This window comes from Vulpes lagopus, chromosome 24, assembly GCF_018345385.1.
Source record: "Vulpes lagopus strain Blue_001 chromosome 24, ASM1834538v1, whole genome shotgun sequence".
NCBI lineage: Eukaryota > Metazoa > Chordata > Mammalia > Carnivora > Canidae > Vulpes > Vulpes lagopus.
The window spans coordinates 37630570-37738122 of NC_054847.1; the positions used below are offsets into that span (position 1 = coordinate 37630570).

At 41.2% G+C, this 107553-nt stretch overlaps 1 protein-coding gene across 1 annotated transcript; it reads right to left on the reverse strand.

Moving 5' to 3' along the window:
- Window positions 1-13533: 13533 nt before the first annotated feature.
- MBD2 (methyl-CpG binding domain protein 2) lies at window positions 13534-79356 on the reverse strand. The gene is made up of 7 exons (XM_041739547.1): window positions 78670-79356; window positions 63596-63755; window positions 46441-46578; window positions 24733-24823; window positions 23040-23217; window positions 18430-18568; window positions 13534-16459 (listed from the first exon to the last, which is right to left on the reverse strand). The coding sequence occupies exons 1-6, from the start codon at window positions 79215-79217 to the stop codon at window positions 18442-18444; spliced, it is 1242 nt and encodes a 413-aa protein (XP_041595481.1). The 5' UTR covers window positions 79218-79356; the 3' UTR covers window positions 13534-16459; window positions 18430-18441.
- Window positions 79357-107553: the final 28197 nt, after the last annotated feature.

Genomic DNA, 107553 nt, shown 5'->3' on the forward strand with positions numbered 1-107553 from the left:
TTTAGCAACCAATAAGTCTTAAACATATTTTTATGAGTGAAATATTGTCTAAAGCACAGAAGGCAAACCATTTGAAAAACTCGAACAAAAACCAGATCTCCCCTTCACCCCTCCTGCGGTTGCCATTTCTTCCTTCAGAATGAATACACCATTGGGAACATCCCAGGAACGGGACATCAAAATCACAAGATGCCTAAATTCTTACCCATAATTTCTGCATCATCCGAGTTTTCTAAAATAAGTGTGTGCCACTTTTGACATCAAAAACCAAAGGCAGGGCAGCCCGGGTGGCTCAGCGGTTTAGCGCCGCCTTTGGCCCAGGGTGTGATCCCGGAGACGCAGGATTGAGTCCCACATCAGGCTCCCTGCATGGAGCCTGCTTCTCCCTCTGCCTGTGTCTCTGCCTCTCTCTCTCTCTTCTCTCTGTGTCTCTCATTAATATATAAATAAACAAATTTAAATTAAATTCAAAAACGTATTTATTTAAAAAAAATAAGCTAAAGGCAAAAATATTTCAGTTTCCCCCACTTAATTATCTTTCCCCAAACCATTACCATCTACTTTTTGAAGGCGGCCACCTCCCAGTCACCCAGAGTCAAAGCCTCAGATTTTCTTGGATTCTCCTTGTCCCCATATCTTGCCTCTCAAATGCAAACCCACTCCAGGTTTCATTTGGGTTTCGACCCATCACCAAGCAAGTGGGTCTGTTCACAGTGCTCTATACAAATTCTTAGATGTGCCACCATCACAGAGCACACAGCAGAGAGTATCTAATTCTAATTGGTCTACTTGCATGAGTTGGGGAAGTTTTTGCAGAAGTGACATTTAAGCTGAGTTAGGAAGGAAAGGTACACCTGGAAGATAATTGCGAGAAACGTGTCCTGGAAACAGAAACTAGTTCATTATGGGAAAAACACGCCCAGGCTAGGGAGCTGGATGTGGAGGGGGGAAGGACAATAAATATGGCTGGAAACATAGACTGGAACCAGAGCACCAGATAACATGCTTGGAGTTTGGGGCTTTATCTCATAGGCAAAGAGAAATAAGCAAAGGTTTGTTGGAGATGGTATGACTATATTTATGCTTCAGGAAGTTGCTCCTGGCAGAGGCACCAAAATTCACATGGAGGAGATTATGGGCCTCACTTTTCCCTAAAGAGGAGGTTTGATGGGGAAACTGTTTTCAGAGTAAATATGCCATTTATATTTAGTGTAAGTTTACATGGGATGGCCGGATATGAGTGGTAGTTTAATGGAGATTATGAAGACGCTAAAGTCTTCTCCACCGAGTAAGTGGTTCCATTCCTCTGGTGCTCCTCATCTGCACTCTCTGTCAGACGTTGAATTTTGAGGGGAAAATGGTGGTGATGCAGGAGGTAGGGGTAGGAAGAGATTACAAGAAAGGAAGAGAAGCTTCTAGCTTGAGCTGCTGGATGGATAGTGATGCCCCTAATAAAGTTAAAGAATACAGGAGACTCGGGTTTGGAGGGGTATAATGATGAGCTTGGCTCTAGACGTGTGACGTTCAAAGTGTTCCAGATGGAGAAATCTAATAGGTTATAGAATTATGGGTGTTGGAGATCAGGAGAAGACTGGTTCTGGAGCTAGAGACTCGGGTGTTTTCAGCGTATAGTCCTCATTGGAACTGTGGGAAGGAGGGTGTCATCCAGGGAGAGGATGGATGTCAAAATGAAATTCTTTTCATCGTAGGGAGAGGTGCAATGAAGGCAAGCTGGACAAGAAGACATCCGTTGTGTCAACTTTGATCTGTCGGCAGTGTCTGTTGGGCTGGTGAGACTGGGGTCCTCAAAACGGCTGACCACAGGCCAGCAACTTCCCAATAAGGCCGCCTCGCTGCTTACCTACCCTAGGTGCCCTACCCTAACTTAGCTTACAGAGACCTGTAACCCTTGCCCTAATCGGAATGCCACTCTGCCCCCATCTTCCCGCAGAAAACTCTTTATAGACCCCCCTGCGGTTTGCCTGGGCCCACTTCCCTGACTCAAGCCCCTCCGAGTCTCAGAACCCCTCCCAGGAGTGCTCCCCATTAAAGCACCCTCGAACCTACTGCCTGGCTCTGCCGTTTTTAATTTCTCCCCCGTTTATTTGGGAAAAAACTAACAGTGTCTACTTAGAGCCACCAAGGAAGATCTAAGGCCACATTCGGGGAACCAGGATGGACCCACAAGGTTGTCAGTGGAGGAAGAGAAGATGTAGCCATAGTGGCATCAATACCATCTCAGATTTCGGAGCCCAGGAGACACAACCGTGCAAAACAACAGCAAAAAGCACAACAGAAAGGAATATTGGGGGAACCTGGGCAGCTCAGTCGGTTAAGCATCTGCCCTCGGCCCAGGGCGATCCGGGGTCCTGGGATCCAGCCCCACATCGGGCTCCCTGCATGGAGCCTGCCTCTCCCTCTGCCTGCCGCTCCTGGCTTGCTCCTGCCGCAGTGGCCGAGGGTTCCCCAGGGCTCCCCAGGGCTCCCCAGGGCTCTCCAGGCCGGGACCCCCCCCACCTTGGTGAGTGCTTCACCCCCTTGCCCCCCTGCACACTCACCCTCCCCCACACCAGGCCGTGGGCCTAACTATCCTTTGGTCACGTTATGAAATCAATTGGGACTTTTCCCTGGAGGGCGCAGACCTGTGTCCCTGCGGGGCGCCCCCCCCCTCCGCCGTCCCAACGGAACAGGTGCTGCACCGCAGCGCATCCCCAGGCGGCCCCGGGTCAAGTAAAGGCCTCGCTGACTGCAAACCTCAAACTCCTGTTAAGGAAACCAATTGTCCAGGGGGCTGCATCCCCCGTGGGCTCCGCAGGGAGGGGTGAGGCTGGGAAGGGGACAGAGGGGCCGTGGGGCGGCGGAAAGCCGGCTTGGCCCCGGGCGGGGTGGGGGGGGCTCCCTGGTGGCTTGGGGGGGCCCCGGCGTTTCCCGCGGGCGCCCCCCTGGAGGCAGCCAGACCCGCCCTGCGCTCCCGCGTCTACACCGCCTCTGTGCTCTCCGCCCGTGTCTACACCGCCCCTGTGTTCTCTGCCCGCTCCTCCGGCCCAGGAGGTGAGGGTGCCGTCCCGCCGGTCACCCCGCATGGTCTGGGGGGGGTGAACTGTCCCACGAACCTTACCAACACCCTCCCCCCCCCGCCCCCGCCGCGGCTGGAATTCCGCTTCCCGACTCGCGGGCCACCTGGGGTCCCCCCCCCGCCCGGCCACGGAGGATCCAGGACTGACTCTGGGGGACAGTCGGTGCTGGAGGCGCCCTGCGGGGTCGCGTGGGGGTCCGCCCACAGGGCCTCGGGGGCTTAGGGGCCCAGGGCGTGACCCCGGGGGCCCGGGATCAAGTCCCGCGTCGGGCCTGCTGCTCCCTCAGCCTGGGTCTCTAACTCGCTCTCTGGGTCCCATGAGAAAACAAATAAAATATTTGGAAAAAAAAAAAAGGAGGGGGGTCAAGCCCCCTAAAGGCAGCCGGTCCCGTCGGTGGAGCCAGGAGGGGCTGGGCCGTGTCCTTGAAATCCAGTGATGTGCAGATTGGCCTGGAGATGGGCCAGGCGTCGCCAGAGGGACCCGGGACGAGGGGGCCTTGGGGGCGGGAGGTCTAAACCCCAGCTGCAGCCTCCTTAACCCACCGCGGACGGCCCTCCCCCTCGGAGGGCTGCCCTCCCGGCACCCAGGGTCCCAGGGGCTTCGCACCCCGCCACCCACCTGGGCCCGGCGCCACCTCCCCCGCACTGGCTGCAGCGAGCCTGCCCCCAGGGAAGGCGGGCGCCCCGGAGGGAGCACCGCAGGGAGGGGACGGGGAGCACCAAGGGGAGGGGACGGGGAGCCCCGCGGGGAGGGACGGGGAGCACCAAGGGGAGGGACGGGGAGCACCAAGGGGAGGGACGAGGAGCACCAAGGGGAGGGACGAGGAGCACCGCAGGGAGGGACGGGGAGCACTGCAGGGAGGGGGACCGGGAGCCCCGTGGGGAGGGACGAGGAGCCCCGCGGGGAGGGACGAGGAGCCCCGCGGGGAGGGGGACCGGGAGCCCCGCGGGGAGGGGACCGGGAGCCCCGCGGGGAGGGACGAGGAGCCCCGCGGGGAGGGACGGGGAGCACCAAGGGGAGGGACGGGGAGCCCCGCGGGGAGGGACGGGGAGCACCAAGGGGAGGGACGAGGAGCCCCGCGGGGAGGGACGAGGAGCCCCGCGGGGAGGGACGGGGAGCACCAAGGGGAGGGACGAGGAGCCCCGTGGGGAGGGACGGGGAGCACCAAGGGGAGGGACGGGGAGCCCCGCGGGGAGGGGACCGGGAGCACCAAGGGGAGGGACGGGGAGCCCCGCGGGGAGGGACGAGGAGCACCAAGGGGAGGGACGAGGAGCCCCGCGGGGAGGGACGGGGAGCACCAAGGGGAGGGACGGGGAGCCCCGCGGGGAGGGACGGGGAGCACCAAGGGGAGGGACGAGGAGCCCCGTGGGGAGGGACGGGGAGCACCAAGGGGAGGGACGGGGAGCCCCGCGGGGAGGGACGAGGAGCCCCGCGGGGAGGGACGGGGAGCACCAAGGGGAGGGACAGGGAGCCCCGCGGGGAGGGGACCGGGAGCCCCGCTGCGCCCCCCACCGTTAGCTCCCAGCACAGCAGCCTGTGCAGCCGCCGCCGGCCGGGGGTGGAGGGTGGAGCGCGGGGAGGGCGAAGGGCCGGGCGGGCGGGCGGGAGGGCGTGTCCCCGCGGCCCCGGCGGATTCGGGGCTGAGCGCCTGGGGCAGTTGGTCCTTGGAGCCGCAGGGCTCGGGTCGCGCCGGCCGTGAAACAGGCCGGGTCTGGGGCTAAAGCAGCTGCCGGCGGCATGAAAATCACGGCTGTGCGGCGGGCAGGGCCGCGGACATTGGTGCGGCCTTTGGGGCGTCCCCACTAGGGCCCTCAGTCACCGGCGAGATCGGATCGCCCCCCCCCCCCCCCGAAGCACCGGCTGGAGGCTTCCACGGCGAGCAGCTCGCTCGGGGCCTCTGCGCCCTGGGACCACGATCTCCTGCGCGGTCGGGTCCGAGAGCCTCAGGGGCCTTCGGGGAACCTTCCAGCTTCCTGCGTGGCTGTCGCCTGGAAGGTAGGCCCAGAGGCTGAGCGAAGGGAAGCCGCAAACCTGCGTTGTCTCCCACGTGGATCCCCTTCCTGCCGGCCCCCACCGGCCTGGGCACCCCTCTCCCGCACGGGCACCCGGACAGTCGTGGCACACGCGGCTGGCTTGGACCTTGCAGCGTATCCCTTCTTCCCCCACCGGGATCTGAGCTTCCGAGGAGGAGCAGCCACGCGGCCGCCCAGGGCCCCGCGGCCTCTGCAACACCCGGACCGCGCTCTGCAGATGCCCAGCGGTGCCCTTATCCTGCTTTGTGGGGCTGCTGTTCGTGAACATGCGCCGTGGCCCAGGGGCATGAGGCCTTCCTGAGCTCGGCTCGGGGGAGACAGCAGGAGGCGGGCAGCTACTCCCCCCAAAAGGCCTGGGGGTGATGGGACGCTGCGGGGGGGGGGGCCCTTTGCCCCTGGAGTTTCCTGGTGGCATCGGACATGGGCCCTGCATGCAGGGCCGGGCCAGGGGGCATGGCACTGCAGACGGCCGGTGGCAGCTGCCACAAGCAAGGGGACCTCTGTCGGAGGCCCGCCTGGCACTCCCCAACAGCACACGTGGGCCCCGCCCTGGTCGTGTCACCACGCACGGCATGCCCATGACCTCACCCCAGGGCTGCGACCTGGAGGTGACCGCTTCTGGAATGTTCACCCCAAGCACAGGAGTGGGCCAGGTGCCTCCCCGTGCCTGGGTCCAGCCTCAGGGTCAACCAGTGACTATGAGACCTGCTCCAGCAGTTTCACTTACAGGTGCCCGGCGCTGTTTGGATGTGCAACTGGGGACACACAACCTGTCCTCTAACGGAGGCGGAGGCCGGTGACACGGGGGTTGTCAAGAGGCCTCCACGCACCACAGGCGGTGGGCGCCCAGAGATGCTCCCGGGGCGTGGGGTCAGGCCCCGGGGGGCAGGCGGGGCAGGAGCAGCCCAGCAGGAGCGGCTCCTCAACGTGACACACCTGAGCCAGGGAGCACGGGACACGACTCAGAGGGGCCAGGCGACGAGAGCTTGCCAGAGCTGTCCTAGGGACTCCGCCCGGCTCTCAACACCACCACGTGGCACGCGTGTCAGCTGAAGCTCGCGGGGGCCGAGGGGTTCAGGCGGGCAAGGCTCGTCGGGGGGTCTCCTCGAGGAAAGCCACTTGGGAGCAGCTGGCGAACATCTGGATACTGCAGCTCGCAAGAACGTCGCATTCAGGCAGTCCGGGCAGTGGATGACTTGGTCCCAAGAGCAGGGAAAGCTCCCCGTTGACCCGGCCTGACCCCCCGCCGGCCCATACCATCACCTGGCATCACTCACACCAAATGAAGGGGAGGAGGCCACCGCCCCACCCAAGGCCGGGGAAGGTGAGGCGTCAAGCCAAGCACGCCATTCCGGTGCACGTGCCAAATGCTGTTGGCGCAGTATTTTCTAAAATACCTAAATGGAGCTTCTTTCCCCAGGGCGCTAGTGCCCCGACCTCCTCTTGGACTTTGACATAAAGCCTCTTCTTGGCATTTTGCGTCATCAGTCCCTGTCGTCCTCTCATGTGCACACATCCACTGCTTTCCAGAATGATGACGGTCCTTCCGGCTGCTCTTCCTGTGCATGTCCTGCTTGTCCCCATAGCCCGGCCAGGCGGGGCGACTGTTGTCCCACATGCAGCCGGCACCTGGCTCTGCCTGGGCCTGGTGTCCACCAGCTGAGCAGGTGCTGACGGTCCTCTAGGACTGTGTTTTGTCCCCTGCACACTGGGGACACTAATCCTTCTCCTGCAGGGGGACTGTGAGCCTGGGATGTGCCGGGGTACACGCCCAGCATCGTCGCCTATGGTACCGTGAGCTCCCCCTGGAAGTTGTGCTGTACAGCAGGAAGAACCGCTACACTGGAAGTAAAAACAGACCGTAAGAGGACAAAAAGGACCTATCCTGGAAATGTTTGATCTGTGTCGCTTCTCTCTTCACTAGGAGAGAGTTCAAGACGGGGAAGTCCAGTCATTGCAGAGATCAAACCCCTTTTCTCTTGCGGCACCTTGATTAATGTGACCACAGCAGTGACCCTGGGTTTATGCCCCATGGATCCTTTCCCCTTGTCATTTGTATCTTTACACACAGTTGCCAAAGTGGTCAGATCGTCTGAAAGCACATCGCTAGGTCAGACTGTTAGCTATTTATTGAGTTCGCTAATCCGGCCAGCCAACTTTCTATTCTTTAACATCATCATAGACGACCAAGTCAGGGATGTCTGGGGGGCTTCATGGTTGAGTGTGTTCAGCTCAGGTCGTGATCCCGGGGTCCTGGGATCGAGTCCCACGTCGGGCTCCCTGCATGGAGCCTGCTTCTCCCTCTGCCTGTGTCTCTGCCTCTCTCTCTCTCTCTGTCTTTCATAAATAAATAAAATATTAAAGAAGAAGAAGAAGAAGAAGAAGAAGAAGAAGAAGAAGAAGAAGAAATCAGATGTCAGCATTTTTTCTTCAGAAATTAACCAAAATCTGTCATCAATACCATCCAACGAAACAATGAGTCAGCCACCAAGGAAGGAAAGAAATGGAAAAAATTGAAATTTACCATAAGGAAGATGCTACAGTAACAGAAGATCCACATTTGACCAACGCTGACCGAGATCTGCCCCTTTGCAAAGCCTCGGGAGGCTCACACACTGATAAAGGACAGGGGCAGCAGCACCCCTGTTCCCCGACGGATCAGCCAGATCCATTCTGTGCATCAGCAGGTAGATGCTGCAGCCCAAGAGCTCTCTTATCCATGTTTGTTTAATGCTACGAGAGCTAAAGAAATTCTCATCACTAAGGGTGAGATAGTTGAGTGTCTTTCCCAAAAGGCAAGAAAGAGGTTGTTCAAAACACTAAAGAGCAGTTAAAAGGAATGTCAGGATTCAGTTATGAATCCATAAGAATATCATCAATATTATATGATAGCATTTTCCTCTTCCACTGATGGTGACAACCACGCAAACAGCATTGCCACATCACACTGGAGTAGGCCAGAGGACAAAGATGACACCTGACTCACGCGTTTCATTTGGGGAGTGGTCTGTATTTGCATTAGTGTGTCCAGCACACCCCTGAGCATGTATTCAGGGGAAGGAATACAACTGTCTGAAGCAAAATACGGAAGGATCAAAAACAGAGCGGTTGCTTCATACACGTATCTGACTTATGTTGACTTTAGAACTTAGCAATGCACGGAACATGAGGTTACTCTTTTGTTTGTTCCTCTCAACAGTAAACAAATCCTTTACTGTGTTAAGGTTTTTTTTAAAAAAATGTGAAATAAATAAATAAATAAATAAATAAATAAATAAATAAATGTGTTAAGATTACCAAGTCTTGATCTTGAAACGGTGGAGTAACGCCCTTCAACAGATGAATGGAGAACGGTGGATAAACAAACATCCAAGGGCCATAAAAGAGTGAACCATGACTTATTCTCAACTGCGTTATGCTAGGTGGAGGGAGCTAGTCCCACACCGCTCTACACTGGGTGATTCCATCCCTGTGACATTCTGGAAAAGACAAAGACTATGGGGAATAGAGAACAGATCAGTGGCTGACAAGGGTTTACGGTAGGGAAGGGGTTGACGACCAAGGGTAGCACGAGGGAATTTGGGAGGGCGGTGGTGATAGAGCCCTCCCCTATCAATTATGGAGGTGCGCATGTTCATCAGTCAACACTCATGGGCCTGTACATCAAAAAGGTTGAATATTAGTGCATATGATTTTTTAAATCATTATTTTTTCAAAGAAAAAAAAAAAACAGAATGGTATGTGACCTTCAGGCACATGGGGGCACTACAGAATTCTCTACCCGCCTACTCCCATTCACTTCTGGTGAGTAACATTTACCTGAAGGGCAAAATAAAAGCTCAGATGTCTCCATAAATCCTTTTTTTAAAAAAAAAGTAATAAAATAAAATAAAATAAAATAAAATAAAATAAAATAAAATAAAATAAAAGTCTCTTTCTTCACACCAAGGTTTGGCACTATGGACATTTGCGGGTGCTGTTCTGTACCTCGTGGGATTTTTAGCGGCATCCCCGTCCTCTACTCATTTGGCGTCAGTAGCAACTACACCCTCTTCCTTCTCTGTAACAACCAAAATTCTCCAACGTTGCCACACGTCCTGGTGGAGGGAGCTGGGGAGGTGGGCAAAATCACTCCAGACTGAGAATCGCTGCTTTAGGCTGGTTTTTAGAATTACTTTATGGAGTTGTATATGTCAAACTACATATGGCATACCTTATAGGAGATTTAGAGTTTTGAGGGTAACTTTGAATATATGTATTTTCACTTTTTTTGATGACTTTGGGACCTCAGGACCCCCCGGATGTGATAACTCCATTGTAGAAATAATTCACCAAGACTTCTGTTCTCCTGTCCTGTGGACTCACTGAGGTGGTTTAGCACTTTTACCAGAGTCTTAAGTACAGAACCAAAAAAAAAAAAAAAAAAAAAAATCTAATATGATATAGATAAAAGGACACATGTTTTAAAAGTCTAAAAAGTGTTAAAGGTAGGAAAGACCTATGACTTTGTAATTGTGGCAGTCATTATTATTGCTAAAGTTTAATGGAGACTATTGCCTTTTCTTTCCAGGAGGTAAAGTGTTTGCAAGATTACTCAGTCTGTGGCCTTGGTTGTTTATTCTTATGCCATTTATTTGCTCCAGAGTAAGAAAAAAGAAAGCAATTATGCCTTAATTATCTTATATAATTTGTGAAGAAAGAGCAGCAGAGAGATTCTTTTGCGTATTTTATGCCATGAGTACAATGAAGTATTCCCACGTAGTAGTAAGAGTAAAGTTGAAAAATAAGGCTTTAGTGGAACGGCACTAAATACTAATTGCTCTTTAAGGATGATCGTTTTCAAATACCTAAATATCATCTTGATTATCAACAGAACTTTGCTGAAGATCCTGGTAATAACCGAGTTAGTATCTGCTACCACAATACTTAGCACGAAGTGTATGGTAAAGAATTTGGCCTTGACCGAAAAGGACTAGGGGCACCTGGGGGGGGGGCTCAGTCGGTGACGTGTCTGACTCTTGGTTTTGGCTCAGGTTGTGACCTCAGGGTCCTGAGATGGAGCCCATCAGGCTCTGTGCTCAGCTCAGAGGCTGCTTGGGATTCTCTCCCTCTCCCTTACCTTCTGCCCCTCACCCCACTCTCTTGCTCCCCCCCAAAAAAACTTTAATAGAATTCTTAAAAAAAAAAAAAAAGACTAACCATGGCTTCATCTGGTGGCATACAATGTATGCCATCCCCGATAGGAGGGTCTCTATCTTCGCTAAGGGTTTTAGCTGGGCGTGTCCACAGGGAAGCTGTGTGGACCAACGACAAGGGTGTCACCTGAGGAGTCAGACCTGGTCCCACTATAAATGTGACTTGGAGCATCAGATAATCTACGAGGCATTTGAGAAAGACCTGGCAGCAATATTTAAAATGGCATGAGGCTGGGCCGCCCAGGGAGTCAGTGGTTGAGCGGCTGCCTTCAGCCCAGGGTGTGACCCCGGAGTCCTGGGATCGAGTCCCGCATCAGTCTTCCCGCATGGAGCCTGCTGCTCCCTCTGCCTGGGTCTCTGCCTCTCTCTGTGCCTCTCATGGATAAATAAATAAAATCTTTTTTAAAAGATAAAAAGCCAGAGACAAGGGGAGCAGAGAGGAGCTACTGTAGTCATCCAGCCAGAGTTCTTAGCAAAAGCCTACGACAGGAGTAACAGAAGAAAAATGATAAGGAGACAGAAACCTTGACAGGACTCCCGGTGACCAGCTGAATACTGGCGTGGAACGCGAGGCCTGCACTTGGGCATGTGGGTCAGCAGGTTGGCAAAGGCTTTGAGAGAGAGACAGAGAGATAGACAGAGAAAGAGAGCTTCGCTCACTGCAGGGTGGGGTCACCGGGTGGGCCGACAGCTCTGCTACGTCCTCGCCCCCCACCCCGCACCTGCTGGTGCACTTGCTGCGTCCTCGCCCCCCCCCCCCGCACCTGCTGCATCCCCCTCCCCACACCTGCTGGAGCACCTGCTGCATCCCCCTCCCCACACCTGCTGATGCACCTGCTGCGTCCCCCCCACACACACACCTGCTGGTGCACCTGCTGCATCCCCCCCCTCCGCACCTGTTGCGTCCCCCTCCCCACCTGCTGGTGCACCTGCTGTGTCCTCACCCCTCCCCCCGCACCTGCTGGTGCACCTGCTGCGTCCTCGCCCCCCTCCCCCCGCACCTGGTGAATGCTCTTATTCATGCCCTAGACGCCTGTGTAGACACGCCCCGTGTCAGAGCCGCGCTCCTCCGGCCTCCCTGGGACCAGCTGCATCTTGCTGCCAGACTTCCCACAGCATCAAGCTCATGAAGCAAAAAGCCAGAAGTACTACAGTAGCAGAAACTGCTAACCCCCCAGATAAAAATAACTCCCAACATTCCGTGACTAAGTAAGAAACTGCACCTGTCCCCACTTCTTATAAAAGAGAAGTAATCCTGGTAAAGGTGGCTCAGCAGAAGAGATCAATGAAACAGCTTTGACTCTCCCCACATGGAAGTAGGGTTCCTATAAAAAAGCACTGCCCGGGATCCCTGGGTGGCGCAGCAGTTTGGCGCCTGCCTTTGGCCCAGGGCGCGATCCTGGAGACCCAGGATCGAATCCCACATCAGGCTCCCAGTGCATGGAGCCTGCTTGTGTCTCTGCCTCTCTCTCTCTCTCTCTCTCTCTCTCTCTCTGTGACTATCATAAATAAAAATTAAAAAAAAAAAAAAAAGCACTGCCCTATATAAGCTTCCAGGCCACAGTCGCACGGTACTTAATAAACCAAACCGTGTTGTTTTCTGTCACAGAAAGAAATGCAGCTTGAAACCCAAGTGAGGAAGAGCACTGGAAGGTTGCAGGGCATTCTGGAAACAGAAGATCTCTGGACCCAAATTCCCTTCTCTGCACCTTCCTGGCTCAAGTTGAGCCATTTAACTTGTCTGCTTTTTTTTTTTTTTTTTTTTTAACTTGTCTGCTTCTTAGACTCCTCAGCTCTTGAGCGGGGATGACGCGTGTAACACAGCTTAAACCTAAATTAAAATTCCAGCCCGGCACGAGTGGGGGTGAAACTGCTCTATAAACTATGAAATGCTATATAAATGAAATAAAAACGCGTCTTCCAGCTATAAAAACAAAAGCTGAGTAATTGACAAAGTAACTTACCTGTGCCCTTCTAGAGAAATCAGCGTGCAACTTAAATTTTTGAAGTCCCACCCAGACCCTTTGAGACACGCAGACTGAGCTCCCAGCTCCGGTTCCCAACCCCACAGCTATTCCTAGCTAACCCTGCTGCAAGTGACCAGTGGAACTGGAAGGGCAGCAGAGGCCACATCGGCATCCCAGGTGGGACGGCAGGCAGGATGAGCGAGCTAGGACAGCTCCGGCGGGGTCTCGGGGCTATGGCCTCTCCAGGTCTAGCGTGGCCCGTCTCTGTGTCTGTGGAGAAGCTTTCGGCACTTTCCGCTCAGTCGACATCCTGGCATAGGAGGGAGCAACTGTCTCAGCAAATGAAAGTGATGTCACCAAAAAGCTCCGAGAGCTTTGGGGACCCAAACCCCCATCTAAATCCCCTCGTGTCCAGGAAACACAGGCCAGAGATGTCCCTCACGGATCAAGTCACTGAAGATGACTTACACAAACATTTTTAAAGCTTCAAAATTTATTGCTGTACATTTTCGCATAGCATTTACTATGGAAATACTAATAGTGCAAATATTTATTTTGGACTCGGTAGCATTTGAGAGATCACAAAGCTTTTTGATGTCTTTTGCAATCATTTACGAAGATCTATATTATTCAACTTATCTTTGAAATTCAAACAGGTAATCTTATATTCAGAGAGATTACATAATGCTTTCTAGATCTCTTTTCTAGAACAAAGAAATACACTGGAAGCCACCAGGGGCATTCCTTCCCTTGATGATACATCTGCCTCGCGACACTTGTCCAACTGCAAGACTCTGCTCATTTACAGATTCATTCAACGAATATTTCCTGACAGAACTACTACGTGCCGGGCACTGTGCTAGGCTCTGGGGTCCTGAAGAAGGAGAGGTGCCATCGCTGCCCTCCCGGTGCTTACAGTCTCCAAGTAGAAACAGACATGCACACAAATTTACAATGAGATACAGTAAAGTGCTTCCACGGAGGTATTTACAAAGTACAATGGGAACGCGGAAGAGGGAAGAACGTCTGCCTGGGAAATGAGGGGCAGCTTCACAGAGGAGGTGGCCACTGAGCTGAGACTCGACCAGTAACCCGGAATCTGCCGTGTAGACAGGCAGGCAAAGGAAACGACAGGTGCAAAGACACGGAAGCCCAAGGGGGCACTTCAAAGGACCAAGTAATGCGGTTTTTCTTGAGCTGAAGGTGCAGTGGGGAGTGGCAGGATGAGCCAGACAAATAGGCAGGTATCAGATCATGAAGAGCCTTTTGATCATTCATCCATTTATTCAACAAACATTTATTGAGTGCTTACTGTGTGCCAGGCACTAGGCTAAGTGCTGGGGTCATAACAGGGAACAAGACAGACACATCCTCGCTCTCACGGAGCTTACATTCTAGTAGAGAGAGAGACAAAAAAAGTCAACAAATACAGATTTAGAAGATTTCTATAAAGGAAAAAAAAAACAGAGTGCTGAGGCAGAAAATGAGGATTGGGGGGCGAGAGCAGTTACAGTTATTAGAAAATGCCTCTTGGTTGTGACATAAAACGGACACCTGCAGGGGTTATGACAACGGCAAGCCCCAACAGGAGCCCTCACTGTGCACCAGGCACTGTGCTACACACTTTATAAACAGTATCTCATTCAGTCCTCATGACGACTCTATGAGGTAGGTATTATTATTCCTATTTCACTGAGGAGGAACAGGCTCAAAGAGATTAGGTAACCTGACAAGTCACACAAATGGCAAAATCAGGGTTCAAACACAGGTTCTCTTCATTGCAAAGTGCTCACTCTTAAAAAAAAAAATCATTCTTAAAATAATTCTTAAAAATTACCCAGAGAAGTGAGAAATTTCAAAAATTTCGGAAATTATACAGTCACATTTGCTTTGAGGACCATTCTGATGGCTACATGGAGGAGAAAAAGGAGAGATGGAGAGAGAAGGAAAAGGGAGAGAGGGAAGGATGGCTGGGTGGGTGGAAGGGAAGGAGGAGGGAGGGAGGGAGCCACCGAGAGTCCAGAGGAGAGGAAAAGGAGGTTGGTTGCAGAAGGCAGGGATTTCAGGGAATGGAGAAGAGGTATGGGTGTGAGAAGTGCATTTAGTAGCTCTAACGGGACTGATGGGACAGTGGAGGGAAGGGGAGGAGTAGCGTCTGGGATCACTCATAGGCATCTGCCTTGAGCAATTGGATCAGAGGATTTAGGGGCTGCAAGATGGTGGGAGATTCAAGGGATAAGATAATGAATTTAATCCTGGACATGTCATCCTGTGGAAATCTTGGGAACACCTGGATTTATGGGATGGTCCCAGCTGGACACCATGTAATGGCTTTCACACCTTGTTCTCTACCTGAGCAAAGTACATATGAACAGAAATCAAAGTTGTGTGTGTACGCTGTGTTTTTGCTTTTACAAAAGCTGTTTACAAAAGCATGTGTATCTTGGTTGGATAGCTTTGTAAAAAGAACATGTGATCACCATGGTGAAGTTACCCCAAGCTTGAGTACAAAAGAGAATCTTGGACTTAGGGGGGTCTAAGAAAAGCCTTTGGACATCCATTCTAAAGTAGTCACACCAGTTCTTACAAAGAAACCAGTATTAACTTCCCACTGCCACCCCGGCTGGGGCAGTCTGAGGGGCCAGGCATCCTTGGCCAATGCACAGCCCAGAGTCTACAAGCATCCCTGCTCATGTGCCAGCAAGACCACTCTGAGGGAACTGGTGGCCTAAGGCCCAGAGATCAAAGCTGAACGTAAATCAGGAATTCCAAGAGGGTGTTATTCATGTAGTTTGGCTTTAGGTCCGGGAAGACAACAGCCCAAACCTCGCCAGTTGTATTGCTTTGACTACTTTTCTTTGCCTTCCTCAGGAACTGGAAGGGTGCTGGAGGTAGTGGTAATACAATGTCCAGGTGACATTTACATGGAATTGGTCACATGGGTGACCACATCATTTCTGGGTCTAATTTTAAAAGAACTCAGAGTAAAGAAGTACATAAACCCTTCCCAAAGAAAGATATTATTTCTCAAGATGTGTTTCAATTTGATGTTAACCACTCCCTCCTTTCCTTGGCAGCATATTAAGTATGTTTTGATTTTAAAATTCATTTAATAATGTGCCAGTTTTAGTAATTAGGTATCAAGGAATTTAAGTGGTAATGAAGTTACACTGAAGAGTTTTAACAACAACAAAACGTTAATACTGTGGAGGGCAGGTACTGATTAGTAAAGTATCACAATCTGGCTCATTTAGCGCCTCTGCCTAGAAAACTGCCTCTCTCTGTGGCAAAGGGTCTAACCTGCACCTGTTCTCAGCAGGGTCAGTGGACATTCGAAAATGCAAAATTTCCTAGAAAAAAAAAAAACAACAACAATCATGGACTCCAGTGCCATCTGAAGGGTACTTGTGTACCTAACTCACGCCCAAGGGAAGAAAATGCTTTATTTTTATAGCACTAACAAAAGTACTAGTCACAGGCAAGGAAAAAAAAACAAACCCAAACACATGCTAGATGGCAACTCAGAATTCAGGGAAAGGCGGCAGGGTTTCCACGCTTTCCGGAGGAAACTGCAAATGTACCAGCTATTCTCCGCCACCTCCATTTGAAACCTAAGGCCCAGGGGTCACAGCTGACTGAAAATCAGGAATCCTAAGGAGGGGGTGGGGGTGCTATTTATTATCTGTGCTCTTTAACAGAAAGAATTCCAATCAGTCTGTGAATATAATCATTTATTTGTCTTTACAGTGATGATGGAAGAATGTACAGGTGTCCTCTTTCAATAAAGTATAAAAATCTGTTTATATACAGTGAAGTCACAATAATCTTTAATTGGGAGATTTATTTGGTACTCCTGATCGGTTCATATTAAAACAGGGGGGAAAACAAATATTTCACGCGAAGTGCTACATTTCCAGTAGATTGCACCTGGCATCGAAAGCTCAGCTTCATCTTAAGGGTCCTGCTTGATATTACAAAAGTCTAATTTTAAGTCCTAGGACTCAAAATAAACATCATTTTTTGAATAATAGATATATACATCAAAAATACATCTAAAAAGGCATTGGTTAGCGCTATTAAAAAGCTCTATGTGCTCGGGTACTTTTTTTCTTACAGGCAAAACCCAGTGGAAACGCTTTTGTTCAATTCTAGAAATTTGCTCTTGGGGAAAGTTGGTCGAAAGTTACCTGTAAGGAAAAACAAACAAACTTAAATAATGCAATGGTTCCTCAGGTGAGGTCAGCAGAACTTTAAAATGTAGTTAGAGGCTTAATTTCACTTAGAACCACACTTTTAAAGCCTTAATTAGCATTTAGTTACAGCACTTTGTACATTAAAAACATGCCCAACATATCCCCTCATTATTTCAAGCGCTTTGATAATAAATTTATACTCATTTCATTTTCAAAAATATCATGTACCGTTTTGTATGCTAACACAAATATTTCTATGTTTAGTCAATTAAATATGTATAAAAAGAGAAATCATAGGGCATACAAATAAAAAAAAAACCCCGTAAGAGACACAGCCAAACCCAAACATTTTTGCAAAAATGTAGAAAAACTTCTACAACAATGATTTATTTTACTTCAGAGCATTTATAATAATAGCACACATTATTATTTAATCTAGCTGAAGCTGTATAGCGCAGTTGTGGATACAACTATTTATGCATCTGATCCTGGACCTCGTTTGTAGCTAAGTATTTGACACCTTTGTTTTCACGGTTTTCACCCTCTTGCAGGCAGCCCTAAAATTCGGATAGCCCGAGTAGCCCTCCGTGATCGTGCAGTTTTAACCAACACAGTAAATCTGTCATCGAGGACATAGATGGATAAGTATAAGGGGCCATGCTGCTAGTAAGGGACGTGAGGAACAGCCGCAGCACGTAGGGGCTGGCAGGCCTACACCACGTGCTACAGTTTCCATCTCTCACCAGCCACGTCAAGTTGGCCACTGCCTACCCTTTGGTCAAGCCACGTCCTATCTATTCTACAGGTTGATAGGAACCAATTCCATCGAGCGGGGCAATGCTGTGGTTTATGAAACACTTCAGGTGCAGAGGGGGCGGAATGAGGGAGTCAGCCGAGTTTAATGTTGGTAACAAGGGCTTCTAATTCCTCCACGGCCCTCCAGTCCAGTAGGCTGGCCTAACAACACCATGTTCAAGTGTAGGATGTGATACACACACTATGACTCTCTCTCTCCCCAACATACCAAAATAATGGCTCTTTTAAGTATGTATTAAAACCCTAATCACTCAATATTAACTAGCTTGTTCCACCGCTAGCCGCACTTGTGCCAGGCAACGCGCAGTGCCGGCTTCCATCTGAGCCTAGTGCCCAGTCCCCCAACCCATGCTCGCTCACGTACATGAGGGCACTGCTGCCCTGAAATCCATCTGCATAGTCACCTGTGAAATAAGCAGGGCTCTAGTGACACCTCAGTTAGATGACCCTTGATTATCTTAAACGGTTTTCTGAAGAAAAGTCTGAAAAACTACCAAAACTAAAAAGCTTTCCTAGAGCCGGTCGTGAGCAGCCAAGACACGACCCTCCCCGCGCTCCGGAGACCAGGTCACTGAAGCCCTGAGACAGGAGACGTGCCCCAGACTGTGGCGACCACTGTGTCCCCAGGACTGGCACCGATGCAAGAACGACTAGTGGGATGAGGTGCAGGTCCCCAGGCCAAAAGGCCCGGGAGGACTGGTTCAAAAACAAATAGAGTCGATTATTATCCTAGAAAATGCCCTGCCCAGGCTCTCTGCATCAAGCCTATTGCCTACTTTACAGCCATAATTCTGGGGGGACAACAGACCCCAGAACGACAGTTGGGGATGAAGCCACTTCCATCTCCTGCGGCCACTGCCCCCCACACCTGGCAGCCCTTGCTCTCTTCTCCTGAGTTTTTCTAACGGCACCTTGCAGGTTTTCCACCTGGCGTTAAAGGGAGGTTAGAGCCCTTGCAAGTGGCAGCAGGGCTGTGAAAGTCTTCACATCAGGAGAACAAAGGATAGGTAGGGTCCTTAATGGAGAGGAGGCCAAGCGACAGCACCTGCCACCTCTGCAGAGGAAAAGCTTTCCTTATACCGCCGAGGCAGGCCACAAGGAGCAAAAGCTGGGGACAGCACAGCGGCAGCTGCAGCCTCTCAGCTTACCTGATCATACTCTTAGGCCTCATCTCCACTGTCCATTTCAATGTCCATCTCTTCCGTATCAGCAGCTCGCGACAAGATGTCTGCCATCAGGGCTTCTTCCAATTTTTTGCGTACTTGCTGTACTCGCTCTTCCTGTTTCCTTTTACAAAAGAGAGTAAAAGGACACTGATAATCTGGCAACTAACGGAACATGCAGCTGCTACTACAGTGTATCTGGAGTTCGAAATCAGGAAAATTCCTGAGAAGAAGACGTTTCCTTCGCCTTAGACTTTGCAAGGCTTCTCATACACCCACAAAACCACAGTGCACAGGAGCGGAGCCCTGCCAAAGAGAGGAATATTCAGACAGGCAGGTATCCCACGCCTCACAGAGAATCCTGGTAGGACATTTATTTCAATGACTTTTTCTTCGACTTCAGACCTTTCAAGTATGTGCAGGTTTGGGATTATTGCTATAAAGGATATTAGAAATAACCTGAAAGCAGGGATAAAAGAAAGAAGTTATACTGAAAATAGAGAAGAGGGCAGCCTGGGTGGCTCAGCGGTTTAGCGCCGCCTTCAGTCCAGGGCCTGATCTTGGAGACCCGGGATCGAGTCCCACATCGGACTCCTGGCATAGAGCCTGCTTCTCCCTCTGCCTGTGTCTCTACCTCTCTCTCTACCTGTGTCTTTCATGAATAAATCAATATTTAAAAAAAAAAAGAGAGAGAGAGAAGACAAGAAAATAGAGGAGACGAGATTTGTTCAATGAAGCAGAGAGAGCGACGGAGGAAGTGTGGGCATGATAAGGGGGGCACGGCGGAGCCTGGCATTCTACGGCTAGGTTAAGGGAAAGCCAGACGGAGCCCCTCCCGTCCTGCTGGCAGCAGGCCATCCTGAAGAAACCAAGACCACATGATCCGATGTACCAATGAGAGAAACTGAATGGCATCTCTGAGATGAGCGGAGTAGTTAAGAACATGCCATGAGTTTCTCTGTGTCTCGGGGACTGCAATGGGACCTCAAAAGTGAAAATTAATAAGACCAAGTCATAAAAAAAGGTTCTGAACCATCTGACTAGAAACACAGCACAGAAAGAAAGTCTACTGGTATGTACTTTATGTTTAAAAATCAGAAAAAAATTCAGAATAGCTCCCTGACAGTACAAGAGAGGATTCCTAAAACAGTTCTGAGGAGCCAAGACGGTAAATGGAAATTCACATCCAGAGCCAAGTGGAGAGGCCAAGGCTGAAGAAACACAGGGAAGGGAGAACATTGGTAAGTAAGAGTCTTAGAAAAAAACACGAAAGGGAAAGCTGCGCAGGTGCAGGTGGAAGGGTTAGCCTTGACTCGAAGCAGGACAAATCACCTCTTGAGACCAGAGGAAAGGTGGTTAGGATGGAGGGACAGAGAGAGATGGAACAGTCCAGTGACACATAAGAGACACAATGATACGGAGGGCTCTGCAGGCTGGAAAAGAAAAAAGTGATTTTTCTCAGAGTGCAGCACTGCCTCAAACCTGGAAAAGCGGGAGGGTAGGAGGACAGTGTCCTGGAGGTCGATGCTAAGCTTCACCGACTATGCACTTCCTGCGTACTCAACCACTTGTAAAGTTACATTTACCACATGCCTGCCGACATGTCTCTCTGTCTCCTGAGACTGTGCCCGCGGTGAGAAGCTAACATAAATCGTACAGCCACCCAAACTGTAGAGGTCCTCTTTACTAAAGTCCGAAACAACACAAGTTAAAACATATTACGGGCTTCCATTTTTTTAAGGAATTTTCACGGAGAGAGAGGCTGTCACTGAGTGTGAGCTCTCCAGCCTCTGTCGTATGTCTCGAGCATTACTTCCCACACTGAGGGAAGCTGAGATTACAGCATTTACCCATTGTGGCAAGCAGAATTCCAACGTAGTCCCTGCCCTGGAGAGACTCCTTGTGTAATTCCCTCCCCTTATGAACAGGCCGAGCTTGTGAATGGGCTCAGGTGTCCCTCCGTGATTAGGTTACTAAACAATGGACCTTGAGTTGATCAAAAGAGAGAGGTGGCCTGATCGGTTAAGAAAAACTCTTAAAAGGGGCTATGCCGTTCCTGAAAAAAGTTGGAGAGGAAATGTGGAGCGGACCTTGGGGCAAGGAACTGCTATCAGCCTCTCAGGACCACAAAGAACAGCCCCCCACACACACACATCCAGCAAGACACCAGGGACCCCAGTCCTACAATTAAAAGTAAACGAATTCCACAACAATCATAGGAGCTTGAAAGAGGACCCTGTGATGCAGAAGGGAATGCAGTCTAAGCCACACTTTGGTTTCAGCCTTGTAAGACCCTGGGCAGAGAGGCAGTCATGTCCGTCCAGGCTTCTAATCTAAGAACTGTGAGCTATAAATGAGTGTTGTTTTAGGCTGTTAAGTTTGTAAGAACTTGTTACACATATTAAAAAACAAATACAGGGGCTCTTGGGGGACTCAGGAAACTCTTGATTTCAGCTCAGGTCTTGATCTCAGGTCCTGATATGGAGCCCTGCCTCCAGCTCCCATCTCAGCAAGGTATCTACTTGAGATTCTTTCCCTCTCCCCCTACTCCTACCCCTGCTCACTTGCTTGTGTGCTCTCTCACTCTCTCTCAAATAAACAAATAAATCTTAAAAAAAAAAAAAAAAAAAAAAAGAAGAAGAAGAAGAAGAAGAAGAAGAAGAAAAAGAAAACAAGTAAGAGGGTGCCTGGGTGGCTCAGTTGGTTAAGCATCTGACTCAATCTCAGCTCAGATCTTGATCTCAGGGTCATGAGTCCAAGCCCCTTCGGGCTCCATGCTGGGCATGGAGACTACTTAAAAAAAAAAAAAAAAACAACCCTGAATACATCCATGGATGAAAATATTATCAAATATACTGAAAAAAATGTACTTAATGTTGAGACCTTTAGTTGAAGGTTTAATATAAACAGAATATTGGCTGCACAATTAGAGAAAGGGCAACAATTCCATATGCAATAATTTATTTTGAACCTTCACTAATTCAACGAGAAATATTTGCTTAATAATTTGTTATGACAATTAAATCAAATGGACAATTTGTTAAACAAGTTTACCCTAAAAGGATCATGCAGGTCTGGCTGTGCCACAGTTTCCTCTACTATCAAAAGACCTGCTGCAGAAGCCACCAGTACTCCCGGGACATCACTCAGAGGCCCTCAGTCAACACCCGTGATCACCTGGCAGGAGCCCTGCTGATTAACCGGGTGTTCATTCCAACACAGGTAAGAGTTTGTCTCCAGAATAATTTCGTTCCTTGAGGGTAAGAATAATCCAAAGAGCAAGTTGATTCCTCCCCTTGATTTTACATTTTGTTTTTCTTAAAAAATAAAGCTGATCATAAGTTCCATGCAATCAATACACACGAATGCAACTTTGAGCCATTTTACATCTTTGCAAAAGGAACTACTTTAAAACCCAGGACGGGCTTTCCAATTACAAACCCAGCTAGACTCATTCATTTAAAAACATTTTCACAAAAAAAAATAAAATAAAATAAAATAAAAATAAAAACATTTTCACACAAACTTCTTATGGATTTAGAAAAAAAATACAAATATAAAACATATTTTAGAATTATATGATTCAAAAGTGCCACCTGCTGGTTTTGTCTAGGAATAATATCCAATAAGACCTGATTTAACATTCAGAGAGTAGAAATAGTGAAGTGCTACACATTGTCCTATTGTTAAACAAAATACACTACAGTCTCATTATAAGGTAATGATACTTAAGTTCATAAATTCCATAGAAGAATTTCTTTCTAGTCTTAATATCTGAAATAGTCTGCTTCATCTGATCAATGGTTTGCTTATATTTTTCTGGGCATTATCAATCTGAGTTGCATGTTTTCTTTCCACTATTTCTAACTAAAAACCTAATGTGTGGCCCAGTCTTAGAAAGTAAAAGATGTTATGAGATGCAGCTTGGGCCCTGTCCTTACTCCTGACTTTGTTGTATTGCTTTAGGGTTTACCTTTTGCTTGATATCTGCCATTTCCTTCTCATCTGGCTTGTGTGTGTGTGTGTGTGTGTGTGTGTGTGTGTGTGTGTGTGTGTGCGCGCGCGCACGTGGACATGCACGCACATCTATAAAGCCACCTTCAATCTTTACTTGAAACAAGATGAAGCAGAGATAAATTAAGTCTAAACTGAACTTAAGAGAATAAACATAAGATAAGCAAACTGAAATCAACACAGCTCAAAGCAGCATGGTTCTGATCTGCTTTAAAGAGAGATTGGTTTGCAGACAAACCAACACAGGAAGCAATCACAAAAGGCATCACTGAATGAAGAGGATTCTTTAGAGCAGAGAGGCCACACCTGAAAGTGCAAAGGACACTGCAGTAACAATGTGGAGAGAGTGCAGCTGATGTGACCTTCGGACATGACTATGATACTTCCACCTTTTTCCAAGCTTATATTTGTTTTACATGTTCTAGATCACCTTCCATTAATTTCACAGATGATCCATTAAAAAAAAGTGTAGCTCTCTGACTGATACATCATTTACTAGATGTGCCACAGAAACGAAGAGGCAGTATAAAATGTATCCAAGGTAAAGAACAAGTTTTTGCAGTTATGTTAGGCTGCCTTACCTAATGTCTTCATCTGTGACAATAAAAGGCTTGCAGAGGGGTTGAGATGTGTTCAGCCAAACAGCGGGATTCTTTTCCACAGCAGTGGAGACCTGCCCTGTGATGGGTGCAGAGCTTGTGTGCAAAGCACTGGCAACAGCAGATAAGAGGGTCTCATCGTTACTACCTGGACCAACTCCTGTAATTAGAAATATATGCCAGTTAAATTTTAGGAAATTTCTAGATGTGCTAAGCCAATCTTATGTAGCCTAACACAACTGATATTTTTATGTTTGTTTGGGATCATATATTTAAAACTGACAGAAAAAAAAAATAAAACTGACAGAAGCCAAAGTAAAGGATAATATCGTATCCACTTCACAGTCGCTGTATACCAAAAAATTAACACTTAAAAAATAGAAACAAGAGACGCCTGGGTGGCTCAAACATCTGACTCTTGGTTCTGGCTCAGGTCATGATCTCAGGGTCATGGGATCAAGCCCCATGTCAGCTCCATGCTCTGCACTGAGTCTGCTTCACTATCCTCCTCTCCCTCTGCCCCTGCCCTCCTCTAAAATAAATAAACTAACAAACAAATAAATAAATAAATCTTTAAGAAAAAAACTGTAACAAAATGGCCAAGCATCTTAATAAAACTTTACCACAACTTCAAGATGCCTTTTCCAAGGTACTAAACTTTTTAAAGTTGGCTACATTTCCTCAAGCAAGGTCATTTATTTTAGTGATCTAAATCCCTTCTAAAGTCACATTATACTCAAGTTTCCCTATGAATGTATCCCTGGAGTCCTAGAATAGCTCCTCTTACAGGTTTCAACATTAATTTCTAGCAATATCTCAACGCTTTCCTTTGTTTTGGGACTTCGACGGAAAAGCCAATGCAAGCATGCTCTACCTGCAGCTTTCACATCTTTTTCAAATACCTAACAAAATATCCAAGTTAACAGAATTAATAATTGCACATCTTGGCTACTTGTAGGAGACTGGCAACATGGCCAACATTTAAATGCATTGCTTAAAGTCCTACACTTATTAAACCAGTTAGAGCAATAATTTCCAAGAACATAGAGGGATGACACAATGTCCTAACCATGAATTATGAGAATTTTGAGCAATCCACACTATACCAACAATTAGAAGCCAAAGTTATAATACCTGAAGAATAATGCTTCTCTAGAATTGGAATTAACATGTGATATGACAGGCACACTAGTTAACTGAGTTCTATACCCCAGCCCCCACTTGCTGCTGTTCCTGAATCAAAGTGCATCTGTCCCCAGTGCTACATGCAGCAGCAGTGCATGCAGCAAGAGGCAGAAAAGTGGTTAGCGGTTCCTTTGGTAAGAGGAAGGGTGAAAGAGCGGTTGCTGGAGCCAAATGCTGCTGTGAGCAGGAAGTTTGAGAAATTCTGCTATTTGGTGCCACTGGGTTCTAAAAGCAGCACATGGGCTAATTTATATGATGAACCTAACCTAAAGCCAAAATTTTTAAATAGAAAAAAATCTAAAACATCCCTGCAACAAACAGCTTTTCGGGTACATTTTCCCTGGGTTTACTAAAACACAAGGGGGACATCATCCAGCAAGGCATATAATCCCCCCAAGTAAAGACCCTGTCTTAATCATTTCTGACTCTACAGCGTCTAACACAGAGCCTGGCACACAGCAGGTACCGCTCAACTGAATTTGGGTAATACCTTGAAGACCTTTAGGTAGTTCCATGGTTTTTATAATTTGTTCTGTTACATCTGATGCACTAAGTCCTTGTAGCCTCTTCTCCCAGAAAAGCTGTAAGGCAAAACATCACTGTTAATATACATTCTTGGGACAAGAAAGTAGCGCATCGATGCTGCTGAATGATGAAATTGAAATCATTTCAATAGTTTCCTAATTTCCCCATTTTTTCCTTACAGACACTACATGACACTCCAAAGATGAATTATTTCAACACATCATAATTCTTTCAAATGATATTAATCAAAAAATAGCTTATTTTATGCAATCTATCACTTGTTACAGCACTAAGGATTTTTATATGCTATATACTACACATAGTACTTTAAAAGGTAGATTCCAAAGAATAAAACTTGAATTTTTAAAGATTTGGTATGAAAATTTAATGTTATAATTTATCAGGGAAAAGAAAACAAATTATATTATGTAACACTCTTTTATCCAGAATCATTTAGGGAAAGAGCTCCTCCACCTAGGTGATATTTCCACAATACCGAAGTTTAGCCCTTTGGCATACTTTCAAGGGGTAAAGAGCCAGTTTTAATGGAAACGTTCCAAAATGTTTTGCCTACTTCCTTGCTCTTGAAACAGGGTGTCACGTTCATGGGCGACTCTCTCCCTGTTTTACAGAGCCCAGATCACTCACTGGCCCCACGTCTTCATCCTGGGCATGAGTCAGAACACTGAAGGTTCCTCATACTCTATGGGCCACTGAGGTAAGCAGTTGCTTAGTCAAATACTCAATGTTCCAAGACAGTTCTGTTGTCTTGATTTTTATACCCTTTCTATACTTTGTTTTTCTCTCCTAGTTAGCTATTACTTCTCAATAACGTCATTCATCCGTTCCACGTGTATTTCCTGAGCTCCAGCCAGGAGCCGCCCTGTGGATGCGGCAAGAGATGAGATACACTGTGTCTTTGTCCTCAAGCCTTATCTCTTTTCTAGGCTATCTCTTATTTACTGCAGCCCCCAAAAAAACAGATACAGGAATTCCTTAGGACTCTGTATATCTGTCTTTAATCCTGGATATCTGGGGCCGGTCACAAGGAGGTACTGAAAAAATACTGGGACTGAAAAAAATATTGAATGCCTGAATATGGGAGTAACAGGACTCAGAATGAAAGATCCTGAGGGACACACAAACCCAAGCTGAAACCCCAGCTCTAGATGTCAAAACCTGCAATGGCCTCTTCTGTAAAAAGTGACAGCAATGAGCACAACAGGAGACTAATGCAGCGTTTAATAAGGCAATATACGTAAAGTGCCTGTCATGGAGAAGGCACAAGGTTTTTATTTACTTTCAGCAAATTTTGACCACATTGAGCGCTTATATTTTGACTTCTACATGTATGAAAAGTATCAAGTAATTGCCCTCCAGACTAATGAAAGATATAAGAAAATCTGTTATTGGCCTAAGAGTAGTATGTTGGATCTTGAATAACTTCAATGCTAACACCAAGAATAACTCGCAATAGAAGGCTTCACTCTCTTTTGAAGACCTCTGGTATACGGCGACTCCTTACATCTCCCTATAAATTATGTCACTGGCAGAAAATATGGTCAACATACATGAGGACATGAACGCATTAATCATCATGGGTGAAAAACGGTTAAGTGAAGGTAACAGCTGATAAATGTGATAAATGTCCCAAGAAACCCCACCTGTTATTTCCTTTTTGTGGGACATAATATCTATGCATTGATTATCACAACTATGGGGGAAAAAGCAAGGAAAACAAAAGCCAGTTAATTCCTAACAAAAAAAGGAAAAAGTATTTGGAAAAAATCAGTGGATATGAGATTGTTAAGTCCTTTTATAATAAAATTATAACTTAACTTGCAAAATAAATCAACACTACCAAAAAACAAAGTATAGAAGTTACTTACAGATGTGATTACTAATATTTTACATATTAATATTTTACATAGAAATTCCAATTCTAGATATCAAAAGTTTAATTTTTCACATTCTATAATTTTTAATTCTCAACTTTTAAATTCCTACTAACTTGAAGGAAAATGGTACAGAATTTAAGAGGAAAATTTGCAAAATAAACCTTGGTCTGAGAGATGAGTGTATGGCTCTAGGTTACAAGTCCTGGTATCATCACAAGCCATCTGACAGCCCTCAACTAAGTCTGAAGTTAAATCAGATATGCACTGATGATCTTTGTGTAAATGAAATGCTTATGCCACGAAAATGGAGATGCACAGATTTACGTATGTGTATGTGCCTAAGTCCTCACTCAGCGCTCCCCAGAGGAGGTAGAGGATGTGGGAAAGGTCAGAGAAGGACGAAAAGGCTAGTCTGATAAAAGAAAACACATGTTGGGTACAGGTCACCAGTGCCCTGCTCTCCAACCTTTCCACCACTCATTCAACACTGATCGGCTCACCTAATTTCCGTGAGAACTGAAACAGTCTTCATGAGATAAACGTCTGTTTACAAATCCCTATGTTCCTAACTCGCCTTCCCTATGTTCATCTTCTCAGGCCCCCACCTGTTTTGTGTGTTTGTTTTGGGGCCAGGGGCTTCTTTGCCTTTTAAAATATTTTTTAAATTGACATAGGCATTATGCCAAGTGAAAGAAACTAATCTTTCATATACTGTATGATTCAATTTATGCTAGTCTTCTACACACTATGTGGTCCATTTATATGATAGTCTGAAGAAGAAAAAACTGTAGGATGGTTGCCAGGGATTAGGGGTAGAGAGAGGGGGGTCTGACTACAAAGGGTCAGTGTGAGGGAATTCTTTGGGGTACCGAAATTGAACTCTGTTTTTTAACAAACACAAACTTTATCCAGCTGCTAGAATTACCATTTTCTTTATGCTCCAAGCCAGTTCCTCAGGCAGTGACTGATTCACACTAACTCCAGCCCCCTGGCCCATTTCAGCTTGATCACCCCATCCCTTTCCCCATAAATCTTCACCAAATTTACTCTAGGAAGTAGCTCCTCTCACCAGATTCAATGACTTTTGCTTTTTTCTCTCTGATCATTTTATAACCGTGACACTATGGAGAGGTAAAGGGAGGGGAGAAGTCTCCCTTGGCCTAAATGTAAAATTCCCTGATTTGCTCATTTAAGAATTCCATGTTTTTACTAGGTGACAAGTTGTGGCCATCAGGAATTCTTATTAAATTACTTCTCCAGCTTTTAAAAGTCTAAAGGCAAAAAGAAAAGAAGAAAAGAGTAGTGAAGTGAAAAGAAAAGAAAGAAAAGAAAAAGAATCTCCCTAAATTTGTAAGGAGTCTCCCTCTACAATAGCTATCGGGTCTCTTGCACCACACCTTCATAAGCACTCTAGCTTTCATAATACCTGACCCACCCACTGAAAATCTGACTTCACCTGCCAAGTCCAATGATATTCTCAGAGTAACCCTGCTGCCCATGTGAGGCCAAAGAGTCAATGGAGCACTTTTAAGGAGCAGTGATTTCATATTTGGAAAAACTCCCAAGATGTGCTATCACCCCCAGTTATTATATCCCTTCCTAATCCCCACTAATTAGATCTTCCAGGTGCCTCTAATACCTCATTCTCTGTCACCCTCCAGTACATGAGAAAACTGGATCCCTTCCTGTGTGCATTACATTACATTGCCAAAAATCTGAGCAATGTCCTATCCAGTTGACTAGCTGATGGAGAAGCAGCAGCTGGGATTAAAGGTCATCCCAAACCACAGAAGTGTCTAAAATATCAGTGACAGGAGCAATCAGCTTCGAAGGGACCACCTTACTGGACACTCGAGCACATCTTTGTAACTTTGCTCCTCATATGGATGTAGGAAGTACATCCACGACATCAGGCAAGTGCAGATGCCTGTACTTCATCTCTCTTAGAGTCCCCAGGGACAAACGGGATCTTGTGTTAGGAAAGCTGCTTCTTTAGTGAAATGATCAATCTGTTTTCTGAAAATAAACCCAACCCACGATACAACTGTAGTAGCATTTTCTCATCTTAATTGCTGTGGACTTAACTAGAGATTTGGGGGATTTGTTCAACCCGTCTTACAGAGGATATCCAAAGAAGAGGTTGAGGAAGAAACAGGGATTGCAAAGCAACTCCTCACAACCACAAGCACACATCTCCGTGTTCTGATGCACCAGAAACTCGGGCTAGTCATGTTTATCGGTACTCTCCTCCATCACCCTGAGCTTGTACTTCCTGAACTATGAAGGAATTTGTGCTTTTCTGGGGAAGTCAGGGTAAGACATTGTACTGGAAAAAACTAATCAGAGGATCGATTCAAATTCAACAAATATTCTTTCATTACCCATTACGGGCAAAGTATTTTGCTAGGCACCGGGGATAGTTATTAGGATAACTGGCAATCACTGCCCTCTCAGAGCTTACTGTTTGGTGGAAAACTAGCAAAACGCTATAAGACAGACAATGACAACCACAACAGTGAAGATACAAAATTAACTTCAACTTGGGAGAATCTGGGAAGGCTTTTAAGAAGAGGCAGCTCTGGGATCCCTGGGTGGCGCAGCGGTTTGGCGCCTGCCTTTGGCCCAGGGCGCGATCCTGGAGACTCGGGATCGAATCCCACGTCAGGCTCCCGGTGCATGGAGCCTGCTTCTCCCTCTGCCTATGTCTCTGCCTCTCTCTCTCTCTCTCTCACTGTGTGCCTATCATAAATAAATTAAATTAAATTAAAAAAAAATTACACACTAAAATATTTAAAAAAAAAAAAAAAGAAGAGGCAGCTCTTTAAAAAAAAGTGTGAGAATTCTACAGAGCAGCAAAGACTACTGCAAGGCAAGGAAGTAGCTTAAGTGGGCAAGGAGGGGAGACAGAGTACTGGTCAGTATTTCTAAGTGTTTTAATGCAAAGGAATAACCACAGTGCCTTACTTTAAATGTATATCCCAAGGTCTCAGCCCTAGGGATTCTGTTCAGTAGGTCTGGGATATGTGGCTAGAAGTACTGATTTATTTTATACGTGTCTTAGGTGATTCTGATGCAGGCCCAGCAATCTCAGTTTGAGAAAGACTGGTTTGGTTTGTGTTGAAAGAATGGCAGTGCATACATAGGGCTGGTGTATACTGATCACCAAGGTTGCCAAGTTTCATTCCTGATTGCACCAAAAAGGAAAAAATATATTATTCCATTCTATCCTTGCAGAGGACCGGAGGAAGATATCTGCCTTTCTCTTTTTCACTGCAGGAAGACATGCGGCAAAGTATATTGAAGAGTATACCAAACTGTGTGGGCGTAAATAGAGAAAGAGCTGATGCCCAAGCACATTCTCCTGGTGGAATAAGAGGAGGAGGAAGAGGACAATCTACCATTTATCCACCATGCCCCCTTTCCAGAGGTCCAGCACTACGCTCAGTGCTTTGTGTACAGAAACCCAGTTAATCTTCCCTACAGCACTTTGAAGACGTTATTAGTCCCATACACAGTCACTTACCAAAGGTTGCATAACTAGTCAGTGGTGCAGCTGGAATTAAAACTCAGATCAATGTGATTAAATAAATGGTCCTCAGCTTAACACTAAAAGCTCTGGAAGAGTATTTACATATTTAGCTCTGTGTTAGGTGGTAAGGTACCAGGCCTCAGACCCTTCCACTCATGACATCAAAGGCTGAAAAAGTTCATTAAATGTGACGAAAACTGTCAAGTTACTCTTAATCCATTTGCCAATAACTAATACTGTGTCAGCCTTCAGTTGTAGGCAATCTGTGCTGATGCCTGTCTCCTCCTCATGCAGAATTAAGAGGCCCAGCCTTGTAATATGTTTAGACTAAAGCTAGCATAGAGTTTTAAGAAGGTATCAGTCGACAATTTGGGGTAGCTTCCAAGATTAAAACCAAAGAATTGATGTAATATATATTCCTTGCAAATTAGCTTTCTTAGAATTGCAAATATCGACCCCATCGAACACCAAATTTTTATTTGGTGGGTGGAAAGTAAAGTCTGAGACCCCCTAATCCAAGAAAATGCTTCCGGATGAGTCCCACTAACAACAGAGCAGAAGTAGGCATTTCATCAGGCAGGAGTGGGGGAGTGTTTTACTAAGCATACAAAACTGAAGACTTTTGAATTTTTTCTATAAGAATACTATTTTAGGTTAATTATATTAGTATCTATTTCTCATGAAACATTGAAAAACATGTAGATCAAATATACCAGTATTACATATTCATCCATTATATTTAATTTGAAAAGCACTGATCCATCTGTGTAGTGTTCAAAAAAAATTCACTGATAAAGAGAAATTGACCTATTTATATTCATAACATCAACTTGACAGTCAACTGCCAAGAGTAGGAAGGTTAGGAAAGGTTTAACTTTTGAGTAGCAGAGTGAATGACAGTGGGCTCGAGTTCAAATCCATGCTTTGTCACTGGTTTTATGAAGTTAAATAATTTAACCCGTCTCAATATCAGTTTCCCACTCTATGGAAAGGGACAATAAAAACAACCTCAAAGGGTTATAGAAACTAACTGAGGAGGTTTTACAAACACTTGAACATGCCCAGTACAATGCAAGTATCATTTTACTACATTTTTCACCCATGTCTTTCACTACACTGATCAAACAACAGCATTCAATAAGTAACTGGTCATCTTATTAAAATTAACAAATATAAATAAATCAAAAAGTAATCAACTCTGAAAGGTGAGTATTCATACATGAAGACAGAGCACATGCACACGCATCTGCCCTTCCCTCCCAGGTTTTCGGCTGGGGTTTTCTTGCTACAAGTATCTTAAAACTCTTCCTTTTCATCTTCTCATCCTAGCCAGGCTGCTTCTCGCCTAGACCAACGTTGGTTGGAAGAATTCTGGTGAACAGGACCATCCACATAATTTGCAGGACCCAGTGAATGAAAATAAAAATATGGGGTCGCTAGTTCAAAAAATATTAAGAATTTCAGGATCACAACAGTGAGCATTCAATGAGGCCTGGGCCACTCTAAGCACGGGGCCTGTGCACCTGTGTTCCCATAACTTCGGGGCAATGGTAGGAAGCATAGTGCAGGGGGAAAAGAGGAGAAACTAGTAGAGAAAGGAGACCTTCATGCCATGCAGTAGGACTTAGGAAAATGCTGTGATATAATCTCATTCAGTGGATTTCATAGAAGGAGGGCAACACAAAGTAGTTCTGGCTGGATATATGCACAAAGGGAAGTATTTATAACCTTCCCTTCGCTCCATGTTAAAATAACCCAAGGGCTTTTCATCCCTCTGGCCACTGCTCATGTGGAGGACCCCGAAAGGATCACTGCCAAGGCTCTCCACAGATGAGTAGTATGACTGAGGAAGGAGGGGACTCAGGGAATGAGAAAACCACAATGGGAAGAACGGTAGGAAGCCTAGAGAAGGATCAGAATTTTGTTCTATTTAAAGGCCAGCAGATAACATGGGTAGCTTTTAATTAAGATTTCCTGAAACTGTCATTTTCTTGTTATTTTTACTCCATCTGTTTCCATGTTGTGAGGACAGTAAATCCCTTAGAAAACCGCAAAAGGGCTCTGTGCTTATTTGAAGAATAGAAGGTAGGAGATAATCACTGAACACAAACTACATTTCTGCTCTGCAGTGAAATAAGAAGAGAAAGGGGGAGAAGCAAACTCGAACCAGGAACTATGGTTTAAAGTAGTTTCCCAATCTTGGCATTATTAACATTTTAGGGTGGATAATTCTTTGTTGTGATGTTTAGCAGCATCCCCGGCCTACACCTGCTGCGTACCAGTAGCACCACCCCAGCTGTGACATTGCCAAATGTCCCTGCATATATGGGGGAAGATAGGACAAAATCAGGTCTAGGTGAGGGCCACTGGTCCAGAGAAAGAGAAAGAGGGTCGGGAGGAGGTTTACAATGCTAGGGGCCCAAATCTCATAGGTGAAACTCACAGAAGAGCCCTCTGTTGGCATATGCCATGAGTGCAGCCGCTCCTTTCTCAACTTTTGAGTCTCTATCCCAGGTCCTCAATGCGGGCCTTGTAAGAACTACTCTAGGTGGCTTGGAGCTGGGTGCCTCTTTTGTCAATGCCAGATGACGGTGTAAGATAAAGCAGAAGTGGGAGAAACATTCTTACCCTAAGAGTTGAAATTTAAGTAAGGCACTTCCAGATACAAACATGGTTATAAACAGTAAATACCTTTAATAATTCACACACACCTAAGATAAAGTGGCCTTTTATAGGTTGATCTGAGATGCTAGAACCATTTCTAATATCATTTCTGCTGGAAGACGTAGAGTTCCAAACAACCATGACATTTATATCCCAATCTGTAAGTTAGAAAGAATCTGTATGTACAGATGTTAGAAGGAGCTGTCTATTACTACCAAAGGATCAGAGACCACAGGCATGTGCAAATCTACCACTGACTACTGAGAAAGGCACATCTCCATGCAGAATGATTTTAGGTATTCAAGTACAGGTAGAACAACAAAATAGAACAAAAGGCTGTGGGGCGCCTGGGTGGCTCAGTCACTTAAGCGTCTGCCTTCAGCTCAGATCATGATCCTGGGGTCCTGGGATCAAGCCCCATGTTGGAGTCGGGGTCCTTGCTCAGCCAGGAGACTGCTTCTCCCTCTCCCTCTGCTGCTCTCCCTGCTTGTGCTCAATCTCTCTCTCTCTCTGTCAAATGAATAAATAAAATCTTTAAAGGAAAAAAAAAAAAAAAGAACAAAAGGTTGATCTTGAACATTAATTTCCATAATTTCTTAATGTGTAGCTATCGTTAGGGTCTGGTCAATTCTAAACTAAAACCCCAGAGAAAAAGCCATCTCATCAAACTGAGCCACACAAAAACTTATAATTGATTTTGGCTCTCATATATTATCTGAAAATGCACCCTCCTTTACCTTTTGAAAGTATAATCTCCACTAAAAAAATTAACTGATCATATAGAAACACACTGAAACTTCAATAATGGAAATAAGTAAAATTCACCTAAAACTCCTATATATCTGAATTCCTATTTCTCATCGTTTATTTCAAATATGTGCCAGAAGCTGAATGTCAGCTCCTACATCAAGAAGCTATAATGATAGACTCTTGTGATGACCAGGAAAGCCAGGAGCTCAAGCCAAAGGATCCTGAGCTCATCAAATATTCCTTCCACAGTAAATTACATCTGCACCATTTACCCTTTCCTCACTTATCTCTTGTCTCAGAGGAATAAGTATCCTGCTGCCTTTCTCGGATTTATCTCTTCACTTGGCTCTTGGTCGTATCTTTTGTCTCCTCCTGATCTTGTCCGAACAATTTGTCCAACTTCTCCTCCCACATTTTGCATGTTCCTTCTTCCTTTCATTGGGCTTCTTCCTCTCTTTGGGCTTCTTCCCCGGAAGAAACATATACTTCAACACTGATTACTTTTAAAAATGTCCCTATACACTCTACTTCTCCCTCAAACCAGCTCTATCTTCTGCTTTCTATTGGAAGAGAAACCTTCTGTTTCCTCACCTTCCATTCATTTCTTCCTTCTAAATTAAACTCTACTCCTATTATTCTGTTAACACTGACCTGCCCAAGGTCACCGTAACCTTGCAATTACCAAATCCAGTTCCTGATTAAAGCCCTTTTGCTCTACCTCACTGTTGAAATCGCCTACTGTCAGAAGACTTTTAAGTCTGCCCTTTATTTTTCTGTATGCTTCTGTATTTTCCATTACTATTAAGCAACAAATTAAAACTAACGGTAAGACTCAAAGAAATTATACTATGAGCAGTTTTATCTAACAAAAACAAATATTTAAAATATATAAATGTGATAGACCTTTTGTGGTATCTGAGGACAGAAGTGTTAATATTTTGTAAAAGAGAAGAACCAAAAGTTACCATTAAAATTTCACTACTTAAAGAGTTTTAATCTGCAGAGTCTTCATCTCTATCAAGAGCAGGATGTGAGACACAACGGTGGCACTAAAATGTTTTAGAGATTAATTTGTGGCTAGGTAGGAGTACAGGGTAACAAAAAGATACTGGTTTGGAAGCTGAGTGCTTCTGTCTCGACTCAATTATTAAATAAATGTGATATCTTACTTAGGCAAGTGACAATCTCCTTGGATGTAACTTCACTAGTAAAATAGAAATACCAATCGTTTATCCATCTCAGAAGGTCATCAAAACACTAATTTAACAGAATGAGAAAATGCTTTGAACATATACAATTTTTATCTAATTTCTCATTTTCTAATGTTAGAATTTCATAAATTCGATGAATATTTGATTCACTTCTCTAAGGCTTTTACTAAATCTAATCAAAGAACAAAGGGCCTTGTTATGTATTTGTAGACTAAAGCAAAACCCAGAAAATGTGCACTTTATATTCACTGACTCATGAAAAACGCAAGACACTGGGTTAAGGCTATACAGAGGAATGATGTTTCCTGCCCAGAAGGAATTCACTGTCCAGTTTATAAAATGCTCTATTTCAAATCAATCCCATATGATATCTGAGTTGTCTAGTTCTGGTCAGCAAAAACAACTTAACTTAAATACCATGGACTGCAAACATCAAAAGTCAAACCCTAGCTACCTCCTTATTTTGTGAGAGTGGCCCAGGAAGAAAGGGCAAGATCAGGACAAGAAAATTACTATGTAAATCAAGGAAAAGTTTGACTCATGTGGCTGTGCAAACTACAGTGAGATGGCTTGTTAAGGCAAAAGATAACAATTTGGCCTAAAGAGGCTAGGAGAATGAAGCAAACAGCAAAAATCAGGAGTTGAGGGAGTTGAGGGGGACGGACATGCAGTACCATCTGCTATAGCTGCTTGTCTAGATTTTGTCATAAGCACTACACAAAGTGGGCATACAATACTTGTCAAAATGTTATGAACAATCTTAAACCACTAAGTTTGAAAATTATGAAATATACAAATTCCTAGAAAACATATTCTCAAATTTGATATAAGAAGAAATAGAAAATATCAATACTCATCCACATGCCTATCAAATAAATTGAACGTAATTTCAAGCATTCCCATTTTTAAAAAGGGCAGGGGTAGATGCCTCACAATTAATTCTTCCAAACATAAAAAGAAGTGTACCAATTTTACACAAAGTCTTCCAGGGAACCTTAAAAGAAGGACCACCTCCCAGCTTAATTTACAAAAGCAGCAAAACCTCTATACTAAAAGATTGAGAAGAAAATTAGGAGAAAAGAAAAATGCAAGTCAATCTCTCTAGGGAATATAAGTGCAAAAATCCTAAATCACATAACAGCAAATCAGAAGAGCAGTAACAGTGATAATACATCATGACTACATTGGGCTTAATCCAGGAATTAAGGTTTGTGCAACATTCAAAAGAATCAAGCAGTACAAACTACCTCATAAACTAAACACTATAATTTGCTATATTAACAGAATAAAGAATAAAAACCACTTCAGCATTTAACTAGGTAGAGAAAAAGAATTTGATAAAATTTAATACCCATTCATGAAAAATATTCTTAGTAGACTAGGAAAAGAAGTAAATTGTATTTCCTTAATTTGACAAGAAGTATTTACCAAAAAACCCTACAGCAAGTATCATATATAATGGAGAAATATTACATTCCCTGGTAGCATGAATGAGAGAAGAATACCTGTTATCACTCCTATTCAAGATTATATTAGAAATCCTAGCTAGTGAAATAGAAAAAAAAAAAAATCAAAGGTTTAAAGGCTAGCAAGAAAGAAATAAAACTCTCATTTGCAGATGACAGGTTTGTCTGTTCATGTATAAGGTTGAAAAGGCTCACTGTTAATAAGTGAATTTACAAAGATAAGTGAGTGGTACAATCTACAAAATCAACTTATTTCTACATAATAGCAACAGATTACTAGAAAACAAAAAAAAATTAATGTAATCACTTGGAGTAGCATCAATATACATCAAATACCCAGAAATCAATTAAAGATATATAAGATCACTAGACTGAAAACTATAATTCTGATATAATTTTATATTTTAATGGAAGGATATATAAGATTTATGAACTGGAAGACTTAACATTGTAAAAATGATAATTCTCACCCAAATTGTCCTATAGATTATAATCCTATAAGGTTTTGGAGAACAGTAGACAAGATGAATCTAAATTTATGTAGAAATGCAAATAGCCATAAACTAACCAAGATAATCTTGAACCAAGAATAACAACGGTGGAAACATACACTACTAGATGGCAACACCTTTTATAGGGATGCCTGGGTGGCTCAGTGGTCGAGCGTCCACCTCGGGCTCAGGGCGTGATCCCGGGGTCCTGGGATCGAGTCCCACATCGGGCTCCCTGAATGGAGCCTGCTTCTCCCTCTGCCTGTGTCTCTGCCTCTGTCTCTCTCTCTGTGTCTCTCATGAATAAGTAAATAAAATCTTAAAAAAAAAAAAAAAAAAGTCCTTTTGCAAACTATAGTAATGAAGACAGTGAGGTATTAGGAAAGAAACAACAGACCAATGAAATAGACTTGAGTGTAGAAACTGATTCACATTTACAAATAGACCAAAAATAGAACTGGGAGCCCAAAAACTAACTTTCATAAGACTTCCACACTTTCGCATTTCATTTATGACATGACAACGCAGAGCAATGAAAAAGAATGGTCTTTTCAGTAAACGATGCTGGGGTCAAACCTGATTGTGTCCAGAAAGAATAAAGTTATTTCTAATGTGCAGGTTCTTATTCCCAATATATTTTATGAGAAAGGTACTGGAGGATTAGCTATAATTAAGGGCGTATACAGAGACAGAGGAAGACAGAAATCCAGGAAAGTCCAGTGCAGAAGTACAGCCCAGGAAATCCCTAGAGCCACAGCTACACAGCAGGACCAGAGAACGAATCCAGCCTAAGGCCGGTTGAGGTGACTCCAAGAAAAATACAAGACGGAATCCCATGGATTTCAGCATAATAAAAATATTATTAATGGGCCTGTGGCAGAAATATTAAAGCATTAGGAAAGATTAACTATAATCATAAAGAAACCTAGCATACAATTCTTAAGATTAACAACAACAACAATAAATTATGAAAACCATCCTGATGATGATAGGGCATTATTTGCCCTACCCATGAATATTTTCAGTCATAATAATGTAAACCCTGACTATCCTATTTAACTAAAAACATGATACAACTATGTTGGGAACATGAGAACAGAGAGAACTATGTACTCATCTACCATTGTGAGAAGTCAAATGTCAAAAATTAACAAATAAAGAAATAGTATATTATTCAGAAACAGAGGTAATTATAAAGGAAAACAACCAGAATTAAGAAAAAAATCCTTCTGGAAATTAGAAGACATAAGAAGTAGGAAAACTACTCTTTGAAACAGAACATTTTTAGTATTTTTTTCATCTATATTCCTGTGTTACCTAGATATTAAAATGTCAAAAACTGTCATGGATCTCCCCACTTGATAGCTGAAATATTTTTAGATGGACCAACCACAAAAATACATGATGAGTAGAGGTTACTCTGAATGAATAACCCATGCATTCATTAATTTTTTTAAAAAATTTGTATCTAACCTCTCAGCTGCGACTCTTACCTCCATAAAGACTGACAAGTCTTCAAACCACAGTTTTCTCTTATGGGCTCTAACCCATCATCTTTTACTACCTGGAGATCCCATGATTGCTAGAAGGGTACAAATTTTCTAATACTCATATTCATATTTTATTATAAAAAGAACTGAGCTACCCCTCAGTATTTCCATATTCCTGTCAATGGCATCATTCTCCCAGTTATCTAAATTCTGAGACTCCTTCTTACAGGCATGGCTGATAAGTCAACAAATTTTGTCAATTACTTTATGACCAACATGAAATAGATCTTTCATTTTTGCCCTAATTTCCTATAGTTTCTTCAGTGTTCTACTAGCCTTAAGTCATTCCTCATATTACATACAGTAACCAGATTAAGACCTCTATCTAGAATGTTCTCAAAAAAAAAAAAAAAATAGAATGTTCTCCCCATATTTCTCTGCTGTTGAAGACCATATAGGCTCTCCTTTGCTTTTTTTTTTCATTGCACTTATCATACCATGATAATTATATATGCGTTTGTCTGTCTCTCTCCCTGTTACATTAGGAGTTAAGAGCCATGAAGTCAGGAGCTGTTGTTTTGTTCACTGCAGTACCCCTACTTAGGTAAGTATCTGGCACAGGTTGAAGGCTCAGTTAAAGATTCTTTAATTTAAAAAGTTCGTCAATTCAACAAATGCATATTAAGCACTGACATATTGGAGATACTGTGGATAAAGGATGAATAACTAATACAGTTAGATCAGAAAAGAATAAAGGAGGGATGCTAAGGAGGATCTCTAAATCCAGATTTTTCTGAACAGGTAAAGTGAGTTCAGACTTGAAGGAGGAGTAGAAAATAGGTAATTAAATGTAGGAAAGAAAACAGCATGGAATATGACCAGAGAACGCAAGAGCAGGATGTGGGCATGGAGTGGAGAATGAACAGCACATTCAAAACTCTGAAAAAAGTTTCATGTGATTTGAGTGTAGAACAAGGAAAGAAAGTAAGGCCAAAGAGATAAGTAAAAGTCAAATGATGAAGTACTTTGTAAGTCATGTCAGGTGTTTTTTACTTTGTACAGCATTATTTAGGGTGTTTGGGGGTTTTTTTTCCCCCTTAAAATTTAACAGGAATCATTGAAACATTTTCAGAAGAATAGAACTATCAGATCTTCATGTCAGATGGAGTTTCTGGATGCAAAATGAAGAAAGAATTGAAGAGAATAAGATAGGAAGCAGAGAAATGAGATGAAATGACATTTACCTGGTATGGAGGAGATACAGCAAGTGAGTATTTACAGAGGCAGAGTCAATGGGATTTGTTAGCTAATTACATGTTTCGAGTAAATGATAGGAAGAATCTAGGATAATGCTGAGTCAGTGGGAATTTCACTGGGAAAAAGCACATAAAACAGGCCAGTTTGATAGGATGATGAAGGAGATTATAAGATAAATTAGAAGTGCTGGTAAGACTTCCAAGCAAACAATGTTAGTAGGGTGATTGATACAAACAACTGAAGCTTAGGATAAAGACGTAAATTTGGAAATCATTAACATTTAGATGATAAATGAAGCCATGAGAATGAATGAAGTCCTCCATACAGATACAGAGAAGAATGCACTGTATTCCCTGGGAAATCTCACAATTCTAAAAGATGGAGAGAGCAAAAGGAAACTAAGAAAGGGAATCAGAAAAAAAACAAGGAAGGAGGAAAAGCAATAAAGTACAGTGTCACAGAATAAAAGAGTATTTCAGAAGCCAGGAGTAGTCACAGTACCTAACGCTAAAGCAGGTCATGTAGTGCAATTTAAGGACTGAAATTTATCCATCCAATGTAATAAGGATCATCAGCAATCTTCATGATGAGAGTCATTCAAATGGCAGAGCGGAAACAAAAGTGGTATTTCAGAGATATAAAAACTAAGAGGGCAGCCTGGGTGGCTCGGCAGTTTAGCACCGCCTTCGGCTCAGGGCGTGATCCTGGAGACCCAGGACTGAGTCCCACGTCGGGCTCCCTGCATGGAGCCTGCTTCTCCCTCTAACTGTGTCTCTGCCTCTCTCTCTCTCTCTCATGAACAAATAAATAAAATCTTAAAAAAAAAAAAAAAACCTGAAAGATAAGGTGGATATTAAATACACACCTATGAAGTCTAAGAAGTTTGACTGTAAAAGGAAAAGAATTGGGGAAGAGGCTGTTTAGAGAGAAGTCAACAGTGAAATGTAGTGGACATAATCCATTGAGCGAGATCTCTGAGAAGGTAGGAGGGAATGCATCTGGGGAGCACAGATGTTTGAATTAGCTTTAGGCCACAAGGAGATATGTTCACATTCGGTTAAGAGGGGTAATAAAAAAGCTACTTAGTCCCTTATTCAAATACCTCTAAACATTTCTCATTTGCAAAGTTAAACACAAATGCTTTAGTTTGTTCAACTACAGTATTCAAATAAATGCAAATTTTAAATGAAAAACCATTTTTATATATTGAGTTAATACTCAATGGCAATAAAGGTAAGCTAAAACTGGAATGCACATAACTTATCCATAGACTTCTAAAGTGGTGTAACCCTTTGGCAATCAATTTGCCAATATGTATCAAAAATCATAAATATTCACACTAATTGTATTTCTGGGAAATAAAATAAAATCAGACTAGAGTCTGATGAAACAATGTAAAATATAGGAAGGAACTTATATAGAGACTCACTGGAGTACTACTTATAATAGTGAAAAACTGGAAATAACACTAAGTTAATAGTCAAGTAAATTAGATGCTAGCATAATACACAGTTGTTGGAGCAATATAAATGAATTATAAAATCATAGCACATAAACTATATAAAACATGGATAAATGTATATAATATAATGGCATGTGTACATATTAAAGTATGTATATACATATATATTCTATGACCATGATGTTATCAAAAGTTGCATTAAAATATTGAAAGAATATTTAAAAATGCTAAAACACTATTGTAATTGCATTATAAAAAAGGAATGAGAAATTTTTTCTTTTATCTATCCCAAATTTCTTTCTTATAATATAGCAAATGATAACAGTTTTAAAACTTGTAAAGACTGACATTTAAGGAAACCCATTATAACACTCTCAATTCCCACTCCTTCCCATGAAAACCCTGATCTCCAAATTTATCCTCTCATTCCTTGTTCATTCCCATTATAACAGCTTTGCTAACACTACTACTTTCCCTAACTGGAATGTCCTCGCCCTCCCATTTGATTTTCTAAATCCCACTCAATCTGTGAAGTCCAGCATATGTCCCGTATCTTTTCTAAAGATTTCCCCAACCCTCCCAGCCACAGTAAAACCACCCCCTGGAACACCTACAGCACTGGTGTGTACTATTTATATGACCCTTTGTACATGGCATCTTTCCTCCATCACCCAGAATAATATTTTTAAGTTAGTAGAGGACAACATGTCACCTATTTCCTCTGCCCAGGCAGCCAGTTTTTCTAGCTAGAGAAAAGGAATATAATATCTTCCATGGAACTCTATGCTTTAGCTTGTCTTTTTCTCAATCATAAGAACATTAAAATAAGACTATACTAGAAATAACCCGCTAAGGTTAGGAAGAGGTAAATGCTGTTAGAATATCTAGAATGAAGAGTAATCTTATGGGTGATAATTAAATACTGAAAGATTTTACAAACTTTCATATATAAGGTCTTCAGACATTTAGAGTACACATGCTTTTAAAATTTAATTTCATTTTGAAAGTTTCTTCTAACATTTTAAAATATTCACTCTTGGTTACTATCAAAAAGACAAGAGATAGTAAGAGTTAGCGACGATGTGGGGAAAAGGGAACCCTCATGCAGTGTTGGTAGGAATGTAAATTGGTACAGCTGCTATGGAAAACAGTGTGGGGGTTTCTCAAGAAATTAAAAATAGAACTCTCATTTGATCCAGCAATCCCACTTCTGAGTACATATCCAAAGGAAATGAAATTCCTGTCTTAAAGAGGTATCTGCACCACCATGTTCACTGCAATATTATTCACAACAGCCAAGGCATGGAAACCACCTAAGTATCTACCAACAGATGAATGGTTAAAGAAATATTACCAGCCATAAAAAAAGAAGGAAACCCTACCATTTATAACAACATAGATGAATCCTGAAGGCATTATGCTAAGTGAAATAAGTCAAGCAGAGAAAGACAAATACTACATGATCTTACTTTATATGTGGAATCTAAAAAAACTGAACTCATAGAATCAAAGAGAAGACTGGTGGTGGCCAGGGGTGGGGGTGGACGGAGTGGTGATGGTCAAAGGGTATAAACTTCCAGTTATAAGATGAGTAAGTTCTGGGGACCTGATGCACAGCATGGTGAATGAATACAGTTAACAATACTGTATTGTATACTCGAAAGTTGCTAAGAGAGATCTTAAACGTTCTCACCATCACCACCACCACCACCACCACCAAAATTATAGGAAGTGATGGCCATGTTATCTAACCTTACTACATTATCATTTTGCAATGTATATGTGTTTCAAATCACCATTACACTGTAGACCTTCAACTGACACAATGTTAATGTCAATTATATCTCAATAAAGCTGGGGAAAAAAATCATTCTAAAAAAAAAAAAGGCTGACTGCTAGAAGAAAGTAAAGTTTCATATCTTTTGAGAGAAGAATAAGCAAATAAAAGAAAAAAATCTAAGATTAAATAGAACATTTAAATCCACTTTGCTGATTTTCAAATATTTATTTTTCAGTTAAAAAAATTTAAATATTCTGTAAGGAATGTAACTAATTCTCAAAGACTATTAAAAACACCTACAGCCTATTAGCACCCTATAACGTAATAATTAAAAGGAAGTATTAATGGCTCAAAGATGGAAGTTTCTTTGAATTGAGGATAAAAGAAAAAGCAAGAGACCAGAAAGTTCAAAGATGACAGCATCAAGGACATAAGAATGAAACAGAAATGTGAGTTCTTCAAATATTGAAGGAAGAAAGCTAGGAAAGACACCTTAACAGCAAAATCATAAATCAATTAGGTTAAAAAGATTTTTGGACATGATCTTACAGTTTGGGATAATAGTCTCATAGTTGGTAGAGTTCGCTTCACCCCACTCCAGATTTCTTTTTAATCTAATGAAAAGATAAGCACTTATCAAATATACTGAGAGTATATATATAAATATCTAGCTATTCACCCTATCAGAAGGTTTTACAAATTCCACCTCTACCATATGGCTTTAATTATAGGCAGAAATCACTGCTGAATTCTGTTTACTGCACTTTTGATTACATGCCCTAATTTGCAATTTTAAAGTTAAGGGATTTTTCAAGTAATCAATACATTAGAAATTTATACATCATCTACTTTGTAAATTCAAATCAGACTGCCATATAATGACGCAGGCATAGGATGTTTGTTATATATGACAGAATTATTAATTTCTATGATAGCTTCACTTCAACCTAACCTATTCAAGGCAGAACCTGTTAAAAATCCAAAAATCTAATCCTGGTTCTAGGTCTCAAAATTCAACCCTCTAAAACGAATTATAATACCACTAGTTTGAATGCCTTCTTAAAAGACTGTGACATGGTTAAGAAATAAAAACATTTATATCTACAGGAGTCTCAAAAATAGAAACCTCTTTGTCTAGTATTTTTACTGCATGATCAAAATAACTTCTCCAAATGGAATATCTGGCAATTTATACTGCCAATCTAGTTCAACGAGGCTGTGTAAAAGCACAGTTGGAAGAATTATTTTTGTCTATTTTTTTGGTCAACTATCTCCTCAACAACAACAGTTGATTAGCACACATCTGTCAAAATGTAATTTAAATCAACATCTTTCCTTTACTTAAAAACCTGAACCTATACTGGAATAATCAGAATGACAGATTGTTTTTTTAAAACAGTAGTATAAAAGTTGTCTCTGCTATTTTCCTATAGTTGGCCAATGCCCTGTCCTTTATTTTGAAATCCTATTAGTGAGACAGAAGCCAAATATTACCTCAATTCTTATATTGAAGGTAAAGACAGGGGAAAGACAACTAATGCCTTGGTATAATCAAAAACAGCAAAAACTGTCAGGTGACATGAGGATAAAGGGGAAAACAGTTCAAACTTTTGGAGCGCTGACCTCCTAAATAATTTTAACACTTCCTGTCTATGCAAGCTAAAAGAAAGATAAAATCCTCAAAAGTTCTGGGTTAAAATGACATAAGATTTGGTGCATGTGGGGAGGGGAGGGATTTAGCTTTTCTGACATGCTCTTTTCATCTGAGAACAATGCCACAAACTTTAATAAAAGAATGAAAATGTAAAACGACTCAATGTATCAGTGAATAAGGAACAACTGATCTGATTATTTCAGCTTTAAAACTCTGTTACCACTGTTCTCTAGAGCCAGGTAAATACCCAGCAAATACAGTTAGTACAGTTGTTAAAATCCGTAACTGAACTTAGGTACAGAAAACAATTAAGTTACTGTTTAAATCACCATAATCTGCTACTCAATTGGCCTGTAAAATATGTGCGTTTATAGACTATATTGAGAATGATTTGGCAAAGAAAAGATGAGGATAAAATCCATCTACTACCTATTCTCAATAAGACAACTCCAGTTTCCAGTATGGAACTATTATTAGTAGTTATTCCACTTTATCTTTTGGGCTTTTTTGAGGCAAACTGTCTTACCCAATTACATGCTTTGAAAATTTCAACTGATAAAAATCTGTACAAGGAAATGATTTTAAAATCACCATAAAGCCAAAGGACGAGATGTTCAAGACTTTAGACAGTATCTAAGAGAGAATACAATCAGGGAATGGCTTTACCAAGGCGGGCAGAGGTCAGAATGGCGGAATTCCTTCCCTGTTGTAATGAATATACTAAAACCACCAGCGGTTTGGTGACTATTCCTGGGTACAGTAGTAAAACAGAAGGGGAAAGCCTGGTACAGAAAGCTGAATGGCCCAGAGAAAACCTAAGTGGTGACAAGAGCCTAAAGGCACATGCAGGTACGCATCTTTTATATTGGATGTGATACACTTACATGGCCCCTGTTGAATCTCTTGGGGACCAACAGTAAAGCAAGTTTAGAACTTCAAATCTTGAGACATCTATAGCAAGATGCTGATCCAATGTGGCTCCAAATATCTTCTGTTTTCCTGGCTCACCTGAAGAGGAAAAAACACTACAGAGGATGTGGGAACTGAATTTCTTTATGTAGTTTCTTCTAGAGCAACTGTCTGAAAGTTTTGGCCCAATCCTTTATGAAGTCTGGAGATGAGACACTTGAGGGACTAGTGAAAAACAAAATTCAAATGAAAAGGTGGAGTGAGGAATCTAAATGGGGAATACGAGAGCAAAAGATAACCGTCGTAGGTAAATCAGCATTTCTACTCTGTAAGTGGGAGGAGGCAGAGAAAGGAGAGAAAAAAATATGCACAGATGTTTCTCCCTCCACTCCCTCACCCCAATTGCTACTAAAAATTTCCGAAGTACCTAAACTTTTTGACCACAATTAGGGAGTGAATAAGCAAGGTTATTTGGAAAGGTAAGCATTTTGTCAAGTCTCCCTCCCCGGTCTATGTGACATTATTAAGCAGTAGGGAGGCCTCTCAGATAATACTTTTTTCTAAGAACAGATTCTGGTGTAATACAGCTTGAAGCAATAAGAAAGAGAAATATAAACTCAATTTCTGCAAAAATGGAAGTCACAGGACAATATACCATATTGACAAAGTTTATTTAATTCTGTTTTTCAAAAGGGGAGGGACGGCTTTCATATAATAAGAAATCAGAACAAAAAGTAGTTTCTATGTAATAGAAAATATTTTTAAACTAAGCAACACAACTGCATGCTTCATCCCCTCAGGAAATATTATCCCCTGGAAAGATAATCTTAAAAAAAAAAACAACTAAGATTAGCAAAAGCAAATCTGATGTACATTACCACACAAAAGCATAAAAATGTAGTCCATAATATTTAGATTCATTTTAGTAACTTTTTTCTTAAAACATTTTACCTAAATATTATATTATTCTCCAGCATTCATGTAATAGCCTAGAACATAAAACAATTTTCTTTCCAAATATTTTCCATTTTAACCAGTTTACTTGAACTATGTCTGGTAAAAATACCAGAATTTACTGACAAATAGGATTGGAGAACCAATTAGATCCTTACCTGACGTGGCTGCTCATTCATTCGTTGTGGGTCTGATTTCACTTTATTACTAGGATGATTTGTGACTTTGGTTACTGGTTGTTTGAAAATTGATGCGGTTTGTCTAATTGGCAATGTTGTATTCAAGTCTGGTTTACCCTGTGGATATAAGCATGTTTTCATTAATAGATATTACATATAAATATAATTTGGTGAATTTTTTATTAATTATCCATTACTTTTAAGTTTTTATTTAAATTCCAGTTAGTTAACATACAGTGTAGTGTTAGTTTCAGGTGTACAACACAGTGATTCAACATTTCCATACATTACCCAGTGCTCATCACTAGTGCACTGCTTCATCCCCATCATCTACTTAACCCATGCCCAAACCCCCTCCCCTCTGGTGACCATCAGTTCTCTCTATAATTAAAGAGTCTGTTTCTTGGTTTGTCTCTTTTTCCCCCTTTGATTTTTAAGTTTACTTATTTAAATAATCTCTACACCCAATGTGGGGCTCGAACTCACGACCGTGAGATCAAGAGTCACATGCTCCTCTGACTGAGCCAGGCAGGCACCTCCGTTTTGTTTCTTAAATTCCACATATGAGCAAAATCACATAGATGGAGCTAGAGATTATTATGCTAAGTGAAATAAGCCAGAGAAATACCATTATCCATTACTTTAAATCATATTATACCAAACTTCTCAATCTCAGTATTACAAATACTCGAAAGGACACTTTTAGCACTTCATTATACAAGACATACATGAAGTTTTCCTATCATAAAAAGCTTTATTTTTTTAATAAAAAGCTTTCTGTGTATTTTAAAATGTAAGGAAATTATCTATATGTAATTCATGATTAATTTGATTAGCAAGATATTCAGGACTTTTAAATGAATGAATTGTGCTTATGGGTAACACAAAAAGGAGCATTTTCAGAACAATCATCAGGACAGCAATCATCTCAACACTTGAGAATGGAGGAAAATATGGTATACTTGGCCTTTAAAATGTGAACAACCTGGTCAGCTATTAGGAGGCTAGGTTTACATAAAACCATATAAGTTAAACTTCACTCATATAAAAAGATAATTAGAAATGGAAGTTCTAAAAAATAGAACTCAATTTAGCAACAAACATATATTTTAATCAACCAGTAAATAAAATCTAAGATGTGTTCTAGTAAAGTCAAAATGTGGCAGAGTTACTATTAAGTTCATTTGCGATGGAGGAACAGAGGGGCAAGGAAAGAGAAGGAAAAAAAGAACAAAATGTGATTTAATCATTGTATATTTTGATTCTGGCAAAAATATATATACATAAACAGACATCTGTATCTGAAACAATATACATCTGGTATTTTTGATAAATACACTGGATAAATCTACAGGATATTCAATGAACTTTTTGTCTTTACAACTATCCCCAGATAAAAATTGTACTATCAACTTCCAGGCTCCAAAAGAATGGTTCTCAAACTTCAGCACACATCCCTACCACCCAGAGGATTTATTAAAACATGATTCCTGGGCCTCAACCCTAGAGATTCTGATTCAGGAGAGATGAGGTGAGGCCTGGGAATTTGCATTTCTATTAAGGTTGCACACGATGCTGATGCTACTGATCCAGGGACCACCTGGAGAACTACTACTCTACAACAAAGACTGCAAACTGGTTGCAGAAGAACCAAGTTTAACCCATAGGTGTAATTTGTTGTTTTTAGTGTATTAAAATGAGTGAACATCTACAAGATCTGGAGATTTCACATAAAATCCAGATTCTAGATTAAAAACTCAAAGATCTAGAAATACTGGACTTGATTTGGCCACAACAGGCCATAATTAATTAGTAATAGCTGCTCACAAGGGTTCCCCTTTAGCGAAATTCCTCAACAACTCAGTTTGCATTACCCGGCTAAGCCTGAGGTGTTGAGCTTATGACCTCTGCTTAAAGAATGTTATCAATGCAAGAAAGGTAAGCAACAGAATAAATCAAACTGACAACTAGCACAATCATGGTATTACTTGGACACATTATGTGTCCCCTCCCCACATCCCTTCTCTTCTGTATGTATTGGGCATGCTTGATGTTCCTTTATCTCACTCACTTTTCTCCGAATGTACGCGCTCACCTTTAGGAGATAGATTCATCTTGTTTGTTTGCTTTTCGTAATCTCTACACCTAAGATGGGGCTCAAACCCACAACCCCAAGATGAAGAACCATCTGCTCTTCCAACGGAGTCAGCCAAGAACCATATTCGCCTTAAATAAGACTAACAATATTTCTCAGGTATTTAGCTTCCTTATCTTTATAGATTTTCAAAAAATTTTGATTTAGAAGTGAGCAAATTTGACCGACAGGCTACAAAATAACCACTTAGGATGCCACTTTAAAGGTGTGAAACTTAAGAATGTGTATTTTTAAAAGCTCTCTTGGATGGGGCACCTGGGTCACTCAGTTGGCTAAGCATCTGACTGGATTTCTGCCGAGGTCATGATCTCAGGGTCCTGAGAATGAGCCGACAAAGGGTTCTGCGCTCAACAAGAAGTCTGTCTGCTTCTCTGCTTCTCTCTCCCTTTGCCCTTCCCCCAACTCACATATGCATGTGTGCTCTCTCTCAAATGAGTACGTAAATCTTAAAAAAAGAAAAAAAAAGCTCTCCTAATAATTCTGTGATGCACAGAAGGCTTGGACACCTCTGATTTATGACATCTAGACCATTCTGAGGCCCTAAGTGAAGCCATTCAAATTATAAAATGTTTATTATTCAATCCTAAAGAAGCTTACAGAGAACTTTTCCTGTCACTAGTTATGATTAGTATTATCACTAAATCATACTTTCTTTGGTTTTTAAATGTTTTCATTCTTTTTTTTTTTTTTTTTTAATTTATGACAGTCACAGAGAGAGAGAGAGAGGCAGAGACACAGGCAGAGGGAGAAGCAGGCTCCATGCACCGGAAGCCCCACGTGGGATTCGATCCCGGGTCTCCAGGATCGCGCCCTGGGCCAAAGGCAGGTGCCAAACCGCTGCGCCACCCAGGGATCCCCAATGTTTTCATTCTTAATAAAGAACAATATACTCTGCTGGTATTAACAAGATGGCATCAGTGGACACTGCCACTGTTTCTATAAGTCTCTAAGATTTTCATTGTTACAAAGGATGACTAGAGACAGTGGGGACTATTCTAAATGAATCCTGAATCTACAAAGACTGGAAGGAAGCATGAAACATATAAAACTACTGGTGCTATAACAGTAAGATTGCCTTTTTTTAATTAACTTATGTTTTTGGTGCGATAAGTAAAAATTAGAAGAAAAAGCTGGCTTAAAATATTCAAAATACACAATTCCCACTGTCTGAGACAGTGCATTCCTCGGTGGAATGGAGTAAGAGATTATTTTGACTTTCCTTGTTTTCTCCTTTTAACTAACTTGAAAGCTCTGAAGAGAGAATTTTTTTACTAATTAATTTTGTATTCCAAAACAGTGGCATGTAATCTGAAAAACTGGCCTAACTGGTTCTCCCAGAAACTGTCACAAAAACACTAAATTGTATTAGCACTCTCACCTGAGGAGTGCCATTGTGCCCAGTTGTGTCTGAGTCCTTGTAAATAACTATCAATCCTCCATAAACTTAGAAGTCATAAAGCAAACACTTTTTTAATGGGCAAGATTAAAACTATTCCTATAGTTGTAATCTTCCCTTTCAGTGTAAGAAAAAGTAAAGCAGAAGTTTCTTATATCACACAATTAAAATGGCAAACACACACATTCTAATATTAGAAAGAAAAAGTTTCCAACCTTGATAAATCTTCTCGGTATACAGGCTATCCCTCAAATCAAAATTTAATGTATTTTATAATAATGGGTATATTAGGCTGGAAGTACTCAACTCAATTTTTGAGACTCTTCTACCCCATTAGGTGCTGGGAGGAATACAAAAATAAATCTTTAAATTAAAAAAAAAGACATTTATTTCATCTCTTTCCAATAAATATCTGAGGTGGATCTATGTATACTCAGAATGAATATGCAATAAAAAAAATCAATTTTTAAAACAGAGAATCAGTGACAGGGAGAAAACATATTTCCTTTTGAAAATATTAATAGTGATCAATACTAGAGCTGAGCATCAAAAGTGGAGCTGAAATTTCTAGAAGCCTGGGTGAAAAGAGAAGCATTAAATCATGCAGGTATTAGGTCAGAGAAGAGGAAACATACCAATTAATAAGGAAAACAAAGTGTCCTGCTATTAAATCTAGAAAAAAATTAAAGACACTGACATACAACAAATATTAAGCAAATTTCAAATGCTTTTTCGTTTTCAGTGACCTTCCTTAAAAGCCAAGAACATATAAAGGAAATTTAGAGAAGGTGATTTATAAAGGGACTAAACACCGGTGTGGTCTAATTATCATGTACCTTTCAGTTGACCTAAGTTGACTAAGGCAAGAAATGAGGATAATTAAAGAGGTAGACGAAGAGCATATGTCATAAACAAGTGATTTTCAAACATTTCTGCACTCTTAGCAGCTAAAAAACTTTTGAAAATATGTATACCTCACCTACAAGCTGACATCAAACTTTAATTGCAAAAAATGCACTTACGAGTTTAAATACTGACACTTTGATAATAAACATACCACTTAGAGATGTATCAAACAGAACCTAAATATACCCACCATCAATATACCCACTTACACATGAACAAAATCTTCAACTGTTACATTTTATTTCCTTTTCTCTTTGAATACTTCCATTCCCAAAGTTATTTCCTATTTTTAAACTTGAAAACCTTTAATTGATCATTTATAGATGACGACATGATTTTTTTTTAAACCTTTTGTGACCACAATGATTTTTTAAAAAAATAAATTTCTGGTTTACTACATCAGTAGTATGTAACTGCCCCCAAATAGTAAATTACATATTAATAAATGAAATAAAAATTAGACATATTAAAGGAGAGAGTTTTTAATTCAAAATTAACTTCATGGGCTTGGATGAGTATCACTAGCTGCTAGAATGGGTCCAGATTTAGTACCAATTCTGTTCCTATTCTTCATTTTTTATAGATGGAACACCAAGAAATCTTGTTCACATAAATGAGTAAATAGAATGAGTTTTGTCAGTCTTTCAATTTCTTTTGAGTTATATGTCAAAATTTACATAGTGAACCATCAAAATTTTTTAATAATCGACATCTACATTAAGTTCTCTATAAATTTTAGATAATTATATTGGCAGAAAGACTTGACTATTATCAAGTAATCATTTTCTTAGCATCAATACCAGTGTTTCAAATTATTCCTTTACTAGATCTCAAACATTTTGCACAATGGTAATAAGGCAGACAAAAAAGTGTGCTCTTCTGTAAAACGGGAACTGAGGGAAAAAGAACCTGTACCTCCATCTCAGGTGCATGCTCACATCAACTGCAAGAAAGAGTATACATGAAAGTTAAGGATACAGTAATACTCCTTTAAAATCATCCTTATTGTATACTATGTACGGTTATAAACAGCAGGAATTTAATTTTTTATTCTAAGTGTCACTTTTCCCAGCCTGGCTTTGAAATAAAGCTGAGTAACAGTTCGGAACTGTACATATTCTATGACAAGAGTCAAAAGGAGCCATTTTTATTTTTAAAATTCCTGCAAATTTTGCAGTTTATTTTAAAAATTAGCCATTTGATTTAGTGTAAAAATGTTGCCCTACCTACCCAAATGCTCAAATAAAACGGATACTTTCAAGTATCATTTTAATTCTTTGTCTTCCCATATAGTACATACCCCCACAAGAGATATTCATGCCCCAATCTGAGAAGCAGATTGGGACTTTATTTTTCTAAGGTCACTTTCCTCATCTGTAAATGAGGATAACAATAACCACTTGTAAGATTCTTACAGAGATCAAACAAGATAATGCATGTGTGATTTTTCTGCCTAATGCAGCTTTTGATCACTGAACAAATCCTGAACAAATTTGCCTACTGTGTGCCAGGCACATGCTGGGGATACGGTCATCATCAAAACACAAAAGTCCTTGCCTCTGAGCTTACATTCTGGGGGTAGAAGAAAGACAACAATTAACGTTAACAGGTGTGTATTTTATAGTCATGTTAGCATGTAAATTCTGAATAAATAGCTATTTCTATCATGAGCATTAACATGTTTTTGAGCATGCTATTGAAATTTAGGAACTTAAACCTATTAAGCTTTTCCAGGAGGAAAGCCATCCCCTGGTCCACAGAGAGGGGAGACTAAGTGGCCTCTTCACAGCAAACCAATATTATTGTCAAAAAATAATTTCAGGTTTGCTCTAGAATATGTACAGTAGCCTATAGTTAAGGCCTTTTCACAAAATCAAAAACCAACAATGTAAAAAGTGCTTGACAATCTTTCAGATTTTTAAAAAATTGAGGTAAAATTCACACACCATAAAATTCACCATTTTTAAGCAAAACTCAATGTTTTTTTAGTATATTCACAAAGTTGTACAAACTCCATAGGCTTTCACAAAAAAGTAAAGAAAAATATCTGAGATTTTTTATTTTGTACTGAAAATCCACTTAGTGGAATATCCTAAGTGAGAAACGAGATATTTTTTCTTTAAGATCAATGGGATAGGGGATCCCTGGGTGGCGCAGCGGTTTGGCGCCTGCCTTTGGCCCAGGGCGCGATCCTGGAGACCCGGGATGGAATCCCACATCGGGCTCCCGGTGCATGGAGCCTGCTTCTCCCTCTGCCTATGTCTCTGCCTCTCTCTCTCTCTGTGACTATCATAAATAAATTTAAAAAATTAAAAAATTAAAAAAAAATTAAAAAAAAATAAAAAGATCAATGGGATATTTAAAAAAAATTAAAAAAAACAGGTGACTACACATTGAGCTCATTACAAAAGACTTGTAGTTAAATGAAGAGATGGAGGATTAAAATTCATCATTGAACACAAGTTTTGAAAAGTTCTACTTCAAAAATAACTTCTTGCAGCTTTAGTGAGTAGAGGGTCATTAAAGGACTTATGGCAAAACATGGGAATGGGAGTTTCAACCCAGTACTTAAGAACAGCCCTACTCAAATTAAGACAGCTACTATGTGGAACTCATCATCGCCCTTTAGATCTGGTTAGCACTAGCTGTGTACACATCCTTGGGAGAGTTGTGGAAATAGTCACACAAATTATTTTCTATAGGTTTCTTTTGCTGACCTACAGTCTACAATGTCAGGGAACTCTTCAGGACCCTATATAATAGTGAAATAGGCCTCGAATGTCAACAAAAACCTAGGCATCCAAAAGAAGTCTTGCCAAAGCCATAGCATAGGCAACTGTGTCTCCAAATCTATCTTATTAGCATGAAAGCCAATCCCAACCCTCTCAAAAGGGCCTATCTTTCATACTTGGATAAATTTAAAGCACTAACTTCTAATGATGAAAGTATCATACTGAACAGATTATTCTCATCAGCAAGCCTTTTTGCCAACATGTAAAGTTTTTCTGTTTACTTTTTGGTCCCCCTTAGCGATCTTTGTCCAATCAATATCTAAATACAGATGATCCCTGAACAATGGTGTAGGAGTTAGGGGCACCTAAATGTCTCACAGTCAAAAATCCACATATAATTTTGATTCCCCAAAAACTTAATAGCCTACTGTGACTGGAGGCCTTACAGTTAACATAAACAGCTGATTAATACATATTTTTAGTTTGTATGTGCTATATACTGTATTCTTACAAATAAGCTAGAAAAAAGAAAATGTTAAAAAATCATAAGAAAATACATTTACAGTATTGCACTGTATTTATCAAAAGAAATCTGCATATAAGTAGACCTGAGCATTTCAAACCTGTGTTGAAGGATCAACTGTATCTGCTGTCAAATTAGCCAAAAGAGTAGAATGGTGTTGTTAGCTAATAACTTTTCCTCACTTGTTAGCTTTATCAAGTATGTTTCTGCATATGAAAAAATTAGAAGTACTTGGGCAAAATACTAAAGGGTTCTGAGATGAGAGTCCTTTGCTTTTATCCTTTCTTCCTTTATTGATTCATTAAACAAGCACGTCACCATCATTCCTGCCTCGATAAATACAACAGCCTCCGAAACTGGCACCCAACTTCCACTTCTGGACCTCTACAAGATATTCTCCGCACATCGGCCAAAGAGATCCTATTGCTCCTTACATGGAGTCTGAAAACAGCATCCCATACCACTCCTTGTTCTGGCTTGACAAGCCTTGTGATTAGGTTTGTCTACAGCCTTGACCTCACCTAGACCCCTCTCCCACTCACTAAACTCCAGCCACTGTGGCCTTCACTGCCCTTACAGGCAAAATGTATCCTGTCATAGTGATCTTGCACTGGCTAGCTATTCCCTTTACGTGGCGTGCTTTTTCCCTGTGGTTTTTGTACAGCTCACTCTGTCATTCATGTCAGCCAAAAAAATCACCCTCTTGGAGAGACTGATTGCTCAACCTAAACAGCCACCCAATCAGTCTCAATCACCCTTACTTAATTCACTGTACCACATTTAATATTTATACTGTGTATTAGTTTGTCATGCCACTAGAATTAAAGTTCCATAAGCACAGAAACTTCCTTTACTATATTCCCAGGGCCTGCAATAACACCTGAGCACAGAATATGCTAAAAAATTTCTGTGGGATAAATGGATGCATAAAATGTCTACTACACATAAAATCTTGTTATACAGACCCTACCCTTCAATAGTCTCATTTTCTGCTTTAAACTTACAGGTGCTACATAGATGGAAAGTAGAATTCATTGCAGTCTACAATATCCATCTCGAAACTATTAGGTAAAGAATAGAGTCATCTTTATTATCTGTCTTGAGATTATCAACATAAGAGAAGCAGTCCCAAGACTTACTCCATTTATTACTATTCAACGAATACTTATAGGTATCTGACCAGGGTCTTCCTCTGAGTCACAAAGACAGCCCACAGCCAGGACCATAATATTTTAACTGTGTACTCTGTTCTAACAATTATCAAAATTAATACCACTGCACATCACATTCCTATCTCAGTAGTAACCAAATAGTTAAGTCCCTCCAATCCTACATTATCACCCATCACTCATCCCCATAATATTCTTTACATCCACTCAACTACCCCATTGTTCAGTGGCTTTCAAACTTTTTTGAACCATCCCATCCCCAATCCTTACACTGTAACTCCTGATGACTGACCAAACTTTCCTACGTCCTCAATATTTTCTCTGAATATTCTCTGCAGCTCCTGCACTTAGTGACTTGGCCATCCCTTGAAGATACTATCTCCCCTCAAAATGTTCTCTCAAATGAAGCTTTTTCTCTTTTCTCTTTCCATCCCTCCCTTCCCACTTCCCCTTTCTCCTTATCACTCTCAACTACATATCTAAAAACCAAGAGATGGTAGTTTTCTCCTTTCTTCCATTTTTCTCAAATAATTTCTCCATTTTTGATCCTTCAAAAACACTTCTTTGAAACTCATGTCTGGCTGTACTCATGTCTTCCTCTCCTCCCTTCCTCCTTCATTCACTAGACTTTAGTTTCCCTTACAGTCTTCCTTTCCATCCCAACTCCTGTCCTCATTCTGGGAGACCTCAATATTCATATGGATAAATCACCCAACATCCTGAGTCCTTTCACCTAATCGTCTGCCCACCTTCACTCACCTAACATTATAGCCACAGGCTTGTCAACACTAGTAACTACGTCATCTCCAGTATCTCAATCAAGCATCCAGCTCTCCAATTCCTACTTCCTATCCTTGCAGCTCACTTTCTCAGAACTGCCCTCTGCACTTCTTTCACCCCAGCTGATATCTCTTATTCATTGACTGTCCTATTTTCTCACTCTGCCTTAACCCCTTTCACATTCCTCCCTATCCAGTACAGGTTCTATGTCCATCATTATAATGCAAATGTGCTTAACTTTCTTGACCTCTGTGGTTTCTCCATTTGAGCTACAGACCCCATTCTTCTTAAATTTTTCAAAGTCGTCTAACTTGGGAGACTGTCTAAATCAGCATCTCTTTCACCTACCATGCAGTGATTCTCTTCTCTATCAAAAAAAAAATGTACTGAATGACTTGTCCACGCTAATTTTATCTCTCACTCACTTTCAATCCCAACCAATCTGGCTTCTGTTACCAATGGAAACCAAGGTTATTAATTAGTTTCGTGTTGCCAAATTCATGGAAGTTTCTCAGTCGTCCTCCACTCAACCCTTCGATGGCATCAATACAACTAACCAGTCTTCTTTTTGAAGCAGTCCCCTCTCCCTTGTCTTTCCTACCTTACTGGCTGTTCCTTATCAATCCACTTTGCTGATTCTTTCTACTCTAACCTAGTTCTAATTATTGAATATTTTCAGAGCTTGGTTCTGGATCCTATTGCCTGGGTAATCTCCTTTGGTCCCATTACTTAGACTACTACCTATGTGATGACTTTCCAGTTGAGATCTCTCAATTAGCACACTAACTGCATACAATACATATCCATTTGGATGTTTAATAAGCAACTCAACCTCTTGCTTATTCAAAACTTATTTTATCCATCCATATAAACTCTCCTAAGGTTGACCTCAGTGAACGGTAACCAAATCTACCACCCACTCATCTAAAAACTAAGGTCTTGGGACACCTGGGTGGCTCAAGTGGTTGAGCATCTGCCTTTCAGCTTAGGGCATGATCCCAGGGTCTTAGGATTGAATCCCACATCAGGCTCCCCATGCCTCTGCCTATGTCTCTTTCTGCCTCTCTGTCTCTCATGAATAATTTTTTTTTTAATTTAAAAAAATAAAAAACTAAGGTCTCACATTTAAGTCTTCTCTTTTCTGTCATCTTCCCCCACCCAATCAATAGCAAATCATGTAAATTCTACATTCAAAACAGATCAAGAAACTGCCCACCTCTCTCCACCGCACGTCCAGACCATCACCATTTATTAGCACACTACTATAGGTACTTGCTGCTCACTTCCACTTTTGTCTGTGTCATTTCAAATTAACAGAAACTAGACTCAACAGTGGCCCACACTTAAGGGAGATGCCAACAATCCCTTATAAGGACTCCAAGGCCTAGAAATACTAGTTTATCACCTGTGATCTGCTCACTCTCCCTCTCCACCCTAATTATATCCACTAGAGAGATACAAGAAGACACTCCATTCAACAAGTACTTAATACACTGATAAAGAGGACACCAGCAAGCACCCTTGGAAAATATCTTAGTTACTTTCTCTATAAGCCAAGAATGTTGGTAAAAGGAATGAGATCACTATTTTCAGTGTGGATGGAAAGAGTCTAGGAAGAATCCAAAGGGCAGTTTGGATACAGCACATAGTGTGCACTATCAGGAGCTTGTAATCAGAATTGATCCTACCACAGAGTTCATTAGTACTGGTTAGTACAAGCTCCCAAGGACAGAAATAAGTCAGCCCACTAAGATACTATCTTCAATAATTGAAAAATCCCTAATTTGTTCAACAAAGGCCTAATTTGAGCTACAGCAAGTAAGTGGGTCCCTCATATCTTGCCAAGGCCTTGCTTCCTCTCCTGCTTCTAAACTGTGGTTATTAGCTTTCTCAGCTATATTTTCCTTTGAGAATTTGATAAAAATAATAGACTCTCTCCTCAGAAAAAAAGCATAACAGAAACTACTGCATTCAGTTCAAAGGTTCCTAGAGGCCTTCTGAAGAATGTACTCTCAGGCTGGACACCGGGCTGACATCTCTATTGGTTCTCTATTGGCCTCTTTCATCCATTAAAGGAAAAAATAATAATGATAATGTTCTTTAGTAATGCATTCTCTTCTAAATACTGTCCTTTCTCCTCCCTCTCTCATTTAAGCTCTGTAAGACTAGACTAACCATTTTTATGGGGAGAGAGGTAAAAATGCACATATATGTACATGTTGTAAATGCACAGAAGCTCTGGAAGGACAAAAAAAAAAAAAAAAAAGATTAACAATAATTTCCTCTCGGGAAGAGGACCTTAACAGAGAGGCTGGAGAGGGAGGGAGGCTTTTTTATTGAATATACTTTGACCCTGTGTACAAATTACCTAATCAAATAGTAACAAATCAAAATTTTAAAACTTTTAAACAAGCAGGCTACATTTTGCTTCTAATTTCTCATTTCCCAGAAACTTTTCAGCATTCTAAATAAGACTTCTGGTTCCTCAAAATTGGTTATGAAAGGTCACCAGATGCCTTCTAATTTGGAAATCCAACAGATACTACAAAGTCCTTAGCCTCCTTGATCTTGCCATGTCACTTAACAAAAGTTTTCTTTCTTAGGTTTTTAGTACAATACATTTTCTTGATTCTATTACCTTTCTAGAAGAAGTTCCTTCTTACTCCCCACAAGACTAATTTATTTCATTTATTCACTACCAACAATGTGACAAGATACTTTTCTCCTATTTGCCCCTTTGTTAGGCAATCCTAACAGTTATGACAAACCACAATGAAAGGACTTCTCAAAGCATGACCTGGGAGTTCCTGGGGGAGCAAAAGATCCTTTCAGAACTCCAAGAAACAAAACTATTTTAACTCGGTCTTCCTCACTTCATCCCCAAACTTGTTCTTCCTCCCCTAGTCTTTATTGACCTTCACCTCAAGTGACTCAAGCCAGAACTGCAGCAGGCATGAACACTTCTGCCTCTCTAAAATCATCAGCACTTATCTACTAATTTCTCAATTGAATCTCACACCTTTCCATAACTCCTGCTATAGCATTAGTTGCCATCATTGCTTTTCTAGACTACAACAGCCCAACCACTATCCCTAATTCTAGTTTCATCTTCTCCCAAATCCATTCTTCATACTGCACCCATTCTGTATCTAATAGCCAACCTGATTCCTACCACCAAAACCACCACCACCTATTCACTTAAGTTCTCAAACTGCAGAAATTGCCCCCAAGACATACTAGCTCTCTACAGGAATTTTTATTACTTTGTTGAGGATAATTAAAATGATCACATTTTAGATCATTTGGTTACATACCTAGGTCACAGACACATAGAATCCAAGGCTGTGTTTATAAAATCACAATAGCATACCATACCATAAACCAAAGTAATTCATGAGAAATGAATAATGGCAGACTTTTAAAATTGATTCAAGACAATAGGATGCTCTTTATCTCCAAATGTATCCAATCTGTGTGAATAGAGAAATGTGATGAAAGAACTGAGTCTTTCCAAGGTATTAGTAGCACTGACAAGCCAACCTAAAAAGTAACTTATCCCATGCCATATTATTGTGAGCATTTTATAAAATACATACACTACATTAATGTTAGAGAACTTAGATATTATGAGTTTTGTAGCTTTAATTTATGTTTAGTGTTGTTAAGGACTAGGACAAGGAATTCAGTTTAATGTTTACAAATCTGAAACACTGAAACAATAGGAATTGCTGGCAACAAAAACAAACTAGCAGAGTTCCCAAAACATAGTTTGAACTCAGAATCACTATACTTTTTTATCCAATCCTAGTCTTTCCAATTACATTTTTTAAAGAAACTTACCTTTTTAAGAAATTAGCTTCATTTTTAAAATGTTGAGGATCATATCTTTGAAACCTTGGAACATCTCCCCTCTTTAAAAGATCAAAGCCTGCATGAATGCCTAAATATTTAGCTCTCGGGGCACGGGGTGGCTCAGTGGTTGAGCGTCTGCCTTTGCTTCAGATCATGATCCTTAGGTCCCAGGATCGAGTCCCACATCAGGCGGGAGCCTGCCTCTCTCTTTGTGCCTCTCATGAATGAATCAATTAAAAAAAAAAAAAATTTTAGCTCTCAAAGCAAAGGTTTTGTCTTATTTACATATTGAGAGGCATAGCTCTCAATGCTGAATACGGTAGCCACTAGAAATATGGGGCTATTTAAACTTTAATTAAATAAAACTAAAAATCAAGTGATTCAGTCTCACTAGCCACATTCCAATTACTCACCAGCCAGACACAGGTGGCTGCTGGCTAAAACATTTCTATCACTATGTAACTAATAACTTCTCCCTTTGAGTAAGTTTTAAGAAAGCTGCTCATTACTTCAAACTTGGTGACTTCCAAATCTTTGTCTAGTCTTTTTCCATTAACCTAATGGAGTATCTTCAGTAACCTACTTGAAAATACTTTATCAGTTAGAAAGATGGAGGTAGCAACTAGAAATAATTATGGTAGTAGCAAATCAGTAAGGTACAGTATAATCAAGAATGGATCAGATTTTCAGGGTAAGGTTAAGACTGAGACAAGCAGCAATAGGTACTGTAAACAGCAAATATTAATCAAAAGACAAAGCCCACTCCACTGTACCTGCTCATTCTAAAATAATTACCACTTTGCAAAGATCTTCAAAAGATATTTTCTCAACCGTACCTGAAATATTACATGCCCAGTAAACTCACTTTTGATATAGAACATGTATTAAGGTCTCATTATAATCAGTCATTATAAACTACAATTTAACCTGTTTCAAAGTTTATTTTTGTTAATTACATTTCAAATTCCTTCAAGGGTTTTTAAAAACCTCAAAAACAACACAATCAATAATGCACTTCACCCAAGTTTATAACTATACAGCAAAACTAGCTAACATTCCTTTTACTAATGGAGTGTTCTCCATACTACATTATTTTTTTAAAAGATAGAATACATAATTAGCCACGAATACACGTTCTGCTTTATAGAGATATTAAATGTTGACATTACTCCAAGAGAGCTTATTTTTAAAACTGCAAAATTCCATTTTTGTGATTGGTTCATTAAACTAAAATCAACTGCAAATATAAGACTAGGGCCCCTCCCCCCCCAAAAAAAATTCAGATAAACTTCAGAAAACAATGACAATGAAAGGCACTTTCAAAATAACGTGTGGAATATTAATTTATTCAATAAATACTTATGGCCACTATAAAATTCTGGAATGAGGTGGATATTAATGCAAATAAATACGAAGCAAACATTTACTAAGTACCTACCGTGTGCTAGCTTTTACACTACCTATACAGAAAAAAACAAAACAAAACAAAACAAACCAGACACAGTCCTTGCCCTCGTGGAGCTCACAGTCTAGTTGCAGCAGACAAACAGTAACAGGTACAAGGGCAAAGCACTAGGGAGGCATTATGGAAGGAGGGACTGGTTCTGCCTGGAGAACGCAGGGGCAGGCTTCCCAGAGGTGGAGACAATGGAGCTGGGCCTTGGATGAGGAGCTCACCAGGTGGAGGGGAAGGGGGGAAGCGCATTCCAAGCAGAGGAAACAGCACATGAGCAAGCAGAATCTTGAAAGCACATGCCATGGTGCAGGACGACGGGCGGTCCAGCGCAGCTAGAGCATAAAGGTGCACACGAACTAAAGAGACGAATTAGTTTTTGGTTTTTAGTGAATCATAACTATCAGGAATATATCTTCATATTATACTTAGTGTAGTTTAACTCTGACACTGACAACAATAAGGCAGTTTGAAAGCATTCCATTCATTTCATAAATATTTGAGCCTTTTGGATAGGTACCCAGCATTGTGGTTAGAGTTTTTTAAAAGGCAGTTTTAGAAAACTAAATCTTAATTTTCTTCTGTATATTTAAGCAAAATGAACCCAGAATAAAGGTTTTCTTAAACTGAATCACAGAGCTATACACACTACAAGTCCTCACTTTCAGTATCTGAGCTCCCTTCTAGCACCACTATCTTTTACCCTTAACACCTTCATAGCTATCGACCTAAAGTAACCCCATTGTTAAGCAACAGAGAAAGCAATTTCAGCCTTCTCTTCCCATTCTGCCTATAAACAAGCTATTTGACACTGTCCCTGTGACAAATCAATGCATGGTAACCAATGCAACAGATGAAAAAACAATGTACTCTGACCCCCACACAAATTTTTGGAAATTAAATGATTAACAAACCATTAAGCTGAATTCTGAATAAAGAGAGATACGAAGCAGAGACCCATATCCTTCAGGAAAAGTAAAAAGAGACAGAGGAAGAGATCTTGGGTCAAAAAATGTCCATGTACAGTGGCCGCCAAGCAACACTGTTCACCAAGGAAGTCTGGTGCTTAGGAAGGTACAGGGGGGAAAGGAAAGGAACTCACATGGGTCAAATACTTTATTAGATGTTTTCATATAAATTCCTATTTACTCCTTGCAATAATGCAAAGGGAAAGAGTTCATTACCTTAGTTTTACAAATGAGAGATCTGAGACCATCGAGGCTAAAAGAGTTACCCATGACTGCCTGAGCCAGTCAGTAAGTGGTAGAGCCAGTATATCAAATCATGCCTGCCTGGTTCCAAAGCCCATCCCATCCTACACACTGCCTCTGGGTTCCTAAAATGAACACAGTACTCCCAAGTGGCATGCAAGGTTGTATCAAGGTTATATATGCCCTGGAAAGGAAAGCCCTTACTTTTCCCTCCACTATTTTCACAGTGTGAAATGACAGGGGTGGCAATACACATATATTTCTGAAATTCAGAGGAAGAAAAATTGAGGCAAAATGGTTATATGAGATTAGTTGCCCTCATGGATGTGGGAGAAGCTTTCTTAGTAAAGACATTGGGCGCTCTAATACAATTAAATTAGCGTAATAATTCAAATGCTACTTGTTTAAATTCCTATAAACCATTAACTAAGTAGCTCAATTAAAGGAATGATAGAAAAATCTCCAATCACAGTTATTAGAACATTATTGCTAAGTCATATCCTCATCATCAAAAATCAAAATAAAAACTGCCCTTTCTCAAATCCTAATCCTGAAAATTGATAGGCAAGCATAAACTATGTGGTAAGGATATTTGCCACATTAAAATTTTGCCTCTTTTTGGGCAACGGGAGCTATTTTAAGAAAAAAAAAAAAAAAGAGACAAGTAACATCACACAGAAATCTTTTGTAAACAGTCCCAGTGGGCCAAAAATGTGGTGTTGGCCTAGACAGATCCTGAAATACTATTTTCAACTGTGCACAATTTACTTATGCAAAGTACTGCCAACTACCAGAAAATTAATCAGATTTTTAAATCCAAATGCTTTGGGGGGGATGGGGAGGAGAAGAGACTGGGACATTCAGCCAGCCAAAATTCTAGTGACATAATTACAATGTAAAATGCTTTGTGGAGAGCTTCTGAAATAGCATCCATATGCTCTAAGTAAATTCACCAACCTTATTTTGATTGAGAGGATCATTCCGCAGTCTCTGTTTGTTCTTCTGTAATTTACTAGGCATCATCTTTCCAGTTCTGAAGTCAAAACTGCTGAGGTCAACAGTATTTCCCAGGTACCTTGCCAACTGAGGTTTGCTTCTGAACTTCTTACCACTTGGACTAGAAGAAAGAGAACATTCATTGTACAAAAGATAACAATGTTTCCTCTAGATCTCTACATAAACCTTTCTTCACATTTCTTTCTATCCCAATTGTTACACCACATTTTTACTTTTTTTTTTTTTTGAAATGTATGGTAAAGTTTTTTTTTTTAATTTTTTCAAAGGTTTTATTTATTTATTCATGACAGACAGATGCAGAGGGAGAAGCAGGCTCCCTGCAAGGAGCCTAATGAGCGGGGACCCGGGGGTCACAACCCGAGGCAAAGGCAGACACTCAAACACTGAGCCACCCAGGTGCCCCAAAAGATACGGTAAAGTTTTAAAGGAATGTCATAACTTCCCTGTAAAAAGAGATAATGTGTCACTGAATTATTTCATTCCACTAGGTACCCCACTGGAGTACATAACAGATGTTACTGCAGATTATCCCCCCATCCCCGCCCTGTCACTCACTCAGCAGCCTGGGACAGAAACCCCATAAGAACTGCATACACAGCACAACAGGCACACTACAAATGTCTTCAGTATTACAAACTTATTTCCAAATTGACTTTTGAAATGCTTGGGGGGAGGGAGATAAGTATTACATATACACAATGTCAGTAGTATTTAGAATTTCAGAAAAAACTCTCTGAAGTCAACAATCCTTATTAAACACACACACACACACACACAAATACTTGGAATCCATGTATACTCTTCGGATTATCAATTTGAACTCTGAATATTTACAATAGAAAAAAATATTGAATTCCAACAATATTTAAATGGCTCCCTAATGAAACTACTTAAAGGAGAAAACTAAGGCAAACATTTGCAACTGTTTTTATACACTGCTGACATGAGTTTTATTAGCCAAACTCTGACCTTGGGAAAGCTTATCAAGAATTACTTACTTCTCATAAGAAATATTGTCAAAGCTGAAAAATTATAAAAGTGCCAGAATTATACAGAAAGCTAAACCATTCCTTCCTAAAACTTTTTTTTGCTGTCTGGCATTGCTCTATAAGAAAATTCTTCTAGGAAAAATGCCCCTGTCTTATCTAATAAGTTTTCTGGGCCAAATGTGCTAAAATCAACTGTTAAAGGTTGGCACAGATATGTTACCAGACGAAAACTGTAAGAATTCTAAAATATTTCTCCAAAAAGCCAACGTGTCCCATTTAGAACTTAGCCTTGTACCAATCAACCACAATAAAAGAAAAATAACTGAAGACGATGACAGTGGAGAATTTTAGCTGGGAAACCAGCAATAAAATACTGCCCTGGAAGAACAAAACTTCTCTCTGGGTCAAATCCAAAGCAACACACCACACTTTGTCACAAACTCTCTGGTATTCATTCTGCCACCACTGACTTTAAGACAAATGATGATCAAATCAGCATTTTTTCCACAATCACATAATGTAAGTATTCCTGAAACACAATTCAAGTTCTAAAATTCAACCTACAGATGGAAGTAACAACTGACAGTTCTCAAGCAGCCCACTAATAAGACATCTCATTAGTGCAGTAAAAGCTGAGCTTAAGAGTGAATTTAGTTTCGACATACTAGTGTTCCAGAAGATGAAAAACTAAGGTAGCAACTTCTACCAAAAAGATAAGCACCATTATTTTTAAGGATATAGCTTAGAGACAACTAGAAAGTCATTTTTTTTAAAAAAAAAAAATCAATTGGGACGCCTGGGTAGCTCAGCGGTTAAGCGTCTGCCTTTGGCTCAGGGTGTGATCCTGGAGGCCCAGGATCAAGTCCCACCATCAGGCTCCCTGCATGGAGCCTGTTTCTCTCTCTGCCTGTCTCTCTCTCTCTCTGTGTCTCATGAATAAATGTTTTAAAATCTTTAAAAAGAAAAAAAAAATCAACTGATTAATTTTGCAAATGAGCCCTACAATGAGTCATTCCTAATGGAACAGTTGGAATGCCATTTCCAAACTGCTGTTGAAACCATACTATAGAGCCTCACTACGACATTCCTCCATAGAACAAAACTCATTAGAGATCGGTTGTAGACACTACTCCCCAAATTAAGGAAATCCAAATACTTAAGAACCCAGTTAAAAGGCCATACTCATGAAATGTGATTGCCCAATTTATGATCTAAATTAGTACTGTAGGGGATCCCTGGGTGGCTCAGAGGTTTAGCGCCTGCCTTTGGCCCAAGGTGCGATTCTGGAGTCCCGGGATCAAGTCCCGGTGTCGGGCTCCCTGCATGGAGCCTGCTTCTCCCCCTCTGCCTGTGTCTCTGCCTCTCTCTCTCTATCATGAATAAATATAAATTTTTAAAAAAATAAATAAATAAATTAGTACTGTAATATGGCTGAAATTGTTCCTATATTTACCGATTTAAAAAAAATCAAATGGAAACTGAGAAAGGCCTTGAGACACTCTACTAATAAACTTAATCAGTAATGAAGTAAGAGAGGTGGAAATCAAGTTTAACTATTAACATATCTCAAAAAAAGGTGGATTATCAACTGGTAACCAACCAGTCATTCATAGCAAATCACTGTGCCCTGTCATAAAGATGGAATTCTATGAAGCATCTATATTGGATAGCTCCAAGTACTCGTCATACACACTGCTGCCTTTAGAACAGTGGTACAAGCCATTGTCTTCTCTGTAACTGCTGTAGCTTGTGCTTGATGCTTTAAGGAAAGTCTACCTGGCTGCCCCAGGAGATTTTAAACAAGGGCTCTTCCTCTGCACCAGATGAAGGCAAATGCACAGAAAGGTAAGGCCCAGCGGAATGGTTCATTAAGAACTCTGCCCATCAGATCTAAGATATCTGCGTAGCACCAAATGATCCTGGAAGTGGCAGATGAAATAATGCTAGATGAAGAAATGATGCGTGTCATTTAAGCTCTGGTCTTAACCCAGAGTGCCTAAGTTATCTGTCAGCCCGTAAGATGGCTGCGGTAGGTCCCAGTCTCACACACACCAGAACTTAACGTGACTAAGCTTTTATTCTAAAAGCAGCAAACTATAACTTAGGGAAATTACTTTAAAAAAAAAAATTCTACTAGAGTAGGGAAGGATATTAGTCATTTTCTGTTTTCTCTAACCAAAGTGATTACTTCTAATCCCAGTAATGAAATACTAATATTTCACTTTCAACCACAAAAAAAATTCCCTACCAACTGCCCCCTCGATATGCCAGCCCTGAACTAACTTGTGATTTCACCTTTAACTTCTCCTACCCTCCAAATACCCTAAAGTCATGATTAAATGAAAACCAAAGACATGAGTTTTATTTTCACATACGAACATTTCATCATTTGAGCTACATGTCTTTGCCAGCTTTCACTCTGGTTGAACCGTCTAAAGCCCTTCTTAAGCCTAACTCTTAGAGGTTTCTAACTATAGATTATCAAAAAGAAAGAAATTTTATTTGGCATCTGACTTTCAACTCTATGAAACTTTCATTGAGATACCAGAAACTACTTAGATTATGGTTAATTTAGTGACATTCACATTTTATCACTCTATAAACTCACCTATAATCATCATTCCCTGAGCTACTCAACTGTAACATGCCCTGCTAGTCTCCACGTAAAAATTAATTCTTCTGAGAACCTGTGGCTTGCCTGTGCACTCTGCAAACTGCACTCGGAAAACCCTCCTCTAACAGCAGAACCTATTTTTTCATGTTACCTGGGTAACATGGATCATCGTGACATTTAGTCAAATATTATGAGGAGACCAGAGTCTGAGCAAACACAAGTATATCTTCAAACCAGTTTCCAACAGGATGAACTGTGGGGGTGGCAACAGTCCGAGTGCAATAAGGTGAAGCTGGCCTATGAGGGACGAGGAGGAGTATGGACAGGAGACGGCAGCTATGTAGCCAAAGATCATATTCCCAAGGGCATCACCCTCTACTTTGTGAGGAACAATAAAAACCTCCACACTAAAAATTCTCTAAGCTACAGCACTGGAAAAGTTGTGAGGATAAAGAAACATCAACTTTCTTTCTATTGTTTTCTGCCTCTTTAAATGTTACCGCTTACTTGTTAGTTACAGAGTTAAGTATTGGAAGAAAAAGATTTCTCAAGTGTCTCCGCAAGTCAAGTTTTGGCGGAGACTAAGATCTGAAATTGAAATGATCTTTTTGTTTTTGTACTTCGGTATAAAAATATATCATCAGAAAACTGCCATATCAATTAATTCAAATAATATTTGCCACAGCTTCGAAGCTGTGACCCATACGCACAGAGAAATCTAATACAAGTTAGCTCCTAATCCCTCTTTCTTGAATTCCTTTCCTCCCAACCCTCACATGCAGGCCTTTCCCAAAGTGACTCCTCTGCAGATTTTATCTTCTCCTGTCGTACTGATATCCTCCCATCTCCTGTCAGTTATTAAATCCTGATCCTTCATATTCACCTCTGAATTCATCCTTTTGGGGCGCCAGGGTGGCTCAGTCAGTTAAGTGGCTGCCTTCGGCTCGGGTCATGATCCCAGTGTCCTGGGATTGAGCCCTGGGTTGGGGGAGTCTGCTTCTTCCTCTGCCCCTCCCCCCTGCTCATGCTCTAATAAATAAAATCTTAAAAAAAAAAAAAAAAAAAAAGAAAAGAGAAAAAAAAAAACCACCCTTCCTGTCCAATGCCATTGCCTAAATCAAGTCTTTATCAGCTTGAGTCTAAATCACTAGGACAGGCTAACTCTAATGGTCTCTGCATTCTCCACTATCCAAATTACTCTTCCTACAACACCACTCTGACCATACGGTTCCAGTTTAAAAGCATTCAATGACTTTACCCCATTAGCAAAAGGGAGCCAAACATCTCAGCCCTGCATTTAAGATCCTTGTTCATCTAGCCTCCTCTGAACCTTTATTTTTATTTTAAAGATTTTATTTATTTATTCATGATAGTCACAGAGAGAGAGAGAGAGAGAGAGAGAGAGAGGGAGGGAGGGAGGGAGAGGCAGAGACACAGGCAGAGGGAGAAACAGGCTCCACGCAGGGAGCCCGATGTGGGATTTGATCTCGGGTCTCCAGGATCACGCCCCGGGTCAAAGGCAGGCGCTAAACCGCTGCGCCACCCAGGGATCCCTCCTCTGAACCTTTAAACCCTATTTTCCACTCCTCTTACCCAGTGACCTTTGCTCCAACTATACTGGCTTATTCACTCTGTTCTGAATAGGCTGGATGGTTCCCCTCTTGAGCCCTTTGCAAATCCTATCTTTTAACCTGACCTATAACACATGAGTCCAGCCCTAATCCCAAGAGCCCCGAAACACCAATGCACATTTTATCTCCTCCATAAGCCTTCCCAACTGAAGTAGTGAAATGTCTCCTTCCTCTGAACCATAGAGAGATTGCTGCCAGTATCAGGTAAAGAATCATGAACTGCCCGCTGGCATCTCTTGGATTCTAGTTTTGAAATACTGAGCTTATAAAACTTCTACAAGTTTAAGTCTTCGCAAACAGTGTACTGAAGTAATTATTTATGAATGAAACTATATGATGTCAGATTTGCTACAAAACAATGAAAGTTGAGTCAGGGGTAGTGGACTGGGATATAGAAGAAATAAGATGAACAATTGTTAAACTGGGTTCTTAGTAATTTCTTATATGATTCTCTTTACATTTCTATATGTGTTTGAAAATTTCTATAAATAAAATGTTTAGAACATAAACACTGAAGTATACAAACAGGATAGACTCCCTGAAAATTGGAAAGTAGATTTAAAAAAAAGGGGGGGGAGGTTGGGCAAATTTGAGCATTAAAGAATTTCCTTAGCAGTTGGGGGAGGAGTAGAGAACTATTTTTAAAGTATCATTAAGGAGAAAAATTCACTATTTGGCTGCCGGTAAATTGTGACAGCATTCCACTTTCTCCCTTGACACAAATGTTTAAGGAATCATCAATGCAGTTTTTTAAATGGTATAAAACACCTTAAGTATAATTCAAATTCTGTACCAATCATTCTTATGCCATTAACTATCACTTATGTAACAAAAATTACATGCAAACAGTATATCACTGGTAGATTCTATTATCTCTATATCATAGTTTAAAAAATATAAGCCAACATGATCCACTAAAAAACAGAAAAGTGAATAAATGTAGAATTGTACCTAATCCCATCCTACTGCCTTAAGACACTCACTTTTTGAGAAAGGAAAAAGGAAACACACTGGTTATTTTGGTTGAATTGGTGACTGGATACTGTTAGGGAAATGTCAGAAATTAAATACACCTGGGAATTATTTCAAACTATAACGGGAAAAGGGGTTTAATACTGATGAAGTAAGTTTGGCCAGGAGTTGATAACTGTTAAAACTCACTGATGAGCACATGAGAGGCTCATTATACTTTTCTAACTACTTTTGCTCTTGCATTTGTTTGAATTCTTCCATGATAAAGAAAATAGGCAGTAAGTATACCCCCAAAACAGACGATGCTTTGAAAAAAGGGCTGGGGGCCTCTGGGAAAGGCCTTTTTTAAAGAGATGCATACAACACTGTGTACATGTTAAAAATAATTTTAATAAGGACACTTATCCTTGCTCTAATCTATGGATTCTTCCAGTATAAAAAGAACAAAGAAGAACATAAACACATATACACAGGAGGAAGGCAATGTGTCCAAATCTTAACACTGATTCTCTTTAGGACTATAAGGCTGATTGTCACTGCTCTCTCTACACTCTTCCATATTTTCCCAGTTTTCCACACTGAGCATGGGTCATTTAATAATCGGGAAAAAATTAAATATTTCTAAAAACTCTGATGAACATGTACAACAACCTAAGATCTGCCATAGTCACATCTCAAAATAAAACAACATACTGTGAATCTCCACGTAATTAACAAACACATACCTCTTTATGTTAAGTGAAGGGAAAGAAACTACCATCTTACTGATCTACTGACCATCTATTACATGCCAAATGCTTTACATGTTTCATTTCGTCTCAAAAAATTCCATGAGGTAGATTTCTTACCTTTGATTTACATATGAGGAATCAGGGGCTTATTTATGGAAGCTTATAAATCTGTCCCAGTTAAAACAGTAAAGCAAGATTCAAGACTCAAGTTCCAATTCTCTGACTCAAAAGTCTCCATTCTTATTCTAAGCCAGTGCAACACAAGTGTAGTCTACTGACAGGTTACTGGTCTTCAAATAAGCAGAAGTGGAGAGAAAGCATTTAGAAACTGCTATGGTAATCTGACAGGTAAGCTTAGGACTGTAGGATCTAGCAGTAAAAAGCTGCAACATGTATTTTGTATGTCTACTTTTACATTGTTTTTATCTTTTATTATAAACTTCCTACCAGATACTAAAACAATTTCATAGTTACAGCACAAAGAAATAATAAATTAGTTAAAAGTAAATAGAAATATATTATCCTCTCATGATGATACAAAGGCAATTTTTGATGGTAGATGTTTAAAGCAACGGATAAAAGGATTTTTTTTAATATGAAAAGGGACACCAAAAGCCCTATAGAGATCCCTCCAGGTCTAAAAATCTATATACAATATATACACAAACACTAAACACACATAAGAATGTTTACTTCAGCTATCCAATATTTGCATACCTGGTATAGTGCAAAACAGGCTGCTGGGCGGCACCACCACCAAAGAGATGGTCTTGGGTCTCTATTTACAGCCAACAGTAACCAGAAGTTTTTTGTATCACTTAGTAGAAAAATGTATGAATTACTAACTTCATTCAGCAAGCAACTCCTGAAGAGCTTTCCGTATAGCAGGGACTGTGGGTGATACTAGAGATTTAAAAATGAATCAGACTCAGCCACTGACCTTGAGGAGGTTCAGAATCTGGTGGTCAGCAAGACGGTCAACCATTATAGCAAAGGTGGTAAAGGTCAACAGAATTATGCTTAGCTCAAAATGCCACAGCACTTGCCCATTTCTGCTAGAGGCCCCCAGGAAAGTCCTTTTTAAAGAGATGCATACATCGGGATCCCTGGGTGGCGCAGCGGTTTGGCGCCTGCCTTTGGCCCAGGGCGCGATCCTGGAGACCCGGGATCGAATCCCACGTCGGGCTCCCGGTGCATGGAGCCTGCTTCTCCCTCTGCCTGTGTCTCTGCCTCTCTCTCTATCTCTCTGTGACTATCATAAATAAATAAAAATTAAAAAAAAAAATTAAAAAAAAAAAAGAGAGATGCATACATCAACGTATACATGTTAAAAATAATTTGAATTCAGGCTTTCATCCTTGCTTTAACCGATGGATTCTTCCAGTACAAAAAGAACACCAAAATATACCTCAAAAATCTGTAATATGTTCTTCTTCCTCTCACTTGTAAATAGCTCATAATTATACCTGACAAATGTGAAATGCTGTTTTAAAATCTATTTTTTATATTTACTATTATTTATATTCATTTACAGCTCATGCAATCAAATTCCCAAATGAGTTTGAATTTATATTTTAAGACAAGGCAAAATCATAAGATCCACAGATATTGGGACACCTGGGTGGCTCAGAGGTTTGGCGCCCGCCTTCGGCTCAGGACGTGATCCTGGAGACCCAGGATAGAGTCCCACGTCGGGCTCCCTGCATGGAGCCTGCTTCTCTCTCTCTCTCTGCCTGTGTCTCTGCCTCTATTTCTCATTAATAAATAAATAAAATCTTTAAAAAAAAAAAAAAAGATCCACAGATATTACTTAAATCATTCTATTCCATACTTTTAGTCTTCTTCTTTGGGAAGTTTTGGTTTTTAGAAGTTCTGATAAGGTTAAGCAAAACTTCATTTTACAATTTGCCTAGTCATTTCTTAGTGGAAATGGCAAATAGCAGTAAAAGACCAATAAACGGGGGATTCCTGGGTGGCTCAGCGGTTTAGTGCCGCCTTCAGCCCAGGGCATAATCCTGGAGACCCGGGATCTCTCATGAATAAATAAATAAAATCTTAAAAAAAAAAAAAAAAGACCAATAAACAAGGGCTGCAAAGGAAATGAATACTCCAAGCCAAAAAGTAAGTCCATAAAATAAGAACTGGTGATTTATTCATTCATTCGAGACACAGAGCGAGAGGCAGAGACACAGGCAGAGGGAGAAGCAGGCTCCAGGCAGGAAGCCCAACGTGGGACTCCATCCCGGGTCTCCAGGATCACACCCTGAGCTGAAGGCAGACACACTCAGCCACTGAGCCACCCAGGCACCCCTGGTGATTTACTTCTAATTCATCATGCAGATCTAAAAAGATCTCAAACACAGGCTAAAAAGTTGTGAATTTCTATTAGTCCTACCATGAAATCTAAAAAAACCAGAGACACAAAAACACAAAGTATCACCTCCTTTGCAAATCACCAGCTTCTGTTCCATTAATTAAAATCATGAACAATTAAATTATGGCTCTACATCTCACAAATGAAATTTAAAAGCAATTTGACAAAATCATCAATTTCTGTTTGAGATTATTTTTAGAACATGTGTATCGGTTCCTTCTGAGCTATGTATTTCCTCTACTACAGGTATTATGGGTGTTCTGGCAGGTGAGACTTTGCATGTCAGATTTAAAAAATCAGATGTAGGACAGATGGCAATGTTGCACCCTAACAAAGTTTCCTACAACACAAAAAACTGCAACGGTACAGCTGAGAGAATTATCAGAGCACCATCTCCACCACAGCTGCGTATCTTTTATTTCCAGATCCAGGCTTCAATCAGGTAATATGAAGAAAAAAGACTAAAAGCAAGTCAAACGTGCAATTATGCAGTAAGCACTTAGTAATAAACATTACATTTCATTCCTCTCAACTAAAGAGATTTATTTTAATTGGTCTGTAGGGCACATTTCAATTGTACCTCAACTCTGAAAGAAGTACATGAGCTTTTTGCAGGAAACACATAAAAGTATCTGATAAGCTACATTTAGCCCTCAAGTTACAATTTGATTTCTTCTAATTTAAGTGAAAGCCCTTAAAAATGAAGATGACCCACAGCTTGCTCCTTAGGGAACATGCTGCCTCTATGAATGGGCAGCCCCGGTAGCTCAGCAGTTGAATGCCCGCCTTCCGCCCAGGGTGTGATCCTGGGGTCCTGGGATTGAGTCCTGCATCAAGCTCCCTGCAGGGAGCCTGCTTCTCCCTCTGCCTGTGTCTCTGCCTCTCTGTATGTGTCTCTCTCATGAATGAATAAATAAAATCTTTAAAAAAAAAACAAAACTGAGAAATAACAGGGTCAATCCTCAGTTAAACAAAAATGGAGACAGCAAGCAAGAGAAAAGGCAGGAAACATTTCTGAACAAAATGAACACTTCTATTACTCAGAATAAAACTGCTTTAATTTATTTATCGCAATTTTTCTATTTTTTTCTCTCCAGTATTATATTGAGCTGCAAGATCATCTTTTGATACAATAGCTCCACCACCAAATAGTATTTAAAATTTACCTTTTGTCAACATAAGAGTGCAAGTATAATAGTAATAACTAATTACATCATTTCAGTAGGCCACCGAGCTCAATAAAGTAGGTGAGGCATGAGATGTTGCAGTATCTAAGAGTCACAAGTAGAGATCTCTTTGGGAGGCAGCAGAGCAGGGGGGTAAAAGTTCTGGGGTTAAATCCCCTGCATCAGGATTCTACCTCTCCCCTTACCAAAAGTACAACCTCAAGCATATTACTTAACTTCCCTGTCCCAAGTCCCCATCTGTACAACGGAGACAACTGTACCTATAGCTAACAGGGTTATAAGAACCCAATAAGATAGCACTTAGCAAAATAATACTAACAGCGCCAAGACTATGAGAACTATGACACAATACACAAACAGAGGGGCACCGGCGGGGAGGGGGGCTCAGTCGGTTGAGCATCTGCCTTTAGGTCAGGTCATGATCCCAGGGTCCTGGGATGGACCAGAGTCTGCTTCTCCCTTTGCCCCTCTCCCCACACTGATCTCCGCACATTCTCTCTCTCTCAAATAAATAAAATCTTTAAAAATGAAAAAACAGCACATAGAATTAAGACACATAAGACCCAATACTAAAAAAGACCCTTTATTACAAATTCAGTGAAATTCAAATGTTGATTTCTCACTTGTATCTTTGCACTATGAGCATTTTACTTACCATTTCACTATATCTCTACAATGCTTCCCAGACTTCTAAAATATCCTCAACATTAATAATGAAAATAAGGAACTGGAAAATGTTTGGACCGAATAAAATATTTCAACCAATTTCATCCCAGCACACCACCAGATAATTTAAAGCAATAGCTAAAAAGTAATTTAAGACTTGTTTCACAAATTTTTAACAGTCACATCAATTGGTAAACACTTACTTAATGGCATCTATGTGTTCAGGATTGTAGCTGGGGGGGTAGGAGGGGAGAAGCTATAGGTTCTATGGAAATACACAGGAGAGTAACACAGAGGACACCAGGCTGAACTACATAGGGACAGCCAAAGAGAAGATATTAGGAGAAAAGAATTTATTGAAAGCCAAAAAGACTTTACTTTTTAAGAAATGTGACAATGAATCTCTCCATGGGCCCATTCAGCTAGTTTTTTCCAACAAAGTTTATATGGCAGAGTAAATTTTTTTTTTTTTAAGGCAAAAGACCAAAAAAAAAAAAAAAAGAGGGAAAAAGGCCTGGCTGAACTCTGACATCCTCAATGATTCAAAATTCATACCCTCAAGGCACCATACCAGCCTTTGGTAACAAGTCAGATATACCTAACACATTTTTTTTTTTTAACCTATTCATTATGTTCAGCCCATACAACTTGATTTAATGAATTGTTTTCCTTAATTAGTCCTTAACCATATCCGAAGCTTCAAGAGATCTACGTATTCATTTTACTGATCTGAAATTAAATCCTTGTAACACTATGTAGTACAGGTAAAATCATATGCACTTTACAAACCGACAAACCACAGGACCAGGAAGTGTGAGTGACAAGCTCAAGGGTGCACCAAATGGTTAAGGGCAGTTAGAATAGCACCAACTCTAGACCTCCTCATCTCGGAGCTCTGCTGCCTTCCCTAGAGACTTCTACGTTTATCCTACCACTCATGATTTACAGACCTCAGTTACACTGCCTCTGAGTCCTCTTCTTTCCAGATCAAAGCAAAATAACTTTAGTCTCTCTTCATGCACCTGCTCCCTACGATTATTTACTTGTTCTCCAGTTCCACTGTATCCTTTTTTCAGGGATGTGATAGGGTACAAATGCATCATCATTTTGATACAAGAATCAAAAATATTTACTATTATGTTTCCAAAATCCAACCACCTATTTCATGGCAGCAGCTTAACAGTTTACCATGACTCCCAGGTCTTTAACCCCTATTATAACCAAAAATCTAGAAACCAACAAGTTTAGACTTGATAAAAACGGCATGAGTTGGTTTCTACAGGGTCCTATGCAGAGGAAAATAATATTTCAAAAATACCAGTCAGCAAGTACAAGGAACCAAAAACTAGAACTGACAAGAGTCGAGGAGGCCAGTTAGAAAATCATTGTTCACGTAATGGGTTCATAGGATGGCAACAAACTTTTCAGAAACTATTACCAAGGATCTAGCACTTTATCTAACCACACCTTTTTTAAAAACACACTTTGTATGATAATACATGAACTGCCACAACGCTATCAGTAATCCTGACAGAAGGCATAATTATATTGCTTAACTGGCAACTCGAGGCACGCCTTCCTACTAGAACTTGGCAGTCTCAGGAAACAGCCAAAACACCATTTTACCAAAATCTGAGGCTTTCCCAATGAGCTTCATTTCAGCCCAATTAATAAACGTAAGCCACACCCTACGTTAACAGGCACAGATTTGTTTAATCTCCCCAGGGGCAGGCTAATTCAGGACTTAGCATTATTAGAAACTGTGTGAACAAATGGGTGCAGGTGTTCACATTACCAATGGGAACGTTAACTCTTAACCCACCTATTAAGAGAGATGGCCCGTGTTTTGTGAGCTACTGGTTTTTTAACGGGCGAGGCCTATATGGGGATGCTGATATGCAAAGCTGCGACAGTTTGTCTGAAAAATAACGTGTTCACCTTCACTAGGAGTAAGTGCCCTCCATCACTCGTCACTGCAAGCAGAAGTCAAAGTCAGAATAACTCCTGTATCACAAATACGTCATGCTACCCTGCGACCCAGGACTTCAGAAGGTAACATCTCAGAAGGTAATCAAGACTGGAGGTTACAATCCTGAAAAGTTAACTAACATGTCCCAGGTAGTCCATGAACATTTAGGCAACATTCCTTCCAACCCTACACTGAACACCCGTGGCACAAATCTGTTTGTTCAAAATGTCTTGTCATTTTGTATAAAGTAAAAAGCAAATCACGCTGCACTAATAAAAAGACTCTAATCTGGAAAATAACTATCACTACACTGGTTTTTCATTTATTGAGAAATGAATTCGTTTGGAAAGTTCACTTTAAAATAATTATATTAGCTTTTCTACCATAAAATACTTACTGAGTTTACATTTAAAAAAAAAATTTAAAAACTTAAAACACATTTGAAAAAAAAAGGGGGGATCACAAATCAAAATGAGCACTACAGCAAGATGACCTTTTGAAATAACGTTTCCAGCTACTGAAAGGAAAACAAAACAAAAAAAAAACTGCAATAACCCAAAGTCAGTTTGAACAAATGCGTCATCCCAAAACCAAACAAACTATATCCCAGGAGAAATGACATAGAGAGTGAAACTCAAAGGCTAAGATGCTCCCCTGAGAATAGACTAGTGTCCTGTTCCTCAAGGAGTTCAATCCCCAGCACAGACAACTCTCCTAAAACACGACTGGCTACGAGGCATCAGCACACAGCTCAGAGAGAAGGCAGCAAACTACCTGCTTAGAAAACAGAACTTGTTAAAGAAAGAGCACGCAAAAGTGATTAACTGAATAGCACTAAATGGAACACGTGACCCTGAGGAATATTAATCTGTTCCGCAGTGACCCTTTCAGCGTCAGTGGAGTAAACAATATTTAATAACGGGGAAACAGAAGATCATCACTTTTGAATATTTATAACGTCTGCCATCGTACCCTCTAAGATTTCAGAACAAGTGGTCTCAGATCAATTGACTAAGTTCTAATGCAACTCCACTTTCACTTTTTTTTTTTTCCTTGAGAAGATGACATAAGTTTACGGAAACTCTTGTCCCGTACGTGTGACGACGGGACGATCAGGACATCGGGGCGACGTCCACACTGACATATTACTCCGGGGACCACCTCCTCACGAGGACACACACACACACACAGTCGTATTTTTCAGACCGTTTGCAAGCCTGGTGGGAAGCACTGCGCGGGCTGCGGGCTGCGGGCTGCGGGGCGCGCCGAGGGCAGCGTCCCGCCGACTGGGCCCCCGGGCCTCCACACCCGGAGGGCGGCCCCGCTCACCGCCGGACAGCACGCTCACGTTCTATCAACTGGATGCTTTATGTTTTAAAGTTAGCGAGTTCGGCTCAGCGGCGGAGCCTCCGTCGGCCCAGGGCGTGACCCCGGGGTCCCGGGATCAAGTCCCGCGTCAGGCTCCCTGCAAGGAGCTTGCTTCTCCCTCCGCCTGTGTCCACGCCTCTGTGTCTCTCATGAATGGACAAATAAAATCTTTTAAAACAAAAGAATAAGTAAATAGACGAAGTGAGTAAACGTGTCAAGGAAGTTCCACCGGAGTCCACAGCCGCTGGCGGGGCCGCGCACTCCGCGACCCCGGAGCCCCGGAGCCCCGGGCTTGCCCCGCCGGTGACCTGTGGGCGCGGCACGGGGTGCGGCGCGGCCGGGGCGGGTGACGGGCTCCCCGCTCGCCGCCCTGCGCCCCCGCCGCGCCCCCGCTGCGCCCGGCCCGCGGGGCGAGTCCGGGGCGGGCCCCCCCGCCGAGGCCCCCGGCCCGGGTCGGCCGCTGACCCCTGACCCCCGACCCCGCCGCCCGCCCCGCCCCCCCCAGGGCGGTACCTGAAGTAGTAGACATCGCTCTTGCCGGCGCTGAGCCCAGATTTTCGGATCACTTCCTCCTTCTTCCATCCGGGGGGGAGGGCCGGGCAGTCCATCCTCTTCCCGCTCTCCGCGGCCCGGGGTCCCCGGGGCCCCGGCCCCGCGCTCCCCGACGGGAAAGGGACCGGCTCCCGCCGGGGGGCGCCGCCGCCACCGCCGCCGCCGCCGCCGCCGCAGCCGCCGCCGTCGCCGCCAAGGCCGCCGCCGCCGCCGCTCGGGGGACGGCCGCGGCCCCGGCCCCGGCCCCGGCCCCGTCCCCGGCCACGGCCCCGGCCCCGGCCACGGCCACAGACGCCGCCGCCCCGGCCCGCCTGCTTCCACCGCCCCCGGCCACGGCCGCCGCCCCGAGCGCCTTCCCTGCGCACGCCGCTCACCGGGGACGGGGCGAGCGCGCTGCCCTGGCCCCCCTGCTCTATGGCGGAGTCGCCGCCAGCGCCGCTGCCGCCCGCCGCGCTCTCCCCCTCCTCCTGCTCCGGGCAGCAGCGGCCTCCCCCCGGGTGCGCGCGCATCCAGCCCCCTCCCCAGCCGGCGCTGCGCTTCTTCCGTAACCGAGCCCTTGGAATCCCGGAGACCCGCCCCGCCCGCAGCGCGGCGCGCGGGGGACGCGCGCAAGCATCATAGAGCGGACGCGCACAGAGCGGCCCTCCCGCCCGGGGCGTGGCCGCGGCCGCCGCCTCTCAGGTCCTCCAAGCGCGCCGCGCCGCCATGCCGGCCCCGCCCCGGCCCCGCCCCTCCGGCCGCGCCCTTCCGGTCCCGCCCCCGCGGCGCGCGCGGCGGCCGGAAGGCGGGGCAGCGCCCGAGGGCCTGCGGTGAGGCGGCTTCCGGCCGGTGGGCGTCCTTCCGGGCGTCGCTGCGCTTCCCGGCTGCTGAGGGCCCGGCGTGCGCCCGCCGTCGCTGAGCCGGCCGTTGGCCTGAGCAGGCGGTGGGAGCCCGGCGGCGCCCGCTCGGCGCGACCTCGTGGCGCCCCCGGAGGTGAACGTCGCTGCGCCGGGGTGCGGCTCCCTCGGGGTCACCGCCTGGGGACGCCTACCCTGCCGCCCGCACGTGACTCCTGGCGTCGCGGCCTACTTGGGTCGAAGTCCCAAGTCGCCCCTCGGGCCGCAGTCGGAGCGTTTGCCACACACCGGATTCAAATCCGGCAGCAGCGCGCTTCGCGTGCGACGCCACAGAGCCCCGGAACGTGCTCCTGCGAGTGAAGACGACAGTGTGCGGCACGTCGGGAGGCCGAAGGGCGTCGTGCACGTTCGAGCAGAGCGACCACAGCGATGGATGGCGCCTTCCGCTTTTTAGACACACAGGACCTAAAAGTCGAGGGCTGAGCTTAATGTCTAGAGAAAAAAAAAAAAAGAGTGATGGAAAACCCAGATTTCTCTGACGGGCCTTTGCAACGCGCGCAGACACGGACTCCGCCCCACGCTCTGGCCGGTGTCCGGGCCGGGCCGCAGGGCCCTTCTGAGGTGTGGTTGGCGATGTGCCAAACGACGGCCTCCGCGGGGGCGGCCCCGACACGTGCCCGCGGAGCCGAGAGCCGCGCCCGCCACGCCGTGAAGGTGCCCGTGAAGGGAAGTCTGCAGGCAGCCGGGAGCCCCGAGGAAGCACTTACCTGGTAATGACGATCATAACAACGATGATTTTTTTCTTTAATAAAAATAAAAAGTGGACCAAGAATTTAAAGCTTACGGAACACCTGCATTTTGGCTCAGGTGAGGGCGTTAAAGTCAGAGAAAAAAATGAGATCAACGTTTGGATGACAGCCAGCCTGTTTTTGTTGGTTTTTTTCCCCCCTTTGTGTAAAGGCTTTACTGCTCATCCTGGGGAAGACAGAAAATAATAAGAAAGTAACAATTTGGGAAAATGATTGAAGTTCCAGAATACCCCGAAGTCTTACAGGTTTCATTTCGGTTATGGGGCTACTGACTTCTCAGGACGCACTGCGTAAAAACCGTGTGATTTCTTGATCTGTTGTTCTTAGGTAACTCCTCCTTCCCCTAAATTTAGCAGAATTCTTTAGACCCCATGAAAAAAAGAGTTATAAATGAATGCACACCCAGCTCACAAATAAGCGATTTAAGTCAGATTTAAGTGAAGGACAACAAGAAGAGCTCTTACTTTCTCTGCCATCTGGGCAGGAACCAACTTCCTATTGCTATTACTAACATTAAAATTGTACCCACAGGGGTGCCTGGGTGTTTTGTTTTGTTTTAATATTCCAGCATTTATTTGATCAAAGTAAAATATATTTTCCATCTCTACCAACTGAGCACAACGAGATACACATCCATATTTTTATGACGTGCCAACATTTTGCATCCTACGTGAAAAACATTTGGTTTGAAACAAATCTTAAAGTTCTCAGTCTCGTTTCCTGTCTACTCTCCTGTTGTCTCCCATTTTCTGAAGATATTCTGTACTAATTGTGTAAGATTGATTTTCCCAGACGCCTAAACAGTATGGAGGACAGCAAGGAACAGCACAAGATATCCTGTGCATAAGAGATGGCAAACCCAACTTTGACTAATGGTATTGAAAACAACCCAGAAGGGCAGGCAGAGAGAGATTCCAGGAGGCGGCGGTGAACCCAGATTCCCACTTACCAGAAGCAAACCTGGAAGGTTTCATACATAAGAAGCCATTGGAGGTTCAAGGCTTCAGACATAATCACTAATAAAACCACCATGCATCAGGAATATCAGTTCGCTGTGTAGTGTGTAAGCGTAAATGACTCAAATATCCACCTCTAGTATCCCGACTCTGTTATTACAGTATAGGGGTCATTTGTACAGCCACCAGACCTCAGCAACACAGGTTAGTAAATACTGACTTGCAGGAAGAAGGAGATAAAGTCTTTAAGGCTTTAAGAGAAAAGGCCTGCCTTCAGATTTTCACACCTAATTACACCTACAGAGTAAACGAGCAAAAATCTCAGTAAAAATGATCGTCGAAACAATACATGGGAAAAGATACACTTTTGGATTATTCACCCGTGCTCTGTCATGGAAAGGCTATATAGATCAAGTAATATAATGGATACAAAAGCACATTTAAAGGAATAAAATTACTATGAATCCGGGATCCCTGGGTGGCGCAGCGGTTTAGCACCTGCCTTTAGTGCCCTTTGGTCCAGGGCGCGATCCTGGAGTCTGGGGATTGAGTCCCATGTCGGGCTCCTGGCATGGAGCCTGCTTCTCCCTCTGCCTGTGTCTCTGCCTCTGTGTGTGTGTGTGTGTGACTATCATAAATTTTAAAAAAAAAAATTACTGTGAATCCAAGGTAATCACTTTGACTTCTGCCAGATTCCATTTACTAGATCATAGTTTAATGTTCCCTCCATTAAGAGAAAGCTCACATAGGTATTTCAAAAGCTTTCTTGGGGTCACACTTGTATTTTCCTGCTCTGATACCATAAACTAAGAAAAAATTTTTTTGATTTTTTTAATTCTCCCAAAAGAAGAAAATCTAAATAAGAAAACATTAAATTCTTACAGAATCTAGATTGAGACCCTAAAAGTATTGAGAACATGTTGCTAAATACCTGCAAGATAGCTCACTTTGTTTCCCTTAAAATGTAGGACAAATAATACACCACTTATACTAATGGGGAAAAGCATTTTATTTCACTCCTTGATGAATGGCAGCATTGTTTTTCCTCAAGCAGTAGGGTTGTGACCAAATTTTTCAGTTTCATCTCTCTCAAAGGGGAAAAGGTCTTGCTAGCCTTACTTTATGGCAAAAGTGAAAAATGACAATGGGCGAGAATTAAGTATGAAATCGGGTCCATTAAACAAACAATAGAGATTTAACCACTGCTGATCTCCACTTCCCAGATGTAAAAGCAGGTGCTGAAACACCAGCTGTCACCCCTGGGAAACTATCCATTCTTTTCCCCTCTATTGTGTGCCTGGGAAAACTGGGGTTAAGCCGTTAAAGAAAAAGTAGTTCCCGAGAAAAACACCGTGCGTGTTAGTTTGTGTTTCCGTTAAGAGAAATAGAACAAATTCAGTGAATGAAACTAAAAAGACCTGTTGGGAGGTAATGCCTGTTTTGAGACCTGTATATTTTATTGACAAATGAATAATGTACTTTTGAATTTATGAGTGTAATAAGATACCCAGTAAAAGAAGGATCTAAACGTCGAAAAACCTTACTTTTTCCAAGGAGCATATTTGGATCAAGTGACGACAGGGGCAACCACTTTCCTCTTTCACAGAGTTCAAGCAGCATGGTCAGAATTTGTCATAGTATTAAAACAGGAGGCAGGGCATAGCCAAAAAACATTTTCCAGCTCCAATTAGCAGGTTTTATGATTCACTGAGTTGGCCCAACTACTGTTCACCTAATTCCCAACCAAAATGAAATGCTGCTGGCATGGCACGTCAGGAAGCTGATTGACACTTTCAAGTACATGCAGTATAAATAAAGATTTTTTTAATTGCTTTCCACTTGGAATGACTACAGAGGAATCTTACACTGCATAGTTCAAACTAAAAAGAGGAGAGTTAATTACTTGGAAAGCAAGAGAAAACAAGGAGAGGTAAATTTTGAACTGAGGAGATTTATTTCAGAACACAACATCGGGTACTTTAAAATTTTTCTGCTTGTTACATTAGCTATAGGCAAGTGGCTAGTATTAAGTGTTCAGGATTAAGGGATGGAGAGATGCTGATTTGATTTAACTTCCTAAAAATAGAAAACACAGTACTATCAGTAAAGAGAAAATGCTCTTTAGGTTTCAGAGCCCAAGGTACCACGTAACACACTAAACAGTAGTTTTTAAGCTTAATTCGGGCTGCAGAACACCAAACTGCTAGAACTGCTTAGAACTCCTAAGAGGAATAAGGGCTGGTATTCACCACAGGGGGAGGGGCAGCAAGCAAGTAAATAGATAAATGCCTCTTGCCAGGAGATTTTGTGCTGTAAGTGGCTTTCACACGTTTCTGGAAGTAGCAGAGCTAGGACTAGAACCCAAGTCTCTGCTTTCTCACCCTGGAGTTGGCTCCTTTGTTTCCACCTCCACTCCTACCTCTGTGCCTCTCTTTGGCTGACTCCCACGTATCCGTGAGGTCTCCTCACCTTTGATACCACCCGTGGGCTCTGTGCTACCATTAGGTATTAGCCCTGTCCATTTATTATAATTAGATGTTTCATTGTCTTTCCCCCTACCAACCTAGAAAGCTGTTCTTCATATTCACCCCAGCATCCCCAGTGCAAAGAAAAAAGTGCTGTTCTAGTCAGAAAATGTGATTAGGTTTCCAGGTCCCAAGAGATATTTAACAATAAATTTGACTTAATTAAAGGTGAGGCTTAAATTCACTTTACAAACTTGTTTGATTGTAAGACAGTTTAACAATTCCATTAGAGTGGTCTCTTCTACATGAACTGAAAGTAATTTTATTCATCAGTTCCTCAAAAAGATTGTGGAATATGTACCATAAAAGTCTTAATCACAAAATGAGACTGTACTTCAACCATTTCTGAGTTTGTATATTTATCTACATTTATGTGTCTGCTCCCTGACTACAAATAAGTTGATTCCTACTGTTATCTGAAATAATGTATTTTGTTATGGTGGAATCTTTTTACAAAGTTTTTCTCAGAGTATTTTCTTTTTGGCTTCGCTAATTTCTAATTTACCCCTAGTCTGTGGTTTTTAGCATAGCTTAGGAAAAAAAAAAAAAACTAATAGAGAGGAGTGCCTAGGTGGCTCAGTCGGTTGACCATCTGACTCTTGGTTTCAGCTCAGGTCATGATCTCATGGTTGTGAGACTGAGTTCTGCCTTAGGCGCCACATTCTGCAGAGAGTCTGCTAGAAGATTCTCTTCCTCTGCCCCTCACCCAAGCCACTAGCTCACTCTTGCTCTCTCTCAAATAAGAAAATAAATCTTAAAAAATAATAAATAATAGAGAGCCCATGATTTGCCCTAATGATCCTATTCTGAAGTACTTTCAGAGTTTATATCCCAGACTTTCATCTATCTCGACTTCCCAACAAGTTCATCACAATTGCACAGTTAATCTTGAGTGCTCTTTTTGCTTATTTCCAGGATCTATTATTTATGTCACATATTCTTCTGCATAGCTTGGAAGTCTGCTGAGGTGGAAGATAGGAAGAGCAGTGATGAGGTAACTTTCTCGGTCACCATCTATGAGAGACACATTACTTACTTAGACTAACCCAACACCCATTATGAACCTATATCATAGAGACTAGGAAATCTAAATAGTCACCCTCCTAGTCTAGGTGATAAGAGGGGAGAGCTGGGAGTGGTTCTGAAAAAAGTTTCTACTTCTCTATTAAAACAAAACAGAGCAGCCCAGGTGGCTCAGGGGTTTAGCGCCGCATTCAGCCCAGGGTGCGATCCTGGAGACCCGGGATCGAGTCCCACATCAGGTTCCCTGCATGGAGCCTGCTTCTCCCTCTGCCTGTGTCTCTGCCTCTCTCTCTCTCTCTCTCTCTCTCTCTCTGTGTGTGTGTATTCTCATGAATAAATAAAATATTTTTAAAAGCCCACAAAAGGAAAACATTTTAAAAAAAAGAAAAGAAAAACAAAAACAGGGTTGGCCCTATCCTCTTCCCTTTGTTCCTACCTTAAATAGGGACATGATTTCTTGAACCATGACAGCCATCCTACAACTATGAAGCAGAGATCACAAAGATAAAAGGCAAACACCATAAAACAGGGGAGCCACACACACACACACACACACACACACACACACACACACACAAAAGAACAGGGGAGCCAGAGGATGGAGAACTTGAATGAACTTCCTGAGCAGCTGAACCAAGTCTTGCAACCATTTATTTCCAAGTTGCTAGATAGTATATGAGAAACTAGACCATTTTTGGATTAAGCCGCTCTCGGGTTCTTAGACAATTGCAGCAGAAAGCATTCTTTACTGAGATGCAATTCCTTCCCTCAATGAGTAGAGTATATCTTACTGAAAATTAGGCAGCTCGCAAGCTTAAAACCTCTGAGTAAGAGATTGCAAAGAGTAAAGAGTCAGTGAGAAGGGGAGAGAGCAAAAGATCAAAGGACAATAGTTGATAAACTGTGCCCCTAGCAGTAACAGATCAAGAACAATCTCCCTTTCACACTCTGATGGAAGGGAAAGCATTCCAAGGGACCACCTCTGTCTCAGCTCTAATTTTTCTTGTCTTCTCATTCAACACTCTCTCCCTTGGCAATGTCGTCTACTCACCAGATTTAGCCACAGGAATTGAGCCCTATCCTGTGATGTTAGCATGGCTTAGGCAGCATTGGCAAGATCATCCTACTATAAATACCTTATGGTGGTTCTTCAGATGAAAAAGAGAATCATACTTGTTGGCTACTTTTGAGGTCTTGAGGGATCCAAAACCTGGAACCTCATCTATTGTTCTTGAGTAGAGAATCAAATCAAGAAATATGAAAAAGATGGGCAGCCTCAGTGGCCCAGCGGTTTAGTGCTGCCTTCGGCCCAGGGCCTGATCCTGGAGACCCAGGATCAAGTCCCACATCGGGTTCCCTGCATGGAGCCTGCTCCCCGCTCTGCCTGTGTCTCTGTCTCTCTCTCTCTCTCTTTCTCTCTATATATGTGTCTGTCATGAATAAATAAATAAAATATTTTAAAAGATTAAAAAATAAGAAAAAGAATATGAAAGGTGATGTCCAATAAATCTCCTCTCTCACTGAGAAAGCCTAGGTCAGAGGACATATCGGAGTGTGAGAGTTTAATAGGCTTGTTACTGAACCCAAAATGCAATAGACTAACCTGGGAAATTAGGAACAGACTCCATAGTCTCTCCCCCCACTCTCCAGTGGTCTGGTCTTCACTGTTCTTTTTTTTTTTTTTTTTTAAGTTTATTCATGAGAGAGACACAGAGAGAGAGGCAGAGACATACGCAGAGGGAGAAGCAGGCTTCCCTCAGGGAGCCCAATGCAGGACTCGATCCCTGAACTCCAAGGTCACGCCCTGAGCCAAAAGCAGAGCTCAACCGCTGAGCCATCCAGGCGTCCCTTTACTGTTTGTCTTTATAACATGGCCAAGAATAATCAAGAACAAATGGGCTGAGCAAGCAGCAGAATGCCAAGGGGAAGAAAGAGAAGAAGGAGCTGAGCTGCAAAGATCCTATTCTTTCCCAAATTTCCCATTCATTCTATCTCTTCCGAGAATATGAATTTTCTTTGCCAGAGAAATATCATTTTAGACTACTATTTAATTATTCAAGATATACATGAATGGGGGGGGCAGGGAATAGAGGGTGTTGCAGGTAGAACTTTTTGCATGTCCCTTGCTGAGATCATTGGATTGTAAAATATATAGAGAGAATCAGAATACCAAATATTAATATTCCTTTATTCTATCCGTACTTTGATAATAGTCTTGTCTTCCTAACCAGAGGTAGACCATGCCTATGTCATTTCCACCCCCATAGAAGCAATACAATGCCCAGACTACTGACTTTTCTTTCTTGCTCTAAGGTTAAAATATTATCACTGGATTTTTCAGCCTAACAGTCAATCCTTAATGTACTTCTAAATGTTTTCTCTTGCTATCATTTCTTTTTTTTTTTTAAGATTTTATTTATTTATTCATGAGAGACTCATAGAGAGAGGCAGAGACACAGGCAGAGAGAGAAGCAGGCTCCCTGCGGGGAACCCGACATGGGACTCGATCCCAGGACCCCCGGGTCACGCCCTGAGGCAGATGCTCAACCACTGAGCCACCCAGGCGTCCCTCTTGCTATCATTTCAACAACACCACCCCATTCTTAGGCTCTTATGGTTCTTTCTCACTGCATCTTAATCAGATAAGATCTTTCAACTGATTACATTTCAACTGTTTTACCAGGTTGGTCTGAGCACCAACCTCTGGTTTCTTCCAATCCTATTTCTTCTCAAAAGATATTCAACTCTTCAGTACTTATCCCCAAGTCTTCTAGGTAAATGCCCTGTTTTCTCTGTATTATACTATTTCTTTATTCTATCAAGACAGTCTTGGGGATCCCTGGGTGGCGCAGCGGTCTAGCGCCTGCCTTTGGCCCAGGGCGCGATCCTGGAGACCCGGGATCGAATCCCACATCGGGCTCCCGGTGCATGGAGCCTGCTTCTCCCTCTGCCTGTGTCTCTGCCTCTCTCTCTCTCTCTCTCTCTCTGTGACTATCATAAATAAGTAAAAATTAAAAAAAAAAAAAGTCTTAAAATCTTTCCTGTACAAGAGCACAGAGCTTCTGAACAATTTTCTCATATTTTAGTCTTTAATATGGGCAGCCTAGAATCTCTAGACACTTGAAGAAAACCCTTAAAAATAGGGAAAAAAAGGAAAAAAGTAAAAAAAAAGTAAAAAAGTTTTTTTTTTTAAAGAAACAGCCATGAAATGAATTGAATAAGCTTTTTTTTAAAAATCTAATTAATATACTGAGAGATTTACTCCGATGTTTCAGGATGAACAAGATGATATTAAAAAGAAAAAAAATCAAAAAACAAAAAGAAAAAATCAGAGAACAAGAATGAGCTCTTATAAGTGTGACTATGATCACAGAATGCTTTTAAAAATCAGAAGTAATGAAAAATTAAGTTAAGAAGATCTTCCAGAAAAATATTGAAAAAAAAATCAAACTAGCAAGTCCAATATCTGGCCAATAAGAATTTCAGAAACAAAGATAGAAAAATCAAAAAGTTAAATAACCCAAAAACAAATATTTAAGAACTTTCCTAGGTCATGAGTCTCCAGACTGATAGGTCCCAGCACAAATGACAAACACAAACTCGCCTCTAGATAGAGTATCGTGAGATTTCAGAACATCATAGGTAAAAGAGAGGTCTTAAAAACTCCCAGAGAGAAGAAAATCCACACATAAGGCATTAGCAATAAGAATACCACTGAACTTCTCAACAACACTTAAAGCTGCGAGAAGAAAAAAAAAAAAAGGCCTTTAAATTCTTAAAAAATTATTTTCAAAACAGAATTCTATACCCTGTCAAAAACCGTTTTTCAGGGCAGCCCGGGTGGCCCAGTGGTTTAGCGCCGCCTTCGGCCCAGGGTGCAATCCTGGAGACCGGGGATCAGGTCCCACGTCGGGCTCCCTGCATGAGGCCTCCTTCTCCCTCTGCCTGTGTCTCTGCCTCTCTTTCCCTTTGTGTGTCTTTCATGAATAAGTAAATAAAATCTTAAAAAAAAAAAAAAAACATTTTTCAGAACTGCAAGATAAATCTCAAAACATGAATTACCCAAGAGATCCCTCCCAGGAAGCCACTGAAGGATGTTTTACTCAGATTTTTCAAAGCCTATGATTATGCAATTCATGATCTATTAAAAAGGAAAATATTAAGCAGAAAGTAAAAATGATAAACTTTACAGTTTTTAAAATAAGTAGAAAAAACTGTATGGTTGCCAAATAGATTAAAGATAGTTTTGTTTAATATTGTATCCATTTTGGAGAAAAAAACAAAACAGATTTTTTAAAATCAGAATTCCATGAGAAGCACTTTAGGGATTCCTTAAATGCATACTTTCTTAAAAGTCCCAAAGTTTTCTGTGTACCTTTTATTTTAAAACAATCAAACTTCCAGAAAACTTTTAAGAACATTTTTTCCTCACTTTTTTTTAAATATATTTATTTATTTATGATAGAGAGAGAGAGAGAGAGGCAGAGACACAGGAGGAGGGAGAAGCAGGCTCCATGCCGGTAGCCTGATGTGGGACTCGATCCCAGGACCCCAGGATCGCGCCCTGGGCCAAAGGCAGGTGCTAAACCGCTGAACCACCCAGGGATCCCCTTTTCCTCACTTTTTGAAAGTAAATTGCTAACGTAGTGTTGTATAACCTCAAATACTTTAATGTGTAATTCTTAAAAATAAGGACATTTTTCTTTACAACAGCCACAATGAAACAATCAAATCAAGAAATTAACATTGATACACAACCATGACCCTCAGCATTCAAGTTCTACCAATTGTTCCAGCAATATCATCTACAGTAGAAAGAACTGGTCCAGAATCAAACAGCACATTTGATTGTCATGTAGTTTTGCTTTCCTTCAATTGTGTTATAGTTCTCCAGTCTTTTGCCAACTTTCATGATCTTGTAGCTTTTGAAGATTTCAGGTTGGGTATTTTGTAGAATGTCCTTCAATTTGGGTTTGTCTGATGTTTCTTCACGATTAAATTTAGGTAACGTGCATCTTCAGTAAGAGCATCACAAAAGTGACACTGTGTTCTCATTACAGCCTATCAGCTGACACAGGATTTCTTTTTGTCCCATTACTGGTGATCACTTTGATCACTTATCTAAGGTGGCATCTGGAAAGCTCTTTCACTATAAAGTTACATCTTTTACCTTTGTAATTTATACATTTTAGGTGTGTAAACTAAAATTTTTTAAATGATAGTAAAACACACTTGAATATGTTGTAAATCAGCTTTTAATTCATTGGAGGCCATTTCAAGTTGGTAGCTTAACTCATGTTTGCGTAGAGTTTAGGATGTTGCTTACTATATCACACGGGTCCCTATATAATTTTGAATACCTCTTCATATTGTTTTTTCTTTAGTTGATTTGAGTTTTCTGAGCTGACCTGAGATTACTCTCAGCTACACTTCTGAGCTTAAAGAATTGTTAACACTGAATGATGGCCCTGAAATGTTCATGGTATTTATCTGCCTGGGAATAAAGTATCTGCATTTGTTTTCTATTGCAGGAGAACAAATTACCACAAACTTTGCATCTGAAAACAACACACATTTATTATCACATGGTTTCCATGGATCAGGAGTCTGGGCACAATTGAGCTACGTCCTCTGCTCTAGAGAGTATTAAAGGTGTTGACTGGGGCCAAGGTCTCAATCTGCGGCTTTGGTCTTTTTCTAAGCTCACTTGGTTGGCAGCAGCATTCTTTCCTCGTAGCCATAGAACTCAGGGTGGCCTATTTCTTCAGGACAACAGAAGAGTCTCTGGCTTCTGTTTCTGATCTCTAGACCCTCTTTTAAAGGGTTCACTTGGTTAAGTCAGGCCTATCAGTTATAATCTCCCTTTTGATCAACTCAAAATAAACCACTCAGGGACATTCATTACACCTGCAAAAACCCTTTGCCATCTGGATTAGTAGATACTTGAACTTCTTGTGTTACTTCACAGGCTATTGAGTCTGTTACTCAGTTCTGACTCAGCTTTTTCTTTTTTCAGTTTGAATTTAGAGTCTCACATGTCTGAACACATAAAACTGTACAAGCAAAAGCACTGTTGCAACATGTGTGCACCATTGTGAAATATCAGGCGAGACTTGGATATGTGTGCTTTACGTGTGCTCACCACAGAGTAGAAGTTGTATGATAACAGGAAACGCACAGCACCTTGAGTTCTGATACTCTCATATTAAATAATTTTAACACTTACTGCAAATTTTTAGTGCTTCTAGCCTGCTTTTTTGGGGTAAGGAATGAAGTCAGTTGTTAGATATTATTGGCGATTCAACTTAGAGGTAAGTATTTATTAACATCCTCTCCAGCTTCTGGATCAGTTCAGTTGAAGAGAATACTCAGTTTAAATTGGGCACTGATAAAAAAAAAAAAATGTCGTTTGAAACTGCTTATCTCTATGATTCTGGAATTTCTGAAAACCCCATAATCCAAACAAGATAAAGAAATAGATGCTGAGGTTGATATATGAACAACAATCATCCACTAACCATAGGTTGCATTCTTTAGTTGCATTGCACTAACTGATAAGAATTACAAAACATAATATTATAAAATAAACATAGAGTCATAAGTTTTTACTTGATAGCAGGGACAATGATTGAGGTGGTGTTTGGGGTGAAATTTTACTTGATTAAAGAGTCTTGCTTTTTTTTAAGTTTTATTTATTTATTTGAGAGAGAGGGAGAGAACAGAAGTGTATAAACAGGAGGAGGGGCAGAAGAGGGAGAAGCAGACTCTCTGCTAAAGAGGGAGCCTGCCATGGGGCTCCCCGGTACATGGGGCTCGATCCAGGCTCCCGAGATCATGACATGAGCCGAAGGCAGACACTTAACCAACTGAGCCACCCTAAGTGGCCACTTTGAGTGCCCTAAAAGTCTATTGCTTTTAAAGCAAGTTTGAAAATCACAAAAAAGTTTGAACAAAATAGTAATGGGAAAGCTGAGTCTACAGCTAATGAATGAATCCAGAAAATTCAGAACTTATTCAAGCAATAATTTCATTCAATGATTTCTTTAGAAGGACTAGTGGAACTGCTATATAATTTGACCATTTGTACATCCACCACATGTAACAGGACTACCTACATCACCTCCCCCAGTGAAGCACTTGTTGTATCAAAGCAAGACCCCGTTCATGCTTTCTTACAAAGATGTACAATAGCTCAACTTGTGTCCCTGAGTAAAGCCTATATCTGAATACATGAATCTCCTACCACCACCTGACTATATGCATTTTATCAGAGAAGGCCAGTTCCCTCAATGGTCAGCTATGGTTTTACGTAACTGTAGGCTGTGTAAAGTCCACGATACAATTTTCCAAACAGAACAGATTCTTTGGTATATGCCTCCTAATGACTAAGATTTCCTCTCCTGGAATGGGGCCAGGTAATGACCTAAATCTAAATATCCTAAAGTGTTAGGTTTCTCAAGGTGTTTTTCTCCCTAATCTTATTGAAGTGTACCAAATCACACACGTATAGACAGTACACTTTGGTCCATCTTAACATATGCATGTACTACAACCAAGATAATGAACATTTCCAATAGCCTTAGAAATTTCCTTTGCCCCTTGGTAATCCTTCCCTGCCTTCACTCCCTTCAAGAGAGAACCACTGATCTGCTTTCTACCAATATAGATTAATTAACGTTTTCTGGAATTTTATATATGTTTTCATGCAATTGCTCTTTTTTTGCCTGGCTTATTTTACTCAGCCATTCATTTTAAGATTCATCCATGTTGTAATGAACATCAATTGTCCACTCCTTTTTATTTTTTTTAAATTTTATTTATTTATTCCTGAGAGACACAGAGGCCGGGGTGGGGGCAGAGACACAGGCAGAGGGAGAAGCAGGCTCCATGCAGGAAGCCTGATGTGGCACTCGATCCCAGGACCCCAGGATCACTCCCTGGGCTGAAGGCGGCACTAAACCGCTGAGCCACCCGGGCTGCCCTGTCCACTCCTTTTTACTGCTGAGTAGTGTTCCACTGTATGGATGTAACAGTTTTGTTTATTTATTCACTACAGATTGACATTTGGGTTATTTCCAATTTTCAGCTATTTCAAATGAACCTGATAAGAACTTTCATGTACAGGTCTTTGGGCATCCATTTTCATTTCTCTAAAGCAAATAGCTAGGAATGGAATGACATATGGCAATATTACGTTTAACTTTTTAAGAAACTGTCACACTGCTTTCCAAAGTCATTGCATCATTTTGCATTCTCATGAGTAATGTATGAGAGTTTGAATTGCTCACATCCTTATCTACATTTGGTATAGACAGTTTTTAGAACTTGAGTTTTTCTAATGGGTCTGCAGTGGTTTTAAGTTACATTTCCCCAATGACTAATGATGTTAAGCATCTGTTAAGTGTCTGTTTAAATTCTTTGCCCATTTTCTTGCTAGGTTGTCCAGTGTATTTTTAATGAATGTCTGGAAAAGACTTGGGCTTTATTTTTTTTCTCTTTTTTTAAAGATTTTTATTTATTTATTCATGAGGGACCGAGAGAGAGAGAGAGAGAGAGAGAGAGAGAGGCAGGCAGAGACACAGACAGAGGGAGAAGCAGGCTCCATGCAGGGAGCCTGATGTGGGACTCCAGGATCACGCCCTGGGCCAACGGCAGGCGCTAAACCACTGAGCCACCCAGAGATCCTAAGACTTGTGCTCTAAATAACCTATTTCCATATGTTGAACATTTTGGCTCTGCAAATGATAAGTCAATCATTTTGATTTTCACCAACTTTGAGGCAACTGCTACTTTCATCTCTTATAACAAAATCTGTTCTGTGCTGCTTGATCTGATCACTTAGTATATTAGATGTCCTCTACCTCTAGATTTATATCTGTCATATCTTGTAACATATATTATTATAGGAGATATGAGCACTGGAATTGGTACAATCAATGTAGAATGAGAGAAGAGTTTTTGTGTATGATTTTATGATTATCCCTCCAGGGAGAGTATGTCAACTTAAATGGAAAACTTTTCTCTAACTAGATCACCAAATAAATGAGGGGCACCTGGGTGGCTCAGTCACTTGAGCATCTGCCTTCACCTCCATCATCATCTCCTAGTCCTGGGATGGAGCCCTGCTTGGGCTCCCTGCTCAGAGGGGAGTCTGCTTCTGCCTCTCCCTCTCCCTCTTCCCCACTGCTCATGCTCTGTCTGTCTCTTTCTCTTGAATGAATAAAATATTAAAAATAAATAAATAATGAAATATTGCCAGTAGAAATCTAAGGGAAGCCTTATATTTACCCTTGAATTAGCACTATTTAAAACAAGAGAGATTGAAAACCAGTTTTAGCTCTCTTTGCTCACTACCATCTTCAGGGTAGATATTTTCAATTCCATAGACAGTGACTGATACCACTTTACTCTAAATCTTGAATAGCTTAAATCTCAAAGCTAAGTTGTATGTATAATTGGACTTTGAAATCAATATTGCCTGATAAAATACAGATAAAAGAATGGAGTCACACCCAAAATAATAGTGGTTACCTATTTTTCCAACTATTATAGATTGGGAGGTGGTGTTAAACATTTGCTTTTAATATTTTAGTAACGAAAAGGACCTCTGCTCTACTCCCCCGGAGGCAATGTATTTACTTTCTCTCTTTTTCTTTCTTTATCCTCTCTTTGCTCTTCCCCAAGGCCAGAAGGTATTTACTTAATTAGTGAGGAGGAGGGCCCAGCAATCTTAAGGCCAGGTGGGGTTAATGTGCTAAGCCTTTAGAATCCCTCCTGGATCACCTCCCCTGAGGCATTGCTGGCACACTGTGCTTCCAGCTTCTAATCAGTCAACTGGCAGGTGAGTTGGGCCTCCTGCATGCCCCAACAGGCCTCTGCTGTCTCAAAACTAGCTTCTTACCCTGTTACTGGGTGGGAAAGTCAGGTTGGCTATTCACATGGGGCTATTCATCTTCAATTCACTGTGGGTAGGGGGATCTGGGAGGTAGAGGGGGAAGAAAATGTCTTTTCCTTCAAACCTCGTTTTGCCACTAATAAATTTAAGAATGAAAACATCTTCTGTCTCCTCGGGTCTCTTTCTGAGTTAGCAGATTTGGAGGGAATTTGTGCTATGGGCTGTGAGATTTAAAAAAAAAGAAAAAAAAGAAAAGCTTGAATTGACTTATGTAAATGTGTGACTCTGTTCTGTTGCCTTCATGGAAGTATTGCCCAATTCAGAGGACCCGTACTTGATGTGGTTCATGATGAGCTCTGTTTTTGCCCCACCCTTTTGGTATATACCTTCAAGACTAGACTCTCTTCTCCAGGCTAATACTAAGGTATTGAGATACTTTGTAAAAAGACTGCGTGTTACACAAGCATTTGCGGAGACTTGTAGAAAATGAGGGAAAGCATAATAAACACAAGGATAAGTAAAAGAATTTTCAAGGTAGAAAGAGCTGATTTGAAAGCATTAAAAAGAGTTACAGTCTGAGAACATGATGTTAATGTGAGAATCTACTTAGCAATTTTTCCTAAACAGTGGATAAAGGTGACACAGGACAAGGGTGACTCTACTGAAGCAGATATTTAATGCTAGCAAATCTGGTTTGTTGCTAAAGTAGATGCATTCTACTTTATTGAGTTAAACACGTGCATATTTCTTCGAGGTGCATTTGCTCCTCACGCTGTGTGTTCTTTGTGATCAAGATTGTAGCAATACTTTTTTAAATGGCCAGGTCAAAAATCATGGGCTTTCAAATTCTATCATGTCTTGGAATTTGCCTGAGATATAGAGAAACAGAGCAGTACCAGCCTAAAACTAACTTTATCCTTCTCATGTTTAAACGTCCATGACTAGTGAGCCAGCTAGAGGCACAGACTCCAAAAAGGCCATCTGAGAACTCAATAATTTTCATTTTTATTATGAATTTATTATCTATTAAAATATGTATAAAATTCTGGATCTGGCCATTGAAACTTCAGTGAGAACCATGCATGAGATTACAGAAGCCCAACTCTGACAAAATTTGGGAGGCCTTCTCCGTTCTAATATCCTAGGACAACTGTTCTAAACTTTGCCCACTATAGTCTATTCTGATTTGACACCTAGTAATACTTCCTTATTCACTTGAATTAAAAGTTTGAATTAAATAAGTTATAGAGAGAAGACTTTTGTGGTCAGAACAGTTCAAAGATTTGACTGAGATATAAGAACTCTGAAGCTCACCAGCTCTATCTTAAATTCTACCAGTGAGATTCTGTTCAAAGGGACAAAGAGTGGATTCAATCCAATGTCCAAGGGAGTATGCTTCCAAAATTCAACACCGGAAACAAATTTTTGTCTATTTCATCTAAAAATTATGTCAGTATCCCCTTCAGTAATTCCAGGTCTAAATTTTTACATCAATTTGAATTAAACTTCAGCCAGGACCATTCCACTATTAACCTGTTACCCCATGTTTAACATCTTTGTAATGAAATAATTTGAAAATGATGATCATTGACAGCTTGTGTTGTCCATTTATTGACCCTGAAGCAAAGGCTAATCTGTTTAAACTTAACATAAATCCTTGTTGTTGATACGTTTATAAAACCTGCATCTCAGTGAGCAAGAATCGTTTCCAGACAGATACTTCAAATAATGTCAAAAAATTCTAAGTTATCTATAATCCTTATGCATTTATCTTTGAATTGTCTTGCTCTCTGTAAATTTGTGTATTTACTTATGCCCTGCAGAATTGGTGCTTTAAAAGTATTTGGCTCTTAGGATTGTGCTTTTCACACCATCAAAGCATACAGCTGAACACCCTGAGAGGTACATTCTGTCTAGGAAGAGTTTGTAAAGACTTAAAAAAAGCACTGGTTTAGGAACCAGGAAACCTAGCTCTGCTAAATAGCTCAATGACCACAAGCAGGTTAGTTAATCTTTCTGGTTTTTACTTTCCTCATCTGTAAAATGACCCAGTTGGACTGGATAATTTCTATGATCTCTCCCAACTTGGAATGTTTGAACAAATACAGTTTTAAAATATTCTGGGATTTCTTTTAAAGCCTTTTCACTATACTTTATCATTGTATCCTTCAAAAAAATCACTAAAGTAGGCAAAGCAGATCTTTACAGGATAGATAGAGGAGTGGGTATCATTTTAGATGTGGCAGCTAAGGTTTTAGGAAGATTGGTGATCAGAAGAGATTACCTATGTGATAAATAGGAGGATGGGAACATGAACTCAGGTCTTCCAATTCCCACAAATTTCTGTGTAGGCCACAAAAAGACCTAAGAGAAAGCCTATTTGGAATCACTAAGTATATGCATGAATTACTTCTACCACTGATACTGCCTTTAGTTAGTGAGACCATGCTAAGCTCAAAGTAGAAGGAAGTAACAAATAAAAGTAATAAAAATCACCAGTGCTCTACTGTAATATGAATATGGGGGTAATTATAAGAGATTGAGAGACAACAGCTGTGCTCTGGGAGGGTAAATTTGAAGTGGCAGTGTGGAGCAAAGTTATGATTCAGTTATGACCACTCCTTACCAGAAATGTAGAGATAAAGCATAGGAGGCAGTAGGAGAACAACGCCACAACTGAAGACAGGGAATTGGGAAACTCACTAGTCAGTGAGGTAAAATGGGAAAACTCATAGACTGAGAGTATTTGAAAAGCAAAAGCATGTGAAAAATATAAAATTTGTACCAGGTTAGAAGAATTGAAACCAGGAAAGGATATAAACTCAAGGGTTAGACTGCAATAAAAAAAGATCGGTGAATACGTGCCAAAATGAGTTCCTCGATTTAGGAAATACACACTGGCATGGTAAGGGGTAAAAGAACATGACACATGGTTCCCCTTCTTCAATACAAAATTTTTTTCCCAAAGTTACCAAACCAGCTGAGCTTTAAGAATGATTTCAATTATGAAGTAATGGAGTTCAACTGTTGGGGCGGGGGGGGCTGTATTGTATCAGAGGTTTACAAAGAGGACCCATGGGCCAAATCCAGCCTACAGATGACTTTTGTAGGGTCGAGAACTAAGAATGGTTTCTATTTTTTTAGTTTAGTTTTTTTTTTTTTTAAGATTTTATTTATTTACTAATGAAAGACACGGAGAGAGAGGCAGAAACATAGGCAGAGGGAGAAGCAGGCTTCCTGTGAAGACCCCAAGGCAGGACTCAATCCCGGGACCCTGGGATCACACCCTGAGCCGAAGGCAGATGCTCAACTGCTGAACCACCCAGGTGTCCCAAGACTGGTTTTACATTTTAAAATGTTTGAGGAAAAAAAAGGGAATAATTTTATGACTCATAAAAATTATGAAATTCAAATTTCAGTATCCATAAATAAAGTTAGGAATATAGCTATGCCCATTTGTTTATATATTGTCTATGGCTGCTTTCACTTATAAAGGCAGAGCTGAATAGTTGTGTTAGTCATTAGACATCTTATGTCTAAAAATCTTAGGTATCTGCTACTCGGCCCTTACAGGAAAAGTTTGCCAACTCCTATGTTATATAAAAACCAGTCTGGATTATAAATTTCAGGAAACTCAGTGACTTCTGTGCAGACATTCAGTTCAAAAGGAAAGTGGCCTTTAAAGTCAGCTGGATTAGCTGGGACAAGCCCTTGAATTCAATCAAGGGAGGTGTCTATAAGCTGCATTTATTCATCCTTGCATTATAGGTATCATTTTTAAGTCGATTGTAATTGGGGAGTTAATCTTTGTCCCTTCCCACAAATCTTTGCCTTTCCCCACCAAGTACCCAAAGGAACTTCTCCTGTCAAATCTCTAACTTCCTGAAGGGATATTTTTGCCCTGGACAAAGGAAAGGGCTGTACCAGAATCCAATTTCAGGGACGTTGGTAGTACCGTGGAGATGTGAGACGGTGTGAAATCCTTAGGTAGTGACCTTCGAATCTCACCATTTCCATACAAAGAGGTCCTTAGGTCCACTTCTCCCTTGATTTGCCAGCCAGCCAATTTCTGCACAAACCCGAATAGGTATGTTCTGCTTTCTGTTCCTATCTGACACAACTATTCCCGACCAGGGTTGGGGGGCTGGGTACAATCCTACCCAGTTCCATAAGGATACAGAAGATCAGCAGGGCTTATAGACAGGGCATATTAGTGAAGTTCCTGGTACTTGGCTCCATGCTTGAAGATGATGTGCTAAGCTCCCGTGTGGCTCAAGGTTTAACAAATAAGAAAATATTTTCCAACGATAATGAGATCACACAAGTGAAACCAGTCCTGAACTGTGGCAGGTAATATGACCATAATAGGTACTATGGTGATAATAGACCTCGTTATGACTCAGCAAAAAGCAAGGCAAGGTTAGGTCGGAAAAAAAAAATCCTATGGGTAGTCTTGTTGTTTTATACTATTAAGCACATTATAGTCAGTTTAGCCGCCCTAATCCTGACTGATACAACATCCCTTGCTGTTTGCTCTTCCCAGGGACTCAGGAAGTGTCTGAGTTTGCTAGGGCTGTCGCAACAAAGTGTCACAGACTCGTGGCTTCAAATAGAAAGTTTATTGTCTCACAGTTCTTGACGCTAGGAGCCCCAAATCAAAGCCTTAGCAGGGTTTGTTTCTTCTGTGCAGTACAAATATGTCCCAGGCCTTTCTCCTTGACTTGATAGATGGCCATCTCCACCCCATGTCTCTTCACAGTCTTCCTACGGTGAGTGTCTGTGTCTAAATTCCCTCTCCTTAGAAGGACACCAGTCATATCGGAGTAGGACTCACCCTAGAGAGCTCGTTTTAACTTGGTTACCTCTATAAAAACCCCATCTCTAAGTAATGTCACATTCTGAGGTGCTGAGGGTTAGGACTTCAACAAAGGAATCTGGAGACAATACAATTCAACCTATAACATGAAGGACGGTTTAACTGGTGAATTTAGGTACAAGACCCTTTTAGTTGAAGACCTAATTCTTTGGTGATCCATTGATCCTAGTGTAAGATGTTCTCCCTAACTTTCTCAATTTCTAGACTTGTCTTGCCCTCACTACTGAATCTAGCCAACCAAAAGGGAAGAGGGCAGATGAGCTTGCTCTCCACAACACTGCAAAGGATGGGTAGTGAATTCAAAGACCTACATGTGGAACTCAGGAATACTCAAATTAGTATTCAGGTTTTGAATATATGGATCTTTCCCCAAGAACTTAAGAACAACAGGTAAGAATGCATTTACCACTTTCTGCAGAGCGTAGAAAATATGAGAGGTGTGCTCCTGCTTGAGGTCAGTCTGCAGGCTTGGCTGGAGTATAGTGTAAGCAGAAGCCACCAAGGATGGGCATTCACCTGTGTCAAAGGGAAAATCAAAAAGACTATTTTTATAAGAACATAGAAGTGATAGGACACAGATAAAGACCAGGGTGGCTCAGTGGTTGAGCATCTGCCTTTGGCTCGGGGCGTGATCCCAGGGTCTTGGGATCGAGTCCCACGTGGGGCTCCCTGCATGGAGCCTGCTTCTCCCTCTGCCTGTGTCTCTGCCTCTCTCTCTCTGTTTCTCATGAATAAACAAATAAAATCTTAAAAAAAAAAAAAAAAAGACGCTAGCAAAGACCAGATTTCACTAAGTTCTGTTGGGGAGCAAACTTATGAAGAAACATAAGGCACCGAAGAGGACTTTCTTTTTGTGGCTAGAAAACTATATCTATACATCTGAAAAATAGCCTATTTATTTTTAAACACTAAACTAAGTTTATTTACAGCTTTAATAAAAAAAGCATTCCAGCTAAAATGTTAATTGTAGCAGCCGGCCTTTTCCATTGTTCCCTGAGTACACCCCTGACATTTAAAATACAGTCTTCATTTTCATTTGTCATGTACTAACATGTGCTGCTGCGCATCTTAATGCAGGCAATTACTGAAAATGTCTTTGATGCAGTAAGACAGGTTCTACCTAATTCTCCTCTTCTGACTCTGCAGGGTTCAATGACAAACCTGGACGTAAAAAAAAAAAAAAAAAAAAGAAGAAGAAGAAGAAGAAAGAAAGAAGCCCCAAAACCTTTGTATGAAGCCCCAAAACCTTTGTATGAAACCTTCCCCAATTTCGTATTCAAGCAGTGACCAGTTTAATCATTAACTTATAGGCCTCCTCTGCCACCAACAATTGCTAAACGGTAGCAAAAAGCTGTGCAGGAAACTCTGAGTGAGGTACACTCGAGAAGCTCTGAAATAATACTTAGGAGACACTGTAAAATGCCTGTTGTCAGCTTCGTGCCTGGGGAAGTGGGAAGGAGCAAACACAGAAATCCTGAGTTACCTTTTGCAGTAGCCCGATTTTAGTCCGTGCATTTGTTTATTTACGGATGCCTTTCCACCAGGCAAGGGATGGAAGTGTAGCTGCTGGGCTGAGACTAACAACAAGAAACCGTGGTGACAGTCACTGAGCCCCAGCAGAACTGAATTATTGGTACGACTGTAACGAGAAGAAAAGAATCTAGCATTTCCTGAACACTCACTCAGTGACTAGGTCAGAGCTTCACCAACTTTAATGTGCTTATGAATCACCCAAGACATCCTCTTAATAAGCATATACAGATTCAGCAGGTCCGGGGCAGGGCCTGACATTCTGCGTGTTTAGTAAGTTCTCAGTGACTGCTAACTGCTGATCCCCCTGCCCCGCAAAGAGTCTAGAGCCTGAGCAGGAGCCCGGATCCTTCATCTTTAATACTTACTATAAATTTAAGAGGTAGATGTTATGATTGCTTTTTAAAATAGACATTGGATTTGACATGGATGGAACTGGAGGGTATTATGCGGAGTGAAATAAGTCAATCGGAGAAGGACAAACATATGGTCTCATTCATTTGGGGAATATAAAAAATAGTGAAAGGGATCATAGGGGAAAGGAGGGAAAATGAATGGGAAATTCAGAGAGGGAGACAGAACATGAAGACTCCTAACTCTGGGAAACGAACTAGGGGTGGTGGAAGGGGAGGTGGGCGGGGGGTGGGGGTGACTGGGTGACAGGCACTGAGGGGGGCACTCGATGGGATGAGCACTGGGTGTTATTCTATATGTTGGCAAATTGAAGACCAATAAAAAATAAATTTAAAAAATAGACATTTGGAGGAGAGGTTAAAAAATCCATAAACGATGAAAACTGAAATTTGACAAATAGCCTAAGTTCTACTATCCCCAGGGTGCCGATAACACCTGATAGGGGTACCAGATGCTTTATTTTATTTTTAAAAATTTGAGTCTCAAATATGCCTCAAGATGCCTTGTCATCTGTGATGTTTGTCTAAAATTCAGAACCGTAGACCCCACTACAATCTATTAAATTACAATTTCTAGGGGCGCCTGGGTGGCTCAGTTGGTTAAGCATCTGCCTCCTGCATGAGTCATGATCCCTTGCTCAGCGAGGGAGCCTGCTGCTCCCTCTCTCTGCTCCACTCCCCCACCACAAACCATCCCCTACGCCCCTCCCCCACCTGTGCTTTCTCTCACTTCTGCTCTTTATCTCTCAAATGGGTAAATAAAATCTCTCAAGTGGGTAAATAAAAATCTAATAAAAAATCAGAATTTTTAGAAGACATGCCTAGGAAAAGGTATTTTATCTTTATTTACTTTTTTTTTTGAAAAGGTATTTTAAATTGGCATCTAGATTATTGTGCTCTGGAAAGTTTAGGGAACCGTGATCATCCAGGTCACATTGTAGTTTTGAAAACTCAGGTTGGGAGTACTGGTGTTCTTTGTTTCTTACATTCCTTGGAGAGAACGTGATCTGATCAGGCAAAGAGGATCTCAGAACCCCTTTACTGCATGTCGACTTCACTGAGAAGGGCTGCTGATGCACAGGGAATGAAACATGTTGGTTTTTGTGATGTAGGGGATAGGTTTAAACCTGTATCTTATAACAGGGTGCGAAGGTACAGTATCTAATTATGTCGCTTTAATTGTAAGGTGAAAGCCACAACAGGCACAACGTTTTCCTTCCCTCTTACATCAAGTAAATGATCTTTGTCTACCAATCCAATTATAGAGCATCTGTATTCTAGAATAAAAGCTCAACTGAATAATATTTCCCATGTCCAAAGTCCATAATTAAATTTTTTAGTTGGGACTTTCAAAGAGATCAGAGTAAGCTTGGTTATTTATCTTTGCTTTGAAAGGGTGACTTTGTGCCAAGGAGATTACCCATAAATTTTTCACTATAGTTCTGAGTGGTAAATAAAGGGCTAAAGAAGTAGACGTTTTAAAGTAAACATTGAGTTATTTCTTTTAGATCACTGACCTCTTTTCTAGCTTTTAAAAAACACATTTATTATACTGCCATCCTATACATTATTAAAAGGCACTCTAGGATCTTGATATAGTTAATGTATTTATGAAATACATAATTTATTAGCTTAATACATTCCATTACTAATAGAACCTTATAACAACTAGAAGACCTAGACCTTGGATTTCCTCATGTATTTCTACATATTGAAGAAAATATAAATATATAAGACCATTTTCAACTATCACATTTCCTCTTAAAATTAGCAGAACATTGCCAATATGTCATAGTGAAATCTCACTATGACACAACTACACTAAGGGTAGAATTTGTTGCAGACAAATATAAATAGTGAGACATTTAGAGACAGCCCAATCGGAGGTCAAAGCCTAGATTGGGGCAGTGACTTAACATTTCTGAACCTCCATTTCCCTTCCTCTGTAAAATAGAGATGTTTTCTTCCTGAGTTATGTATTAGACTAGAGAGAGACAAGTGCGTAAGCACATGCTAGGTGATTACTGAATAGTAAGTAGAAAATGGTATAGATTATTGCTGAACTGCCAAAAGGACTTCTTTTTAATGATTATCACTTACAAGATGATCTCAAAGAGTAAACTCCCCTAGCACTCGACTAGCAAAATTTCTGGGTATTTACTTCCTCCACTGGACCACAATGAAGTCAAATAATATCTACACTTTACTTATTCAAATTCAACTATATGCACGTGACAGTAAAGAACAAAACGGAAAGAGGAAAAAAATTTCCCCAATGTTACATTGTCTAGGCAATTTAGCTCAATAACCCACTCAATGAGCCAAAATCTGGCATAAACACACGATGGGAAATGTGGATCTTTCTCTCAGTTGGTCTTACCTCCAGTGGGCCTCTCCAAGTAGGGACATTTTGCAGTGCAAAGTATAAATCTGGTATCTTGAAATGTGTATTTCTGTACAAAATATTCCTAAAGCAAGTACAGCAGTAACTGTCGTTTATCTACTGCTCAACTAAAGAAATGATGCTCTGTTTCAGAGCTGGAGGGAAAACCAGCTCTATTGGAACTATTGAGAAATAGTATGTCTCTCTCTGAAGTAACAACTTCCTGAGGAATTTTCCAACACAATTACAAAAAGAAATTATTTTGAAATAATTTTAGACTTACAAAAGTTGCAACAAAGCTGCAAAAGTAATTCAGAAAGTTGTTGTTTCCCCTTTAGTCAGTCTCTCTGATGTTAACAGTGTACATAAACCATGATAAAATTATCAGAAGCAGGAGACAAACACGGGTACAAAACTACTAACTGCATAGCTTATTCAAATTTACTGGGGTTCCCCCCGCCCAACGTCCTTTTTTCTGTCCCAGGATCTGATCCAGGATCCTAGCTCTCATTTATTTGCTACATTTTCTTAGTCTTCTCCAATCTGTGACATTTTCTCATCTTCCTTAGTCTTTCCTTATTTTGATCTGTGCCTCCATGTAGGAAAAAAAAAACTGAAGTAAAGTTGACATTTTTATAATGTCTCAAGTAAGAATTCTTAGGTAATGCTGTACAAATCCAAAAGTAGGATATTTTCTACAGTGGATTTTTTATTAATTTGTCATTATACAAGTGAATGTAGCAGATGCCACTATCTGAATGAATATAACTGCCTGAGTGACAACAAAAGTAACAAAGTGCTTTTGCTCTTGGGTAGTTATTACCTTATAGTAAGAACCATTCTGGACATTGGGAGAAGAATCTGCTGGCAGTACTCCATGTCCATCACCTTAGATGGATTGCACATTCAGCAATTCTGACTTCAGGTTCTCATTACCACTGATTTCTTAATAATCTTGCTGGCTTTTATTCAAAAGAAAAATAAGCTAAAACTTATAGACAAGTAAGAATCATCTCATGTGGAAACTCTTTTTATGGAGTGATGATTTTAACAGTAGTAATTATCTGTCAGGTACCAGTATGTTCAAAAATATCCTTCAATTATAAAAATTAAATGGGCATTAACTACACAGATAGCATCTTTCAAGGAATCTTACATTATGGTAATAGAAGTGGAAAACAATAGTTAAGACCTAGGAGGCTTAAAAATTTTGTAAACATAATTCAGAAGACGGTAGTTATCAATTTATACACACGCTAACTAATAAACAAAGTGTTCATTGCACTTTTGAGTATCAGCAGCAACACGTAAGATTCCCCCCCAGCTTTATTGAGGTATAGTTGTAAATAAAAATTATACATATTTACGGTATGCAACACGATGATTTAATATATGTACACATTGTGAAATGATGACCACAATCAAGTTAATTAACACAACCATCACCTCAGAGTTAGTTCCCTGTGTGTGCGTGTGTGTGCGCGCTGAATCTAGAGGACTGTCTTTATCGTTTTTGTGTTCTTTTATATTTAAATATTTGAAATTCTAGTTTGTGATTATTTTTTAAAATAAGCCTTTTATTTTGGAATAAATCTATGCTTAGGGAAAAGTTGCAAAGATAATAAAGAGGTCTTGCTCCTTACCAGTTTCCTCAGGTGTTCACATCTTCTATTACTACGGTACTTTGGCCAAAATTAAGAAATCAACATTGATGTATTTCCACAAACTTGAGGTTTTATTTTGAAAGATTTGTCTATACAGGACTTTTAAAAATCTAACATCATGAAAAGTTAGCCAGCTGATGTCGAAATAATGCCTTTCATTTACTGCACATATATTTTTGGCAAGTATCAGTAAGGTACAAGATATACTGGGTCCCTGCTGCAATGCAATTTATATTCTAGTAGGAGGCAGAGATTAAAATCAAGTAAAGAGGGGATCCCTGGGTGGCTCAGCGGTTTAGCACCTGCCTTCAGCCCGGGGTGTGATCCTGGAGACCAGGGATCAAGTCCCACGTCGGGCTCCCTGTGTGGAGCCTGCTTCTCCCTCTGCCTGTGTCTCTGCCTCTCTCTCTCTGGGTCTCTCGTGAATAAATAAATAAAATCTTTAAAAAAATAAAATCAAATCAAGTAAAGAACAAATAAAAAGTTATATATTTGGGTGTTATAAATGATACGTAATACGTCATAAGAGAATGTGATTCTGAGGGAGGCTATCTGAGAGAATGTGGTTTGGAAAAGTCAGTTGGAGGTGCTGACATTTGAATTGAGAACTGGAGAAAGAGAATAAGCCAGTTAATGTGAATAAAACTTTTGAATGATAGAGTGGTCTGGAGGCTGGAGGTTGTCCGGTGGCTAATTTCATGCATCAATTTGACTAGGCCACAGGATGCTCACATATTGGTTAAATACTATTCTGGGTTTGTCTATGAAAATGTTTCTGGATGAGATTAACATTGACATTGGTAGAATGAATGAAGTAGAGTGACTTCCCCAGTGTGGATAGCCTTATCCAGTCTGTTGAAGGACTGAATACTGCCAAAAAATGAACTAAGGAATAATTTTTTTTTTCCGAACTAAGGAATAATTTGTTTTCTCTAACCGCCAAATAGTTAAGACACTGGTCTTCTGCTTTCAGAGTTGGACTCAAACTAGAATTTGCACCACTGGCTTGCCTCATACTTAGGCCTGTGGGCTCAGACTGGAACTATATATCCAGCTCTCCTAGGTCTACAGATTGCTGACTGCAGACTAATATATACCCCCAGAATAGAAAGGAGGCTGGTGTGGCCCAAGTGCAAGGAAAAATGATAAACAGCTATGAGAAGAAGTAAGGAAGAAAGGTCAAGTGTGCCCCAGTGGTGCCATGAAGATCATGGCAAGCAAGGCATTTGATTTTTACTCTAAAGGTTGTGGGAAGCCTTTGAAAGGTTCATAGCCAGCAAATGAAATTATAGATCATTAAAAGATCATTCTAGGGCCCATATATGGTAAAAGGAAGATGTTAGGAGGCTACTGCCATAGGCTAAACCAGAAACGACTGTATGTGGTCTGGACATGGAGTGTGTTGGTGCAAATTCAGAGGAGTGGAGGGATTTCGGAGCATGTCTAGAAGCAGAACTGACAGGCCTCATGTATCACGGTGTGCTTTCACATGGTGTTTTATTAATTTAAAAAGATAAAGATAACATTCGTACTAGATCTTGAGGTTAGATTTGTCCTAGGGAAGGGTGGGTTCACACTCCTGAAGAAGGGCAAAGACAAATGTACAAGGATGTTTACTGCAACAGAAAATCAGAGATGAGTGTCTATCAATTTGGAATTGTGAAATAATGCAGCCACTAAAAAGAATACAACATATTTGTGTGCATGGAAAATAAATGATGTTCAACAGATACTAATTGAAAAAACATAGTTCAGAAAGTCTGTATGGTGTGAGCCTACTCACATAAACTAGAAATGATTATCACTATGTCTATCCTATCCTAAGCATTATAATAGAAAGTCTGATGCAATATATATCCGTATATATATATATATATTTTAAGATTTTATTTATTTGTTCATGAGAAACACAGAGAGAGAGAGAGAGGCAGAGAC

Bases quoted from the DNA above. Each gene is read 5' to 3' on its own strand.
- MBD2 (XM_041739547.1), bottom strand. From the start codon at position 79,217: ATGCGCGCGCACCCGGGGGGAGGCCGCTGCTGCCCGGAGCAGGAGGAG. The intron at 46,579-63,595 runs GTTGGTGAATTT...TTATATCCACAG, and splicing joins ATCCTCTCAATCAAAATAAG to GGTAAACCAGACTTGAATAC. The intron at 23,218-24,732 runs GTATTACCCAAA...TTCTAATTACAG, and splicing joins ACTACCTAAAGGTCTTCAAG to GAGTTGGTCCAGGTAGTAAC.